Below are 143,425 nucleotides of genomic sequence, written 5' to 3'. Positions count from 1 at the left end.
ACACAGCATCCAGCTGTCTCTTCAAGAGGAAGAGTTGAGCCACCTTAAGACAGGAGCATCTCTGATCAGATATGTGGCCGGTTAAGTAGGATGCTATTAAGCATTCATCGCCAATCACTCTCTCTTTATCTGAAGCTGCACTCCCAGTTTAGACACACATTACTCAGCCTCTCCCCCATGATGTTATTAAGCACAATCTACACTGCATTTTGGGTTCATGAATATATATTGCAAGTCAGCCTCCTGGAAAATAGAGTGTGTTAGAGTGTCTATTTAGGGTCCGTGCAGAGTCTTCATGGCTTTAATGGTATTAATTCAACATCACACACTAACTCACTAACACACTCAGTTTAGCTAGTTTATCTTGAACATCCGTCTTCACTGAGCTTTTCCTCTTCTTTTAATCAAAGTCTGAGACGATCAAATATTAGATCAGGTACCTTTTCTGGCATCTAACGGGCACAAACAAACAGAAATATAAACACATTTCAGGGGAGCATTAAGGCAGTGTTCATTTGTTGCTCATATCAGCGTGGTTACAGGCCATTGCTCAGCACCAGGAAAACACCATCTCACTCTAACTCTCCTCTGATTCCCTCCATCGGTTTGTCCACAGCCTTATAGCTTCTTTTGCTCTTCATATGCTCACTTCCAGTGTATCCTCCATCCTTTGCTGGTGTCTCATTTGTACTCACTGAAGCAAGCTAGCTGCAAAAGAAGCCAACATTGCCGTGCTAATGAGAAAAATGCAGCCTGCGATTTCAGCAGCAATGTCTGTGTTTGAAGACAGAGTTGCAGAGTTGAGCTGAAATGAGATTTGAGTTCGACTCAGCTGCCCGATGTCAGTCCAGGTAGTTTTTCTGCTCTGCCCATCACAATGTCAGAAGCATTTTGTGTCTGCCTGTTTTTTTTTCTGCTCTGCACGTATTGTTAAAGCCTTGACTGTGAAAGACATGCCTGTGTTTACATGCGTTGGTTCTGTGTGTCCCAGCCTATTTTTTAATCATAACCACAAAGAATTCATTTGATTTCCATTGGCTTGTAGTGGTTAATTCATTACCAGCAATGGGACACCTTTTATACTCATGTTTGCTTTTCAAAATTAATGCACCCGCATATAAAGCCTGAATAAACACAACAGAGAGCCTGAGGCTCTTTACTAAAGACACCCTTTGAATTTAAAAAGCAGATGCAGGCAAAACTTATTAAACTACAATATGTTGCATTAGAAGGCCAGATAGGGACACCATAAAGTGTTTTTTTTTTTTTTTTTAAATAAACAAAAAACCTCTTTTAAAGCTTACTGATGTAGATGTGAAAATGAAAAGCATGATTTAAGAGCAGACATTATTACCACTAGATATTGAAATTTGGTTGAACAGTCGCCTGATGTTGATTTTTCACGAAAGACTTAAAAGTCCCGAATTCTGTTTATAGGTGTTTTAAACCCAGTGCTTCTGGATCCTGCTTGTTTACGGTTTCTACCTCTTTACATGAAACAGTCTAACCTGAATTTGTGGAAGCAGCAGTTAACTGTGTCCACAGACATTGCTTTTAGAAGTGATTTGAGCCCATGCAGTGATTACCACTGCAGAGTAGGGCTGTGTGATATTTAAAAATAATGATATTGCGATATCTTTATTTCCTACGATATATATTTAATAGATATTGAGATATTTTCTAAAGTTTACTGCCCTGTTCAGCTGAGTTCTCCCTGACTCTTCCTGAGATGATGGTAACAGACTCTCGCCTTACCGCCTTTATGGCAGCTCATGAAACCATAAGGCGTGTGAGTGAGGATGTGAAATAAACAATAAAATGGGCTATCACAAGATTGAAACCTGGACCTTAAAAACTAACCCAGAACAGGTTCTGGCTTAAGACAAAGTTAAACACACAGATCTGGAAGCTGCTGCCTTTAACCATCAAAGTGTTAAATAAATCACCTTATGTGTAGGGATGAGTACCTTTCACATTTGAAACAATACTGTACCCATGTATGGTACCTGGTAATCGGTATCAGCGCTCAGTGGGACCAATTTTTGGTACCTTTTTTGTTCTACAGTTGAATTTAGTTTTTGTGTTTATGTGTAAAAAATATAAAGTTGTTCAATAATTAAATCTTTTTTTTTCAATATATAACCTTGCAATGCTGTGTTCATGTCCAGCATGGAAAATCAACTACTCTTCTACTCCCTCACAGTCACAAAAATGCATTTAGGAACCTAAATATGGTACCTTTTGGTTTTATCTGAATTGGTACCCAGTACTTTTGACTGAATTCCGCTGGCACCAATAAAAGTACCTAATTCGGTACCCATCCCTACTTATGTGATATAAACAATAAGCAAACTGTCAGATTGTCAAAAATCCTGCAATGCTCCCCTCACATTCAGTTCTATTCGCTTAATCACTCATGCTGCATGATGCTCTGCCCGACATGGTAACAGCAGATGTCAAAACACTGAGATGGTGCTCGAACTGTGCAAGTTGTCGTGTATGATGTGGTAAAATACATAAACAGATGCTCATTTAGATCTAATAGTAATGTAACTGGGCGTAGACAGACCACATAAACTCAAATGAGAGGCTCAAATACATTTTCTCCACACGGATCTCTTTTTTTTCAGATCTCATAGTCTTGAGATGTGAATATTGTGCATTTGCATATTGCGATGTTGATACTAAAAGGATTTATTGTGCAGCCCTACTAGAGTCATTACTTTGCAATTTCATTGCACTTGTTGCAATGAAAAATAAAGTTCTATTCTATTCTATTCTATTCTATTCTATTCTACTGTTTTTAATAGTCAAGGGCCAAAGATCACGGCCATCCAATATCAGTTATTGGCATTATCCACTTTCTTCAAAGATATCTCTAGATTCTCTGGATCTTGTAACTATATTTTGCACTGTACATTATGAAATTGTCGAATTCTTTGCTTTTTACACTGATGAACATTATCCTGAAAATTGTTAACCTGAACTCAGCCTTTCTAACAGTGCCTTTGATACTCACTCATGTTACCATCTGTTCCTAATTAACTTCATTAGTTGGGAGATGTACCTTTTGGTGTCTCCAGCACCACACATCTTCTTGCTTTGTTTTCCTTGTCCATAATGTCTTGAGATGCATTTCTGGCATCAGATTTAAACATTAGTTTAAGTGCTTGATTTTAGAAAACTTAGTACATATTCATAGCAACATCCTACATTCATTAGCAAGCGCACTAGCTTCAGTGTTTATATCACTCGTTGCCCCTTAGTAGTGGGCTGTGTGGGCTACCATAACAAGCTAAATGTATGACTGACCAGAACTTCCTGCAGTTCCTGCAAAGACGACTGCTTATCATTCTGCACACAACACTGAGTCGAGGGGTTTATTGAGGCAGCCAGCTGCCCGGTGGAACTGAATGCAGTTACACTTGCTAATGTTCCCGTTCTGGTAAAATTCCCAATTTAGGTCACAGGTATTGGAAGTGAGTGCCCTCCCGGGTCAATATCTCATCATCGTAACATGGTTTCAAAAAAGTGACATATCTTTTCATCCATCCAAGGAAGACAGCAGGCTTGATATTTATTTGTCCGAGCTGTCTTCTGGGCTGGATTTCTTACAGTGGCTGCCAGGGACCAACAGCTGTGATGGTATAGATACAGAATGATTATATTGTCTCAGGATCTTGGGCAAGTTTGTGAATTTTGTATTTTTCCCATGATCCTCAAGGAGCTTCGTAAAAGACTTAATACATCTGATATTGAAACTCTGTTAGCTTCGGTTGTTTAATCATGAGGGACTGGCACCAAAACCCCAATGTGAGCTCAAAGACATATTGTTTGTGTTTTGATTGATACTGGATTTTGAATTTCAGCTAAAACCTATCATCTGTCATCATTAGTGCTTTGACATTAATCTGCTTTTAGTCTCTAAATTAAATTAAACTACTTCTGCCTTTCAGAGCTACAGGTTTAACCGTCAATCACATTTTCCTTCAAACCAAAATAAAACATCTTTCAGATGTAGTTCCCAATCCTTTTTTGTGATGTTACATTGATGAACAATACCATCTGTGGACACTCAGTCAAAAACTACGACTCATTCTTAGGATGATCAATACCACTCTCTTGTCTACATGTTGAGTATCCAGCTAATGACAGGCTGTGGTTCTGCAGTGGGGGGTTGTGCTACACACTAGCCTGGTCAGGCTTCAGTCTTACAATCACTCATCACGTTTCTTTCAATATTCTTGTTTGAAACATGGAAGCTGCCAGGCAACCAGCAGTGTATGGGTAAAAGCACAGGCGCAAATACCTGAACGACCCATTTAATTCTATCTAGCTGCATCACTTTCAGGGTCAGGGTATTGTTATCTTGTCAAAGGGTCACACCTGAAATGAGCAGAACAAGCCACACAGTTAAAATATAATTCACCTGCAACATGACATGTTTACAAAGTCTGAATCTCAAACTGGGGTTCTTGACTAATGTGATCGCATGTCAAACCATTATTGTGATAAGTGGTGCAGAGATGTCTTTTTTAACCAAAATCTTATTGGTATCCTCATAATGATGTGTTTCATGCAGCTCCAGGCAACATCATTGAAATATATGTAAATTGCAACCAAATATAAGGGAAACCGAGCACAGTATTATCTTTTTTCTTATATTTTGCAGCCACAGATTAGAGCTTTAATCATAAATATAAATCACATCTGAGCTTTGATCAAAACATCTTTACATAAACCCCTTCCTAAACCACACCATGCCCTAACATTTCTGCTAAAGGCTCACCAATCACATGACAATATTTTTGCCATATTTTAAATCTTGCAAAGTTTTTGTTACTATATATATGTAAAAATTCAGGCCAGCATGAATACATTTTTTTGTCAACTGTCAACTCTCATAACCTTAATCCAGAGCACTTGAAGTCCACGGTTACTGGCGTAAAATAACAAAAGTTGTCCTTCAGCACTTGTGCTCCACTAAGTAGTGACAAGTATGTTTTATTTCTTCCCCGTACAGTTTCTGTCAGTCTTGTTGAAAGAAAAATTGCATATCAGAAGACCTAATGGTTACCTCTAGTCCAAACATTTAAGGCAATGTGGAAGTGCTTAAGGGGCTGTTTACATGACAACAGTTTTAGGGTGAAACGCAACAGTATTGTTGTGTTTCAGCCTAGCTTTTACACGAAAACAGCATTTTAGCTAGTCTAAAACACAGACTTTTTAAACCAGCCTCCAGAGTAGAATTTTTCTGAAATGCTGTCAACACCATTGCCATGTAAACAGTAAGCCAGCATTTCATTGGAAACGTTGACGTCACACTCCGCTTTGCACAAGGGCATACAACAGGACAATAGTACCGTTGTTAAAATTATCACAAACTACCGTGCCTTACTTTTGCTGCTCAATCTGCTGACTGTCTTTCAACAAAACGTGCATCTGTTGCTCCACTTTTGCACTGAGTATTCCCCAATACACCAGATGATCGACCCAACTCTACTTCGGTGGAGATCTACCAACAGTGGCTTCTGGACAAGACAGTTATAGCGCCACCTACTGGCCTGGCATGCTTACTACATCGTTTCAGTTCCTCAGCATTTCTGTGTAAATGCAGATTTTTTCACTGCATTTTAGTGTTTGCGGATGAAACGTCGTGTAAATGGGGCCTAAATCTGCAGTTTACTGAGTTTCTGCTGGAGGCTGGCTCCAGAAGCACCAGAAACAACAAAAAAAAAGGTATTTTCACAGCAGAAATGAACATGTCCACCGTCTGGTACAAAAATGTCCGTCTGAATAGCTAGTTTTTCTAACAGCACACACTGAATTGGGGTGAATGTTTCTCTTGTTTGTTTGTTTGTAGTTGTTTATTATTTCGTGGACAGTCCTCTTTAATGTACTGTACAAAGTAAAAGAGGCAGCTTTAGCCTTTGCAGCTAATTTCCAGCTGCAGTCCCCGGCCAGTTGTCAATAGGCAACCTAAAAATAATAATTTTTAAGTACAATAAAGTGCATTACATTTATAATAACATCAAGTCCAAACAAAAGAAAAAAAAAGAGAAGACACAAGAGAAGACTCTAACTTGACAATCGTGAAGATACCAAGAACTGGGGTTTGCCAGATCCGCTGCCCTACAGCTGTTGGTGTAGAGGCTCAAAGCCTGCCCCATTTCCAATAAAGCCCCTATCAACAATTTGCTTCAAAACTCTGTTTCAAATACAGAGGGTGACACACACTTAATATACAACCTATGGTTTTCACCTACTATACTTCCCACATCTCTTTTCTGCTGTCCACTGTCCTGTCTAATAAAGGCAAAACTGGACAATAATGGAAATAAGTCCCTCTCCTTTTTGATTTTAGTGATCAGTGAGAGGTGCTACTAAGAAACAAGATACTGCAAAAGTTGAACTGTTTTTTAAAGCAAAGTGCTGTGAGGATAGCAGAAGGAAAAAAAAACACCTGACACCAAGCACTAAAAAAAATAAAACTGCTTTGCTTTGTTTCATAATAGGGGCGGCTACAGCAAATCCACTGTAAATGGGCACAGACCCTAAAGCACGTAATGGAAAGGCAGATCTCCAGCTGTCCCTGACGTGTTACATGTGTCAGCATGAATGTCTGAATGTGTAAGTGCTTTTTTTCCTCCTTATTGTCCAGCTGTGCGTAAGTGAGTGATTAGTGCGTATTGATTAAGGACTTGGTGGGAAGCATGCAGAGCTAACAAGCTTTTTGAGCTTCTTTAAGGTCCATTAGCAGACAGACACACATGCAGACACACATGCATGCAGACACACCACTTTATAGGAGAAACTCAGCCCAACTTGATCAATCAATACCTTAAACCCCCCATTTCTCAACCAATCATCAGTCTGAACTGTATCTGAAATTAACTTACACAGGAATACACACACACACACACACACACACACACACACACACACACACACACACACACACACACACACACACACACACACACACACACAGCACGGCTTGGTTTCTAGATAAGGGTTTCCCCCAAATGTCCCCATTTCACCTTTATTGACACGGATGAAAAACAAACACACTTTGCTAACAGCACATTACTCTTATAACGATAAGTCGCCCGTACACCTGACGGTAATGCGTTTAAGTGTGCATGTGTGTTGGTGTGCACCTGTGTGTGTGTGAGTTGTAATGAGTTAGCCTTGGGGGTCTCTCCCTGACGGAGCGATGGCTCTATGCAATCAGTCTCCAGGGAAACAGGCAGTAGACAGAGGAGAGATGTCACCTTACCAGGATAAACACACACTCTCACACACACACGACTGCACATTGACACACCATTACTGCCCTACACACTCCATTAAATCAAGACAAAGGAAGATGTGAATCCTCGCTTGCACACAAACACACGGATAGCAGGTGCATCCATGTGTAGCAGTATGACAGATATATAAAGACACACACACACACGCGCGCGCGCGCGCCATAGGTGTGTATGCTCTGGGGAGATGACTTAGTGACATGAAAGTTGTGTTACTGCCAGATGATGCAAGTCCGAACACACCCATGTGTACCAACAAACTCACACATAGAGAGACAGCTAGCCCAGCCTTGTTACTCTGAAAGAAATGAGCATATTTGTACCTGTTAGTAGCAAGACCTGTGGGACCTGCCACCCCTTTAGAAGACTGTGATCAAGAAGATGAAGAGAGTGTGGAGCAGAGTGAAGGAAAGAGGGGGAGGAGGAGGTGGAGGAAGGTGGGGGAGAGCGGTGCAGAAGTGCTGAGATGGCTGATAGAATATGGTGGCAGTTGGTGAGTTTAATTCCCTGATGATCCCCTTGTACAGTCTGAGCGGCAGCAGGCATCCACTGTAAGTGTCCTCGCAAAGAAAGGGCTGCAAAGGTCAGCCAGTAAATGTCTGCGAGAAATGTCACAGATAGGGGAATGAGGGTAGGGAGGGAGGGAGGGAGAGATGTTGTAAGCCTGCTGGGACGGCAATGAACCCTTTAGGGAAATGCCGATGTATTTAAGAATTGGTGGATGAATGTAAACATGCCATCTAAATGGGAAGAGGGGAGGAAGAGAGGAAGGAACGGGGGCAGGAAGAGTGCAGAGATGTGCTGCTATGACTGTCGTTCTCTATCAGCAATAACAGCAATATCTGAACAAACTCAATGTACTGAGATAAACATATAACCGCTATTAAAAAAGTGATTTATGTGCGTTAATTCCTGAAGGTCTTGACCCTTGATGAAATAAGAAAAAATACAATCACAGAATGAAACACTTTCCTTTCATAACTAATGAAAGAACTTCAATTAAGCCGCCTCTTGTATGAGCTGAAGAGCTTCAGCTGGCCTGCTTTATTCTGTACTTAAAGCTATTTTGATCACTGACATATTATTAGCTCTTGGTTATGTTGTACTCTTGACCTTTTTTCATACTATTGTTGTTTTGCTGGCCTCATATAATAAACCCACAGAGTTCAGTTCTTTTTCTACACACCATTTTCACACTGTTGTTGTTTGTGGGGAAAACTGAACATTTTATCCTTTTGCTGTTTTTTTCTACACTAGTGTAAGAAGCTGTTTACACAGCAACAACTTTGGGATGAAAGGTAAAAGTATTGTTGCGTTTCTGCCTCTTGTTTATATGGAAATTGTGTTTAAGCTGACCTAAAACGCAAACTTTTGAAAAAGGCCCCCAGAGTGGAGTTCTTCTGAAACGCTGTAGCCACCGTTACTGTGAAAACAGCAAGCTGCAGTTTTCATTGGAAACACTGACATCACGCTCGACTTTGCACATGCACATACAACAGTACTGTCATATCAATCGTCGCAGACTACCATGTTGTGCTTGTGCTGCTGAATCTGCTGACTGTCTTTCAACAAAATGTGCATCTGTTGCTCCACTTTTACACCTAAAATTCACCAATACGTCAGATGATCAAAGTAACTCTATGTCAGTGGGGATCTACCGTAAGCCGCTTTTGGACAAGACAGTTATAGCGCCACCTACAGGCCTGGCATGCTCACTACAGCGTTTGCATATCCTCAGTTTGGGGGAAATAGAGGCTTGGGTAGCATGCATTTGTATCACATCTTTTAAGACCTACATAACAATTGAAGCTTCAGACACTGAAAATAGTGTACTGATAAGAAGAACAGTGTCTCTGTGAAACAATTGATTTTTTTTAGTGCTGCACGATTTGGGAAAAAAAGGTGTGATTTGCGATTAGGTGGACAATATTGCGTTTGCGATTGTGCTTGCGATTTAATAAAAAAAAGTTGTGTCATGATGAGTCTACAGACTTGCTTGGTTATCATGGAGAAAAATCTGAATTGCATGTGCTGACATTGCGATTGCGATAACCTCTTTTGCGATTACGTAATTGCATGTGCTGACATTGGGATTGCAATAATCGTGTAGCCCTAATTTTTTTTAAGCTCAAAACAGCAGCTCAAAAGTGAGACCAAAACATTTGGAGCTCCCCTTGATGACTGGCTTTAGCACAAGCCATAAAGTTCACCTCCTGCATTTGAATGAAAATAATAATGGTCAAACTGTGAAATTAAATCATATGCCAAATAGGACAACAGTTCTGATGAGATATTTTCTGCTTTAAAATGGTTTATTAGCAGCTCTGTTGACAAATGTGGCTGTGCTTGCTGGATTGGCACAGTAGAAGAGGAGCAGTGAGAGGGTCAATAACTAAAACCAACACTGTTGCATAAGCGCGAGTGTCCACTTCAAACCAGCTCAAGAAGCTGTTCTGCTGGCCTGTGGAGTCCTCAGTTTTATTTGTGATTTAAAAGTGTATTTTAGGGTAGCAGCAAGTCAATACTTCGGCTCAAATAGCTGATCCCACTGTACAGACTCAGGTTAGATGTCACCAGCACGATATGTAAGAGACACATGCTCATCTTTATACAGTCAATACACCGAAATGTACCATTTCCAATACTTGTTCCTTATAACTCAATATCTGATACCAGATACCCTTTTTAAGATGACATCAGAGGTATTTCATTACAAGTACAGGGAATAGAAGAACAGTAGAGGTAGCTCCTTAACTGTGAAAGAATTAACGCTTGTGTTAAAAAAAGACAAGAAGTGTGTGCACACTCACACATGACCTCTAACCCCTTCAACCTTACAAACACACACAACACCCATCTGTGTTGTGGAGGTGTCAAGTTTGTGTATTGACAGTGTGACAGGTGAAGCTGACAGCAGCTGTGTGCCTCCTCAGAATAGCCGTGTTCCATAGCCGGACCAAAACCTAGCAAGGGGCCGGGGCCCCTGAGGAGCAGCATGGGTCTTCATGAAATGATCTATTGATCTGACAGTGACAGGCCACATGCTAAGGTCCCAGGTGTCTGAAGGTCTCAGATATTCTCACATAGAGACAAATGTTGGACAAGGACCCCCCTTCTCTTTTAACCCACTCCCAATAAAATCAATAATAGAAGCTCATAAAAGTGTTTTAAAGAGGGACTGTCCTCGCACCGCTGTTAACAGGGAACTGTGTCAAGGTCCTGGATCAGTGGCAAAGTGGTGCCAATGGCCATCAGTAAAAAAACGGCGGAGGAAAGCAAGAGTCAAAAGCACTGCCACTTTAAAGAAGCACAACAGAGACTCTCAGACAAACAATACCAGTGAAATGAAAGACTTGTGTTTGCCTTCGATTCTGCTGGATGAAAATCTCACAATTCTGCCCGAGAGTGAATGAAACTATTTTACATTCATGAATTATTTTGTTATACAATAGTGTCTCTCTCTGCATAATCTAGCTCAGCTCAACAACTAGGATTTGACATTTACAGTATAGGAATTCACAAACCATGCCTGGAGTGGTGAATAGCAATGGAGGATGAAATATTCACATTCATTAATTGAGAAGAAATGACCAGAAGCACATAAATATGAAACTACTCCTTAACAAATGAAGCCTTGCTTCCAAAAGGCTGCTTATGTTAATATAAGTTTTATCAGATGACAAATCCCTCTTCTGCAGAAAAATGGCCACTGGCAGTGATACAGGCTCATACACTGTAAGTTTTCATCTCATCCTCATCATCCTTTTATCCTGGACTTTTCCACCTTTGCAGAGTTCACACCTGGTTCTCAGGAAGACTTCTTCCGTCTTTGACTGACAGAGTCCAAAAAGGAGATGCTAAATTTGACCTAAAGGCAGCTTCTGATCTCAGTGAGGGGTTTAACATCAAAGCACTCACAGCTCAAACTATCTAATTTGTTAATAATTCTGAACTGGTTGTCATATCTTCCCTTCCGTTTCTTAACAATGTTATTTTTTAAGTACATTGCAAACAATAATAATAAAGTTTTTTTGTTCAACATCAAACTTTGACATCAAATGGTAAAGTTTAAAGGGTTTAAGGTAGAGTCAGCAGAGTTTTTCTCAAAATGGAATGTCAGCTTTAAAAAGAATAATCCATCTCAATTGTCTCCTACAGGACCCTATACATGTGTGTCTCCTCTGCCTGAGTGTTGATTTTTTGGTTGTGTTTGGACATCACCGGGTGGAGAGTAAGTATGGTTACGTCAGCCAATCGCAGCACTCCCAGTGAACTAACCAACATTTTTCGTATTGATTAGCGAGTGGAAGAAGATATTCTAAGCAGCTATAAAATGGACGTAGCACGGAGAAAGAAAGAAAAAAAGGAAGAAAGAAAAATAACTAAAGTGAAATGAAATGCCAAACAGATTAAGCTGTTTCCTAAAAGAGGGGTAAGCTTGATTTAACTTTCACTAACTTTCAGACACTTGGAGAGCAGCTCAGGATGAAGAGCGACACAAGTTGGTTTTCTGCTAACCAGGTATGGTTCAAATAACCCAGTGATTAGCTTGTGCTAACATGCTAAGTTAGGTGCACGTCTTTCAGGTCTCTCTCACATAGAAATGCGATGCTACAGGTGGTTTTTGGGCTAGTGAATGTGTTCACGTAGTCACGGTCGGAGGCAGTGGGTATGTGCTGCCGCTGGCACTGAGCCAAGGAGGAGGAGCCCAGTTTGAATGTTGTGTTTACTGACAAGTAACGGAAATTCTACCTTTAAAATAAATGGTATATTTGATATGAACTGGTTATGAGACAGACTGAAGCTTTCACTGATACCTCTTTATAAACATATCCAGAAACATCAGCAACAACAACAACTTTTACATTTTAATTTTTTATGTCTGTAACTGTTGCATGGGTGTAGGTGTCAGACAAGACGAATGGGAATGAGAGCTTACTGGAGAAACAGCCTTTCTCAACATTTTCTACCATTATTATTCAAAGTGATATTTTTGACTTTTCAAATTCAAGGGTAGATTTTTGGTACAAACACAATAATTATTAATCAAATCAGCAAAAAGATGAGCAGTATCACCTTGACCACAGGGAAGCTTTAAATGTCAAGGAGTATGAGGTTTGATGTTTTTATATTTTTTTCATGTGATGAGGTTGGTTTGTAAAGAAGTGTGAATTCTTTTCATGGTTAAACAAATGTACTTTTCTCTTTCCCTACACTGCTGAAATAATGAGCACAAGAACAGCTCTACCCACTGCAAATGTATCTCAGTGATCTCATAAGAAGCCTCGTTCATGGACTCACTCATGAACCTGACTGATTTGGACAAGATAAAGAGTGAGGGTGGAGGCTATATTACAATGAATTGAGAATGTCAGCTGTAGCCACAGAATGTGCTGACAGGGTTTGAATCTGTTTCTGCACATGAATATACATATGCTTAGTCACTGAACCCACAGTCACGAACACCATGTCCTCCTCTGTTAACCTCTCTCTCGCTATTCATCCCCACACACACACACACATAAACACACATGCACGCACCATCCAACCCACCCTGTTTAGTTCCATTCTTATTCTTCATCTCTATTTTTGGGAGAGATAGAGAGAGCAGCTGGTTAGGTAGGAACACATACACTCCGGCAGTATACGCTGGCATTGTGATCCAGTATAAACAGCTCTGATGTGAATTTGACATTATGAGGCTGATAATTTTACATTTCCAGGAAGGTGATAATTCTGCTTTACCTTTATAATTGAGGTTAAAATGGGCGGTAGTATTCTTCTGGAGTGTGTTATTTTGAAAGGTGGCTGTAATATTACGCTCCTCTTATGTATGTAGAGGGTGGACATAATATCAGGACGCCTCCCCATAAAATGTAATGCAATCACACTGCAAATAGAATTGTAGTTTTATTAATATCCTGTTGCATTATCACAGTATTCTTTATTTCCAATGACAGACTTTAAAGCAGAGCTCTCTTATTGGATCATATAGTGTGAGTGTAGATAATAAAGTGCACAGTGAGTGTATATATACATACAGAAGAACGATCTGCTCAGATCACATTTCTGCTACAAGCTCTCACACCACGAATCAAGAACCTCCGTCAATACAAAGCAGCACTTCAGAGAGGCAGCATCCATTTTCAGTGCGTAAAGCACATGTGTGCCGGGGTGGACAGTGCATGTGTGGGTGAGAGATTATCAATAATCAATGGGAGAAATCATTCAAGGCTTCCCTCTTGGACTGCTTTAAAGCACCGCATGAACCCCTGCACTTCTCTCTCTGCCATCCTCACAGCCATCTCCTGATCCCTTCACTCTTTCATCCTCATCATCGCCATCATCTGTTTTTTTTCCCTACAACAAACCAGCAGGCTTCTTTCCACCTCAATTATCTAAGTGAGGGCTTGAACTGTCTGATGGAGCTCCAGTATCTGTTGGAGGCAAACCAAAACTGCAACCATAAAACAGAAAAAATATGTAGCTTGGCACTCAGCATGTGAAAATGAATGTTGATCAGGCTGTGCTGACGCAGCTGTGGGCCCAAATTTTTTTCTCAAAGGTAAAACCTTGAAAGGATACTAATTTTATACATGTGAATGTATCTAAAGTTCAACTTCCAGTTCCTACCTGGAAGCTTCAAGGACATGGATTGATTTGCAAACACTGACCACCTTTCTCTAAATTCAGGGATGACCATCTCTCCTCATTTCTGGACAGTGTTGCCTGATTGGACTCAAGATTGAATTAAGTAAACCTAAATCAAACTCTTTTAAAAAAAAAAAAAAAAAAAAATCATTGCATTTTTTTTCTCTCCCTCTAAAGCCTTTCATTTCTCGCCCAGCCGCTTCTTCTCTCTTCCGATCACACTCCCCCAGTTTGACGCCCACTGGGAGAGCTCAGGATCGTGGAGGGAGCGAGATTGAGCAAGGGGATGCATGAAAGAAAGAAAGAAAGAAAGAAAGAAAGAAAGAAAGAAAGAAAGAAAGAAAGAAAGAAAGAAAGAAAGAAAGCATAGGTTAAAGAGACAGACTTGAAAAGCAAAAGAGATAGAGAAGAGTTAACTGATTTCTCCACAGAGGAGAATGAGTCCACTGAAGAGAGGGGAAAAGACAAGGATGGATTTAGAGAGATGTTTAAAATATGAATTCCCATTTATAAAAAGGCATAGCCCCTAAAATGATGATTTTCATCAAGTAATGAGTTGGCAAAGGCACAGCCAGTAAAACAGAACAGGTAGTCCTTTTCCAGCCTTGAAAGAGACACAGAGGGTGAACAGGAGACTTCAGAACATAAAGAGAAACAGACAAGGTGGTAGGATAAGGATGGAGACACGCCCAGCTGAACTATTCTGATAAACTAACACTTAATCTGTGCCCTGATGCCATCCTTTCCCTTCTTTCAACTTGGCCATGTATGAAAAACTGCATTGGAGAAAGAACTGTTTTCATGGTATTAGCTAAACTACGTCCTCTGTGAAAGGACTGGAAGAATTGGGGAAATCTGTGCGTCTGCATCATGAAGGTGAGCACAACTGTTCCAAGGCTCCCTGAAACTATTTGGCACACACACATGCACACGTATACACAAACACAACTGAAATAAACAGGCAAAAGCAGCCAGGGGCCCATTCAGCTTATTACATTCCCCATTACACAGACAAATGAGATCCTGGCCTCGTACTGATAATCTGCCCCCCACCCGGCCCCCAAATGTCCTCTGTGTTGTTGTATTACATCATTCAGAAGCAGCAACTGTCAGGCCTGCTCGTTACAGTACACAACCCTCATACAGCATGGACATCATGATGGTCAGAGTGGGATGCAGCAGTCATGTACTCAGTGATTAATTGGTGAAAGCTGACTCTGGTTACCTAGCCACCATCTCATCCAAAACAGACAACATTTGAGAAGGTGACATGTTGGAGACATGCTGCATTCAGCTGTTCTTTTAAATTAGCGAGTAGTCATTACATAATTTGATTCATGAACTGCATCCTGTGTTTCCTGCCACTTTTACTCACTATGACCGTGACTTAAACAACCTCAACATTCTGTTCAGTACCAAACTTAACAAAAGAGGTTTCCAGCAAAGCATCTGTGTACACGATCCCAACCACAATGGAAGCTTGGTCTGACAGGGGCAGACTTGTAGAAACATCTTAAATGTGCTGAGGGTACATTAAAGGGGCAATACACCAAGTTTCCACCGCTATTTCATTAAATTGAGTGAGCAACAGGAGGTAAATTGATGACAATTGGTCAAATCCTGAAACTGAAGGCTGAGATACTGTGACTTTTACTCACCAGTAGGGACACAACGCAATGTGCACCGAATTCTACATCTCCCAAAATGCAACATGACTGTGTCTTTCAAAAACCTCTCCTGCCTTGACTCCTCTCTAAGTCTTTTACTTGCTCATCTTTGGTTTGAAACACAAACTGTTTCCTACAAACTCATAGTCTAAAAGCCCAGGCCAAGATAACCCAGATGACATCATCAGAGTTGTTTTCTTACACTCAGTCAAGCCCCTCTCACTGTGTTATCACATCATATGAAAGAAGTCAGGACTGACCAGGGGCTGGATGTGATTTTAAACACCCATGAGGGTTGGAAGGGACAGTGTGATATTTGGTGTTGGGGTTGGAGAAAGTATCACTGGTTTATCTCCTCACCTTTGTGTACACGCCCCACGACAGCTCTGTCTCAATCACCATCACGACGATGCCAAACATCCCGAAGATGAGGGCGTAGTCACTCAGCCTCTTCCTCTTCTCAAACAGCGCCCTGCGGTGCCCCAGTTTGTAGCCAATGTTTTGGTTCTTCCGTTTGGGAGCTTTGGAGGTGCTGCCTCTGGCCCCAGTACCAACAGCCCCGACCCCCTGCCTGCTGCTCCGCCCTGTCTGCGCCCGCCTGCTTTCCACCAGGGCATGATTCTGGTGGTAGATGGACATCTGATTGGACGTGGAGTCTGTGATGTCGTACCCGCCTCTGGGGTACGGTGAGTCTTCTTTGGATGATATCACAATTTCTGGCGGGCTCTGGATTAGGGGTTGATTGGTGGAGGACTGAGCCGACAGGGAGGTAGGAGGGGCTTCTCGCTGTCGGTCATGCCCACCAGCGGCCGTTGCCCCGGCAACAGCAGAAACGCCAGCCTCTTTGGTTTCGCTGCTGCTGTCTGATTCGATGAGGTTTCTGCGAGAGGCGCTGAGGCGGCTCAGGGGCTTCATGACCCCACCTGTGTACTTACAGGAGCTCATGGCGATCTCTGTGAACGGGTTACTGTCCCTTCGGTGGACCAGAGGGCTGGCCTGTCTGTGTTTACACCCCCTGTCTCGCTCCCTGTCTCTGTCCCTGTCTCTGTCTCTGTCCCTGTCCCTGTCACGCTCTCTGTTCCCTTCTCGTTCCATGGATGGCGAGTGGGAGGAGTAAAAGAGGGCATTGTAGACCGGAGAGTTGTCCCCACTTAGGCTGTGCTGTGAACCCAGGCAGGAGGAGAGTGGGGTGCTGGTGGGGTGCAGGGCGTTGGGGATGGGTGGGGGCAGGGGCTGAGCTCCAGAGGATGACAGGGGCAACTTGGGGAGCGATGCTGGAGGTAAACTGGGCGTGGCAGGAGATGGAGATGGGGTGCTGCCATTTAGACGGTCGAGGCTTGATCCTCCCATGTGGTTGGAGTGATTTGATCCTGGCTGGTTGCCAGTGGTGGAGGGATGGGTTATGCTGCCCAGGGGTAGGAGGAAGCGCTGGTCCTCATCCTCACTGCCTCCTAGCAGAGCCAGGCTCAGAGAGGGGGGAGGCTCCATGGTCACTGCTGCGGCCAGGCGCCTTTCTACGGACAAACACAGAGAGAGGAGAAGCACTGTAACGACTGACAAAAGAGAAAAATGACAGAGAATACCGACTATTTATCACTGAGTGCAGTAATGAAGAGGGAGAAATTGGCTGGAGGGAGGAGTGGGGGGAGCTTTGTGATGGATAACGGTTTGTTAAAAGACATGAGGGAATAGTCTGAACTCCAAAAGCTGAAGACGTGTGACAAAGAGGTGCAGCAGAGTGAAGAAAAGTAGCCATAATTGGGGAATATGTTATTCCTTGAGTCGTATTTGAGTCAGCTGCCCAGTCAGCCCCTCTCAGCGCTCTGAGTCTGTTACCCAATGTCCTCTCTCACATCTTACAATGCTTCCAGCTATCTGTGCCATAAAATGTCATCTGTGTTACACTGTTGTTAGCCAGAAGGATGGTGCACATCCTCTGGCTTTACACCATGAAAATGAGATCAGGCTCAGAGACTGAGGGATAAATTTGTCACATGAGTCAATTGTGATAGCTGGCGAAGTACTCCCTGTGTACAATATCTTAGTTTAGCATTAGTTGACTGTATTTTTATGCATTTGATTGATCCAAAACAATAACCTACTTTCACTATGACATAACCAGACACCTTCACGCCCCCCTCCTCCCAGTCTGTTTCTCTACCTACCTCCTACCTTTTCTCTTTCAATCCCTGTCCCCCAGGTTAGTTGTCTTGAATCACTGGCTGGATGAAAATAGACCACCACACTTTTTCTTTTTCATGTTGTCACGGCCATCCCATCATCTTTTCGCTTCGCCTCCTTTCATACAGGTCCCCCTCCACAGGTCCTCGTTTGTCTCTCGGGATTGCGCGTCGCTTGCCCACAGATGTTTGCCTCCGTGCCCGCTCACTTGGTAAGCTCAGTTTGTTTCTTCCTCGATCGCCACTGGTCTGTCGGCTGTGCCCATGTCGATCCAGTCAGGGGCAACCGACCCGAGATGAAGAGGTGTAATCCATGTTGACTGGATTAAATCGGTCAACCTGTGGCTGCACGTCGAAAAATCCCGGCAACATAAACACCGGCAGATCAGGCATAAAAAAACATAAACAAAAAACACACACAACGCTGGACGTCCGGTGGCACTCCACAAATGAGCAGTGAAGCCTGTCATATAGTATGAGACTCCACCGACTTCCACTCAATCTACAGCTCACTGTCTCCCCGGATCCGTCTCTCACTCTCTCCTCCAACTTCTCTCCCTCTTTCTCCGCCTCCAGTCCTGCCGTTCATTCCCATTGGACGGAATCACAGAGGCGAAATCAGCGCTAAAAACAGGTGGCAGGATTTGTAGGATGGAGCTGCCAAACAAATGTCGAATTTTTGTACCCGGAGAGTTGGTGTTCTTCACTGTAGCTCAACAAAAACAGAGTTTGAAACTGCTGCCTTTGCAATAAAGGCTACACGGCCTGTTTAGTCGCCCGTATCAGCACCTGTTACGCCTGTGAAAGGGGCGCTGGAACTGGCAACCCAGTGTAGAAGAATTACCCCAAATCATTGAGATATCGAAAATAAAATGTGAATACATTTGTGGAGCAATTTTTTAATTTAAAATCGACAAAGATTGACCAAAATATCTCGCAGCACATGGCGTGGAGTAGGGTGTAGAAGGAGCAGGAGCGGAGCGTCTCTGTGCGCCTTTCAGTTTTGCACACGGAGGAACCAAACACTTCTGTTTTGCTTTAACTAATTACAGTTTAAAAAAAAATTTGACTCGGGATTAGCTGACATTGGCTTACCGGTTATCTATTTTGTGTTCTATTTTTTTTTTTTTTTTTGCACAAAATCACCCTTGCAGTAATAAAGTTGTGAATAGAATCAAATATTAATCAACGCCTTAAGAAAGAAAACATCAACCCCCATGCATAATTTACGAGAGGGATTCTCGGATTTCATTCCTCGTAGGCTGATCAATTCATAACTCCAACTCTGAAGAGCCCATACAACATAATCTCACGTAATGAGCCTATTCTACCTGGTATAATCGCTTTAAACGGATGCCTCTCTGTGTGCGTTATGGCACTCTAATCGGATGAGCGCTGACGCGGAATCGTATGGGAGCGGATTAGACGGTTTCCCTCACCGGTCAGCCCATCCTGCGATTACACAACCGTCAGACATTAATAAAGCAAATCATATCGAGATAATCCCGAGCGTTAATAAGCCAACACCTCACACAGGGAAGACAAATATGTCATCATATGTTTCAATATCATATTCACTACAGTTTTCTTTGCTTTTTTTTTTCCTCTCAAAATAAATTCTTCTGTACCATTTCTCCTCCCTCATACTAGGAAATAAACTCGTAATGACTTGTTTCCGCCCTGGGCTGTTTCCTAATGGGTCAGTGATGAAGAGGCTGCTTCAGTAAGTGGTAATTCTACCTTAAAAAGCCTGGAGAAAGGTCAGAGGTCAGCTCTGAGCCATCACTGATCAACATTTAACAGGGATCATGGGACAGCGGCAGTCACAGACAGTGAAATGAGTTGCACGGATTAAATAAAAAAGTTGGGAGTGTAAATACTCTGTCTGTGCACCTCATTTTTAGCTCTGAGTTGTTTAAAGGAGGATATTTCAGTTTTGTCCTTGCTTTATATTACTTTGCAAGCAAAAAGCAAAGTTTTCTTGTTCTGGCTGCTCAGTTTTCAAGCTTTTTTCAGGAAAATAAAATGCTTAAAGATGCTGTGAGGAGGATCTGTTTTAATTGCACTCCCTCGCCACCTTATGGCCTGGAGTCTTCGCACACTGTCGTAAATTACTCTGAGTGGGGTGTGTGTTTGTTTTGGAATTAAATAAAGATCGGATAGAAACAAATGTTCTTTGTTCAAGACAACTTTTTACTGGATGCAACGCACCGAGGTAAGGGACTTATCAGTACAGTTACAAAGTGCTACAGTTTGAAACGTGACATCAAGCAAACATTGTATTAGCCGGCTATATGCTTGCAACATCATCAGCCCAGTGCTCTGATGCATCTGTAGGCTAACGTAACAACAAGTAAACACTGTCAGTTTGTAAGTTGTTTAGCAGCCATTCATATTATTATATAAGTCTGGTGCTCTGAGACATGTCTGCAGTGTGAACATTAGTAAATCCTGGTTATGTCCTGACAGTCATCTACCAAGCAGAGCTAACATAACCTCACCCTTCATTTTATTGATAGACTCTCAAGTTTGAACAGACCACTGCAGAATAACTGCTGACTGTGGGTTGGAATGAACATCATCACTAACAGTTTTGCTCTTTAACCTTTTAGCTTTTAGCTGTATCACTTCTTCTGCTCTTCTGTCCTTTTCCTGTCTGACAGTTAGGCTCCTGTGTCCACCATCACTACAAAATTAATCACAGAAATTGTTTTTTTTTTTTTTTTTTGCAGAGAACAACACAGATCTCTGTTTTATCTTTCTTCACCACTACACTCCGTCAGCCAGCGTGGTGTTGTCATAGAGACCTAGATGTGCTGTAACTTAATCCGGTCCTGCCCGACCTGAACTGAGAGCTAATAATTAGCAATTTAAAATAACCTGTAGCCAGCAATATTGGCGCCGATAATCTCATTTTAAAGTGAGATTTACAATTAGGCATTTATCTAAGAGGGAGACTTTTTCAAGATCACTTTCAAACTCCTCACAGCCCCTTTACAGCTGCCTCTTTGGGCTATATGGCAAAATGTTCCCAAGTTTCCTGACATTTGACAGATCAAACATTTAATTTTTCAAAATAAATAACAAGGAGATAAACTGGTGAAGTAACTATTAGTTGCATCCCACAAAGAAAAGGAAGCAGTTGATGATTTCAAAGTCATCATTGTGTGGGTGGTTGGTTCTCACCTGCACAGCTGGTATATTCCTCACAGTTGGGTCTTCTTCTTCTTTATCTGCTCAAAAAAAAAAGCCTCCACTTGATTATGCAAAAGGATAATTATCAAAACTTTAATGTTCTGGCAGCAGTTTCCTCACAGCTGCACTGCCAGTAAAACACACGAGAGAGGCAGAGAGAGAGCTAGAGCAGGAGCCAGGAGGAAGAAATTTAACAAACACAATAGAATACAATAAAGCAAAGAAAATGGAAAAAGGGCTCCAAGAGGCCCGGGGGGACATTAGGACTGATAGAAAATAGAAACGGTGGCAGGCCACGCACACTGTATATCATTCAGGAGTCTTAATATTGTGGACAGAGGTTAGAGGGCAGCAGAGAAGGATGGAGAGTTTGCGGCAGTGAAAAGAGGGGGAGTGACAGAGAGGAGGAATGATGGGCCCATTGAATGAAAAGGTTGGTCCACAGTCCTGCCCTGCAGCAGACGTCAGATGTATGCTGTGAGAAATATGTGAACTAGAAAGTGAATAATAGAATATAAAGAGGAATACGTAATTAAGTGGGACGACAGTTGCTATGCCAACGCTGTAGTATACAGATTGGGTGTCAGTCAGCCTAATACATATCTCTTTCTTACTTATCTCTAAATGTGCTGAACGTAAAGCTGTGATCACAGAAATGAAGCTGTATACATTACACACAACTTCAAAGTTACATAGGAAGGAAAAAAGGAGGGGTGGAGGAGGTACAGGAAGGAAATGAGAGAATCTGGATGAAGGGGTGTAAGAAGAGGTTGGTTTGAATCTGATTAAGGAGTGAATGAAGTACAGATGACTGTTTCTTATTACTATACTTTACAGGGCTATAAATATAACTACAGTACACACCAAGGCCCTTTATTTTACACTTGCCCCTTAAAGTAGACCTGAATTTGCATCAGAGTGCATTTCACTAGTATCATTATGTAATTTGAACTCAGGCTCTGACCTGCACAAACACACACAAAAGCAAAACATTATTCCCTCCTCTGCCGCCACTGATCATACCTCCCTTAACTTATAAATTTAAAGTACTTCACAGCTGTTCCATTCTTGTGCGTATTTTTTAACTCTAAAAAGTCAAAACATTTAAATCTTCTAAGCTTGAATCCTAAATGAAAAAGATGTAACTTGAAAACAAAGAATTAACTAAAGGGAATTAAAATCAAAGGAATGTCACTGGCAGCCTGTTTGTGGGGAGCAGAGAGGGGGGAAGTCATGTAGCAAAGGTTCATGGCTGGAAGCCAAACCAGCAACCACCGCCCCTGCATATGGGCATGCACACTTAAAGGTAGGGTCTGCAGGAACTTTTGTTACTTGTTAGTCAACACAACATTCAAACTGGGCTCCTCCTCCTTGGCTCAGTGCCAGCTGCAGCGCACACCCACAGCCACCGACTGTGATTACATCAACACACTCACAAGCCCAGCAACCACCTGCAGCATGGCATTTCTACATGGGAGAGACTTGAGAGCCGTGCACCTGACTTGGCATGTTAGCACAAGCTAATCATGGGTACCTGACACATACCAACTCGCGTCACTCTTCGTCCTGAGCTGCTCTCCAAGTTCCCAAAGAGTGAAAGTCGATTCAACTAATGTTTTTTAGTAAAAAGATTTGTCTGTTTGGTGTTTTGTTTCACTTCGGTCTTGTTTTTTCCCCCCCTGTGCTACGTCCACGATCTCAGCAGCTCTGATTAGCTCCCACCTGTTAATCAACACGGAAAGTCACTTGTGCACTGGGCACTCTGTGATTGGCTGATGTAACCACACTTACTCTCTGCCCATAAATGCCCCAATACAACTGAAACATAAGCATACAGGCTGAGGAGGGGGTTCTAGGCAGAGACAGACACTGACACACATGTATAGAGGCCTGCAGGAAACGGTTGAGCAGGAATATTCCTGTAAAAGTTGATTTTTTTTTTTAGGAAAATCCTGCAGACTCTACCTTTAAAGATGCCAAGCCAACTAGCACCTGGTACAATCAAGTTCTGATTGACAAAAATGTTGGTTTATGTAGAATCAAGAGGGTCAAGAGGAGGAAACGGGGAGAGGATTAAAGTTGAAGGCTGCCTACTCCATGCATTGGGTGCACAATTTAAGCATTAGGTTAAACCTAGACACTTTGTTGTGTGTACTTTAGTCTTTATCAGTATCAGCTTTGTCTTTATTGCCTTTAGAGGGCTGTGAAGCAGAGTGAGATTCCCTGTTGTGCACTTATAACCCCTACAGTTTGAATCCAACATTGACCTCTGAAATGCAGGAGGTAGGGGAAAATGTTGTTATGCAAATTACAATCCCCCATGACCAAGTTTCTGACGCAAATGTTTGGGGTCTTGTCTGAAGTAGTCAGCACAGCCTGCAAATAAGAAATAAAGCCAGGTAACAATACACAACGCAGTAAAGCTAAGTAAGGAATGAATAAAGTGTGGAGGTCTGAATGACACTACACTGAACAACAGAGTTGGAGTGAGCAATGGAAAAAGCAGATCGCTCCTTTTCTGATTGCACACCTGTTGTGGAGATGTACGATAAATGTCAGTGATGAGTGAGTGCATTTCACTGCTGCACAACTCTTCTTCATAAACCACTGAGCTCTATCAGACGCACTCTGTCAGACATGCTCTAATCGCTGCTCGACACCGGCTCCACTGTATCCTAATGGCTCAGATTGCATTAAGGGACTTGGAGGCTGCGCGGGCTAACCCACAGCCTAAAACTGACCGCTTGTATGCAGATGGATCCCCGCAAAGCAAAGAGTACTCTGATCCTGCTGCCCGAGAGAGACGAATCAAATGCAGAGTGGAGACTACGGGGGGGAAGATACAGAGGGATGGAGGAAGAGGGGGTGATGGTGGAGCTCACAGGAGGTGATTGGTAGTGTCACATAAAACATATTGCCTACAAACAACTCTGCCCTTTTAATGAAATAACTGACACACCGACAGGCAAACACACACGGACAGCATTTGCACGCCGCTTTATTTGACTCTATATTCATTAGAAATTGTATCAAACACCAAATAAACTACTCCACGCTTCATGTCAGGCCCAGTTTTACAAGAAAACATGAGGGAATCACCTCTGACCAAAGAGTCCATTAGCTGAGTGTGCTAACAAGACTGTCCACCTGTCATGTTACTAACATTTAAAAGTGTTTGAGTGGTTCAAAGGGTAGCTGGACTTTCACAGAGTCAGCACGATAGCAAAGTGCATGCTGTGGCGGTGCTGATGCACTGTGTGTTTGTGTCAGCTGCTGTTTGACCAAAAGTCACTTGTCAGCAGAGGAGTGACACTGCTGGATTTCCTCTTGTATCCGCTCTTCTTGTGGCTTTAACATTCAGGTCCTTCGACATCCCCACTGGGATCTCGTGGGGTTTTGTAAGGATCTTATAGTAGACAGTGGTAAACTTAAACTCCATTCCTGGAGGGTTTGAAACCCACCGGTACAAAGATAGATACACTGACCTGTCTTTGTGCCGAGTGGTCCTAGTGAATTTGAAAGATGCCAAGCTGTCACTGTTGAAACTGGACAAGGTGATATGCTATTTTTTCCTTCTTTCTACAGCCTCTTATCACAAGGCCAAAGATGATGGCCACATCATTTTCTCAACTGTCACTCATGGTCCTAATAGTGTGGACACTTCTGTGCCCTCAACAAGCCTCTATCCACCTGCCCGACTCCTCTAAAACAACCTTTAGTTTGAAACTGAGCCTGATGATCTCAAAGGGATGTTTGTTCAGTTTACTTCTTCCTGTGCACCCTTTCTTTACATTTCTCTGTGACAAAGACTGTTGTCCAAGGACTGATCATTAGAGTGCCTTTTAGTTTAATCTTATTGTCCAAATTATCGTCAAATAATTTTGTCCTTACCAGTCAGTGGTGAACTCCTGTCAATATCATTGTTGTTTTAAACTGATGTTTTCCTCACAGTTGTTCAAGATTACAAACTGTGTCTTGATTATTTCAAGCAAGAAACTCTGTGCCAGCATTAAGTAATGTAAATGCATGCCCGGGTCTATTTTTCCAGGGTCCCCTAACAGTCAGGATAGTTATACTGTAAACCCCAAAGTTTAAATTACTCAATTGGATTAATCTATTAAAACTTAAAATTTGTTAGTAATGTTTAAATTACTCAAATTTATGAGTCTTCAGTGTTGAAATTGATGATTTCTAAGTAGATTTAGCTTCTGTTACTTAAAATCATTAGTTTGTGACTGTGTTTTGTAACCGTGACTGAGGAGGGGACACAGTCGATATGAGACCCTGCTGTACTTCTAGACATGCAGCAGTGGCACAGGTTGTCTGTGCTTCACATGACACAGACTGTTTGTCTGTGTGTCACAGCATGGACTTGCTGTCTGTGCTCCTTGTGGCATTGATCAACTGTCTATATCCTAAGTGGTGTGGACTTTCTGTTTGTGTCAAAAATAAAGAAATATATCCTGATACATTTTCAAAATGGGCCTAAATAGCATGACCGTCTGGTCGAAAAATGCATTTATAAATATTAACTATTAGGCACACTGTAAAAGTCAATAGGTACAAGACCCCATGCAATGGAGCACAGATCGCCAGTCAGTGCTGTGGGGCTCAGACAACCTGTGCCCTCTGAAGAACAATAATTCAATGTACAGCAGGGTCTCACATCTACTGCTTTCCCTCCTCACTCATGGTTACTAAAGTTATGGAATTAGAGCTGATTTTTGTTGTGACAGTATTTGTAACCATGAGTGAGGAGGGAACACTGTGGAGGATATGAGACCTGGATATAAGACCCAGCTGTGTTTTAAAATGTTATTTAATTTAGTTGTTCAGATCTGCTTTAATATTTTATCATTGCATTTACTTAATTCATAAGACAAGTTTATTGATATATCTTTCAGTTTTGATCAAGGTCAACTTATTATGTTTTACAGTGTGATATGCATTTTTGTAACATTACTAAATATATCAATTTTTAACAAATAAGCATCAGGTGTATTTGATTAAAGACATTTAGTCGAATGGTTTTCCATAATAATTTTAACTACTTAAGATGTTGAGCTACAATAAATTAAGTTTCATATTTTATTACTTAGTATTTTTTTTTTAAGGTAAAAGATTCGCAAGCATTTTTCAAGTCAACACAACATATCCGGGTTTACAGTGTAAGGCAATCTTGAAGTGTTGGTAGGTTCAAAGAGAGCTTCAAGCTTTCGCACTGAAAACAAAGTTGACATGCATCAAAGAACTGTGGTTCCTTAAACAGCCACAAGAGGCTGACTGCAAAAGTGTTGTCACGCTAGAAGTCGACATCAAAACTGCCAAACTTGGATTAACATGTTTACGGCCTGGTTCAAAGAATTCCCTAATTCATGGAAAATAAGAAAAATAATCTTATGCCATATAATTCAATGTTTTGTTTTGTTTTTTTTTTTTAAATAAATTTTCAAAGTAACAACATTAAAAAGAGATTAATTTGCATTTTTCCTTTAAGAGGCCATATTGTTTTAACATTTTAAGCGTTCCTTCTCTTAGTTTTGTCATAGCTTTTACATAATTCACCTTTAAAACCTTTACTTATCTCATGCTGATGCTTTGGAAACCCCCTCATTTCAGCTTCTGTATGAAATGCTGTCTCCTTGGTATCTCCTCCATCATCTTGGTACCTAGCACTCTGGAAACCTCCTCAACTGTTTCCATGAAAAAAAAGTTGCGTATCCCTTTTTTGAACTTGAAATCTCTTTTTAAGGAGATTCATCTTGTAAAACGGCTCTAATCCATCTCTTGAATCTCATCATAGCCGTGCAGCATATAGCTGCGGTAGTTCCCCTTGTTCATCAGCACCAGCCTTTCCTCTGTTGATTGAAAAGGCTTGGATTGCTGTTATAATGGCAGAGAGATATGACAAGTGAGGACTTAGTGCCCTGATCTATGTTCTCATCGTCTTTAGAAGTGGTGTCAAATTTAAGCTTCCTTCACTGGGAGGTATCTGGGAGTCAAGGTCTGAAGCCTTCTGACAAAAGGAATGCTTTATTGTATTTCATGTGCCACGCTTGATTGAAGAGGCAATTGGCTAAATATGTCTGTAAGTGTGTGCAGCTGTTCTGATACGAACGTTTAGAAGTGCCAAAGAAGTTCAGAGGCTAATTACAGTTTCAAAGTGTCAGCATGATAGTAAAGTTTTATGCAGGGTTGTTGTTTGTGTCCGAGTGCGAGGAGTCTCCCTGAGTCAGCTGTCTTCTATCTCTCAGCTAAGTGACATTGCCTGATTCTTGCCAGACTCTTTGTAACACTTTATTCATTTAAAACGCAACATTATACAGTCAAGTCAGTCCTGCCCAGTCTTACTTTTTAATCACTGCAGTGGCCAAATTTCCATTTACTGGTACTGGACTACCTATTACTCTCCTTTGGCATTACTGAAACAGCTATGTCTTTATATTATAATATCATAGGTTGAGCAACTTCCATTACAATTAGACTGAATATTTTTGAAGTGAAAAAATAAATTAAAAAATAAAAGGAAAAAAAAGCATCATGAAGTGATGGATCTCCTCGTGTGTTGAGGGTATTGCGATTTTAAATCAAACTTGTACTTGTCCTCTGAACTCTGACCTGAACCCACCAGTCCCATGTTTTCACCAAACGATGACATTCAAACATTCTTTTCAAGCTATTCAATGGCACTAGAGAGCATGAGCTAATGCTAAAGGCAGAGTGCTTAAAGTTTCCAAAAAGTAATGCTTACTTGCTAATCTCTTTACTATTTAACACTTGATTCTGATTGACCAAAAACCCAGTAACAGAGACATATTCTCAAGAGCAAAAGCAATGCAAAGGTCAATATGACCACACTCCATTTGGGGGTCTTGAGGGCCAGGAAAAAATGACAGTGAGGAGCTACCAAACCATCTCTGATAGGAAAAGGGGAGTTAGATCCTACCCTGCAATCCAGACAGCAACAGAGCTTGTGTACACTTTTAAGTTGATGATATTTCCAAAGTAACAATAGTGACACTAGTAACAATTAAGGCAAGTTGTGAAAATTTAAAGAATCCATTAAGATGGCACCAGACAAAATCTAAAGATCGTCTGAGCACTGTGGTTATCAACATGCAATTTTCTTACAGTAGTCTGATGATCACTCAAATCCAATGACTTATCGTAAGGACCCTTTATTTGGTATCATAAGCAGTTAACTTGGCAGTAAAACTGAGTATATCTTGTTTCATATCAAAGAAATAACTTCATACATTACCATCATAGCCTGTTTTTTCCACCAGCGCGCCTCTTGTCCTCTCTGGGGCTCCATTGACTTGAGGCTCAGTTCCATCTGGCACACATTTGATGGCCGGTATAAATTTGCACCTGACTTCACAGGTTCATGAGCTTGTGTTTCTTGAACTTAGCTCCTTAGCCGTTTCTCTCCCCCACCCAGTCGTCATGTATTCCCTCCTTCCCCTCTCTCATTTATTTCCATGGAAGAGGATCGATTGGCTTGTTTAAGCTCCTCGGTCTGGACTAATATTTCACTCCATGCAGCCTTGTTGAACTCATCCATTTTTCCCTCCGCCGTGCTTTCCTCCTCTCCCTCTGTCATTAATGCTGCCCTCCCACCATCACAAAACTTGACACGAGAGAGGGCATGGATAGAAGTTGATGATGGGAGATCTGATACAAACAAACCCGCTGTATTGACCAAACCCAAACATGTGATGAACATATGATAATAATAAAAATGTTAATTGAAACTGTTAATGTAAGAGGCTGTTTGGGGGGGCATTGACACTGGAAGTTGTTAAAAGAGACGGCACTGATTGGCTGCCAAAATTGCTGCTGTTATCTCATCCCTGGACAGAAACAATCGCTGCTGAGCCTGAGACCGGATCTGACACTCCACAGAACTGATTCAGATTTAACACTGAATATCACTCTCTGTTCCCATTGAGGCATCACACCAATCAACAGCTCAGAATGGCTTGTTTAAATGTTCAGTGTTATTGTACCACAGTGATACACAGTCAGAAACAGGGTGGATTATCTGTGTAATAAAGTATTATGACTTCACAGCAGATTACTAGAATCACCAAAGAATAAAGTCTAGAAACAGATTACTTCCTTTAATTTTAAAAGTTCATTCATTTTGAGTATTCATTTTTAATTGTGAATGTGTCAGACCCTCTAAATCTCATTATGCCTCCAGTTTATAACAAATCTATCATCTTTCACACTTAGGATTATAAGTCTTATTAGATGGCACTTGGAGGCACTGATAAGTGTGTACTATAAAATACATCACAGATTCACATTAAGCGCTGTCTCTACCAAAGCCATTTTCTGCATCTATTTTCCTATTTAAGATCACTTTTTCCTCACTGACCTATTAGATCTAAGGAGGGGCAGGATGTACACTGGAAAAGGTACCACTCTTTTCTTTTGAGGTACAGTTTCAGTCTGGTAGAATCTGTGGGATTTTCCAAAAAAAAAAAAAAAAAAAAAAAGTCAGCTTTTACAGGAATAATCTTGCTCTCTCATTTTCTATGGGCCTTTATACATGTGTGTCAGTGTCTGTGCCTGCCTCAACCCTCTCCTCAGCCTGAATGTTGATGTTTTGATTGAGACGTTTCTGGGTAGAGAGTAAGCGTGGCTGCATCAGCCAATCGCAGATGAACAATTGGACTTGAGTCATAGAAACTCAACTTGAGTCGCAAATTTGATGACTTGGAACTCGACTTGACTTGAGGGTAGAAAAACTTCAGACTCAACTTGACTTGTGACGACTTGTAGCATGGTCACCACGCAATAGGTTTACACTTTTATTGAATGATTGATTGATTGAATGGTGACGTGTGTAGCAAGATCACAAGCACGCAAGCAAACACAACACAGTGAGGTTGTTAGCTAATAATAGCCACTGCCCCCAAGCCTGTAGCCAGTTCTGCTGCTCCAGAAGTAGTGCAATTTGAGTTTAAAAACTTCCACTCAAATGGAATACCTCTCTATTATGAGAGTAAAATGTTTGGTTTAATCCATGCAGAGATGCAGACTAATCTGCATGGTATTTGTTGACATTTACTTTAGGAAAATAAAGTTTCTTTCTTTAAGATATAAACCTGAGGTATAACCATTGACTTGAGTTGAAACCATGCGACTTGAGTCGACTTGAAGTGACAACCTTTGTGACTCGACTTTCTAGACTTGCCCACAACAAAACAACTTGAGACTTGCTTGAGACTTGGACCAAATGACTTGGGACTCGGATTGGAGGGACATGTGCAAATGTCTGTTCACAGAGCCTCTAGTGCGGAAGTGACTTTGCGTGATGGTTAACGAGTGGAAGAAGCTATTCAAAGCAGGTATAATAGTGGACGTAGCACGGGGCAAGAAAAACACAACCAGAGTGAAACAAAATGCCAAACAGATAAAGCTTTTTACTAAACGAGGGTGAAGCTTGGTTTGACTATCACTCGTTTCCAGCAGCTCAGTGCGAAGAGGGATGTGAGTTGGCTTTCTGCTAACCAGATATGTGTCAAATACCCATGATTGTCCTGTGCTAACATGCAAAGTCAGGTGCATGTCTCTCAAGTCTTTCCCACACAGAAACGCCATGATACAGGTGGTTGCTGGGTTAGTGAGTGTGTTCACGAAGTCACAGTTGGAGGCTGTGGGTGTGTGCTGCTGGCGGTCAGCCAAGGAGGAGGAGCACAGTTTGAGTGTTGTGTTTACGAACGAATGACCCTACCATTAAAGCTGTGTGCCAGATTGTAAATTTCGGTGCCCCCTGCGAACTTAAGTACATCCTTGATGTTGGTTACTGGGACATTCGACACCTTCCCTGTCAGCTGTTACTCCTACTGCAAAATTATTTATGAAAGTAAATGTCACTTTTGTAGGTCATAAAGAGGAATCACAGTTAGTTCAGTTGATTCAACAACTAGTTAAAAAATATCCCCCACTGGAGCTTTAAGACTTTCAAGGAGCTAGTTCGCTGTGTGAATCTAGTGCTGCACAGATTTTGACCATCAGCTCAAGCCTTCCCCCGTGCTCTCTCACATTCACACAGCGTCCAACCCTAAAGGCGAGGACATGTTTCCATCTGCTGATCCTTTGGAGCATTGCACCAGGCTCTGTGGGTACTTAGAGGCAGACGGAAACTGATTCTCTCCAATAAGGAGTCCCAGTTGATAAAACAATAAAATAATCTCAAGCTAATCCAAACCATCAACCCAGAGAGCCTGGGGTATTTTGATAGCAACTTAACAGCAGCTTCAACACCACCTCACCACTCCTTGTTAAACCTGAACCTGCGAGATTCAAAGATACAACCTGAGATCACTCCTGGAACATTGCTACTTTTTATTTTTGCTCCAAACTCTGTTGGTAAAAAACAGCATGTTCAATTAAAACAATGTTAGAAAAGCAATCATTGATGATTTACAAAATATATACATTAAACCTACACATATACATACACACACAGAACTATTTACAACTTCGAACCGGAACATTTCTTTGCATATGGTGGGATCCAAAAGTCTGAGTCCAGTTCCAAGTAGTACACGTCTGAGAGATTTAACTGCAGAAAAACAAAAGCACATTCACATCGTTTAAAGCTTCTTACTTGAGGACATTTTAGATTCACTTTCTGCCGTTTAATGCAATCTTCAGGCGAACGCATCAAACTCTAAAAACAATGTTGCTCGTCCTGCAGTAACCAAAAATGACTTTCTGTAAAAAATGTTTCCACTTCTTTATAAATTGTATTTTTAAGTCTTTCCTCGGGTCAAAAAAGGTGTTTTTTAACAAGTGAAGGCAACGATAAAGTCGTCTATAAAAACTTGAACTGCAGGGCTGCAGTAAAAGAGCAAACTACATATTGATTTCTACTGAGGCAAATCGTAAAGCCTTTTATTTTAAAGCAAAACAGCTAGCTCTGTACATCCAACAGAGCAACACCAATCTGTCTAAGGTTTAATTCAGCTGTAGGTACCAGACCTCCAACAAAAGAAACATCTGTGAGGGCAAGAAGAAATGTATTATTGAACGTCTCTGACATGCTCTTCCTCACAATGTTCTTTGAGAAAAAATGAGAGGACTGTTTGGACAGTTCTCAAGTTTCCCTTTGAAGTAAATATTGAGAAGTGGACTCAGGCTTTTGGACCCCACCCTGCATCTGTGTGTCCATGTGTATGTATAAACCTGATGTATATATTGCACCATCTGTTGAGATGTAGTCAAACAAAAAAAATAATCACACGCTCTCCTTAGACAACAAAACTGTCCTCACTTTTTATTCCTCAAGAGCTGGCCATGCGAGGGATCTTGGAAAGACTTTTCTGATCAAGATGTATAAAACAGTGCGCAGGCTCGCTGCAGGCAGGACAGATGAAACCTTGCAGGACTCTCCAGCATGGCAAGCTGCTGAAGAACTTATCGAGGAAAGTGGAAAAAAACAAGATACTAAAGAACACACATGAACACAACATAAAAAAATCTCACTCCTGGAGGCCACAACATGAGAAATTGTATTCAAAAGCACAAAGCACAGAGAGTTTATGGGGCCGATGAAAGGGGCTGCCTGGCCTATTCTAATGGAAATATTGGCAACATGTGGTGAAATGACTGCTGAGAGTGTGTGGGAAGTTTGAATTGTACACAGAGAGGGACCTGGATGGAGGTTTCAGAGTGGACAGGATGCTCAAGCCTGGTACTTTAAAGAACAAACGCTTGGATCAGAGCAACAGTTTGCATTGGGGCTCTTTGTATGTACAGTGAAAGCCTCTTGTACCCTTTGTTTTCTTATTACATGTCACTAAAGTGAGTGCACTTTCAGGAACCAAGATGGTAACTGAGAGCATCCCTTTTGCTGCCTGTTTCTGCTTTGAACACAGCAGAAAAATGAAAAGCACTTTATGGCAGAGGACTTGAACTCCAAATTAACCTAAATCACAAACAAAAACACTGCTACTAAGTTAGGCCATGTGAGGTCGACAGCCAATTAGCAGCACTTGTCAGCTACTTGAGCTCTCATGGCAGAATTAGACAGCAGACAGTGGTCTGAAGAGGCCAAATCAAATGGGTCCATAAATGAGTTCACACATCAAGAAGAACAGAGAAACATGGCCGTATCTGCCAAATAATACAACAAATAATAACATGAAGCCAGACTTATAAAGGGTTTGAAGGATGCCGACATACACAGTAACCCAGATTTGCAGCAATGTTTACCATGTTGTGTAACTGATATCAAACTACTTCCTGTTTACCTGTAGTGTTTATTTTATTCTGTACATCCTGTGGGTTTCTCCTTAGACCTATGTGACCTGCTCACCCCTCAGGCTTTCCCTTCACAAACTCTCTCTCATCTGTTGTGTCCTTTTTCATCATCTCAGTCTTCAACCACGTTCCATCAGAAGACACAGTTCTGGCCCCTGACAACGCTTATTTCCATCAAATCCATGTTTTAAATCCACCCCTGCCTTGTGCTCTCTCCCTCCCACCTGGTGCGTTATAACCCTACACCCTCCTCCCCACCTCCCTCCCCACACTGTGCTCTGCTCTACGCCTCCACCTGCTTGATTTCCATTGCTGCTCCATTGCTACTGCAACCTTCAGATATATCCACCCCATTGTTCCTGGTTCCCTCCCCTGACTCAAAGCTCTTCTCCTCCAGGGGTTTGCCGATCCAGGCGCCGTAACCATGGACGCTCAGAGCTCGGAAGAACTGCTGCTTAGCCTGCTGGAAGAACACAGCCGACATCTTGGCATGGGTATAAGAAGGCAAGGAGAGGAGGTCGGTGCGGCCACACCGCTGGCACAGGGAGCGGAAGAGGCTGAAGAGGTTGGACTTGGATACTCTGGACACACTCATTTTGGTCCTAGAGGGAAGATGGTGGAGGAAATTTCAGTTCAGGGTTCATAAAAGAAGCGTGACACTCATTAAACAGCATAGTCTCTCTCTGACTCTGTTTTAATGTTTTGGATGGTTTACTTACGTCCCCAAGTCTAAATCTAATAACCAGAAAAGCACTCAGAGAGCGCAGACCTTCGCAAAGCATATTGTCACGCAACACTTTAGTCCTACTTTAATGTTATACTCCCTTTCAGCAGACTGTCTGCTACAATTTGGTATTAGTTGCAGGTTTGTACAATTGAAAATTGTGTTGAAAATTATGATGACCCAGCTCATATTTCATATTCTGGATCTTAGTATCTAGAATCTTGCCAGGGTTTGTATCTTATTTTTACATCTGTCAGAAATTATTGTGACCTTGTCTTGTACTTTTTGCAAAGCAATCCAACTGTTTATTGTGGAGTTATATACACATAAGGTGAAAAAAGCCCCATCTCACAATGATAAAGAATCCTTTAAAAAAACGTCCTGGATCAAAATAGTGATCTGGAATGCCACCAAAATTCAATCACTTCTCCTTAATGCATTTTGAACATTTCCTGAAAATTTTCTTCAAGATCAGTTTGTAACTTTTTGAGTTACCGTATTTTCCGCACTATAAGGTGCTTCCGAGTATAAGGCGCACCTTCAATGAATGGCCTATTTGAAAACTGTTTTTATATACAGGGCGCACTGCATTATAAGGCGCATAGGATAGAAGCTACAGTAGTGGCTGGGGTTGCGTTATGCATCCACTAGATGGAGCTGTGTAAAGGGAATGTCAACAAGACAGTCAGATAAGTCAGTCAAACTCAGACTACATCCACACGGAGCCGCACAATTTTCCTATCCAACTATCTTCTGTGCCGTTTTCAAAAAAAGCATGCTTTAAAGACAAAGCCGTTTCTGCATCCACAAAAGCCGTTTCCAGACATCACTTCACATGCCAGACCTTTGGGGGGCGCTGTATTGCTCTATTGCTCTAACAATAAACAAGAGAAGAAGCCCAGGTCAGCCTGTGAGCTAACGTTAGCACTTGGCAGAATTCCTCTTTACTGGTTCTTACCACTCACTGCTGTTACTTTGGCGATGCCCCCTGACTACGGTACCCAATATTAATCAATACTGATCCATATATAAGGCGCATTGGATTATAAGGTGCACTGTCGGCTTTTGAGGATATTGAAGGCTTTTGGGTGTGCCTTATAGCGCGGAAAATACGTTATGTTGTTCAAAGACAAACAGACAAACTTTCCCAAAAACATAACCTCCTTATAATAAGTTAATATCTCAATGACAAGACTATAAATTAAGACTTGGAAAATATACGATGCGTTTATACTTTGGCTCCAGTTTGTTTAGAAATCTTCTGAATCCTTGGCCCCAGGTCTTTGGCTATAAAAACAGCAATATATTTTGGCAACTCTAATGCTCTGGCAGTGTTATTAGGAGTTGAGCCAGCCATCGCTTCCTTTTGAGTCTTTTCTCTTGGTTGGGTTGTCTTCCTGGTATCTCCTTGAATCTTTTCAGGGTGAATTTGCCAAGAGGTTTCTTGTATTACACTTCTTCTTTCTTATTTCTTGCCATGGGGGAAACCCAAAAGCTCTCACAGGTCAGACTCAAAAGCCACTGGAGCATCCACAGTTTCAAAATCATCTCTGTGTTCTCCCCGCCCAATAGAGTGAAAGCTGTTTCCTCTACTAGACATGAGGCACAGAGGATGCTGTGCACACACCAGCTTTGCTTCGCTAGGGCTAGAACATAACTACACTTTTTTTGCCTGAAAGAGCTAGTATTTCACACTATCATGAGTCCATGTCAGTATCTTTTGTTCTTGTAATATCCTGAATTGATAAAAGTGTTACATCCAATCAGTAATATTTTATCTACAAGGATGTGTGGTTACCAGAAGATCCAGCTCAGAGTTCTTTGAGATGTGCAATGCTCACTAAAATCAAACGATTACAGATTGTGACAGCTTAAAATAATTCTCAGGAGACGAACTGAAACTTCACAAAAACTGTTGATCTGTATCAAGAGATCAGTAGGTCTGATGGTTTTAACACAAAATCCTGTTTTATATGGTGTTGGAAAAATGTACTGAGCTTCTGGGGAAATCAATTCAAGTCTCTACTGAAGCAAATAATTCATCAGAGTCTATGGTGGTTTTGTTATCTATGAGAGAAAGATGAAAACACAGCTCAGCAGCACTATGACAGCCCTTAGCGACGTACCCGTCCAGTTTCCCCTTGGTTCCATCCAGCACCTCCACACTCTGTTGATCAGGAAAGCTCCAGTTCACACTGGACTCCTTGGTCTTGCCAATGTGACGGGTGGAGTCGTACACGCTCACCCTGCCCACCTGCAGTCCAGCCAGGTGGTGTGGGAGAAGGCAAAAGGAGAGATGGAGAGCATATTTTGTTAAATAATGCTAATTCAGCCCTCGGTGTGAGTCAGCAAATCCAAACAGTGTGTGCAAAACCAGCTCTGTAATGCCTGTGTCCCAGTGTGTGTCCATTAGTGTGGTATATACAGCGAACCACTGAGGTGTAGGCGGCCAGGAAAGTGTTCAAAACTGGCTGAAATGAAGAACAAGCAGAATTTTGTTTGTCTGCCAGCGACTGTTTTTCTCAGTGACTTCATTGGGCGGCGTGACAGCGACCTTACCTGCTTGTTGTTAATTGATGGATGAGCCGAATTTAAAAAAGACGAGCAGTGAAGAAACAGTTGTTCAGAGTGTTGGCAGCATAATTCATTAAATTAGTGAGATGACCTCAATACTTCTGATTAATGTCCACTTGTCACAACGCCAAAACTTGTGTTATTACCTCTGGGTGGTTGAGCATGAAGGGAGGAGGGAGACTTTGGGTGAACGCTTTACCGTCCCTGGCCAGCCGACAGCAGACAGCACGTGTCAGGTGACCGTGGCTGTACAGGTAGCCTGAAAGATCCAAAACAGCAAAGACAAGCTGTAGACATGAATTTGAATCCTTCACATTTTTTTGTTCTGATGCAGAAGGAAAAGAGTAAGCTCACCTAGAGTGATGGACTTCAGGTAGATAGGATGCAAGAAATGGGAGAGCAGTGCCCCCTGCAGACCCAACACGTTCCAGCGCAGGATTTTGTCACTGCAGCTCATGGTTCGTAGCCTCTCACCGTGCTGTATCCCATCCCAGGTGGGCACAATGTCACTGGACTCCACTGGAATTGTACCCTCGCCTGAATCGAGTAACAGCGAATGTGACATGTTCTGCTTACACACCTGGCAGTTGACAAAGATGTGTCTGTTGGAGTCACCTCTCACCGTTTTCAACTTTGGTGCGGAGTTTGCCCTGCTTGTTGTTCTCAAACAGAGGCTGATGACCCTCGATGTCGTCTCCTGTCTCACTGCACGACTTATCAAACAGAGCGCCGTCTCCACAAGGTGCCGTGCTGGTGAGAGTGAGAACAGACACGATATTGATATGACATTCACCATGATGACCTGAAGTATGAAGGAGAAAGGATCATATTGATCCAAACATGACACATGGACTTGCGTGAGTAATGGTCTGAACAGGAATGAAAGAGAAGACGTGAACAAGGAGAGAGAAAACACTTGACACCCTCACCTGATGTAGAGGTGAAAGGTTATGTCAGATTTGATTTGCAGCTTGTTATTCTCCCCTGGCTCAAATATGCTATCGTCTGTGCCGTCGTAGTGCTTCAGCAGCTCACTGTACAGAAACCTGAGAGGGAATGAAACAATGAGTTTGACTTTAAAATAATGTCAGGCAGACTGCGGTCTGAAAGAGGCAGTATTTTTAGAACAGAGAAACATTGATAAAGAGCAGGATCTATTTCTACCGAATGAATCCCCGTCTGGAGATGATTTCAGCGTGACAGTCGTTAACAGTCTCCCCTTTAAGGCTCAGCTCTTCCCCTTTAACACAGCGGTTTCCTGGCAGAAACAAAGAGACAAACACATTCAGTGTCAAACAGCACAACAATGCTACTACGCCTTTTGTTCCTGCAGCGACCATTTTCTGCTCCACACATCACGGAAAAACATGCAGCACATTTCTTAAGCAGCAACACACTCCCTAAATCTGCCATTAATGCCTTCAAACATCAAAGGTTGCATGCTCTGAGTGTGAATATACCAGTTCCCAGGCTGACTACCGTCCCCAGGCCCTCTCCCCTCCTCATGACAATGGTGGCCAGAATCTTGCGTCCCAGGAGGCTGTGCTGGATGCGTGTGGTCAGGGAGTTGAAACGCTGGTGGCTCAACATCGCTATTTGGTCGTGCAAAGTGCTGCCGCTCACTGGAAGCTAGGGAGAAGGATGAAAACAGGACAAGACAGGCAGATAAGAAGTAAAAAAAGACTTTATGAAGTTTAGTGAGAGAGTTTGAAATGTTTATGAAACAGACTCAAGTTTTCTGAGTGAACTTTGAACAGTTCATACAGAGGCTTTTTTCATCGACTGTTTTTAGATAACTGTTTAAAAAGCATGTGCTACTATCACTGAGAAGGATGGATGCCAGACTATCTTGGACAAAAAAACATAAACAAAATCTGTAATGTTTCAGTGTTTAGTATTAATTAGAATACATCACCATCAAACAAAAGCTCTTTAATACAAAGAGTGGTTTTATTTACTGCAAATCTCTTCTTACAGACCCTCTTTGTAAACCTTCATTTGCATGTGGACATCCAAGCTTTAATTTGTCACCTGAAGCTGTTTGTTATTACATGAAAGGGTTTACGTTAATTAAGCCGGACTGATTCTTTAAACACAGCTAATGTGGTAATCAAAAGCTCTGGCTTTGTCACCATTGTGTCTGTAATCCCATTACATACGGCTTACTCCCGTGCTGAGTCAGACGGAGGCCCTACTGTTGTCTGTGCTTGTTCAGATTTCTAGATAGAAAACGTAAAAACCATCAGTACCTCAGCCGGAATAAGCTCCCCAGTGCGAGCTGCCTTCTCAGCTTCTCCTATTAGAACCCGAAGAGCAGCATCTGCCGCTTCCTGTTTCCCCTGCTTCTTGTTTGACGCGCACACTGGAGGGAACCAGCGTCCGCCCAGCTTTGCCTGGTAGGTGAACCTGAGCATGAGGGAAAAAGAGGCTGTTATAAAAAAACATATAACCTTGGCACGCCATGCGTAGGAGTTTTTTCACGTTATATGTGTTGGAAATGCACTTTTAACATACTTAGGCTCATGTGCAGGTCCAGATTGGCCCACCAGTCTAATCTCAGCTGCAAAGCCACGTGCTCTAGCGTACTCCAGAAGACCCGACACCGCATTGTTGTTCAGGTGGTTGATGAGGTCTCCCACCCCCGCTTCATGTGCTACTCGCAGCTCATCAGCAGTCAGAGGGGGCAAAGACGGACACAAAGCCCCATAACCACTGCCGTCACTGTCACTGGAGGAGCCCAGGGGTAGCTGAGGCTGGGGAACAGAGAAGGAGGTAGAGAAGAGGAGAATAGAGATGTGAACGGTACCAGGAAGACAGGAGCTACCTGTTTTTTCCTCAGAAGTGCAAACCCTGAGCTCTTCCCCCACAAACAAACAACTCAAGTTACTCTGACTGCTCACCCTGTTGAGCTGCAGTTTCCCATCAGCCATTAGTTCTTTGACAGCCTCCTCTGCAGCCAACTGGCGGGCCGCCTTTTTGCTCGGAGCAGAGGCCTCTGGAAACAAGCTGTCTCCTACCTTCACCCGATACATAAACCTGCACATGAAACAGAAAGGTTAGATCAAGGTGAAAACAAGAGACGGGGAGAGCCAGTTGTTTTACTTTAGCGACTGACATCATTAGTGAAAACACTCTGTGTGGGGTCTGCCCGTAGAGTACCACTAATTCAACAGATGCACGCTGAGTTTCTGGAAAGTAACTGATTAAAGACAGAAAAAGTATTGTCACTTTAAGCCAGAGGCCTAACAGGATATTTATAAACTAAGAGAGTGAACAAAGATGGCTTTGTAACTTCATCAGCTGACTGAACCAGAGGCGGCTGATCAAGTGAGGAAGAAACTCAGGACCACAAAAAACTTGCACTGTGAAGAAGATCTACATCTGAGCGGGCTGATTCTGGGGGAGTTAAAGCAGCTGGTACCTTGGGTCATGTGGAGGGCCTGCCTGCCGAGTGATGATGAATTCAATGGCTTTCCCGCTGCGCTGGCTGTACTCCATCAGGACAGACACCGGATTCTTCCCACCAGGCAGAGAGCGTGACAGTGGCTGGCGAGGTCCCTCAGTTGTCACATCTACACTCCCACAAGTCCCCCTCATGCCCTCAGCCGGCCCCTGGTACAAAGTTAAGGAGACAAAAATATCTCTTGAATTTAGAAATGTAGGCCTTCTGTGTTTTTGTGTTCACACTTCAGATAACAAAGCAACACATAAAAATCACTAATTACCAGGGCTGTGAAACAGTGACAAACCAACTGTTGCTGCTCTGAAACCTCTGGACCCTCTGAACCCTCTGAACCTTGTGTGTTGTACATAAACATATTTCTGGTTTATGAGTTTAATTCAGCGCTCTCTCTATAAGGACAAACCTGTCATCGAGAGCAACATTTAAAGCATGTCTTTAGTTTGCTGACGGGAAAACAAACTTACACTGGTGTCTGGTAGTAGATCCATCACTTGGTCCATACTGACAGCACTTCCCACCTCTCCCGTGCTCGACCCTCCTTGCATCTCCCCGATCAGAACACGCAGGGTCGCTGCGGCCGCATCCTTTTTTGCCGTCTTCTTACTGGAAGCTTCTGCGACAGGGAACAGCCTCCCATTGAGCATCACCTGCATACGGAACCTGACAACCAGAGAGCCAATGAGAAGACACGACACAGCGATCTGCCTGTAGATGATTAATTAAGCTGCAACAATTTCTCCCCCACACCGCTGTGTTGCGTAAAAAGACAAGTTGTTCTAATTTAAAGTAGCATCGTATATCTTCATTAGGGTGGATTTATTTCTCTCAGCTTTGGAACTGAGGGTTTATTGGGTGGTTTACAGATGATTAACATGCTGGTGGAACAACCAAAACAAAATTATGCACATCACATAAAAAAGGGCGCTTGGAGGATGCCAACTTCTGCCAAGGACATTTGTCCTGTTTTCAATGGTATGGTAGCCTGCAGGTGCAACCATTTTTTTTTCAGGGTGAAAATTTAATTTGGTCATTCTACCATTTCTCCATGGCTTGGATCAGGATCTGCAGGAAAACGTTTGGTCTTCTATCGATTCTTAAAAACTGAAAATCTACTTGTGACTAATAAGGTAATCAAAAATGCTGTACTGAGTGTTGATTGGTCAATACTTTATCCTCTTAGAAAAGTTGGCGTTTGTCCACTGCATCCCAAAAAACAGGAACATTATAGCGTGAATACACACACACACACACAACCACAGACAAGATATTCATTAAAAGCTTCTCGAGAACTGACAAAGTGACTGACCTTGGATCATGAGAAGGTCCTGATTGGTCGAGGAGCAGGAACTCACAGTTCTGGCCCAGATACTGGGCATACTCCATGAGGCCGCTGACGGGGTTCTTTAACCTCAGCTCCTGTAATTTGGCCCACAGGTTTTGTGGAGGGGGAGCCTCCAGTGATACAGCTACAGTTCCTACAGCACTAGCTTTCGCTGCAGCTCGTTTCTCAGCGTCTGTACCCCTCCCTATGGCGTTGAGGAATTCTGGGATGTCGTCTGTGGCCCACTGTCCTTCAGTGGCCTCCTCGTCTTGGGATGAGGAAGAAGGCGGGTGGGAGGAATGTGACTGAAAAGGAAGTTGATGATGTGTGTTAATAAAATTCAGGGTAGACTGTAGCCTTTGGCGAATACGACATAGACACACCCTGCACATCTTTCAGGGTCTGTTTCTTTTCTTGTTTACATGTGCATGGAAAATTCTACATTTTACTACATTTCACTTACCACTTCCCGTCCACTTTGTTCAGGTGTCCAATTCTCTGATTGTGGCAGTTCCTCCAGGCTTGGTATCGTTGATGATGATGACAAAATCATGGACCCTCCTCCTGCCTCTTCCTCCATCTTCATCTGAACCTCCTCAGCTGGGGTGCTCTGAGCAGCTTTAAGGCTCCTCTCCATCCTCTCTCTGCGGCGGTCTGAGAGCTCCCAGGTGGGAGGGTTGACCTCTCCATTCTTAATGACTTCACCTTGCTTCTCCAGGGCGTAGAGAGTTGGGTTGACCTGCTTTGCAGTCCTAAGACCTACATTCTTAGCTATGACGAGAGCAGTTGCTTCCCTGGAAATCAGGAGGTATTGCAGAACCATTTCTTTCTGTTCTGCCATGGCGGAGGGACTGAGCTCCTGATCAGGAGAGCTGGTAGAGCTGGGACGTGGTTTCAGCTGGTGCTGATCTTTAGCTGGTGACACGGACAGTTCAGAGTCAGATGACTCTAAGGAAGAGAAATGTGAAGAAGAGGATTCTGTGTCAGAGTCCTCTTCTTTGGCTTGTCCTCTGCTTTCTGATGTTCCAGTGTTTGGCTCAACCTTAGCTTCAGGTTTTAGAGGTTGTTTTGAGCTGTCAGAGAGATGCAAAGGTGGACTTTGTGCTTCAGAGTTTTGATCGTCCTCGCCTATGAGAGGTTCCCTGTAAAGACTCCACTCGGGAGGGTGGAGCCCTTGCTTGGAGGCTTTCTTTGAACGCTCTAAAGAGTAGAGAGCCTTGTTTACTATGCTTTTTGGCAGATGTAGCTTTTTAGCTAAAGTTTTCGCAGGAATAGCTTCTCTTGGTTTTAAAGCTGCCAAAGCTTTGTGTACCTGGTCTTGGGCTTCAGGAGTGTAATTAATTTTTGTGTAACCTCCTGAGCTGCTGGAGGAAGAACTATTGTCAAACCGCTCTGCTCCTCTGTTAGGCCTGTCTCTGTAAAGGGACAAATTCTGAAAATCTTCATAAAGAGAGTCTGTCTGGTTGCTCCACCGTCTGCTGGAGTAATAGTTGGGGCTTTGACTGTGGAGCGATGGACCAGGGGGGCCTCGAGGAGCTCTAACACTTGGCTGGTATGAAAAATTGCGATCCTGACTAAACCCCCCTCTACCTCTGGGGTAGCTGCTGGGGTTTGGATATCTCTGGATGCCCCTTCCTCCTCCACCACGTGGGCTGCTGCTGAAATATGGCGCCTCACTGCTCTGTCCTCGCAAGAATTCAACCTGCTGTTGCCTAAATGAATTGGGAGCAGGGCTGGGGCTGTAATTGTGCGTGTAAGAGCTGTTGAAAGGCACTGGTGTTGGTGCTCGTATGCTGTGATTTGGTATAGGAGGAGCGGAGGGGATGGGAGATGGGTGCTGTATGGGAATAAAGGGACGGCCAGGGCTGTGGTAGTAGCTTGAATATGGGCTCTGCTGTGGGCCGGATCTAGGGTTGGGTGAGGCAGGGCCAGGTCTGTAGTCACTGTCCTTGGCCTGGAAGTCGGGCAGAGGATGCCTGTGGTAGTGGTCTCTGTACAGCCCTCCTCTACCTCTGCTCATAGCGCAGGGGTTGAGCGTGGAGGGGCCGGTGCAGCTGTCTGTGCAGCTCAGTATGAGTGTACGTCCTCCAGCACAACTAACAGACCCTGACACAGAGCAAGGGCAGGTCTACTGCGCATGGAGAGCACCTGAAACACAAACAAAGGTCAACGTCAGGTGAACATCAATACTGACAGGAATAAATTCCACCATGCTGACTGAATCGTGGAAAATGAGCAGCAACCAGAAAGGTGAGAAAACTGTTGTTCCAAGCCGGCCAATAACACAAGTTTAGACTTTCTGGCAAAGCTCCAACTTGCTCAAGTGTCCTTGGGGAAGTCAGTGAGTCTAAACCAACCCCAAGGACACACTTTCTAACTTGATGCAACACTCTTTGCTTCCTAAAAAATACAGGGTTGACAGAGCAGGGACGGCTCAAACACATCAACACTTTCAACTTCTCTGTGTATATCTTCCAACTCCATGCTTCAGGGATACTGCAGGGTGACATGCTGTCCCTTCCAGTCACACTGAAACTTAATCCCAGGGTAAAAGGATGGTGATTAATAATTCAGACCTTCTTGTGACTATTCCGTTGTATTTCTAGCCTTACAAATTATTGCTAGATCTGGATCCATAGCGGAGAGGGAAAGTGAGACATTGATGCAGACAAAGAGGACAGCTCCAAGGACACAGTGGCGTTTTCGGGCTGCCTGTCAGTGACGAGCTTTATACTGAGAACCAAGCAAATGCTAGCTGACAGGGCTGACTGTAATGAGTGGGATTTGCAGAGCTGGGTTTATTCCTTCCTTCAAAAACAGAAACACGCATAAAGCACGGACCGAGTAGGAGTACAGTTCAGAGTATAGTCCAGAATTTCAATATCCTTCTTTGGTACAACCAACATTGATTCTGTGTCAAGTGTCATATCTGACATCACTCAATAATGTCTATACCACTGAGACTGAAAACAAGAAGACACCCAATACTGAGTCAGGTTTCAAGCCCTCTGGTGCTCAGCATCACAGGTCTGTCACATAGAGCTGAGCAGGCCTAAACGCCAGGCTGTTAATAGAGAACACCAGTGTTGGTACATCACTGTAATAGGGACTGACAGAGCCAACATCCCAGGGGCCAGGCTGGGCTTGAGCTGACTCATCTTGACCCTTGTACAGGGCAACAGTTGACAGACGAAACAACATCAGTGTTTTTCTGAATCTGCTGTCATTGTGCGTCACTGTGCGCAGTCATACAGGCAAGACAACCTGTGCGGCAGCTGATGGCTTAGAGTGATACTCCGGGATTGAACAAGTTGGGTCCTATAACACGGTTTAGGGCAGAAATTACCCCTACAGCAGTGTTTTTGTGCAGCAGAAGCCCTGAGCGCTCACACCAAACACCCCCTCCCTGCTCCTCTGCCGGTTTCCTCTGCACTCAGACGGGGCCATTTTTTACTTGACCAAACACACAAATAAATGGACTCCCACTGAAAAAAGCTGATATCGGTCTGCATTCACGCTTTATTTAGAGAATTTTCAGCGCGTTACTTTCACACAAAAACACCGCTAAATAAGGCTCTAGTTCTCATCGTGTTGTAAAACGGCGCTACCTCCGCTGCAGAGCCACAGCTGGCTACGAGGCGCTCGCGGCTTAGTGTATCAGTCTGCGCACGCGGCGTGCCAGATACAAACAAACGCAGGTAGTCTGCCAGGACGAAGAGACAATGAGAAGTAGAGCCTTATTTAGCGGTGTTTTTGTGTGAAAGTAACGCGCTGAAAATTCTCTAAATAAAGCGTGAATGCAGACCAATATCAGATTTTTTCGGTGGGAGTCTGTTTATTTGTGTTTTTGGTCAAGTAAAAATTAGCCCCGTCTGAATGTAGAGGAAACCGGCAGAGGAGCAGGGAGGGGGTGTTTGGTGCGAGCGCCCTGGGTTTCTGCTGCACAAAAACACTGCTGTAGGGGTAATTTCTGGCCTAAACCTTGTGATATGACCCAACTTGTTCCATCCCGGAGTATCACTGTAAGTGTTCAGCTTTCATGTCAAAACCATGTGCATATCTAAAAGAAAATGCCCGTGTGGAAAAAAACATGTAAATAACGCACAGGGCCCATTGAATGTATCACATAATGATGGATCTCACCTACAGCTGCTGGGTAAAGAGTCGTTGCGGTGAGAGGAGCTTGATGCTGCTGCTCATGCAGCTTCCTCAAAGTCTGGAAAGAAAACCCGAGATTCACGACGATTACAAGAAGTTACGTTTAAACACACGAGTCGCACAATAACCACGAAAAGTAAGCGTGTGTGTAACTATCCAATTATTTAGGTTATGAGACGGCTGAAATGCTCCCAGTGCGCAGGGTCTTCCGCCTTTCTTGTGAGTGAGGTCCCTTCAGTGCCTTCTAACAACACCTGAGATGCTGCTGGCTTATAAATGTTGCATGCGGTGTTGTTAAAATGCGTCACTCAGATGTGACAACACGAAAGTTACAGAAACATTCCCAGCGTGACTTGTGTAAGAACAGGAAAACAATAGAAAGGAGACTGGGTAAGTTTCGTTTTCCTTTCCAACACAAAGTTAGGTTTCCAGTGGGGATCACGTGACGCTGAGGGAGTGGCTCGATTGCCCATAACTGGGATGGATGTGCTTTACACGTTTTTAAACCATTGAACAAATGCATTTATTCCTGCCAATAATGGAAAAAGCTCCCCCATTGGCACGTTTCAAACTATCACTGCCTCCGTGTTACAGTGGAGCTACAAGGACGCCCTCCCTTTCTGTATAAAGTACACAGTGACAGGGGAGACATGCTCAGATCAGATTCTCACATTAAAAATAAAACAGAAAGAAGTAGACTGGTAGTAATGTAATACATTTCAGAAGATACAAATATCACAGCAAACCGCTGAGGTCTCGTATCAGAATTGTGACAGGGTAGAAAAATAACGTTAACGTACTATCAGTCAAAGGTCACTATCCGAGGAGATTACTGAAATCAGTTTTCCACGAACAGATCGATCAACACCGGTATGAGCTCATACTATTTGTCACTTCTTTTGCCACAATAAGCACGCCACCCTGTAGAAATGACGCTGGTAACAAGGTGGTTTGAATTGTGATCGAGGACGAGAGTTATTTAATTTGAAAGACTAAATATGTATGGCATGGTTTTACAGTTGATGAACACAGTTAACTTAGCTTTTGGTAAATGATTGATAACAGTACTTTTGTGCATGGTTGCTACTCGTGCTGTGAGAAAAGTCTGGCTCTTAGTGAAACGATGCTCATTTCTTCTGAGGGTACAGTGCCTCGAACGACTAGAAAACATGATGCATGAGGCTTAGAGACACTCATATGAGGTTCGCGCCTTTAAGCAGTGGGATGCACTTTATAGTTCATTAAGACGAATGTAAAATGATGAAAATCCTCATCGTTGTCCCTTTCTTATGCTTGACGCAGACTTGGAATAATGAAATATCTCGGACATGTTCTAAGTGAACTCAGAACTATTGTATTAACAACTACACGTGAAAGGAAATGTCAAAATCCCAAAGAACCGTGATCAAGAAGTGACTGTGTAGTGTCTCAATGTGTAAGGATACAGCCGCTGTAAAGGGCAATGTGTACAACTGAACAACGTTCCTCCTTCAGCTAACGGTAGCTAGCATGCTAGTTCCTCGCAGGCGGCAGCGCACCGCACTGGCACTGCACCATTTCTATTTACCGCCTGCAGTGCAGCCAGTTGCTCGTCGTCAGCTTAACTTATCTAAACGAAAGCAATAAAAATGATAAAGAGGGAAAAAAAACAACTTTCGCTTGTTACCTTCACTCGCAGTGCTTCGCCTCAGAGGGGCCGTGTTGCCATCCAATATTTTAAACGGAGATAGAAACAATCAATGAAAAGAGAGGACACGAAGAATGAGCGCGACCAACACATAGCAGAGTTCGCATGTTGATGACGTACGAACACCGGCAAGGTTCAAATATTTCTTTCTCATTCACTTCGCAGGTCGTATCGTTTAGGTGCAGACTACACCATTGAATATTCACAAACATATGTTGTTACACTGAAAGATGTTATATGTACAAAACTAACCGCATAACACCAGTCAGTGACACACTAGGTGTATTTTACATTAGAGTATATTTCAATTCTTGTACAGGCTGATATAAGAGAAATACGTTTATAATATTAACAGAAATATTCTGAATTCTTCTATTGTATTTCTAATAAAATGTGAAACACCACAGATAAGGACCACAACTACCTTCCTTCTGAATTTCAATGACTGTTAATATTAGACAAAAATCAAATAAATTAAAATCATATAATAATAATAATAATAATAATAATAATAAAAACAACAACAACAACAACAACAACAACAACAACAACAACAACAACAACCATAATGATAATAATAATAAGAAGAACACATTATAATAAATTATAAATGCAGCTATGATTTTACAAGAAACACTTTTAAAGAAATCTTATCCCAGGTAAAATGAGATCTCCCCCATTTTTTTGTTATCTAAATGATTTCAGAAAAAAAAACAAAAACAGAAACAATTATTATTTTTAGATTTATTCTTTGAATAAAAATCTTTGTTGTTGTATTGTCATATGTTTTTACCTCTGAATGATTAATATGAAATGTTAAATCTAGATGTATTTTTGAACAAAGTGAAAGGGTTTGTATTTTACCAACTTGGCCAGCAGATGTCAGCAGTGGGCTACTGTTTGGCTGATGTAGACCAATGTCTTAATGAAAGGCAAAATGAATAGCAGGCTTGTGGTGCTAATTACAACGTGGTAGAGGATTATGAGCTAAGTAGTGTTTTAGCGGTTTTTCTTTTTCCAGTATTAGATGTTGCCTCCTGAGTCTCATAAGCTAAAGAACTCCTCATCTTTGAGTTAAAGCACATTGAAAAACTACAATTTCAGAAACAGAACCAAAGGAATGCGATGTCCCTTTTCTGCTCATTACCAAACTATTGGGGAGGAAACAGCTGCAACAGCGAGCAGTTCAAGCTAAAATGACAGGGTGAGTGATGTGAGGACATCGAAGAGCGCATCAGAGAGTCTGCAGGAAATGATCATTGAGCTGAGGAGCATGAAGGGTGGCTCTGACACACGGCGTCCTCTTCTTCAGAGGAGTATTCATTTCACTGCATCTCTGTGTCTCCTGCTCTCTCTCCCTCTCCCTCCTCCGTCCTCCTCCTTTCCCTTCACTGCCGCTGCTGGTGTCTCATTCTCGCCACTTGTTTTCTGAGCCCGATCTCTACCTCACTTTCCCTTGAAGAAAAAAAAAATCAGCCATCATACTCTCTTCCCTTTTTTTCCTGTCTTCCACACTTTCTCTGTGAATAGGGAGGAATGCAGTATGTGGCAAGCTATGGCTCTCTGGCTGTTGATACTTTTGACTCTGCTACAGGGTAAGTGACTGTCATTGATATGTGTATTGAAGTGTGTTTTCTGCATGTGTTTCATACATGTGTCCTCATGATGCCAGTGCATCTTATCAATTTGTCTCCACTGAGTGTAGTCCTGTTTGCTCATTTCATACAGAGAGAGTGGTTGTTGGTTGACAGCATAAAACATTTTCAAGTATCAAACTGAAATTTTTATTTTTTTTTAGATAGATAGATAGATAGATAGATAGATAGATAGATAGATAGATAGATAGATAGATAGATAGATAGATAGAAACAAAGATGGATGGATAATATGATAGAAAGAGAAGGGTGATAATGAGGCTGCTCCTGGGTAATTTATTATGACTGGACATGACACCAGGGGCTATTAACCTGAGTTATACCATCTGTGCAGCTATATCCAGGATGACATAAGTCGAGCTGAATAGATATAGATTGAGCACTATGTTGGTAGTGCATAAATCTCAACCCTTTTTGTGCTGGTTATGCTTATAAAGTGGTATCTAGTGTTGGCTGCATATCAGGCTCAGTATGAAGTAGTTTCTAAACTTATTCAGCGACCCATCAGTGCCGTCTCCCTCCTCATCAAAGTGATTGCCTTGTGCAGAATGAATCAGGAGTGAATTGAGGAAGGAGTTGCGGCGCATATAGCTCTCATTGTTGTTAGTGCTCTGTGTGTCTGTCTGGGGTGTTTCGGTGTTTAATAGCCTCACTATTTCCTGCATAGAATGGAACTGACATTTTTACGGTTGTGGAAAGACTCCGTCTGTCCTCTGGTGATCAATCACAGACGTAATTGATTAGGGGAAGCAGGAATCCTTTGCGCTCCCCTTCTCCCTCTCTCATTTCCACTCTCACATTTTCGTTCAGTGTTCTCTTATCTTGTCCTGTGTAATCCACTCTCCAATATATCTCTGAGCTGCTTTAAGAGTGACCCCATCTTTAAAACATCACCTCTTCCCGTACTCTTCCTAAAAGCCCATTTTCATTTGAACTCCACTGGAGCATGTCCACTCTCTCTGCGAGTCTCCCCTTATTTTTTATTCACCTGGCATACAACTTCAACACCACTTCTTCTTATCACACACATTTTTTCAGGCCTCAGTCTGGCTTCAGTGCTTTCTCCTTGTCTTCTCTGACACAACTTTGCACTTGTCAGATTTTTTACTTGATCTACTCCACTGATTCTGCTCTCCCATGTCGTCATTCCTCCCCTCCTCAGTGTCAGAACAGGGTCCTCACCAGCGCTTTCTGCTCCGGGAGCTGCTGAGAGACTATAACCCCATGGAGAGGCCGGTGGCCAACGACTCTCAGGCTCTGACCGTTCAGTTCTCCTTTACTCTGATTCAAGTCATGGATGTGGTGCGTATAGCAGAAAATCCCCCACAATTACTGTCTGGTATGGAGAAATGTCCTGCTAAAAAGATGTTTAAAGACCAACGATTCTGTCCACTATCACTTTTAGTTGACTCACATTAGTAAGGGATCTCATCCTAGATGAGTTAACATGAGTGTTAGAGTTGCAAAATATGTAGACCTTTTGAGCCAGCTCCCTGTATTGAGTGGAAATATTGGAAGTACGGTAACCCATGCTGGTCTTGTCTCAACAACAGTCCATGAGGTGCTTTTTTTTTTTTTGGTCACAGTGCTGAGCTCTGCACCCTACCTTAAACTTGGCTCTCATAATCTGGCAAAGCAATTGGGCTGCCAATTGAGGACATATTGTGTAACAAAGACAGAGTGCTGTACAGCCACAAGTACAACTACATCTCATAATAAAGAAAGTGTTACAACAAACAGTGGTGACTCACACCACTGATTGGGCCTTGGGCAAAAATTCACATGGGTCCCAGTTATCAGCAGAAAAGCTGCTTTGCTTGCTGAGGTAACAGATATTACATTTTCATTGCGTGATTTGAGTAGACAGGCATGATGAGCATGCAACACTTTACTTCTTGCAAAGTGCACCTGCAACAACTAAGTGTTGCATTGGATACTTTCCAGCAAACTTTTGTCACTTCAGCCTCTTTGGCTCACAGTTTGGTAGCAACAGGGGGCTCTTGACCTCAAACATCACAGACTCTGTGAGTTTGTTTGCGTGTTTGTTTGTCTGTGAACAACACAACTCAAAAACTACCAAACTAATCTTGATGAAATTTTCAGGTAATGTTCAAAATGGGATAAGGAAACAAATGGTAAAATTAGGAGATGATCTGGATCACCGTCTGGATCCAGGATTATTTTGTTACAGGATTCTTTATCATTGTGAGTTAGGGCCGTTTTCACCATATGTGTATATAACTCTATGATAAATGGTTGGATTGCTTTGTTAAACAATACTAGACAAGACAAGGTCACCATCGATTCTGACGGATGTAAAAGTATGATTCAGATTCTGGCAATATTTTGGATACTTAGAGCCAGAATATGAAATATGTACTGTGTCATCATAACTTTCAACACTTTCAGGTAACAAATTATTGTACAAACCTGCAACTAACACCAAATTGTAGCAGACAGTCTGCTGAAAGGGAGTATAACATTAAAGTGGGACTAAAGTGTTGCGTGACAATCACAATATGCTTGGTGGAGGTTTGTGCTCTCTGAGTGCTTTTTTAGTTGTTATAGTAGTCTGGAATCTTCAAGTTTTAACTGGCTTTGTAGTTTGATGAAAACAAAATGAAGTTTACTTCTGTTATTGTTTCACAAGAAGCCTCATTTTTCATTTTTATTTTAAGATTTACACCAAAAGTGTTAACTTGTTCTAAATTATGAAATAATTAAACCCTCTTGTCTGCTCCGTGCTTTGCCAGGATGAAAAGAACCAGATCATAACCACCAACGCCTGGCTGCAGATGGTGAGTTAAGTGAATCTCTTGTGAGATAAGTCAGTGAAGCCCCAGAGGATGGAATTTGGTTAAGTGAGGATGGACACCTCTACAGATGGATATTTTAAGACACTTGGATATTAGCACAGGTTTCTTTCTGCCCAGAACATTGCCTTATATATAAAAACACTCCTGGGAACAGATCCAACAGTTTTTCTCTGGAAAGATTAAATGTAAAATTTTACTTTAAAGACGTAACTTTTAACTGCACATTACATGGGTTTTAAAATGATTTATCTGTGAAATGGACCTGTTTCTCTGTTCAAGTTTATAAATCCAGTGTTGTACTTTTGCCTCCCAGCAGTGGTACGATCACTATCTTCAGTGGAACCAGTCAGAGTACCCCGGAGTCAAAAACCTCCGTTTCACTCCTGATCAGGTCTGGACGCCGGATATTTTGCTGTACAACAGGTATGAAAAGAAAACTGTTTATTTTATCCTGCTGCCTCTGCTGCTTCTAATGAGCTCTTAACTGTCTCATCTCTGTGGTGCTGTCTTCCAGTGCTCATGACAAGTTCGATGCCACCTTTAAGACCAATGTGCTGGTAAACTCCAGCGGCTTCTGTGAGTATCTGCCTCCAGGTACGTCTATGAAAATCAGCAACTTGTCTTCAAACTTAAACCACAGCACATCTGTGATCATTCTTTCTCTGCCGCAGGAAATTAATCTAAAAGTCACCCCCTGATTCCTGATGGCTGCACAAAAACATCTTAAATCAAATTCTCATTATCTTCGTCAGTGATTTATTGAGCTTGAATATTGATTCCCAATTTCCGCCTCTTGTTTTTAAGGAATATTCATCAGCACATGCAATGTGGACGTTCGATGGTTCCCCTTTGACATCCAGCGATGTGAGCTGAAGTTTGGCTCCTGGACATTTGATGGCTGGCTGCTGGACATCCAGATGAAGGAGGCAGATGTTTCCGGGTACATGCCCAACGGAGAGTGGGACCTGCTGGGTAAGACGGGTTGACTAACACTGCTGGTTGGTAACAGACCTTACAGGATCACCATACAGTGCTGTACCAGAAAGATTTACGAGATGGTTTTATGGGCGAGCAATTTCTTTGAGTGTGTTTAATGAACAGATGGAAATGAGATCAGAAAACAGCAATAAAATCTAAGCGTGGGTGTTTTTATGTAATGTAGGCATCCAATGGATCAGTGATATTACATTCACAGTTTAACTGAAGAGAAAAAAAAAGTTATGTCTCAAACTAAGGCCGATGTCATCCTTGGTTTTATGTAGTAACATTTATCTTTTTAGATTTTTCACAAACTCAAAAATATTTGGGGGCTGTTACAAAACCCCCTATGTCACCATGGGAGTTCTCCAACAAAGACCAAGACTTATTCATAGATAAAATAGTTTATTCATCAAACCTCCAAAATCTAAATCACTTACTTAGACAACACTGACAAAACAACTCTGACTAAACATGGTTATCTTTGCTTTGAAAAACATTAAGACATACTTATCACAAGCCCAGCAACCACCTGTAGCATCGCGTTTCTACTTGGGAGAGACTCGAGAGCCGTGCAACTGTCTTGGCATGTTAGTACAAGCTAATCACTGGGTTATTTGACACATACCTGGTTAGCAGGTATTGTATTGTTTGGTGTTTTGTTTCACACTCAGTTATGCTTTTCTTGCTCTGTGCTACGTCCACTATCTTAGCCGCTCAGGTTAGCTTCTCCCACTCGCTACTCAACACACTAAGTCACTTGTGCACTGGGGGCTCTGTGATTGGCTGATGTAACCACACTTACTCTATCCCCAGAAACATCCTAACACAACCAAAACATCAACATACAGGCAGAGGAGAGAGTTTGAGGCAGATACTGACACTGACAAACATGTATAGAGGCACAGAGGTGACAATTAAGTTCGATTATTCCTGTAAAAGTTGACATTTTATTTTTTAGGAAAATTCTTCAGACTCTACTTTTATCATCACCTTTCTGTGTGTATGTTTTTACTCTCAGAGGTTCCTGGAGGTCGGCATGAAATTTTCTACGACTGCTGTGCAGAGCCGTACCCCGATGTCACCTTCGTGGTGACCCTAAGAAGAAGGACTTTATTTTATGCTCTCAATCTGCTTATCCCCTGTGTGCTCCTGTCCTCCATGACCCTGCTGGTCTTCCTGCTCCCTGCCAACTCAGGGGAGAAGATCAGCCTGGGTGAGGAATAATAAGAGAGAAGAAGAAGGAGGGGTGAGGGATGTGATACATTTGATAGAAAGACAGAATGTGAGGGAATGCGAGACAGTAAATGCAGACTGTAAGACAAATGTGTGTTTTGCTGCATAGTCTTGTGAAAATATGGTCTTATTTTACTCCTTCCTCTTAAGTTATTGCTCTGTTAACATCACTGGAAAACTCGCAGTCAGCTGTGTAATGTTTTTGACAAGAGGGAGGAGATAGAAGGAAGGGAAAACATGAGAAACAAGAACAAGCAAAGGGAAAGATGAGGAGGACTGAAAAAATCGAATGAGCTTTCATCTGGGTGTCACGAAGATAAACGACTGAGCCGAGAAGTCAAGTGCACCACACCAAATATGTTTTTCACAAAATGTACTTGTGTACTTTCTTCTCTTATGGATTCTCTTTTCTCTGTCTCTGCATCCCACTCCTCCCTGGTGTCCTGTGTGAGCCCGCAGGCATCACAGTTCTGCTTTCTCTCACTGTCTTCATGCTGATGGTTGCAGAGATTATGCCCGCTACTTCAGATTCTGTTCCCCTGATTGGTTAGTTTCTTGTTGTCTCTGCATGTGTGTTTAACTTTATGTGGGTTCGAGTGGTTTTAGGAAGACGGGGGCATCGTTTATGGAGCACATATTAAAACTCTTCTGTTCTGTTTGTCCGCAGGTCAGTACTTCGCCAGCACCATGGTGATTGTTGGCATGTCTGTGGTAGCTACAGTCATCGTCCTCCAGTTTCATCACCACAATCCAAACAACGGACAAATGCCACGCTTGGTGAGTGAAGACACAGTATCCTTTGATCAGTTTTTATAAACAAGATCTGGAAGAAAACTAATATTTCCAAGTGTCTAAGCCAGTATGAAACAATAAAAAACCAAAGAGTCAGACTAAAGTAAAGAATGAGAGAGATTTAAAGACATTTGATCAGAGGTCAAACATTCAGCTTATTGGATTTCCACAGGCAACTCTTCCAGACTACTAACAGCGAAAGCTTGATCCCTCTGGTCTTTAACTGGACTCTGCAGTGGTCAAAAGGTCGCTGACAGTGTGAGTGCTCATAAAGATTTAATAGTTCAGTGAAAGAGCTCTGTTTCCTGCTCATGCAAAGCTTTAGAGTTAGCAATCAACCTTTTTAATTAATCCTCAAATGAACAGATAGGCTGAGAATGCCGAGGAGCTCAAGCAGAAGTTGAATTAAACCATCTTAAAGCTCTTGTTCAAAGCCTCGGGCTGTGTTTCCCGCTCTGTCACAGGGTTTTTGAGTACAGATGAAACGTGTGAGGCAATGATGTAAAAATGTGATGAAACAAAGACTTGCCTGAGCTTTTTACTCGTGTAAAGAGCAAGGTCAAATCTCTCTGAGTCAATAAGGGAAAAAAATGAACAGGCTTTGTCACATTTTGATTGAAATCCTACCTAGGATGAAATGCTGTGCAGAGATTTAAAGCTGGAGCCTTATGATGCATATAAGAAGAACAGATGTGTTAATCTTAATTCAGATTTGTAATGATGACTATTACTGTGGTCTATTTCCCTTCGTCAGAAATCCACTTTTGGACACCCTCTTTAACTAATCTTGATCAATGTTTGAACCAATCTTAATTAAGGATGCTCTGATTCGATCCTGGTATCGGCCCATTTCAGCTCCTCAAAGCTTGATCAGATATTAGTGGGAAAGAATTGATCTGAACTTGATGCTAAGGCTAAACTATGATTTAGTCTACAGGGTATAAAATTTTACAGTTGAACAGTCATTTCTGTGAATTCTGGATCATTTTTTTAACCAAACTTCTACTTAACATTTAAACACCTATAGTTTAAATAAATACCAACTTTGGTCATTCCATATGTACTCATTTTTAGTCTTTTACTCAAAACATTACCAATCTTATCCCACAATAGGGCATGCAAATCTTCCGACACTGATATTGGATCAGTATCGGGTTGATACCCAAAGCCCAGGTATTTGTACCGTCCAGAAAAGTTGGATCAGTGCATCCCTAATTTTAATGCTCATGTAGTGTGTGCTTGTGTGTTTATTTTTTTATAGATATGCAAATGAAACAGCTTGATCATTTTTCTTTTCAATCCTACCCGACAGTTGAAAAGTTCACTGCTGAGTTAACAGCCCTTCAGCTGATCCCAGCATTGGAGGAATTATCTGTTTGTGACAGCGATGTGACAGCAGCCTGTTTCTTGTGCTCACTGCTGTGAATCTGAAGGAGATACAGCAGGCCAGTGTGACTGCCCTCAGTTGGGATAGTTGATCCCTGTTTGCTTTGAATTTATCTGTCATTCACTCAATGAAAATATTTCATTTGTGAAGAACTTTCCATAGAAATTGATACAACCTGAAAGTAATTAACTGATTAATGGATATAAAACTATGTGTTTGGATGGATGGATGGTATTGATAAGATTTTAGCAAAATAGAAACTAGCAAAGAAATTTAGCAAAGAGACAAGTTTGTTGTGGGAGAGGCAGGTGCTTATTACCTCCGCCAAGGAGGTTATAATTTCGGGAGAGTTTGTCTGTTTGTCTATGAACAACATAACTCAAAAAGTAAAAAACATATTTTTATGAAATTTTCAGGTAATGTTTAACATAGGATAAGGAAGAAGTGATTGAATTTTGAAGGTGATCTGGATCACCGTCTGGATCCAGGATTTTTTTAAAGCATTTTTTATTATTGAGAGAAAGGGCCGTTTTCACCATATGTGTGTATAACTCCACGATAAATGGTCAGAATGCTTTGCAAAACAATACAAGACAAGGTCACCATAATTTCTGACAGATTTAAAAGTAGGATCCAGATCCTGGCAATATTCTGGATACTAAGATCTGGAATATGAAATATGTACTGGGTCATCATAATTTTCAACACTGTCAGGAAACAAATTATCGTACAAACCTGCAACTGACACCAAATTGTAGCAGACAGTCTGCTGAAAGAGAGTATAACATCAAAGTAGGAATAAAGTGTTGCGTGACAATCACAATATGTTTGATGGAGGTCTACGCTCTCTGAATGCTTTTCGAGTTGTTCTCTGGCGTACTCTTGTTATTAGTATATGCTTGTATGGCCTAAGTAGACTGCTAAAACTGAATTGCATCTTGGGGTAGATAAAGTTATGTGAATCTAAATCAAGTCCTTCTGTAAATTTTCTGTGCACAAAACATGTTTTTTTTGGTTTTAAAAACAGAACTATTTACTGAGTTTACCAGCAAGTTGTCTTTGTGTTTAATGCCCTGCATCAACAAATGTTTTTAACTTGTTGGAGATACTGCCATCATGCATGATATTACAGTGTTGCACATTTTGCACTTTGTGTTGTCAGTGTCCTTTTTGGTAAAGTGAAGCCAAGCTTTCAATCACTTTGATCTCTCTGCCGTTGTTTTGAAAAATCATCTGCTGACTGATGTGTGTGATTGATCGTTGGTACCCCACATGACGACGCTCCAATGTAATGTAAAAAATCAACAGGAGAATTGTTTAGCACAAGGTTAATAATGTCTCAGTACCCAAACCTTTTTCCACCTCTGTTGCCTGGTCTAGCATATAAAATTCACAGAGGTGCTTTAGAGCCAAGTTTTTGGCTGCTGAGCCAGCATCAGAGGTAATATCAGAGGTTTAATGGTGTCAATTTTAAATCACAGAGCCCTCTGTTACTGTGAGCGTGTGTGAATTCGAGTGTGTGTTTGGCAATCTTCAGCTGTTTGTGTACGCATCATGCTTCTTCTGCTTCTACATCATCTTCATTGAAATTAAAATCAGGTGCTGGTACACTGAGATTGTAGAGAGTGCCTGGCAAAATTTGCAACAATAAACTTTGTTAATGGTCAGAAACTTTGAGCAGGACCAAACCCACAGGTGACCAGCCATCTGCTGTGGCAGTTTTTAAAAACCTGCCTGTGTTCTCTCAGTTTCTCATCCCTGTGTGCTCCCCTGTGTGCCAGGTGCACTTAATTCTGCTGCAGTGGGTTCCCTGGTTCCTGCGGATGAAGCGTCCAGGAGAGGGGGCAGAGCCAACTCTCTCCAACAGCCAGGCCGACTGCCAGAGCAAAACCCTGTCCTCTCCCACCACCACAACAACCACCACCACCACCATCCACACACCCCTGCCCTCCATCCTCCCTCAGAGCCTCAACTCCCTGCAGGCCAGCCTGGCTCAGCTCAACCACCCTCTGCCCCATCAGCTCAGGCCAGGCCCCCAGGCTGCTGTGCTCCCTAATCCCAGCCTCAGAGACCCAAACCCGCATCCACAACCCAATGGTCACCTGCTTTACATGGGGTACCAGAGCTTCCAGGTGTCTGCAGAGCTGGATCCAGTTCAGAGGAACAGAACTACAAGTCATGGGAGGGTTAACAGTGGGCTAGGTGGAGGAGAGGGGGAGGGTGCAGCAGCAGGGCTGGCTGGAGATACCCCCCTCCATCACCAACTCCCTTGCTCAAAATTTGGAAGTCCTCCACAGGAGACTCTACTGTCCCCAGATCCTGACCCGTCTACCACCTCTTCTGGACCCTGCGGCCTGGATGCTGTGGGTGGAGCAGGGAGATCAGTTGCTTCACACAACCATAGCAGTACGATCCGGTCCATCGCTGTCGACAACCAGCTGCAGGCTCTGTTAACAGAAGTGCAGTTTTTAGTAGAACGGGTCAGGGAGCAGGATCGACAGCTCAGCCTGGCAGAGCAGTGGCAGTTTGCTGCAGCCGTCATCGACCGTCTGTTCTTGGTGGGGTTCAGCGTTTTTAACATCATCTGCACCATCGCCATCCTCATGGCTGCACCCAACTTTGGAGAGGCACTGTCAAAAGACTTCCTCTAACGGACTCAAAAGAGAAATACTTGAAAGAATGAGAGAGGAAATGGATTTTCAATTTGAGTGTATGGTGGAAGCACAATTGCTCTTAGCTACACAGAAAACATCAGAATATTCCTGGTCGATAAAGTGGAGCGGACTATTATTTAGAGCTTACCTTTCTCTCAACCTGAAAGTTCTGAGGACAGAAAAAATGAACTACATCCTTGTTGCACTGGTTTCTATGTGATGACTCACTACAACACTAAAAAAAGCAAAATAATCATCTTAAGCATTTTGTATTTTTTTAACAGTCAACTGAAACTTAAAGTAATCAGTATTTTTCTTTTAAGTAGTTAAGTCGGAAAGCTTTTAATAAGTTTTTTGACTAAAAGTCAAAGAGGAAAAACCAGAAAGCATGGCCCTTAACACTGTAACAAGGTTTTGTACTGCAGTTTTTGAACACTACATGAACATGTTCAGTGAGAAAACTGACTGGTGCTGCATGTTAAATAGTAATTATGATCTTAGAGTCATGCAGGATTCATTTCACAGTTTGCTCTGTAAGAGAAACATTTAAAAGAGGAGGAGTTAGGGGTACCATGACTCCTCAGTAACCATGACTTGCTATTAGCCTTTTTAAAGGTAGCACTTACATTTCCTCCTGGTAGCTCCTTTGTGTTTCTATGAGAAACATTTTCTTTGTTGGCACTTTGGATTAAGACTTTGGACAAACATTTTCTCTTTGTGTTCCTTAAATTCTGAGTTCAGCAGATTAAGATTATTGATGTTTCATTTAAAATGTATTTTATTCGGAAAACCTCTCTCTAGTCAAAAAGTTTGGCTTTTCCACCTATGTTACAGCTCCTGTAATGAAATTCTTTCTCCAGACAAAGCAGTATCACATATCACGTATCCTATTTTATCTGAAATGTCCCACATGCCACTGACAGTGAATCTCTGGCATATCCTTTGTTTCTGCAATGATTTATTTTAAGCTCTTCATCTGGCTCCTTTTGCACATGGTTAGCTTGGTGGTTTTGTTTCGTGTCATGTCGGCAGCATTAAAAAGGCATCAGAAATAATTTCATAGATGTGATCAGTCGTCTTGCTGATGGTCTCATTTGCTGTTATCTGTTGCAGAGGCGTTTAACGGTTTTAATCTGTCTCCTGAAAACTCCTCACCGGAGCTCTAAGCTGAATGATGTTGGCTGCTTCGTGCCTTCCATTTATAATCAGAGGAAACTTTAATGTGGGTTTCCCAACACTACAGAGCTTGTGTGCACTCTTTTGTCTTATGTTCTGCCAAATATTAAAAAAAAATTACTTACCACTAAAGGCTTTTTCACCAAGGGTCTGTTAAAAATACTTTTTTTCTAGGAATGATTAAGTTTTTCTGAGAACTGATTCATCTAAAAACAACCACTATGATGACAAGTAGCCTCCCTAGTTAACACTTATTCCTGAGGTAAGAAGCAGAGAACAAAATATCCATAACCTCTTTAACACAATTTAATTTAATTTAATTTTTCTTTTTTTAGTTTTTAGTTTGTACAAGGAGAACTGAAACCTCAAACTTCAGGGAATTTTCAGGTGCCCCGCCTGCCAAATTTTCCAAAGATGCTCGTTCACACATGTCCTTCACGGACTGAAGTTTTTCAGACAAGAGAGGGGTGGGCATGGCCTGAGACCCCTGAGGTAGATCATGTCATCAAAAGCAGGCTTTGGGAGCAACCGTGTAATTTTCACCATGTGTTGGTAGATGAAGCGTCAGAGACTTTCACTATGATTGCAGTTTTACATTTATACTGATGATATGTGTTAATGCACAGATAAGCAGACATTAATGTAGGCTCATCTTGAAATATGATTCTCCTTCCTTAACCTTAACATCTTGTTCAGTGTTACATTTGCTCAATATTAACCTACTTCATTCTGACCAATTTCTCTTGGGGGGAAAATTCTGGAAAGTGTTTGTTCACACATGCAGCCCAAAGTGAAAATTATCAATAGTTTTCAGGTTGTTTTGTGCTCATGTTAGTACAACTTTTCAAAGTGGCATAGAGCAGCCTGTGCATCATCAATGTTTCATTTCAGCAGTTCCTTCACTATAAAATACCTTCATATATAATCCACTTACTGACAAAACAATTCTTCTTTTACTTTTTTTGTTCACTTTCTATAAAATGAGCTGTGCAGTGACAGTACATCTTTACTTGGTTGGTTGTAAAATCTAAAAGCTTTTTTTTCAGACCATGTGGCTCAAATTTTGCACTATTTTATTTGAGATGTGAATCTTTTCTGTCTTTTGCTGAAGAGGTTCAGGTTTTTGTCTGTGAAAGAGAAAAAAAATTGGAGGTCATTTTGAAAGGATGTAGTGTCCTTCACTTATCCACGTTAATAAAAATCACACTCTTTGCAATCAGAGAAACAACAGGATGTCCTTGGGTTTGAATGTAAATTATGAATATTTCCCAAAAGCACTGGACCTAGACCAGGCCATTTAGAAATAAACTTTTTTTTTTGTACTATATATGTGGACTACAAGTTGTGTTTTCTGCTGTTTGAGAATCAATGTTTGAGAGAAAGTCATAACAAAAGAGGAAAGAAGAAATCAAGGAGACAGCATAGGAGAGAAAAAAGAGCTCAGGAGATAGGGGCAATGAAGCAGAGCAATAAAGAGAGGGAGGAGGAAGGAAGTGTCAGATGGAGAGATAGAGGGGTGGGCTATGCAGAGGTGCAGAGATGGAGAGGAAGCAGATTGAAAGGAAGCTTAGAAAGAACAGGGTGGTTACACGGTTGAGAGGAACAGAGGAGGGAGGGGAAAACGTGCTGAGACGGCAAATAGGAGCCAATAAAGTTTTTAACTGATTGGTGATTAATGAGAGAGGAGGAGGAGGAGGAGGCAGAGAGGGTAGGGTGTGTGTGTGTGTGTGTGTGTGTGTGTGTGTGTGTGTGTGTGTGTGTGTGTGTGTGAGGGGGAAATACCCCTCCTCCTTCTTCTCTTCCCTCGCCTTTGGGATGCTGCTGCTGCTAAACTGTACTTAGAGCAGCATTTAGGGGTGACTGGACATATATTCATAGTTGGCAAAGGATCTAAACGAGAATTTATGTTGATGATGTTGGCAGGTTTTTCCATTTGAGATGATTCACTGTGAAATAATGCAAACACTTTATGACAGCTGAATTTAGATAATTGGCATCTTGGCACAGCTGTAGTCAAAGCTTCAATCCCACAAGCCATCACTTTAGGCTCTAAACCCCTTTCATTCTCAGTACAATATGTGCAGGTAGGGCAGTTCGGGGAGCATTTCGATGGCCCACTTATAACCTTTTGTCTTGTGAGTGCCGGGGCTGCTGAGCGATGCAAACCAGCACAGGTAATAAATCTAAGAGAGTCTCCTCCTCCTGCAGTGACTCAGTCCTCCACCTGCTCTGTTTGGACAGCTCATGCAGAGCTCATGCAGAGCTGAGGGAAGCAAACCGAGTCATACAAAGCAGAGCAGGAGTGTAGGATGCTGGCTTTAGTATCATGGGGCCACTGTAATGTGTGGCTGCAGCTGTCACACCCACATCCAGAGACATGTGAGGCACAAACCCACTCACACATCAAGTGGTCAAACCAGGAAACTTCAGCAGACGTAATGCAGGGGCCGAGGATATGCTTGTATATGTCTTTATGTCACACACACGCATTCACAAATAACCGTTGGAGCAGAGCTGTCACTTCTGCACTGTGGTTGCTCATGTGTAAAAAAAACAGCAGTGAAGGAGAATATAAATAAATGTGTTGTACATCAACAAACTTAAATTAACTGAATAATATCAAAGATCCATCACAATGAAAGACAATGTTGACTACACAATATTTTCAGTGTACTCATGTCAGTCAGTCCATCTCACCTTACAACAAGAGGAATCTCAACATCTTTACCAAGTTGCCAGCCACTCCTGATTTTCTCTCATTTAGAAGTCATACTCACTTAAGTCAAATTTTCAAAATATTTAGTCAGGAATCTCAACAGTTGCAACAAATCATCACCAAACTAGGCTCATTACATTGAGAGAATATCTTTATTTCATCAATATATTGTACATAGTGTGACCAAGGTGCAGCTGATCAATGTCAAACTTTGACCAATAGCTCTGGTGGAGGAAAGTGACTCTACTGGGATGAACAGTTCCTCTACTTTGAAAATTTCCACTAACTTGCCAATCAAAATAAACATTTTTTCATGAAAGATTTTGTACCAGGTTGATACAAACACAAACTTAAAGGGGTTGTACAATGGCAGGTTTATGTGTTTCTAAAATGTAGCTGTATGAGTTTTCTCCAGTAAAACAGAGCTGCATTAAAAAAAAAAAAAAAACCTGAAATCTTATCATGTGTTTTTGTCTCATTTTAAGTAAACATTTTGTTATTATACTCGATACGAGCAACATTCAACTGATCGGTCCAGAAAAATGTCTTTTTTCAAGTTGTTTTAGGACAAAAATGAGGTCTGAATTGATTGGAACAAGTGAAAAAAATCTGCTAATGGAATAGGAAAACTTTGCTCGAAACTAGAACAATGTCTCTATACAAGTAACTTTTTTTTGTTCTATTTGCCTATCTTTTTTAACTTCTTATAAGAAATTCAGACATCATTTTCGTCTTTAGATATCTTGAACTTAGACGTTTTCTTGGACTGGTCAAGTGAATGTAGCTCATATTAAGTCTAAAAAGACATTTTCTACTGAAAATAAGACAAAATCACTTGATGACATTTCAGTTTTTTTGCAGTGGCTGAGTCAGAACTTGCAGAATGTACGGAAAGAAAAGAGGGGGAATAATACATTTGGAGATGACCTGTAGTTTGTAAAAGGCTCTGGCTGAAATCTTCAAAGATCCACTGCAATAAAAGAAAGAACGTACTACACGTTTTCTGTCTTCACAAGAAAATAATTGTGCAATCCGAGAAAAGTTTAAGAGATGAGGCCAGCAGACAGGCTGCCAACCCCTTTCACAACAAAAAGGTTTTTTATTTTTCAGTCCCCATTACACACACCTTAAACGTGTGTGCTGCTTTTCCAACAGCTCAGCAAAACATCCTGTTTCTTTAAAGGGAAAATCCCTTGATCAAAGTAAACCCAATCATGAAATTAGTGTCTGTTGACACCAGGGCCTGGCCATGTGCAGAGACATCCCTCCAGACAGTTCTCTGGCCCCAAAATGTTAGCTTCCTCAAAATTAAAATGTTCCCAGATAATATCTCTCAGCACCAACAGTCAATAGCCATTAATTACTGGCTACACACACTAGATGCAGGTCGATACTGAGCGGCTGTTTCACTGCCTGTTGGGTAATTGTCTCCCAGATCTCATTAAAAGACGTTGCAGTTGGGAAGAGATGAAGAAGCCCACGCAGCGGAGAGGAAGAAAGAAAACAGATGTGGGAACACAAAGAGTGGATCAGTGCGAAATTATCTTTATACAATTTTTCTCCCACATGGAGAAGGCTGTGTGTAGCTCCGGGCTTTGGTACCCCCTCCACAGACACACACACACACACAGATGAATTAAGAGCCTGACTTTGCATCAATAAATTGTTTATTTAAAAGAATATGTTACAATTTATTACAGTAAGCGATGTAACCAAACACTTTGTCTTAAATTTTACATTTCAACATGTCAGAGAATCTGCAGGTTGCTTATGTCCATCCTCTTCTTAGCGCCTCTCTTTTGTAAGCCGAAGTCTATCAGGTGAAGAAGTTAACAAAGAATGAATTCAACATATTCTCTTACTGAAATAAATAATGTTAGTGACACTTAACTGTAGTCAGGATGAGACAGAGACAGAGGGAGGGACAGGCGGGAGCACTTGGAGGTGGGCAGATCAGACAATCGACCGTGTCGGACATGGCCCAGTACACAGACAAAAATCCCGGGAAATCTGTTCCACCTTTAGGACCGCACATCCAACCAATCAATCGAAGGCTCAAACACGTTCGATTAAACCTTCTTTACGCCCTGACTGAAGTCTGCTGAAGCTCATTAATCAATTCTCAATGTGTGAGCAGCACCTTCATGAAAACAAGTGGACTTAAAATGTCAGTCTGACTCTTTACCTGCTTAAAAATAAAAAGAGAAAGAGAGTTGATCTTGTCTTTAATAATGTAACGGGATTGATGGTTTGGGAGTAACTGAATATCACTGTTGGCTGACGTTCAATGGAATAAATAATAATCACATGACATTTTTACTGTTTTGTTTTGGGCATGAAATAAATCTTTAATTGTCTAATGTGGTTTGGAAAAACTCAGCCATGCCTCATGTCATAATACCACTGAGTCTGAGAAATATCTCATCACTATCATGATAAACTCTGATAACCAGAGACAACAGTTGGGCTAATTTTGTGAGTTGCAACTGAAAAAAAAAACAAGATGTAGGCAAAGCATCCTTCAAAATGAGTTTCTAATGCAATAAAGTCAGAATAATGAATAAAGTAGTAGCATCAAAATATTGCACAAGGCAAATATAAATATTTAATGTGACTTTTAGAGATAAAAATGATGCAATAACCTGTAATTAAATCATTTTATTGATCTATCATACTGAAGTGTTCCATCATTAGATAATTATGTCATTATTTATAAAACATTGCATTATTATAATGACATTCTAGGAATAGGAGCATTAACTTGGCTCATTTGGAGGGACATTAAATTATACTGTTTATTACATTACACTGCTGTTGCTACACAGCCTGCAGTGAATGTGCACACTTATCTTCATATCTATCATGTTGATGAAGAGTATAAGCTGCCCCCTCTTTATTTTTTTGCAAAGAAAGCCTCTCCCCACTTAACCCCGCATCTGGAGTGCATGAGCAGATTAACATCATAGGGAATACCAGCGACAGAGAAAAATACTGCTGCAGTTTGAATTACAGGCTTGTTATATATCCAGTGGGAGCTCCCAGAAACAAGCAATCACTGGCTGCAGCAGAGCTGACAGGATGAGTGGGACCCCTGCTGTCTTACAGGGGAAACACACCTAAAGTCGACTAACCTGCCACTTGTCTGATCAGCACCCCGCAGCACTGCTGCAGAAAAGAACGGGCTGTCGTTTTATACTTTTAACACATGATAGTATATGCATTGCATTTGATGATGCAGTACAAAACAGTACTGTAGTCAGTCAGAAAGAAATGTAAACAAAGCTCAGGCCACTTCTAGTGTTATTCCCACTTTCTTCTTCTTAGGTTTCCTAAATTTGGAGGCTGTTAATACTGTCCGATAAAGTGCAACATTTGTCTTTTTTCAACATGTTTCCACTCATGTTTACAAGCCTCATAGTTGTGTCACTGAGAAATGTGTCCTGACGATCCTAAATAAAATGATCCCTTTCTCTCTCCCTTCTCTTATTTGTCCACATAAAAATGTTTGTAGTCTCCATTTTCAAAAGCAAACTTAGCTGCAAACACGTGAAAATATATAATATGGCATTGATCAGGTGATACTTAAATTCTAAGGGCCTTGCTCTGCTCGGCCTCTTTCGTATTTGGGGTTCTGCTCTGCTGCTCCCATTGTTCCCATGCATAAACACTTTCTGCACATCAAATTCTGGCAAAAAAAGACAAAGAAACCCTCGAGTTTTGATCCGTGTTTAAAGACGCTTGGAGTCTTCCTGCATTCAAACTTTCAGAGTCCCTGATCAGTGTAATCTGTGTTCCCTTTGTGAGCGTCAACAGCTTTCAGTTTTCCATGTTAGTCTGGCAATACTTCCTCATTCACTTCAGCTTTTCGCTTCCTGGTAGGCTCAAAGCCTCCTCATGTCAAGTAACATCTCACTTCAAGTCGCTGAGAACAAGAGGAAGGCTTAAATGAATCCATAAGTCTACAGAGGCCTTGGTTCTTTCTGACAGAGCACTGCTATATGACTATGATGTGCTCGATTTGAGAGTTCTGGTTCAATGTGTTTTAAGCTTCTTATGCTGCTTCTCATCCAATTTGTTCATTTGCAGATGCTTGTCGTTTTGCGTGGATGGGGGTTGTGGAGCTGTTGGGAGTGGAAACGATGACCATGTAGCTAATAGCTGGAGGCTAAATGAGGGTCTGACTGAGTGGAGTCGGTGACGGCGGTGTCTCGTTAAGAGGTAACGATTTCCCTTCCTAGGTGCCTCCATCCCTTCTGTGCCTCAGCAGCTGGAAAATATTCTGCAAAAGAGACAGCAACCGGGACAAAAGACGAACAAACTCAGAGACAGAAAACAGGGACAATTAACCAGACTATTATTGAGCATAGGATGGACAGAGGCAGGCAAAGCCTTACCTTGCCACACATACCATCTTTACTGCAGTTCTTATTGTCCTTGTCTGTAGCTTCCTCTTCCACCTGTGGAGACCAGAGCATGACAGTAAAGCACACCTTAAAGTAAAATACCACTAGAGGAGGTTGGTCTGTCGGTGGTCAGCTCTTACCTCCTTCCTCCACTTCAGCTCACAGAAGACTCTCTCAAAGCACTCGTGCATGTAGTTGAACTAAACAGCAAATGCAAAGGAGAAAACACGGGTTTAGGAATTTCAGATGAAAAATGCTGATTTTCACGAAGCCTTTAAAATGATAAGAAAACTTTAAATTTGGGAATCAAGTTTTTTAAAGTTTTAAGCTGACACAAATAAACACAAATAAGTGTGACTCTTTGATTTAACTCATTCATTATAAAACCAAAACAACCACACTTTCCTTACAAATGAAAGACATACTAGAAAAATATATACAGTTACAATATTGGATATTCTGGTGGCGTACCCACAGAGAGGTTTGGCAAACCAGGCCACTGGCCAGGATATGCAGCAAGACTACCAACATACGCTACATGCAACATGGATTTGGGGTTTCTCCTCCGTGGCGTCCTGTCAAGACACTTTTTGACCTAGCTTTCTGATTCTGGCTTTTCTTGGCTTTGACCTTAAAATCTCTGGGGTCTCAAACTGTAGTGAAAGCTCAGTGTCACAGAAAAGTATCTTTAAAATTCCTAATAAATCCTTGAGTGGTTTGTTTGCAAAGACAATCACGACAAAGGCACTTTGTAAATTTTATCTGTGCTGCAAGGAAGATTTGATTTGTCCAGTCTCAGTCAGCTAAGTGCATTAAGTGCATAAATATGCTCCAAGTATTTCCTTTAAGCTAAAGCAGTAAGGATATTGATGGTGTTAGAATCAAAGAGACATCATGAATGTCGCTGTCTAATCAAATGTCAGGAAAAAAATAACAGTTATCATTCTGTGAAACAAAACCAACACCTAAAAGGTGAAAGTGGACAAACGAGAATTGACTGTATTTTTTTTCTTCAAACCACGAGTTTCAAATGTGAGCTGCATGTCCCAATTTTCATGTGATTGTTTCAAGGCTGTATTTTCCCTGTGTGTCATACTCACATAAGGAGTGAAAATCTTCACCCAGCGAGGTTTCTTCTCTCCTCGTGCATATTCAAAGCAGAAGGCCATGCCCTCTTCATCTGTGTCCCATCTCTGCATCTCCCCCCAGTCAAACGCAATCACCTGATTCTGGGACGACAAAGGAAGCATTAGTACACTTACTGCATTTATACTTTAATAAAGGAGCAAGTTTCTGTCATACCTCGAGTGTCCCTTCCTCTGTGCAGGCGTGCAGCTTGAAGTGGTGAATGCTGATGGCTGTGATGACGTGACCTTTACGTCTGGAATCACAGGAACAGTGGGGGAACATGATCTCATTGTAGCCCTCGCAGCTCCTCAGCAAACTCAGATACTGAGAGAGAAAGAGGACAGAGAGGACAGGTCATACATTATATGACTATGTGTTACAATACGCTCTTCTGATTGCATCGTATCTCAGTTTTGAAACTATAAGGGAAAACACAGTCAGATACTACCTGACCTGATCTGAAGACTGAATCAACCACCATCAAAACACATTTCCTGCACTACACCACTATTCTCTCACTGTTAGTCAACCTCCGCCCCCAGAAGGCTCTGTTCCTTTTTGTTATATCACACACAGTGCAGGGAGACTGAACAGGTGGGATAGAGGGGATGACATAAGACGAACTGAACTCCTCTCTTTAGGTACGGCTCACAAACTGTAGTAAAGCAGCTGTGTGATGTCAGCCCGTTTGTGAAACACTAACCATGGACATTTTCTTCTGCTCAGCTAGCTTCTGCAGCTGGTAGTTCTTCTGCTCAGCTTTGATGAAGCCTTTCTTCACGTCATCCACAGCCTGCAAAGATCGGAGCACAGTGTAAAAAAAAAAACAACCCACAGGAACACATTCGTACGTATGCATGCAAGCACAGAGAGACGGCAGACACGTGCACAAACCTGGTGGAAGAAGTAGTTGACAGCGAGCTGGTTGTCATTGAGCAGAATCTCCTCTTCTGTGGTGAAGAGCCACTTTCGCAGGGTGAGGCAGGTTCCCGGTATGGCTGAGGTATAGTTCTGTACATACAGTTTGTGGGGGAATTCATTTGGAGCGAGCTTGCGTACTGATGAAGACAGAGACAGGTAACAGAGAGGGGGGATAAAAGAGGAGAAAGTGATTCAAAAGATGTTTTTCTGTCTTTACATAGAATTGTTAGTAATGCTTTTTCTCTAACGTCATGCCTGTTTGTTAAAACCCTAATAGATATCTGCATATTCAGAACAGTGTCAACTGTACTACAAACCCAAATATGACATCTGCAGAAATAATTAAGTTAGATGATACTGCTGAACAGAGAGAAGTAAATGTCAGACTTCATCATCATGACAAAGGGAGGCACAGAGTGTTCTAGAAAAACTGGAAATTGTTTTCTTCTTTACCACACTGTGCTTTATAAACTGATGATGAATATAATAATAAGATGAACACACTTTTTTCATCATCAGGGGGAAATTCAATTTTTAACTCTGTTATTAAGAATACATCATACGTGCCCTCATGAGGCTGTGTCAGAGTATGGGTGCATTTTTAGGCTTTTCTTTGTGTACATAAACTTTATAATTTACATTTTCTTATATCCTTAAAATGCTGATGCTAGCAGCACAGCTCTAGCTTGAAAGGAAAAAAAATAAAGTCACCCAGAGATTAAATCCTACTGACTTTGGTGGTGCCCTAAACAATAGCCCTTTTCATTAAATGCTGCTGCAAAAACTTGAGCCCTGTAATCACTCATTCAATAATGTTTAAAACGTGTTTTTATCCAGAGTATGAGTTTATGACAAAAATGACAAAATGCATGAAAAACGAACAACAATGACCAGCCTGTTTAAATAACCAGGAAAAAGAGAGACATTCCGGAATTTAAGAATTTGTAACCTGCAAATGTTTAAAAGAATGTATTGATAATCCATGAATTTGGAAATAATGTTCTCCTATCCACTAACTAGCCCAGCATTGAGCAATGAGCTGTGAGGTGTGCTGACTCGAAAAAGTAAAAACTTAGAATATGACATAATATGACACAATATGACATCAAAAAGTTAAACATAAAATATGGGAGCAAGTGTTGTCTGGAGTTGGAAACAGAAGTGCTGTAATGAGAGTAAGACTAAAGGCTTGAATAATGACAGACGACAGACATTTAGTCCATTTTTCTTTGGCAAGCCAGAGTTCAATAGCTTTGGCAAGGGCGACCGGCCGATTTATTTCCACTTAAAGCAGCCAGCAGATGCTCAGAGGTTAAAGGCATAGTACTTCCTTTCTTTAAGAGTAAGGTAGTATGAGGCACTTGTCAACAGTAAGTGAGTTACCAACAGGGGATGTGGGTCAGAACCAGCAGAACCACAATACAGAGGTCAGTCTTGTTAGGTCATTACAGGACTCTTTTGGTCCAGTGATCCGTTTTGTTTCTGCACTATTTGTAGACGTAACACAGAGGTGCTCCTCCGCCTGCAGTGAACTGATCAGCTTTTTTTCATCAGCTGGCTTTAAAGAGACAAACAAAAGATCCAAACTAAAAATGAGGGATCTGACAGCAACCAGAGCACGCTGTTTGTTGAAGGTAGAAAAGAATACCTCAACGAGCCTTAGTTTACAGAGGAAGGACGTGATGCAACAGACTGAAAGAGGGACAGGTGGAGAATCGCTGAATAACTTGGTGAGACTGACTCAGTCTGCAGGCATATCCATTCTCCTGTCCTTTGTACCATAGGTTCTCAAACTTCTGTAGACCAGGGACCCCTTTCAGGTGAGACATTTTTCCAAAGACCCTCTCATTTTTGTAAAATTCATTCATTCATTTTCTGAGCTGCTTATCCTGTTCAGGGTCGCGGGTGGCCGGAGCCTATCCCAGCTGTCATTGGGCAGGAGGCGGGGTACACCCTGAATATTGTAAAATTGATCAGCAAAGTTTTAATACTATGTAATACTGTACTATGTGTTACTTTGCAACCATGGAATGAAGCTACATTTATACTTTCTGAGTAATTTGTTTGTAAGCTTAAGGAAAATGTTGGAATCAAAAATTTGTTGGAATCAAAATTCAAAAGAACACCTGATTTTATTGGGGCAAGAGATCCCAGTTTGTTAATGTATACTTTTAATGATATAGCACACTTTTACAATAGTTTTTAAATTATTCCATGGACACATGACCAACGGTTCCTGGACCCCTGGGGGTCCCGGGACCTCCCTTTCACATTGAGAACCACTGCTGTAAACAGTCCCATGATTTAACTGAAGTTATACTTTACAGCATATTAAAAGCAAGAAAATGATCGTAATGCCAGCTAAGATGCTAGAGAGACAAACCTTTCCTCTGCCTTTCCTCATTTTTTAAAACAAGATCAACTTTGTTGAGTGGGTGGAAAGCTAATATTTATTGTAATCTAATCTGCAGCTGATAAAAACATGGGCAGCTTTTCCCATCTCACTGAGGGATACAAGATGTTTGTTTGCTAATTTATTCCTTGCCTGAAATAACTGTTTTGAACTTCTGTGACCTGCACAGAAGATGCTCTTCAAAAATCAATCTTGTCTTAACTGGTACTACTCTGCTACTTCCGTCTGTACCAACACACAGTTCAGGGGAAACGGATTGAGTGGTGCTGTGTGGGTTAAAATTTCAGTTTATTTCCATTCAGTTGCTTGCCCCTGGTATTCTCTGTAAGGACAGCTGAACCAAGAAGTAGAAACTCTGAGCTTGTTCTTACTAACCAAAGGTGTGGTTGATGACCTCAAACAGAGCAAAGTAGCTCGCTGTTACACTGTCCATCCCAAGCTTCATAACCACAGCCTGGAAGAAAGAGAGGATGGAAAAAAAACAGAGTGAGCATTTGGCTGAAAGAGCATTAAAGCTTGATTTGTTATATTTGTCTACAGGCCTGTGTGTATGTGTGTGTTTACCTGGTAAACCTGGTCTGTAGTGGAGTTTTTGCGAACTCTGACAGTGAGTGTGGTTTTATCTGGCATGGCTATTCTCAACTCCACATCCGACACGCCATTATAGTTCTGTATCATGGCAAGGAAAGAAAAACAGTGCAGTGAGTCACAGGCAGAGGACCATAAAAGCACACTCTGGTTGCTCTTTTTTTACCTCATCTGATTCAGACAGGAACTCCTGCATGATGTCACTTTCGCCAATCACCCGCACAGAGCACACTGCAGATGAGACACAGCTGACATTAGGACACAGGTATTTTAATGTGATGTGTGTGAACGATTCCAGGTTTGAAGTTCTGTTGAAGCCTAACCTTTCTCGAGGTATTCTTCAAGGCCCCTGCGTCGTGCATCCAGCTGCTGCTCCGACAGGGAAAAAGGCCACTTCCCAGGCAGCTTTGGGAATGTAAAATTGGCAAACTCCCTCTTCAAGTTTTGGTGTAGGATCACAAATTCTCTGTAGCGCTTGGAACAAAGCTGCCTCCCTGCCATGTAGACATTATATACCTGGAGGGGAGAAGGGAAGAAAAATGGATGTCCTGATTCAGTGACTATGAGTTTAAATCAATAGGCCTTCGGGTAAAATGATTTCACCGCCACAAAACAATCAATGAGTGTATCTTTGCATTTTCATGGTCAGCTCCTCTAACGCAGCCACCTGTGTATTAATCCACAACTGCACTCACCACAAACTTCTCCTGGTTGAGCTCTGTGTGTTTGTAGCTGGGCACAGAGATTGGGACGGCCTGCTTATCAGAGTAGTCATAGCAGGACTGAGCCGAAATGTCGTCCCCTGGATCCAGGCAGTCGGCCTCTTGGGGTGGAACTGACAGAACAGCCAGCACCAGTTCTCTCTCTCCAGCCCGGATCAGGTCCACCACCTGCTTGTGGGTCGCTCCTTCTACATTCACACCATTACTGTTGAATCACAGAGACGGAGATGAAGACTGTCAGAGTGTTACCAGCTAATTTCAATCACTGATGTTGATTTCTTTTAGATGCACAGCATTTTTTTTTACAACCAAAACGAAAATTTTCTCAATTAGGGATGGGTACCTTTCACATTTGAAACGACAAATGGCACTCAACAATTTTTGGTACTTTTTTTGTGTTTATGTGGTAGAAAAATATCATTTTTTAAAATAATAAAATATCTTTTTTTTCATTTTAACATATTTATTCTTCAATATATAACCTTGCAACGCTGTGTTAATGTCCAGCATGGAAAATCCCTTACACTTCCTCACAGTCAGAAGGATGTGTCTTAACATAGCACCTTTAAATTTCATGTGAATTGGTGCTTTTGACAGAATTCAGTCAGTACCTATGAAAGTACCCAATTCAGTACCCATCCCTAATCTTAATACTGACTTGCTTACAGGAAAGAAACACTAGAGGAACCAAAACAAAATAAGAAAGCCAACTAATCAACGTACACTTGATTATGATTCAGGAGGAGTGTTTTGAAAGAGGAGCACTGAAAATTGTTATCAGTTATACCCAAGCCAAAAAACATTTTTGTTTTTCTTTTGGTTTTGATTTTTCAGACTTACAAATTGTTTTTCACATCAGTCTCTTTTTGAACCCAGTCTTGTAACTAACCTGTTGCAAACCAACCTCACCAGCTGTGGATTGTTTCGCAAACAAATGTTTTCTTTTCCACCATTACACCACGTTCTCAGTGTCTTCTTGTCCCTCTCATATCCCTTTTGAAACATGTTGCTTGCACAACAATTAAAAATAAGAATAAATCTTTCATAAAACATGTATTTTCTCTTTCAATGTCTGATTCATTTTCCTTGCACTATTTTTCAGTGGGATACATGGTTTAAATTATTTGAAATTGGAAATCATCAAGTTCTGCTTTTTACCCCCCAACATCGAACACAACAGCTCAACTCTTGGATCTAGACTTGTATGATACATGCCCTGCTTTGGCTGTGAAATATTTGCTGCCTTCAACTCCAGCTTATTTTTGTGTCCATGGCACATTAAAAGTCAGAGTTTAAAATGGCTTAATCATAGTGACGTTATATAAAAATGTTGAGCATATCGAGAACAAAAAAGAGCCAGGAAATTTGACAAAATGCAGCTGAGTCTTGGATCAATATGCGTCTGAGATTTTGATTTGTAAGCTATTTTTAAAAAGGGAATGGGAGAAATAATAAAATGCCAGAGCTCTGAAAAGCAGGACGTGTTTATGATTAGTGAAGTGAGAATAAGATAATATAATCCTCTTAAATCACTCTGAGCTAACACCTCTTCCCTTTAGGAGTCAGACCTTTGCTTTATGTCATTACCGGGCCTTGGCATGAGCTACACAGGGTGTGTGCCCTTTGGAAGACATGTGTCAGAGTCATGACAGATGTGCTGATGGCAGGACTGTTATGACTGGACCTGTAGTTAACTTCTCTCAAAACAGCAGCCGCAGCATCTTTCCAAAGAGCTGTCAGCAGCGGCTGTTTCTGACACATTTCAAAACACATCCAGATTTTAGGAGAAGGCTGGCACACCAGAATGAGATCAGTAAAGTGTAAGAGTCTGTGCCTCATGTTTAGAGCTAATGTAATGAGTTTTGCATTTCAAACAATAGCTTGCAAATATAAGAGTGAAAGCTCAAGTTGGCACAACTTGCCCTTGAAAAGTAGCCAAAGTCTACAGAAGCCAGAGTGGCTTCAAATTATGCTTGTTACCATATTTCATAAAATAAATGCAACCCAGTCAGTACCAGGAAAAAGCTGTAATTGTGTATGGAATAAAGTGGCTATCTTGAGAAAAGTCTCTGGTTGACTAAAATGACAGTTTGTGAGTTGTATTTTTCCAAGATGTGCTGTTATATTATTATGTTTGAGCAATGTTTTGAACATCACAGCCAGACATCATTCTCAACTCTACTTCTCTGAGTCATGATCTCAGTTTTAACAGCACCTTAACATCCTCAAAAAGCCTTCAGGGGATAAAAAAAGGCCAAATACTGAACATGCTAACTCTTAATTTTGATGTCATTGTCAGAGATACACATCACAATACTTGGGTCACGATACGATAGAACTGTGATGTATCACAATATCACAATAGTGGGATACATTGCGATATTCTACACAGTTAACTAAGAATACATAGAGATGATGTATTTGTAAATTAAAATATTACTCAAAATTAAAAGGAACAAGGAAAACATTGATGTACTGACTTGCTCAGTACAACAAAAAACCCAAATTATCAAGCTTAGAAAATAAATATTTTTAATATACTTTGAGACTATATTCATTTTATAATCTATTGGTAACATACAGGGTAGTAGCTCTTCGGCGCCATCTAACATAGTGGAAGTGCGGAAGTCATATTTTACTTCCAACTCAACAAAAATATGAATTTTTATTTTTTATAAAAATAGCGATACTAAGAATTGGAAGATGGTTATTGTATCTGAGGTCAAAGTATCATTGACATGATACTTGTAACAACAAGTACAAACAACTTGTACAACAGGGCGGCTAGGCGCTGCCCTGTTGGCTATGGCTGCCTTTTGCAGCAGCTCTCTCTTCTTTGTCCTTTTCTTGTAATTTTTACGTCTCTTTTCATAATCTTTGTATTTGGAGTGGATCATTACTTTGTATGGATCATTTGTTGGTCATGGACACCAAACTTTTTGTGGCTTCAGTGATATTTTTACTACTTTTTCTCCTGTGTTTGTCTGGAGATCCTACATGTAACCATGGCCACATTGTTTACATGTGAACTCAGCTGTTAGCAGCCTGTAGCATGTCATTGCTAACTGGTGTAAGGCCTGATGTCTTCCCACAAGCTGTGGAGGAGGAGGTGAGGACGATGTGCTGGTTCTCAGGTGTGAGCTAAGAAGTGATGACATGGACCTGTCCTTCCATCCATCGTTATTGGGAACGTAAGATCTATCTCCAATAAGATGGACGAGCTAGCTGTGCTAACCCAGCAACAGAGGGAATATCAGAGGGCAGAGTAGCATCATGCTATTCACAGACATGGCTAACGGAGCTAACATCAGACACCAACGCCACATTGGAAGAGCTTCACCTGCTGTGAGCAGACAGGATCCAGGAGACAGAGATGAAGCATGACTGAAGAAGCTCAGTCCTGGACCCTGTGGAGGTGGAGGCTGGCTGAACTGGACAATGATGGACAGGCTGTCATCATCTATTTTCTTATGGACTTTTTTGCACTTTCTAAACACTTTCTTACTTTTTTTCACATCTCTTCTCTGTAAATTAAAAAAAAAGGTTTGGTGCCTTATGAGTGATGATACTTTACCGAAACAGTTTAAGTGGAAACAACTATTGATCCCTAAGTTAAAGAAAGTGTTGGGGGAATTGATCCCACATTAAGCACTTACTCTTTCATCAGGGCACAGGTGCCCTGTGAAGGGATCGGTACTGAATTAGGTACTGAATTAGGTACTTTTATAGGTACGGACCAAATTCTGTCTGAAGTACCGAGTACTGATTCATATAAAATGAAACAGTACCATGTTTTGGTACCTGAATAGTTCCTTGTGAAGTTTCCATGCTGGACATGAACACAGCATTGGACGCTTATATTGAAAAATAAATATGTTAAATTGAAAACTTTGAGGTTTTAATATTAAACAAATTAATATATATTATCATAAAGATAAACACACACAAAAGTACCAAAAACTATTTCTTTTGAAAAAAAAAGGAAAAAAACCCTTAACAAAAGAGATTCCTGGGAAAATGAACTTTATCACAATGATGCAAAATGCATCAAAATGGAGCTACTATGTCAGATTTTTGTCATGAAGTTTCCACCGAAAAAAGAGGCATTGTTTGTCTGGTTTCTCAAAGTTACTCTGAAGCTTGTGCTGGCAGAAATGTGATAATGAAACTAAGTGATAGGAACTAAAAACCTTTTGCAGGTGTAGTGTAAAAGAGACCAAACTTCTTTCTCAACAAAAAAAAAAAAGACAAAGCAATTTGGCAGCTGTTCACATCAGAGCTTTATGACTGCATAATAAGCAGCTGGTTAGGTGACCTTTGCACTTCCTCTATCAGCTCTATCGTTGTGATAAACAGTTTTTCCAGCATATTTTTGCCATCGATGCTAAATTTTTGTGTAACTATTCATATCCCTGTTTTTTTTTATATAAAGCTGAGTGGTAAAAAAAATAAAACCTAAAAGACAAAGTGAAATAATTTATAATGATTCCTTTCTCAAAGGTAGTAAGTGAATGCTACTGCATGTTAAATCAGCTATTGTCATAAAAAAGTGTTTACACCTTGTGCAAAGAAGTACTGTAAATAGACTAGTGCAGCTCTTAAAGCCAAATGTAAATACATAAACTCACATGCATGCAGAAAACCTCATAGAAATAATGGGGTCAACAAACTGCCAGGTTACTGCGGGCCATCCATTACCAAAGCAGTGTACAAAATCCAGCCAATGAAATGTTGAATTTTACAGATGGAAGCCAATCAGAATTGAACTGATGGCATCCCTCCCTTCCTGCATCACCTTATTCAACAGACACAGTCACAATGAAGGACCAGCACTGATGCTGAGCAGTACGCTGCGTCTTCCTCTCCATAGCAACAGTGCCTAACATCAGCAAGCAATCTCCATGCATACTAACGCGCCAGCGAGGACCACGTCTGTCTCATGTGCTGCTCACAAACACACTGTTGATGTCATCGAAGTCATGCGGGGTTCATTTTCCCCAATGTCAGAGATACTGATAAAACAAATGTTGTCCTAACCCACAAGATTTATGAAAACAAAACCAACTGAACCAGTCGCAGCACGTTATGCACTTAAATTACACAGTGCATACGAGGTGTTAAGGTGCATAAGTGGTGGCTTGAATATACTGGCACGTCGAGGATGTTAGGAATAGCTTTCACTGTGACGAGAATCCAAACGATCCCCGGATCTTTCCTCTCTGACACACACAGACACTCCTTTCATTGAGATCAACGGGTATTCTGTCCTGCAAGACAAGAGACTAGCTGCATACACAGGATAACCAACGCTGGTCTCAAAAACGATACAGTAAATGTTTCTCACGTGTCAAACTACTATTAAAAGTCATTTATTATCAGCTTGGTCAGTGAAAGTTACCACGATGTTAGACACAGTGTTCTCCAGTTAAAGCTTAAATAGCAGCCACTTACACCTCGAGAATCCTGTCTCCCTTCGATATCCCAGCTCTATCGGCGGCACCTCCCGGTAGGACAGCGCTCACATGCTGCAGAGGAGCGTACAATTCCCCGTTAATGCTCCGAAGTTGCCCACCTTCACTAACTTGTCCCCGGACATTAAACCCATAGCCTGAGTCTGACTTCACTATACGGACTAGCCGTGGGCCCGAAGTAACGGTGGTTGCCGTCTGGCAGCTGTCGCCGGTGCCCGGTGTAACGTTACCGCTACCAGAGCCGTTACGAGACGAAGGGTGCGGCAACGGAGGGACAGATGAAGAGATTCCTTGTCCCTCGACGTCCGCCATTTTTCTACTCTGTTTGAATCATCCACTCCAATTCAGCCAACGATAAATATCCTACAAACATTAGCGGCCAGTAGCAGGCTAATCAGCTTAGCTAGCTAACCAACAGAGATCACCGGAAAAAGCCGGAAAAAGCCGATGATATACGAGGCCACCGCGGACGCGTTCCATTTGGGTCATCCAAGTCTCCTTTCGGAGGGTGTCTCGCCGAGGCCACATGCACTCTGGTAAGCTGGGTGTAATTTTAAGAGTATATAAGTTTCTGCTACACACACCATTTCTTTTTCTTTCTTTCTTTCTTTTTCTTTCTTTCTTTCTTTCTTTCTTTCTTTCTTTCTTTCTTTCTTTCTTTCTTCTTCTTCTTATTTTTTATTATTTTATCTTTTTAGTTTTTTAAGCGCACGTTTTGACGTTCGGTTTAACTCAATCTAAGTGAAGGCTGTAGCCCTGCTTTATTCTTTTCTAACTCAGTAAGAGTTCTGAAGGACTGTGGTCAATGACGTCCAGTCCAGGTGGAAAATACATGAGAAAATATTTCTAAAGCCTTGAAAAGCAAGTAACTTAAACTGAGTGGGAACAAAAGTTTACAGATAATGTCAATCATCAAAAATGGAAAATAAAAGAGGCTTATTGAGGGATGTTCTATGGTGCAATATTTCATGTTCTTGTCTCTTACGTTTTGGTTAACGGGCCGAAAATGTGGTTTTATTCAGGGCACCCTGTCTCCTTCTCTATAAGTGTACATGTGGAAGCTAGTCCATCCTGTAACTAATAGAACTGGTATTTTTCTGGAACAAAAAATATTGTTCAGTCCATAGCCCAGCAACCATTATTGAACAATTCACTGTGCAGTATGCGTTAACTTTTCTCATCACGTCAGCAATTCACTATCAGCTCACAAAACTCCAACGACTTTTTAGTGACTCTGATTAACTTTGGAAGGCTCTGACTATGGAAGATAGGAATTTGTGTAAAGAAACCAAACACAAACATTTTGATATTGAGGTTGACAAACCATGTTCTAAACTAACACTTAATAAATCAAAATCACCTATATTTGGTCTGCACTTGTACCCATGTAGCATATCCATCAATTACATTTATATATCTATTTTCAAACAAACTCTCTGGATACATGTAAGGGACTTGTTTATATCTATCTATTACACCTTTTAATGTAATGAAGTGTTTGCTTCTATGAACAAAAACTGACCTTCAAAATCACAATAGACACATAATATTTCTAAAGACATCAGAGGTTTGCTGAATGCATTTACCTGAGTGCCTGGTTCATTCAAGGCTGAATATCGGGTTCAGTAAAAACTCTTGTTTCAACCTTATTCAGATGTGAGGTGATGGCTGAATAATCCAAACACAAGGGGGAAGCATTGCAAAACCTTTCGCCAAACATCCGTGGAGGATAACTAAACAATAACATGCTGCATTTAGGAAGTAATACGTTAATATTTTGATCACAGACACACATTTCCAAATGGTTAAAGTTGACATTGAAATGAGTAGTTTTCATTTAGGAATACACAATATTCATTTAACGGTGAACATTTATGTGCGATTCTTTATTTGTCCCCTCTTTTGAGATCTTAACTTTTCAGTCTGCACAGTTGCAGTTCTGCTGGCCAACATGATAACAAACAGAATCATCTCAGAACAAATGCAGATGTCATGTTTATCTGGATTTAAAGAAGAAGTATTGTGCTCATTTTAAGCATCCAGGGCTGTTCATATACTTGATATGATTGCAGTGACACACCCTGCATCCTGTTCTGACACTGTGTGGCACAGCTACACGCCACATCAAGACATTATTTGCTGTAACTAAGTCAATACTGCTTGTATAACATCTTTCCTGTAGTCATTGCCAGACATGAATTTTGTGACTCGGTGAATTTATTGAAACATGCTTTTTTCTCTTTGTTTGTGACCTTTGACATAGTAAGTACAACACACAGAGTAGGTAAGTTTAAAGACACTGTTTTATACATTCAGAAAATTTTGAAACATCATGGCCAAAACATTTTAATGTAAAGTGTAGAACACATAAAGCGTTGTCAGTGTGATAAAGACCGTGTCATGTGAAAAGGAAACACCATCCTCAGTGAAATCTGTCAGAATTTGTTTGTGCCTCTTTCTTCATGGACTCATTTTGCTTCTTATAACTCTTACTGTGTGGTGCTGGGGCATAAGGAGGCTTTGTTTATTTATGTGGTTATATGTTGTTTTTTCATGCAGCTTGGGGAAATGAAACAGTGGGTGTGTGCTTGTGTGTCAATGTGTGTTTGTGTGTCTTCTCCAGTGTTATGTCTGGTTCAGTTTGAAAACTATGTCCAGACATGACATAAGAGTGAAGGTGTCACCAAACAGGTCTCTGAATGATGAGTTGTGGGACTACTACAATATTAGTCAACCTAAAATTTCATTTTTACAATGTCTGTGGTGACTATTGCCTGGCAAATTCCAAACTGTTGACGGGGTTGTTGGAGTTGAGATGCGTGAACTCAAACAGACGCTTTCTTACATATGAAACTTTTATTCCAATAATAACCCATGTAAAAAAAACAAACAAAAAAAAAAAACAATAGACGGGGGCTTCAGGTTATAATTAATTCATATTAATATTACAATTTAAGTGGTGAAGTCACAATTTTACAAGAAAAAAAGTCATAACTTTTATGAGATTAGAGTTTTTTTGTTTTGAGAAAAACATTATTTTACATCTGTAATTTTTCTATTGCTGAAATAATCAAGATTTAGTCAAAGAGAGAAAGAAGTTGTTATTATTAGGCTACAGTTAAACCACATGCATGCTGAAATATCATACAGGGGTATATTAAAATATTTTACCTTTACTCACTGATAAAATTTGAGATAACAACAGACTAGGAGTGTGGTACTCTTAGCACATGGGGCAATGTTGTCTGATTTCTCATGAGGCCAGGCCTTTAAACACATACCAACCACAGCCTGAGGAGCACAGCTGTGCAGCTCCTCTTGAAAGGTGGTAATTAATGTCAGCTATACAGCACAGATTTGAGGACTTAACAACTAATCTGACTCATCACTGATTTATTTTCCTCCACCGCAAGGAGGGAAAATAATGCTGGAGTTGCAGAGACAGAAAGCTTCAGCCGTTGTGTTTACCGTGCAGTTTATCTTGTTTCTTAGGCTGCAGCTTTGCTGATCTGAAAGTAAATATGGGCAAATACACAACTCATTACTGCAGGTTTTGTAATTTCATTAGTGTATTTGTTATATTTATAATGTTGTCACATTCAAATCACAATTTTTGCACTTACAAAGTGGCATAAGATTACAGAAAGCATCATGCAAAAATACCCAACTTTGTAGGCCCAATTGGGAATTTTGCTTTATCTGCTTTATCTATTTTGATTTTAAAGACAAATATTTGAAAAGCAATGTATTTTATAAGGGTAAATAAGACACACTACCTCTCACCAAAATTAATTTTGAATCTGTGGAGGTGAAAAAGCTGGGAAAGTTGAATCCAGTCTGCCCAGGAAGTGTTTAGTCAAGAGGTATGAGCCCAAATCTTGACAGTAACTTTAAACAGGCAACACACAAAGAAACAACCACAAAATGAGACACGCTCATCTTAAGTTTTTTTTTTTATTGGTTCCCTTCAGTGAGCAATCAACCACCAACATTTTCACATTAACTTCCTCAAGCCACCACAATAATCCATCTATGATCAACGTGTCCTCGACCTTCAGAACAAAACATACTCACAGGTTAATTTGACAAAGGAAGTTCTCTCAAGTGCACTTGCAAGGAAAAGAAAAATCTCCTTCTCATTTGGTTGAAAGCACACAGGGTTACATTAGTCGAGTAGCAAGTGACTGAAATAATTAATGTTTGTGGATTATCTTAGTAAGAGCTGCTACATGGACAACATACTCCTCGAAATTAATAACTCCGTCTCTGTCAAGATCCAGCTTGCCGAAGAACTTGGCCACTTCTTCTTGGCATGAACACTAAACACCAAAAAAGAGATGAATTTAAACCATCCATCCTGTGTCAGAGATATTTTTAGTCTGATGTGCCATCAGAGCTGTATCTTTTCTACTTACTTCATCGTGAGGGATCTCATCATGGAGCAGTTCAGTCAGTTCTTTCTTGGTCAAAGTCTTTGAATCTCCATCTCTTCCAGCGTACTTGGTAAAAGTAGCTCTAAGCATTACCATTGCATCACCGATAGATTGCATAGTGGCTGAAACAGAAACATGTTGTATCAGTGAGGAGTTCATCTTTGGTTTTTACATTTTAACATGAGCAATGCATCTGACTCTAGAATCTCCCAACACTAAGATAAACTGAATAAACAGCAGAATACAAATTGGATGCAGTTTGGTTGTTTTTTAAAAAACAACCATGGATCAGCTCAGCGTTGATGCACATGAATTGCGCTTAAAAAATCTGATATCTCAAGTGTTTTTCTCTTGTTTTCAGTAAAATGTTGTTTTAGACTTGATAAGAGCTCTTTTCACCTGAGAAGTCCAGAGAAATGTCTTATTTCAAGTTATTTAATGACAAAAATTAGGTCTAAACTACTTTAAACAAGTAAAAAAACATCTGCCAGTGGGGTAAGAGAAGTGTTTTTGTCAAGATGAGAATAATGTCTCAATACAAGCACACTTCTCTTACCCCACTGGAAGATTTGTTTACTTGTTTCAGGCAATTCAGACATTTTTCTGGACTGGTCAGGTAAAAATGGCTCACATTAGGTCAAAAAAGACATTTTCACTGAAAATAGGACAGAAACGCTTGATAAGATTTCAGTTTTTTGTAGTGTGAGTTTATTTCATTTGTTTTGATCACAATGGCTCAAATCTGATCTAGATTTTATTATTTTAACTTTTAGGGCAGAAACATTGCACACTCTAACTTGCTGACTTACCAACTAACCCAGTCCCTCACTCTCACTAACCATCCTGAAACGTTCACATTTTATGATTCCTTACCTTGTCTAAAAGGTTTTAATATTTAGGTTTAATTCAGCTATCAATAGTTAGTGCTGTATTTAAAAAAAATTAAAAGACACAAATGATCACTTACCAATATTGTAAAACAATAGTCAGCCAAAGGTGCAAAATAGCAGGAATATGAACCTTGGGTATGGACACAGACCTTTATATGCTGCATGACACCACCCAAATTCCCTCCCATTCTTTTTTGTCTTTCTATTCTACAAAAAACAAAAGAAAACAAACCACGTATTACATGTTTAACAGTTTGAGCTTTGTTGCTCTACTGGATTTGAACAGAGGGGAGAGGAATGTCCTTGATTGCCTGCCTAAAGGAACCGTGTTAATGACTGGTTATGTACCATTCTCTGTTATGTGTCTTAGTTCTGGTTACATACCTGATAGCTGAGTAATGTGCCTCTGAAGATGATTTACAACTCACTGTTGAGACAGGTGAACAGTCTGTTGTTATGATCTAGGCATAAAGAGATGATGGCAAATAAGATTGCCCCTGTGTCTTAAAACCAAAAACAGATTGATTTCAGCAACACTGGTGGTAAAAATGGGAGTGCACTGGTTTGAATGTTCAATGTGTTTACTTACAACATCCACATGTTTTCATGAATGTTTATACTTTGTTTCAGATACTTGAATCACTCAGGTCTCATTGATATAATGTTCACCATCTAAAAAAACTGTTTCTTCTCTGTGTGTCACCATCAATATACCAACATGAAGGTAAATTAGAATAGAATAGAATAGAATAGAATAGAATAGAATAGAATACAACTTTATTGTCTTTGTAGCAAGTACAACAAAGTTGAACTCACAGCAGCAATCAAGAAAACAAAAGTAAGAAAGCGTATAGAAGGTCCATTAGAAAATAGATGATGACAGCTTGTCCATCATTCTCCAGTTCAGCCAGCCTCCACCTCCACAGGGTCCAGGACTGAGCTTCTTCAGTCATGCTCCATCTCTGTCTCCTGGATCCTGTCTGCTCACAGCAGGTGAAGCTCTTTCAATGTGGAGTTGGTGTCTAATGTTAGCTCTGTTAGCCATGTCTGTGAATAGCATGATGCTACTCTGCTTTCTGGTAATCCCTCTGTTGCTGGGTTAGCATAGCTAGCTTGTCCATCTTATTGGAGATAGATCTTACGTTCCCAATAACGATGGATGGAAGGACAGGTCCATGTCGTCACTTCTTAGCTCACACCTGAGAACCAGCACATCTTCCTCACCCCCTTCTCCTCACCTTGTGGGAAAACATTAGGTCTTACACCAGTTGGCATTGACATGCTACAGGCTGCTAACAGCTGAGTTCACATGTAAACAATGCAGCCATGGTTACATGTAGGATCTCCAGACAAACACAGGAGAAAAGGTAGTAAAAATATCTCTGAAGACACAAAAAGTTTTGTGTCCATGACCAACAAACGAGCCATAGAAAGTAATGATCCATTCCTAATACAAAGATTACGAAAAAGAGATGAAAATTACAAGAAACAGACAAAGAAGAGAGAGCTGCTGCAAAAGGCAGCCATAGCCAACAGGGCGTCGCCTAGCAACTCCATATTACTATATAAACAAAAGATCTCTAAATCGACAGCTTAAAAATAACATTAAGGGTAATCAGCAGAAAATAAGGTCAGTCTGATTCATCCATCCATCCATGCATCCATCCTTCCACCATATTTTCCATCCAACAGTTCATCCTGATGTGCAATAATCTATGTAAGAATCAATGAAGGATCCTGAGTCATGTTTGCCTTTGCGAGTGTTTAATCAGACCCACAAGGTTGAGGAGTGGGTTTCACAGAGTGCAGATGCAGTCTGTAAAGAGCACCCAGAGTCAAAGTTCTCGTGGCTTTATAAACAGAAAGAATAAAATACATGAGACATACACTTTGCATGATCAGCACAGGTCTCATGACAGCCAAAGTACTCAGTCCCTGTTTCTAACCTGTACCAAACGCCTAGGAGTCAAACTTGGGTCAGTGTGGCGATACACAGGAGACAGACTAAGGTCAGTTCTGATGCCTACACAATTTTTTTTTGAGAAATGACTCATCAAAGTAATAACTGTCTGAGTATTGATAGGTGAGTCTAGCATGCAAAACAATTTTTTTCCACTACAAACCCATCTATATATTCATCAACCCATCCATTCATTTTCATCCATCCGACCATCTATCCCTCTTTTCATTCTACTTTTCAATCTTCTATCAAACATCCATCTTTGTTAAACTGCTAAACACTTTCAGCAAACTGCTTCTGTCTGCTGGGGATTTGAATTTGAAGAAGCCAACAAAACCTCTTTTCTTCTTGGAGCAGAGCTGCAGTTCTGAGGTTCTTATACAAAATGTTCCTGTCTGAGATCCTATCCATGGATAATGTCAAGACCCTCAAAAAAGGGCTGTGCCACGTCTTTATTTACTTATTCTCCAAAGCTTGAACAATTCATAGCTTTGACTCTGCTGCTTTGAAACATCCAAACCAAAAGTTATCTAGATGCATGACATGCATATCAAGATGAGGTGTGTCACAGCTCAACAGAATGTCACACACCCTGCTTGAAGGGAAAGTACTGATGATACGACAGTGAAGCCGGTTAGTTATGTGGTGTGGCAAGCGATACTGTAATTCTTTCATTTCCAGTTAAAGGCATCCTCTTCTTAATTGCTTTGGCATGGATGTAAATGCTTCCCTGGCTCACTAGTTCTTAGTTTCTCACTGTTTAACCTTGCAGAGCCTTTGTTCGGTTCCTTAGGTTTTATGTATGTTTTAACATTTTTTTTGGTGCAGTATTTTGTTGCACATTTCCTCTTGCGAAAAGTGTACAAAAGCATGTGCAGGTTAAATCACAGAGAAGAGACGTTTTTCAGAGAGCAGGCATAGTAAAGCAGAGGTGGGACCACTTGTTAAGTTCCCTTTACCTCATTTCTTAAATGATTTGTTCTGATAATTTTACAAAAGAACAAAAGCAGGGACTGTAGCTGGAATGTAGTCTTTCCTAATTCCATGTAGTAATAAGCTCTTTTTAATACAAGTTTAACCTGTCCAAGGATACCCTTCCCACAGACTGTGAATCTCAAAACCTCGACAGATAAGATCCATGCAGTTCCCTTTCTGTGTCAAAAGTGCAGAAACAAGTTGAGAAAGCACTCCCATGTACGTCATAAAATGAAATAAAATGGCATGTTCACTTCAGAGTGAAACATCTGAACACTAGGGGGCAGCTCTAGGGAGGCTAAAGGCAGCGGTGGGGTATGACTCAGAAAACAAACAGTGAGTGATCATCATAGAGTTTCTGAAGACTTTATGGAGCGGCATGTGCAAACTGCCAGCTATCTCAATAGAAAAAATGCTCATCACTCACTGAGTTTGCCACTCTCAGTATTAATTTTTAAAGCAGTATTTAAAGAGTAAAAGTTACAAGTTTTTAAATTTGTATGGATTGACACTGCTAATCTTTGGGATGTGGTGTTAACACAAACCAAACCTGCAAGTTCATTCATGACTTTCATACCACATTAGTCTTGTTTCAGTGAGACAACTCACGCTGTAATGGTTTAAAAAGTTGTGTAACATCAGTAGCATGGCTTTGTTAGTGTGCCGCATCTACAGGCTTCGATCTCATCGCTCCTTACAGATTTACTGTGTGAGAGGAAATTTGAGGAGTGGTTGGATAATACATGTAACCTCCTATAGATGCAGCCGGCAGGTGGTGGGGCTGGGAGCAGTAATGGTGGAAAAGAGGTGGTGGTAATAACAGAGCAGAGGGAGAGGTTGTAAATCTTGCATCTGGGTCGGACATCAAATAGGGCGGATATGTTTGTCAAGGCAGTCGAAATGTCAGTTGTGACACCCTATATCCAGATTCACCTCTTGTTCATTTCTTCAATTACATCCCACATCCACAGAGAATCAATGTATAGGGATTGATTTTTAAACATTTTGGTGACTAAAATACACAAAATCATACACTACAGTAACTTCTGGTGCCAAATTGTTTTGAAGTTTCAGAGTCAAAAAACAGACAATCAATAATGTATCATAATGAAATCCTACTAGTTGAGCTAACAATCAATGTTATATATATATATATATATATATATATATATATATATATATATATATATATATATATATATATATATATATATATATATATATATATATATATATTTCAAAGTAGAGTAATGCAGGTTAGCCAGACAATCTCTTTGGTCTCAATAAAGGAGTGTCAAACTCTTTAGATACATTCATGTCTGGACAGGTTTTATTCTGAAAGGGTTAATGTTTGATGCTCAAGACATCCTCTTGTATAGCTAGCCTTTGACTATAAGTTGCTCAAGGATGATCGACTAGCTTGTCATTTAAATCAATGTTCTTTTTTTTAAAGGAATGGTTTAATTAAAGCGCAAATGTATACTTTATTTGCAGCAAGGATACAGAGAAAATGCCACGAACAGTCATAATTTCAAAACATTTTATTTTCTCAGTCACAGAAATATGATATTGAAATCGATTTGGACTTTAAAATTATGTTTAAAATAAAATGCAAAATAACTTTTGTAGACATGGGGAGTTTCTCTAACCAACATCATGACCCATGTGTGTGTCAAAGCAAGTTGTCCTTCTCAGAACAAAAAATGGGTCTTTAACAGATGAGAACATGGTACTTGAGTAATTTGTATTTGGTAGGAATCAAATAAGGTACAAAATTTTACAAAACATGTGGCATGAATTATTTGGGGCATCTCATGATTGAAGTTAGGGCTGCAATAAAGGTGACATATTCCTGGAAATTAACAACACCATCACCATCGGCATCCAGGTCTTTGAAGAAACTGTCAAAACTTGCCCCCTGCAAAAAAGTAAGAGAAACAGTGTCAATGAATATGCAAAATATTAAAAATATTTTAAAGTGGAAATGAAAGCTCTCTCTTGGAAAACATATATTTTTTAAAAACGTTTCTTCCTACCCCTGCTCCAGGAAATGCACAGTGGAGCATCTCTGCTAGCTCTTTCTTGGTCAAAGAAGTGGGGTCTCCGTCTTTTCCAGCGTGCTTATCAAAGGTGGCCTGGAGCAAAGCCATTGCACGAGGGATTTCTGCCATGGTAGCTGGAACAGGAAAACATGCTTCAATCAGAAATCCTGTGGAGCTTTAATTCACATTGTATACTGTGCATTATTGAAACATCCTATGATTTCATGGGTAGGAGTGGGATCAACAGGTAATTGATGCAAAATATTTTTAACTCTTCTTGTTTGTGACATCTAGCAAAAAGTCTTAATTCCCTTCAAGTCCTGTGTGTTTTCTGTTCTGTTCTGTTCTGTTCTGTTCTGTTCTGTTCTGTTCTGTTCTGTTCTGTTTTCCTTGTACCTGTGGAGTAAATACATCATTATCACTGGTGACTGGACAGGAAGCAATTTTGTTTTTTCAGAGTTTACAGACAAGTTCACGTGTCCTGAAACACGTCACGGCATCCTAAGACTACTTGCAAATTTGATTCCCTAGTTTGCACTGTTATAGCCTCTCATTGTGATCAGCTTTTCCTGTTTTCTTTTACAACTTAAAAGAGGCTGCTGTTTTAAAAAAAAATCATGTTAACATATCAATTAAGCCATTAATGGCCACAGCCCTTAGTTTATTGAGACACAGCACTCCACACAACACAGGAACCACACCCAAAAACTCATTCATGCATTTCCTGCTATAAAACACAACTGCATATCTTGCAGAAATGAAGCGTGCAATATTTATTGCTATATCACCTAAAATCCTTCTAAGGACATAATTCTACTTACCAAAATTGTGTGGAAACTGGTGTAGCTCAAGTTGGTAGTGAAAAGGGGTTTGAGTTTCGATCATGGGCCAAAGGTTTTTTATATAAAAGCTGACACACCCTGCATCCAAGTCCCTCCCACTGTCTCTCTCCTCTTTTCCTTCCCTCTTCTATCCGGGTAAATCTTACATAATGCCCAAACTTAAAACCCGGAATTTATTCTTTCCTGCCTTCCCTTAGTGCACAATCTTTTTCAAGCAAAAGAAGCTGTAAATAAAGACTTGTTTCTGTCTGTGAGTTTTAGAGTTTTCTTTCTATTTCCTGAAAGTACCATAGCACCACACATTAAACCTGCAGTCACCATAACAACACAAAACCACAAATTCAACAACACTCATACCAAGCAGTACTGCATGTTCAGTACATCGTTTTTATGACACTTATGTCACAGAATATTTGTGCCCATGGCACCTTTACTTTAAACTGCACTGAGCAAAGCTATACCTTCAAGGCAAAGCTTAGAAATGACTTGTCTATGATTGCACACACGGTTATGCAACTGTGCATTGTTGCAGGCATAACAACCTGGTGGCTGTGTGCTGAAACATCAGACTGAGGAGACAGTATAGATGAGTAGCACAGATACCAGCTCAGACAGAAAAGGGGACCTAAATGTCCAGGGTAGGCGTAGTCTCAAACACCATGACTCATCTGTGGAAAATGTTTGTGGAGGGCAACTGAGCCTAAGCTAAACCACACTGTGTGGCTTCTACTGCTGCTGCACTCCTCCATACACACTGACACATTACACCAAGTCACAAAAAGCCATACCTGCTTTGTGCAGAGGCCAGAAGATAAGATTTCTTCTTAACTCTTTTGTTTCTTTTCTCTTTCCAAGTCAGGACTCACACACAGATGGTTAATGAGTTCCTTAAGTTCCTCCCAAAATCAATCTCTGATGCTCCTGCACTACCCTTCATCCACAGCCACTTAAGTTATTATCCATTAACACTCTGCTACATTAGCAGTCTCTTTCTTTAAAAGTAAATACATCTGTGCAAAAAACAAAACAACAACAACAACAACAACAACAACAACAACAACAACAACAACAACAACAACAACAAAACATACACTGATTAAAATGACAGTGTTTCATCTACTTAACAACATTTGGGATATGACTTCAAAATACAGTGAACAAAGTTCCAATCATTACAAACTGATCTGTAACTTGAAACGTTATGGTAAAGGTAACAGTGCCCAGTCGAGCTCCTGGACTCTGTGGTGAGCAGGAGGCTTGTGACATGTTTGTGCTGCTGTTTAGTCTCCAAAGAGTAACAGAATTACACGCTAAGGCAGAACTTGTGGCAGCAAGTGACACTATTATCACCTAAGCTAGCTAGCTTGCTAATGAAAGTTTCGCAAGCTAACATCCAACTGTTAAATGACTTATCTCATCAACAACTCTCTACTTTTAAATTTATATTTGTATTCTTTAGTGTTCGGAATTTAAAACACACACATTTGAAAAGAGAAAAGCTAACCTACCTAGATTGCTGAATTAGCAATATTAGCCAGTAACTTTTGGCAAATGCTTTTCCATTTTGTGTTTTGGTGCTGCTATGTGCTAGCTTTTTTGTGTTACCCTACTCTCTTTTTGATGTGCTGTTGCTTCAGTCTCCCCTCTGCAACACCTCCACTGGCCTCAGCTGGACAAAATCATCTGTAGATTTAAAATATGCTGCTAATCTTGCTGTTAATGGGGCGGCAGTGGCTCAGTCCATAGGGACTTGGATTAGTGATTGTAAAGTCGATGGTTCAAGCCCAGGTACAGACCAAGATTGGGAATTGGGCTGGGAATTGGGAAGGTGTTGGCATAAATTCCTGAACACTGCCCTTGAGCAAGGCACTAAACCTCTAACTGCTCAGGTGTGTACTGAGAGTGCAGCACCCACTCTGTCCTCTCTAACCAGTGCATATTACTGCGCCAAAGTGCTGTTTGTGCATGTGTGTTTATTTAGAGGTTTAAAGAAAACAGACTTTCACTCAAGAGGATTAATTTAGTTTATCTGAATCTTGATAAATTAAGCTTGGTTCAGTGCTACTGTGAGTAAAATTACACACTAATCTAATAAAATGTCGGTTTATTTGAGTTGCACTTTCCATACAAATGTCTGCTTGGCACCTTACAATCACTGCATTAATCCACCATAGATAAGCACTTGGCAGCAGTGACAGACTGCTTCCTTGTAACAGACAGAACATTGTATGGAGTCAGACTCATTTGTGAAAGTCATTAACCATCATTTGATGGACTGAAAAAGACTTGAAAAGGTAGAGGGAGGCAGAAAAAAAATGAGTAAAAAAAACAAAACATGATCATTTTTCCACCAGGCTCAGACATGCCTTTCAAGACTTGACTCAGTAAGAGCAACAGATATTGTGAAATGCAATTAGATGGGGTGCATATTTTGAGCACTATTTAAACTTACCAAAGAAATATTATCACATCTTGTAGCAACAAAAATCTATACAGATGTTTATGTTCCCCAAACTATGAATTGGCTAATAATGACTGTATATCCCATGATTTTTCTGATGCACCTTTTGTGTTTTAGTACTGAATTACTCATTCAGAAAGTTTTACCACCAATCCTTGATCTCTTTCAATTATTTATTTGTACTTTAGTCCACCCAAAATTAGACCATAGGTCAACAAATGACTCTCCTTTCAGCACAAACTGCACTTATAATCCTGATAATAAATATTAGCAAATGTTGCTAATCAAGCTTTAAACTCCAGGGAAAAGGAATGGAGGGAATGTTGAAGCATCAGAAAATGCAGTTTTTCTCGTATGAAACAAAAGGAACAGAGTACCCTCCAGGCCCATGTTTAGAAATCCATCATTACAAAAAAAAAATGCTTATGGTCTGAAAAAGCAGTTTGACTGATGGGTACTTTCTCAGGGGCTTAGTAACATATCACTTATCCATTTGATTGTCTTGTGAGGTCTGAGTGACAAGTGAAAGCTGGATGACTGTTTGACATAAACACAGCTTGTTCGGTTACTGATCTTTGCCTCTCTATTCTGTTTTTGCCCCTTGAGGGAAATTTTTCTTGTGAAAATATTATATATACAAATATTATTGCTTGCTATGGAGTTTCTTGTACTAACAGACCATCTAAGACGTTGTGCCCCAGTTTTTTGGTGAATGAATTTCTAGAGTAATATCAGTTACTCTGTTTGGCTGGTTAAGTGTTTGAGCTATGCCAAGCCTTGTATTATTTTCTGTTTTTATCATTTAACTTGTTAATTTTATTTTAGACTAGCAGTGATAACAGGACCTGTTATTTGAGGTTACAAGTCACACCTGCCAACTTTTTCACCAAATGGCATCCACAATGTTTTATCGTAGCTTGTTTAATCTGATTAATCAAAGACTGCAGGAAAAAAAGATTGCTTTTTCATACCAAGCTACCCTGCCCTCTGATTACAGATAGGATTTATGGCTCTTTAAAGGGAACGGAATCTTAAGGTTCCTTTTAAAGATAACCAGAATCAAAATCACAAGAAGCAGTCATAAGATATGAATTGGGTCAGAACAGTTTAAATTTACACATCACACAGATATGTACTTTATTGGTGGGAATTATTCTGAAATATTGATTATAATTTCATTTGGCTTGTGTTTTTCATTGTAAATATGTCATATGGGAACAACATGCATGAATGGAGCTCAAACTCTGAGATGTCATTGGTCGTTCAGTGAAGGCAGGATGGACAACTCAGACTTAAAAGAGCCATTTAAACGACTGGCTAGTTCATAAATGTACTATCTCTGCTGCTGAGGATTTAGCTCAGTTCACTTCTGAAAGTGTGCCATTTGCCTCCCTTGTCTTAGTACGGTCACTCTTGGTCACTGGAAAACAACATTTCAGTTTCAAAATGCCAAAGAAATGCAGCTGACTTACCAATGGGAGTGGTCACTCTGGCTGAACCACACTTTAATGACAGTCGGGATGCCAAACTATGACGGTCACTTAAACATGTTTGGTTGGATATTCATTGTTGGGATTCAAGTTTGCAAATACCAGCTTGGAGCTTGAACCATTCAAATTTTAAGCCTAACACCTTTTTATCATTGAAAAATGGTTTGACTAAGGTGATAGGTGAAGCTCCAGTATTTGTTCACCCACATTTGTTATGGTTATCACTTTATGTGTTAATTATTTAAAGCTTCAAGTTTTGTTGCATCTGCAGCAATTCAAGCTGGCTTATTCTTGGTGTTTGCTGTTAAGTTTCTGTTGTGAGTATATTCAAATCAGGTTATGTAACAATTTTAATGCATTCTGCCGCTATGAGTGCTCAAAAAGCTTTCTCTGTTTTGGATAAACAGGCTGCTGTTGTGTGCTGTTTTCTCTCTGCCTCTTTCCCCTCTCCAGCCTCCTTACAAAAATTTTCCACAACTTCCTTGTGGCCCACTATGTGTGTGCATATGTGTGCAAGTGTGTGAGTGTGTGTGTATTTACTCTTGTTCAGCTCTAGCAGAGGATTTCTTTCTCAGAGGAAGTGGCTTACAGCAGTATGAAGCACCAAATAAAGGAAGATGACAAAGAAAGGAAGAATTTCTTCCCTGACGTGTGCTTTCCAAGTTTGAGAAAAAGACTCTCAGTTTGGAGCTCTTTTGTTTTTTGCATACACACTATAATAAGTAATGTGATTAGTACACAATGTGAAAAGATCACTCGCTTACGCTTTGTGTGGATCAAAAACTATCATGTGCAAACAATTAGAGATACTTGAATGAAAAAAAAAAAAGAAGAAAAACACTTCTGGGGCTGAGCAGCTTAAATTGTGCAAGAGTTCATTTGACTTTATTATAGTTTATGAGCTGTGGTTTGGCAGAATTTATCGCTGGATTGGAACAACATATCGTACAAGTTGCCTTTGTAGTTCTGTGGTTTGGAGCAAGAATAATGCAGCAGCTGGGTTAACAATGAGTAACCAATGGGCAGCAGGGAATACGACACCCACACAGTGCAACACAAAGAAATCCAAGTCTAGCCATAGGATAACTCCCTACATAGCTTTCTGTCTTTGTTTGAACCTGCCCACATTGTTTTCTGATGCGTACACTTGTTTCATGGCTGGTTGTGTTCATGCTTTTATTGAGTTTACAAGTCTCAGTTCTTCTGCCCCGCAGGCACGTTAAACGTTTCTCTTTCTTTTGAAGCAAACATCGACGTGTTTCAGGATCACTAACTTTGCTTATTGTGCTAGGATAATGTTTATACTATAAGATGACATTTTTCATATAAGAGTCTATCCATTGCTATTGTGTCATATTTTATCTCTGAAGAAGAAGAAACACAATCATTCGTTCAGAGCAGGAGGCTTTGTTCTTCTTTTTTATTTTTTTACTTTGTACAGACCTGCCGCTCTCCCTCTTTGAAGCAGCTTGAGAAAATCAGCCGTAAGTTTTTTACCTCCCAAAAACAACACTAATATATGAAATGATTACAGTATACTCATTCCACACAGAGTGTAAATCCAGCTAAAGGACAACTGAGCCACTGGAGACAGATCAAAGGCTGGGTGCTCTTTCTGTCTTGGGTGTGGTCGTGTCTGGTGATCCCTCGGTTTGCAAGTTTTGACTTTTGGATCCTTGTAAGCCACCTTAAGCAATACCAAATGGGGCAATTATAAAATTGCAGTAAAGAGGACTTTTGGTCTGCACCCTTATTTTCTTGCTCATTTCTTATTTTGTGCAGTCTACACAATTCTAACTCATTTTTTCCTGCAGTCGTCAGCTGTTCTCATCAGTTGGTTGCATCTCTCCAGGAACGTTGAGACACACCCACACTGTTTGCCAACCTCATTAAATATTTAATAATTTACTCTGCATCCAGTTTATCCTTGCATTACAGCTCACCACCCAGTCTCTGTGGTGTTAAGAGATCAACTTCATACTTTTACCTGCCAGCTTCCTGTGGTATTTCTCATCACAGTCCAATCAACTTCACTGATCAAATTTGATTTTTCAGAATAGATTTTACATGTTCAGTTACTTTATCTTTTGAGTTTCAAGCCATAAAGACCTACAACAAAAAGCACTCTTCAGTCGATCACATGTTTCAGTGCAGGTGTTTGACTGAGTCATCCAAACAAATTTATGCAAAAAGGCTGAAACGAGTGGTGTCAGCTCACTTTCAGAAAGAAACAGGGAGAGGCAGCCAGGAGATGTGATGAATCTTAGAGATGAAAGGTAGGTAAAAGAAGTGTCTGCTAAAGTATTTAACATGCTTGTTTGCACAGAAGTGACATTAAAACTATTTGAAAAAACTTGTCAAATTAATGCAGCAAGCCACAAAACTGATTTACAAACTTTTTTTTAATTCTCAGAAAGCGACACTTAAAATTCAACTCACATTGGACAGTTAGAGTTGCATTGCTTCATCTTCTGCCGTTGATACAATGTTGCATAGGCAATCAATCTACAATTTTACCATTTTTCTTTCTTTTTACACCACTTTGTCCACATGGTAGAGATATCTGGTCACATGGGCCACACATGCAAGAAACTCTCTGATGCTGAAGTATCCATCCTTGTCCCTGTCCAGCTCGTTGAGGATCTTATCCAAGGCCTCTTCAGAGACCTCAGCCTGGATAAATCACAGGGGACATGTAAAATGAAAATGTTTGGTACGGCTGTGCCTGTAGACTATAAGGTAAGTGGTATAAGTTTCTTACCTTGACATCTGAGTTAGAAATTTCCTTTTCCAACATGTCTTTAAAGTCCTCCTTGCAGATGTAACCATCACAGTCGGCGTAGTCATTGAACAGGTCGATGAGGGTTGTGACACAGTTCTCCAGACGAGCCATAGTTGGAGCCTAATGAAGAGAATGAGACAGAAAAAATGTTGCTGTTAGTATCCCCAAAACAAGTGAGAAAAACAAATAAAAATTTACAGGATGATTTATTCTTGATCTCAGGCTCTGACACACTTATCATGCTAAGTTTCTAAACATGTTACAATTCTTTTTTTTTCCCACTAAACAGTCTCCCCCTGTTTTCCCCTCTATCGGGACTCACCTTCAAATTTTTTTTTCACCAGAAGAAGAAGAAAAACTGTGTCTGTGTCACCAGCTTGGTCCCAGCTGAGGCTTGGGTGATTCTTAGAGGGTTTCCTTATATAGGAGCTGACACATGATATGTGACATAAGTGTTCCTACATGTACAAAGAGACACACACACGTCATGTGGTGAGTTATGCACTAAAAACCTGTCCCACTCGCCACAAACCTGCTACACCTGTATTTTTGTGCTTTTCTGAAAAGAATGACCATTCTCATGCCTGGAGGGTTCCCTGATGTTTGTGGTGCCTATAGACAAGACGGTTTCATTTGTTGACATTACCTACATGCATGTATGCATGTGTGCATTCAGGTGTTTTGTTAACAGGTGAAGTAAACATGTCAGGCCAAAAAGTCACATTTTGACTTTTTGAATTCTTTCCAGTTGGAACTTAATGCATAAAAAAGTGCAGTTTTTGGACATGAGTGCATTTCATTACCTCAGTGGGTGTTTAAACCCCTCCGGACAGTCGCTCATTAACATGACAAGTGGTCTAAAATGAGTCTAACTTAACTAGCTTCAGGGGCTGTGCTTTGTTTAAAGTTTAGTCAGCAGAAATGACCCAAATCCCCACAAGAAAATATCTGTCAGCACTTATCTGCTAAATGAAACCGCAACATGGTTTCTTTATAACATACATTACTCTCTACTAACAATGATTAAAAATAAAATGATCCTCGATTTGTTCACTATTCACACATGACTAACATAGAAAGTTACACGAGGCTGTTAAAAAAATAAATAAAATAAAACTGCAGGGGAAAACACTGCAAGTGACATAGGCAGTTTTGAACATATTTTACATGTGCATAAATTATAAATTGCACTGCAAAAACTGGAACCTAAGCAAGTGTTTGTCTGATTTTTTGTTGCAAAAAGCATTGCTGGACTCAGTTTAAGCCTTATTCACCTGACTGGTCCAGAAAATGTCATTTTGCGAAATATTTAAAGACAATAATCACCCCTGATTTGTGTAAAAAGAGTAAAATCTAACAAATGTAACTGAATCTTAAAAGATCTTAAAATGAGGCTTTTTCCTGGATTTGTCAAGTGGATGTGGCCCATATAAAATCAAATAAGCCAACTTTCACCTGAAATATGCCAAAAACACTTGCTTTGATTTCTTTGTGCAGAATGACTGTGTTTTTAATATGTATATGTACTAAGTGATTATTTATGAGCCTTGACTTCATAAGTCTGGTCTTATTGGTGATTTCAAATATGATATACTGAGCTTAGCTTTCTAAATAACCTGAAAAACATAAAAACCTTGAAGATTGTGGATGATAAATGACTTTATAATTTAGCTTTTTGGGTGTGGAGGAGTTTCTAGTTTCTAACAATAAAAAGTGTGACAATGCTTGACTTATGTTACCATCTCTTATTGCTCGACAACCCTGGATGATATTTGATAGAAGCACTATAGGAGCACCTGCTTTTGTACTGTGAATATATTTACCAAAAGCCAAAGAAGTCAGACTATAGTGTCACATGAAGCAGCTGGATCTTCGAGTCCTCTCATTTGCAACTAACAAATCACTACATGGTTTTTCAACCCAAACCTGTTTGGTACTCCTCATGTCAATGAAAGAAAAATGAAGTCTAGTTGTGTGCTCCTCTGGCTCCTATAGACTGACACATTCTTCCTCTCATATGTGATTTGCTGAGTAGGAAAAAACTGTAAAATGCCATCTCCATGACTCAAGTAGACATCAGCAGTGATATATCTGTCACTACTTTACCTTTAAGCGTGTGGCCCTGAAACCTGATTGGCCAACCCATGAGACATCCTGTTTTTCTTAACTGTGAGTCCGGCAAAAGCCTAAATCCACATTTCAACTGAAGCCTTTGACGCAGAGGGCGGGTGATTGCAATGCTTGACAGTTGATGATGGACCTGGAATCAGCCACTCAGTGCAGAGTTTCAAAGTCATTGTGTTAAAAGGGTGAAAATAAAACACTGTTGTTAAGCTATATTGCTATAGCTTAATCATAAAGTAAATGCAACCAACAAGAAACCAGTCCATATCAGCGCCCACACACTGATAGTAAGAACAGAAGCCACCCATGAAGGAAGGACATGTGGGATCCCCATGGAAAGACCCTGACAAGCCAGCCAGCAGCTCCCGCCCTGATCCTTCACGTATGAGGCAACTTAACCACAACTCCACCCTGCTGCCCTGCTGCCCTGCAGTGTTGGCTTGTTTCCATCACTCGAGTGATTTAAGAGAAAGGAGGCTGATGTGTTTGAATCCACAACCTTCTTGCTGTGGGCTCACTCTACTGTCCATCAGTGTTTACCTTTAGAGTACATTCATTTACTCTCTATTTACTCTTTATTCATTTAACTGTATTCATGTGGAAAAACAACAACAACAACAACAACAACAACAACAACAACAACAACAAAAACCCTGTTAAAGTTTATTCAAATTTTACAGTATGGAAAAGACAGTACTTTAATAAATAGTATGTGGTTTAAAGTATTTTACCTTGAGGCATGAAGTTGCATAATAAAATTATAGGCTGAAAGCTCACACGCCTCCCCTCTGTACTGGATGTTCAAGAGTTTTCATCTGCAGTGGCAAAACATACATTAAACACAACCGGTTTGTTTGGATTAGTGTTTTATTGGCAACCCTAAAACGATCTTTTCTTGATAAAGGTATACACACAAGATTGGACTGCTTCACAACACGATCTACTGATTGTAAACAAAGCCTGACTCTCTTTTCTGGTCTAAAAAAGTTCTGTGCCAAGGTAGATGCCTGGTTTTATTGACTTTATTTGCCAAGCACAGGACCATACCAAGTGCTCTCACTGCATGGGGGGGATTGGGTTTGGTTTGTTGAATCCTGCTCACACGCGAGTGACCAAAATGCAATCTCGGTTCCCTCTTTTGTACTTTTTAAACAATCACCTGTCCCCTGACTTTGCTCTTATCAAATTTAAAACAGCAACAGATATTTGTCGCCATGAGCTAAGATAAATATTGGTGAATGATAAATAACCTGCACTGTAATTTTTTAGAGCAAGGTTTTCAAACTGAAGGCGCGCCCCCTAGGAAGGGCACGACGTTACGTCAGCGTTTGGCTCTTGATTCCGTGCGCGCGCGCACCAACCCTCTTAGCAAAGCACTGAGTCACAAAAACCCAGAAATAACTGAGAAGTGTCGTGAGCTACGCCTGCTCCCTTCGTTACAACAATGAATCTCCCTGACTCAAACCCCCAAAACTTTTAATAACTATCAGTAATTATTTATTTCACTGTTCTGACGTGAACGTGTAAACGCGGTTTTTACTCTGATCTTTCTGTCACAGCACAGCAGCCAGCTCCATAGCTGACAGCTGACGGTTATAAACAGGTAAAATAATCATTAATCAATAATGGATATGGACAAGGGCAGGAAGAATGACAGTCAGACTAATTGGATGAATAAGTATAAGGGAGTAAATGATGTAAAGTAAAAAATAAAATATCTTCCATTAATACCTCTGTCAGACAACACTACCACAAAAGAGTGGGAATTTTTGTGGTTTATTGGAAGGTTGGTCACACATATGCAATTCTGATAGAGGAAAAAGTTCCTGTGCAGAGACAATTTTGGAAACATCTAATGACAGGCATACCAGGTCTGTCAGAGACTGTGAAGTTCCAAATAGAAGGACCACACCCGGTCAGGCAGCCTTCTCGGTGAGAGCTACAACTAATACTCTTCCAGCTCAGCTCAGGGAGCAAGACACTTACCTTTCTTTCTTGCAAATTATGGTTCAGAGATGGTCAAGTGTGTAACCAACTCATTTCTGAATATGTGTAAAAGTCACTTTCCCTAATTTTTCCTGAGATTGGTACTAGAAGTTACAGTTACAAGTTAGTTCAGCATATTTTCAAGCAAAGGGCATGTCTGAGAGTGTTCTTGTTTGAGAGCATGTAAGTGTAGCAGTGTGTGTGTGTGTGTGTGTGTGTGTGTGTGTGTGTGTGTGTGTGTGTGTGTGTGTGTGTGTGTGTGTGTGTGTGTGTGTGTGTGTGTGTGAGGCTGGCCTGTCTGTCAACAATAAACACCAACACCTGCTGTTTTTGCTGTTTTTAAAATAAATTTGGTTGTCATCATAAAGCTGTAGAAATAATTACACATTGCATGTAGTGCATTATGATTTTTTTTTTTTATCCAATAACCTTAAGTAATTTAAAAAACAAAAGCAAAAAACATGACTGTCAACATATGGCTGTAGTATTGCATACTGAAAGTCTAAGAGGAATGCCTGTTTATCGTCAAAGGGCAGTTGTGTGGATTTAACCCTAAATTAAGAGTGATCTTTTTATTATCATTCTTACAGACATCCTTTAATGACCGTAGCACCTGATTAGACCTCTTTTAAAATCCCTTGACATTTTCATCCCCTGGGCTAACACTGCTGAAGCCCAAACCATGTGCCACCTTGTGGTTGCTTTGTGTCAGTTTGTTGAACACCTTGTTGATTCAGCTCCCTGTGTAATTCAACCTGATACTCCACTCTTTCTTTTCTTTTCTGGTGATTAATCATCTGTTATCATAAATTTGATTGTGCAGTACTTCTCTCCATATGGATAAAATTGGTTTCATGGGATTTCAGGTTGTTAAAAATCTGTCTCTTACAGATTTCACCTACAATAACTTTTTTTCAGAAACTTTGCATCAAGTGTTTGTGCCTTCAAGTCTGTTTTCATGTGCTATTTCATTGCAATTTTCTCTTTCAATCCCAAAAATGTAACTCTAACTTATAGTTTTGGACTGTGCTCATCAAGAGAAAAGAGCCTTGGAAAGAAAGCTGAGGAAAAAGCTTTGTGATGAAGTCAGAGGAGGCAAACAGACCCAATCAGAGAATGATATGAATAATCTTACATATTGATCCAACAGGCCCAGGCTGCATTCAGGGCTGATTTAACAAGTGTGGCTTTTACATGAACTAATGATGGGGTTGCATCCATAACCCTGTTGTATGAATTCTTCAAATGTTGCAAATAAAAGTCCTTGTTTTCAGATCATTGCCTGGGGAGAGTTTTCCCACTAGGGGGCAGATGCATCCTGTGGATTTGCTTTAAGCTGTTGGACAGATGTGTTCAGTGGCACCTTTTTGTAATGCTTTAAAGCAATGCTTTTCAACCAGGACCGCCCCTCAAACCACTTTTCTTCTGGCACTTTTAGAAAGTCAAACCTATCTCTCTCCTCCTTGTTTATTCCCTTATTTCACTTCCCTCCCTTTCACCTCCTTTTCTTTACCCGTCCTTTCCTCCTCTATGCAGGGCTCTACAGGGAGGTTTCTCATAACCTCCCTAATTTGTAAGAGGTTCAGCAGGAGTCAAAATGAATAATTATTTTAAAATTCAAAACATTTTTTCCCCCCCAAAGTTTTCCATGTTCACGGGCTAAAACTTTACTTTTTATGATGAAGTTGCTGTGTTTCATTCTTTAAGACTTTCTCAGCTGACATTTTGTCTATTCTCTCCGCCCTTTCTAGCTGTTACTTTGAGATATGAAAAAGATTTTTTTAAAACTCATTGGGAATGATGAACAAGAGAAAGTCAAAGTTATTTGTATAATTCACGCCCCACGAAAAATGGACAGGTGATTTGGGAAATGCCCTCTAAAACCACAACTATTTACAATCGTCCATTTTTTCAAAAACTAAAACGAAAACGGTGGTTAAATTTCATATAAATTTCACATAAGGAGGATTAAAAACTTAACCCAAAGTTAAGTTTTGGAAGGAGACAGCTGATTGGCCACTTCAACCACATTTGAAAATGTGACGGGCTCCTTCCCAACCCACTTTTCATGTGTTGAGAATATATAAATGGTGCTCTCAGTCAGTTTGTCATTGAACTAATTCAACTAATTTAGAATAAAGAGGTAAAAATGATTCACATAGATAAAGAATGTAGACATAAACACCAGATTGTAGCAGGTGTTAAGGTGCAGGTACTTCATAGCAATCCAGGGCGAGTCAGCATTCCTCTTGGGCCACACAAGTCAAGCAAACCAACGGGGTGAAAATAATAAAGCACAAAGTCTAAAATAATAATTTGATTTGATTATTACTGTATTGATAAATTGATTGATAAATGTTAGCCAGTAAAAGAACACGAAAACAGGGACAGAAAAAACAAATGCCGTCCCTGCTGTGAAAAAGGCAAGTTTCTGCCAATGACAGGTAGAGTTTGCTCTGTTTCTTTAAGTATTTGCATGACATTGGAACTGTTGAACTGTATCTATGTCTAAATGAGTAAATGTGCTGTGTTACTGTATTTGATGTCTTGAAAACTCTACTGAAAGATGATAAAAAAGAAAGAAAAAGTAAAAGCATGTAGTGAGTGTAATAGTGGTAGAGTTAGATCATGAGATCACACCTTGAACAAGAGAGGGGTCTGAACCTCTCCCACAGGCTGATTGTACAAGACTGGTTCAGTCATGGACTTTATTTGGTCACAACAAAATGATGTACAGCTAAATAAAAGAGTGGTAGCGCAGTGCAGTGTATGTTTCAACCTCTTACGTACTCTTCAAATTAAAGAAAACAAGATCCAAAACCTGTTTTACACCATTTCACACAGTCTCAGAGAAACACGTTCAGCCCTGGAGCCAGAGCAGGAAGGTACACACTGTGTTCAGACTGAACATGCTTATAGGCAACTACATAGTGTCAGCCAGGGTCAGGTCACAGTACAAATGACTGGGAGGGGTGGCAGCTCAAATCCTGAATGCTTTAAATGTTGTTACAAGTAGAAGAAGGAAGAGGGTTAGAAGTTAGCCTCAGTGGCAGCATCTTATTTTCAAACTATATCTAAGGGTGTGGATTTTGAATGTGTTTGAGTGAAGACAAACATGCAATAATAATAATAATACTACAATTATGACACTAATGTTACCAAAGATCAAAAACTGTTGGGAAAAAATTCAATCTTGAGTCATTCAATTTTAGATGAAAACTGTTTTGAAATAAATTTGAGATAACTATGATTAAAACTGAAATGAACAGAGTGAATTAAAAAGCATCAAAATAGTTTTTATCATTTGGAAATAGTATGGGCTGTCTCCCACTGAGTCTCATTATGTCCTCTTGTCTTAGCACATCTTAAAAAGTGAGGTTTAGAACAATGGACACAATCATGATTTGGGTCCTCGTTGCATTTTGACACATTAAATAGAACTATGTTGCAGAAAAAATGTTTTTTTTTTTTTTGTTTTTTTTTTTTTCCCGTGAATCGCTCTTAAGAAATCCCCATAAATAAATTTTACTCCTGGTGTCAGCATTTAGCCATGACAACATGTCTGATGAATACAGTGCTCATAACATATTTAACATTTTCTCCAGAGCACATTAAATAAATATTCACTAGTTTCAAAAAGTTATCAAACTATATGATTGCTGATATCATTGTTAGCTATTGTTTATCTGGTGTTTCAGTCATTCAGGGATATAATCAGGAGAGAGACCACAGACCTCAGAGCAGGTCAAACTTGTTTGTTCAAACAGCTGCTGGCTGCCTTCACAAAAAGTCTCGCCCAGAGACAGCTGGGATAGGCTCCGGCCACCCACAAACCTGAACAGGATACAGAGAATGAATGAATTAATGGGCAATGATGTGTGTTTTTAAAGACAGGTATGAAAGGCAAATGAGAGGCAGCCAGGGAGCACACCTACCTGGGAAAGGATTGAATGTAGAGTAAATGTGACTGCTCTTTTGCTGAGTCATATACAGCTTGCAGATTCAGATACTCTCACAGATCAGGGTGAGACTCCATCCAAAGTCTAGTTTTGAAGCAGGGGCATGTGTGAGGTGGTGGCCCTGGAATCTGACTGATCAACCCAAGCTCCACTACGTTCTCGGTCAGAGGTGAAACCATTTTTCTAACCAATTGTTGAATAGAAGAGACTCACTGGTGTTTGTTAAGGGGCTCCTACTGTGCTGGCATATTCATCCTCAGATTAGTTAAAAGAGAAACAGAATATGAGAGTTATATTAGCTTTTAAAAATAAATACATTAAAAGTGCAGAAGGTGTCAGAGTGCAGCTATTTCACAACATCAGCTGGAAATCAACATGGCAACCCCTGAAGCTAAGTTTGAGTCTGATTGAGAAGTGATTCTGTGACAGCATCTGTTACCCCTTTTCCACCTAGCTGGTTCCAGGACTGGTACTAGTGCTGGTGCTAAAGCCAGTTCACAGTTGGTTCAAGTGAGAACTGGTTAAGAAGTGTTTGCTTTTCCACAAACGGATGCCAGCTTATTAACTAATCTTTTTCTGTTGTTTTGCTTACCCCAAACTCGTCTTTTTAAAAATAGCGCTCTTCAGTGTTTTTACTCTGCTTTGGCTGGTCAGTGATCCCGCCCCCACCCCCTGATGTAAGCCCGTAGCCCCCGATGTAATGTGGTTCTTTCTGCTGGCCCAGCAAGGAGTTGGTGCTTGGCAAGCACTGGTTTTGGGAGCCAGCAACCGGTGCTTAGTCTGTGGAAAACCAAAGAACTGATGCTAAGCCTGGCTCTAGCCAGCGCCGAACCAGCCCTGGAACCAGCCCTGGAACCAGTTTGGTGGAAAAGGGGTGTGTGTGAACATACAGGGATTTCTGACCACCAGCTCTGTGTGCTATCATTCATCATTATCATAAGCTGTCATCTTAAGTTTCACATGCATACTAAATAGAGATGGACCGATATAGATTTTTTGGGGCTGATACCGATTATTTGTAGTCAAGGAGGCCGATAACCGATATTTGGAGCCGATATTAATTTGCAGGCAAAGTGAAAATATTGGTTTCAAAATTTTGAACAATACAAACTCCAACACTTAACTTCATTCAATTACCTTTAAGCATGAGTTTATTAAACAGCTCCCAGGCTTAACAGCATGTTTTATAAGGTTAAATTAAAACTTAAAAAATAAATAGCTAAAGTTTTTACCAGTAAATAAAGTTTTCCAAAATTTCAATGTAACTGCAGTAACTGTAATAACTTCACTGCTGATTGGCTGTTTCCAGAGTCATGGCTCTGCTTGTAACCAATCAGATGATACTGTGGGTGAGACACTGCTGGGGACTGAGTAGTGACTACAGACAGCCACAACAATGCAGTTTTAAATGTGTTTCTTATCGGCCGTTGGATTAAAAAAATGGCAGATGCTGATATGCCTTAAAATGCCAAATATAGGCCCCGATAACCGGTCTATCCCTAAAACTAAACCACTCACATGAAAACTTCATGATATGACCCTGCTTGTGAAGAAAAGGGAAGCATTGTAAATAAGTTTTAGTCATCCTTTGTAATAAAAAGGCCAACAAAATTTGGTTATTACAAAAGAGTGAGACTAAAATATGAAACAGACAAAAGAAGGAAGATGTGCAATTCATATCAATAAATAATGACACCAGGTCTCTAAACTTAAGAGATGAAAACTTTCAATCTAATCAAATAGAATAGAATAGAATAGAAAATACTTTATTTATCCCCGAGGGGAAATTCAGGAGTCACCGCAGCATTTAAGAAAACAAAAGTAAGAAAGAGTATAGAAAGTGCAAAAAAAGTCCATAAGAAATTAGATGACGACATCCCGTCCACCACTCGTCCACCACTCTCCAGCCCAGCCAGTCTCCACCTCCACAGGGTCCAGGACTGAGCCTCCCCAGAAGTCTGTTCAGTCTCTGTCTCCTGGATCCTGTCTGCTCACAGCAGGCGAAGCTCCTCCAATGTGGCGCCGGCGTCCGATGTCAATGCAAAATAATAAATAAATAAAACAAAATAAAAAATAAAAACAAAACCTGACTGACTGCACTGACTCCTCTGCAAAAACAACAAGTAACAGCCAAACCAACAGCCCGAATCCTAAAATGTTTGCTTGTGTGCGTGACTGAAACTAACTTAACTTGGCCTGTATTCAACAGCTTCCAGTGCTAAAAAGCACTGAGCAAACCAACAGGCCCCTCAACAGGAGTACAAACACAAAACAGGTGATTTGCTTACAGGTGGCCTTTGACTGAGGGGTTCATCAGGGCCTGGTTTTGTGGTACCAATTTAATTAACTTAAACACTTGAAAACACTCACACAGTTCAGTCCAGAAGGGTTCGACACAGACACATTCTGGGAAGAGGTTTCATCTGTAGTTTCTTGTAGTCTTGCTGTAGTTTTGCTTTAATATTTATGGCATAAAGAAACTCTCAAGTTTGTCTGCATAGAGAAAATTTAAATAAATTAGAATTTCAAATTTGTGAACGTTTGTCTTTGTTATCACATAGATTAAAATAGCCTCATAACATTTAAGACATTCTCTTTACCTCTTACCTCATGTGAACTGGGAGTGACGCTTGTGACTGCTCAGAACACGCCACTTTTGATTGATGAATGACCTCTCACCATTTCAGCTCTAGATTAAATCTGTTTACTCACTGTTTCGAGTAAGGTTCCAACACCCCTTTTTTTCAATTGAAATTCAAGAAGTTCAAGTCCAGTGAATACCTTGAAGTGGTACAAAGGTAAGTGGTGAACTGCTAGGGGTTAAGAAAAAGGTAAGGTTACCATAACTGAATGATAATGTTCATTTCATTTCAGACCCTTTAATGTAAAAACTCAAAGCTGTTTTTTTTTGATTACTTACAACCATCTCTCTCTGCTTAAAAGTAAGCACTTGAACATACACAGTGGTGAGCATTACTGACCACTATTGTATTGTAGAAAGTGTAATACTCTGTAAATGATGTGGAAAGGCAAAAAAAAAAAAAAAAAAAAAAAAGCTAAATGACAGAAAGACAGACAGAGGATAACATTTATAAAATTGGTCTTTCCTAAAGAGAAGTTGCAAAGACAGTCAAGTCGTGAGGAATTTTTTGTAAGTTTTGAATACATTTTTGTTTATAAATTGATTCCATGTAAATTTTTATTTTTTACACCAACTATTATTGTTTTTATCTACACTTTCATTTCAGAGTAAAATGAGACAATAAACTGCATTCAAAAAAAAGAAAAGAAATAAGAAATTGGAATGCTCTAATACTTTTGACCTACAACCCACATCAATAAAAACAACCCACAGATTACCTACTGTCACACGCCAATGCATGCATTCAATCAATGTTATCACAAACTAATGACTAACACAAACAATGCTATGCAAACATTAAGCCACATCTGAAACAATTAGACTGGTGAAGCAGGTTCATGTAGGGTAGGTCAAATGTCCAGAACATGATTCATGTTTGGTTTCTTTGTGCAGTCATTCTCTGTCTGCTGCTCTTATAAAAAGAGGTCTCTCCCCTCAGTCTGGCATCAGTCTCATCAGGGACCAAGCTGCTGTCACCAACGCATCTCTTCACCTGCTGAAAGAAAATGTCAGGTGAGTCCTGATGGGAGGGAACAAGAAAGTAGCTGAAATATGTTTTATTATACAGGAAAAAGATTAACAAAAGAAGAAGAAGACAAGTCTGTAGATTTTTTTTAAAGTATTCTGAAATTTTAGAGTTTATCTAAGTTTATTCTGTGCCACTTGTAATTTTCCAATGCAAAGACACAAAGACATATTCAGTCTGACAGCATATTCATGTCTAATCTCCAAAACAAACTTTCTTTGACTTGAAAACATAGTGGCAGTAAAACACTGTGACAGCAACACTTTTCATCCTTGTTTGCTTTTCTTTTTGAAGTGTAAGCTCCTTATCTTAATATTTTTAACCAGGTTGCCCACCCTGTGATGAGGTGCAAAAAGCCCTCCAAACCCTTCTTGATGTTTTTAAATACAACTCCAAAGACGGCAAGCTGGACAAGGATGGGCCTTTGATGAAGAAGATGGAGGAGAAGATGGAGGAGAAGAAGAAGAAGTGCCCTGAATTTCAGGTAGAATGCTTACACAACATGTGCACATAAGAAAATGATTTGTCATTTTATTCACCCAACTTTGTTGATCTGTTTTTTTTTTTTCCTTTTAGGCAAAAATGGCTGAATGTAAGGCCAAAATGGGTCCAGGCTGGGAGTGTGACGACTTCAAGAAATTTTGTTTTTTTGTGGGCATGGAACTTGAAGAGCTCAATAAATCGAATTGTCCAGGAAAATGAAGCCAAAATGTGTCCAACACATTTTTGCCTTTGCTGACAAATGCACTCAAGACTGTTTGTGTGAATTAGATTACAGAAACGTCTGAGAAAATAAATAAAATAAAATCTCAGTTTGACTGATGTGAGCTTCCTCCTGTTTTTTTCCATTTCTCTTTCTGAAACAATGGTGTTGTTTTAATCTTGGAACAGATAGAAAATCCAGCGCTTTAGCTTTTAAGACAGCATTTTTAGGTAATGTTTTGAGGGAGAAAATTGAGTTATAATTAATTAATGGTGAAACTAATTGTTGGAATATGTTTTTGTCTTACATGAAATACTCAATTTTGGTGCAAAAACTGTACATTTTAGAAGACATCAAAATAGGGGGTCAGCGTGTATTAAGCTTGGTTTGTGATGAAACAAATACTACTGTAGAAAAAAAGTCACATTTTGTGCTTTGTGAGCTATCATGTTCAATTACAATGTCAAAATTTGATGGGGACTTTCCAGAAAATTACTCTTTTGTCATCACTCTTTTGAAAAGAGGATAGCTATTTTACTTACATAATTGAATAAAAATGATAATATAACAATAAAGTCTTTGCAAAAATGTACTCAGAAAACATGTGAGCACATAAGTGTTGAATTTATTAGTTAGTGAGATGACACTTAACATTTTTGGAAAAGGAGACACAAACATATTTATATTCTAGATTAAAAGTTGCAACAACTTCTGTTTTAAAAATATCTTCAGTACACTTTTATTCATTGCTCTGCAGATTGTTGCCTTTCATGAACTCAACAGTAACTTGATACAATAGCACCATCTCTCAGCCAACTAAACAAATGCAGTAATGATGGCTTTTAGTTTCTTTATAAATCATTTAAAATCCACAGATTACTCTCACTGAAGAGGATGAAACTATCTTCAGAAAGAGGTAAATTGTTGTGAAATGACTGTGAGTCCCTCTTGTGGCTTGTTCATCACAAATCATAATGTTCCAGTTAGCAGGAGAAGGCTGTACTTCTTTTTGGTCATGAAGACAGCAAATTAAAAAGATGAAAGTTGGATTCACTTTGTGTGATGTGAAACAAATACAAGACAAAAAGTTAGAGACAATAGGAGATCTCCTGTCGGTCAATGTTTATGGGGTTTTGGTCAAAGCACTGGAAGAAATGAGAACAGTGCTTATTGCTTACTTTCTTTGACACTGAAACACAAAGACTCACTATGGGTAATAACTTCTTTAAAAAACACTTAAAATACAAGCACTACAAACACTATGTTTTCCTGGTCAACAGTGTTTCATACACATATACATACCAAATGCATGAAACATTTAAGAACAAGCCATTTCTTTCAAGATCTCCATGACCACCTCAGCCATCCCTGGTAATCTCACCGCAAGCCTCTTACCTTTAACTTCCATCCCTGTAAACCTTGCTCTAACTCCATCTTGAGTTTATTATTGTTTAGATTACCTTTCTTGCCTAATCTCCCTTTTTTCAGCATCTGTTGTTTTCTGTTTTAAAAATCTTCTGTTGTATTTTCTTTTTTACAAGTATTTTGAAGTCCCTTTGTGATCCATTGATCATCTTTTTTTTTTTTTTCTAAATTAACCAATGCATTGAATATATTAATTATTTATGTCTTTTTCTTTATATATTGGTACCCAGTCTTGTATTAACAAATCGTTCCTTAATTTATCCACAGACTCTTCTGTCCAAACCCTTCTTTATTGTAGATTGTTTCCCTGTTTTTATATTTGTAGCTTCCGTTTTAAGGCATGAAAACAGGCAGGTGGTCACTGATATCCCACACTAACACTCCACTCTCTGTGTTATTGTCTATTTGATTTGTGAAGATATTTTAAATGAAAGGGGCACTATGGGAAGTAATGGTGCTGGCTCTGGTGATTTTAGGGCACAAGTTTAAACTAAAATGTGTTGATAAATTTTTCTGTCATTTTGTGTTTACTGTGATAAAGTAAGTCAGTAAAGTCACTATAGATAAACATGAGTGTTTGTTTTGTTTTTGGGAAATGATCCAGCAAGATGGAAAAGATTTGTCTTGATCCTGAGTTGTTTACCAAGACAAACAGCAGTGTGAAAAGAAAAAGGATCACACTAGATTCAATGAGTGTTTGATATTCATTTTTCTGGGTTTGAAAGACTCCATCCACACACAATGATGCATATTATCGGTTGCAGCCCTGGAATCTGTTTGGCCATCCCATTTAAACTCCCTGAGAGTGATTTCATAGTGATCTTGAAAAAGTCTCATCTTTATTTATGTCTGATCGTAATCCACAATTTTAAAAAAGATCATCAGTTCCAACATACGTTCAACATACGTAAGGTCTAAATGCTGTTTCTCAGGTTCCCATTTAGATCGGACAGGGCTAAGTTGATTTACAACACTCTAAAATACTAAAAAAAAACAAAACAAACAAAAAAAAACCCCTCAAACATGTACCTTGGTAAGAGTCATATCCTTGCAACAGTGAATGCAAGTGCTCATGGGAAACAGAGTCCTTATCCCAGAAAAGCACTACCTTTTCCAGATAATTTTCACAGCCCCTTATTGAACAAAGCAGTTTGCTCTTTTTCCTTAAACCACCTAAATTAGCAGAGAAGTGATGGTTCAAATCAGAAATATTTTGTATAGGGATTAGTCTATTCTTTTATTTGAATTAACAAAGTGTGAGAAATTTTGTCATCATGAAGTGTTAGTTAATAATAAGACTAACAAAAATTTACACTGCTTGGGCTGCACAGGCAAGAAAAAAATTGAATAAATAAAAAAAAGTGAGTAGGGGGGAATGGGGTTGGTTGTTACAAGTTTTGCTCTTGTGTGAATTACTAATTGTCAAACTTCTTTCAGTCGTCATTCCTACATTAAACTGAAGTTTAAAGTGTTGGCTTGAAATGTGTTTCCCACTCATTTTCCAACTCATTGTAACAAAGACACTCCCATACATTGTGACAACCAACACCATCTTGGGGTTTGCTGTCACACACTTAGGGGGTTGTTCCTCACAATGTTACTTTTATGGGTAAAATTCTTTTAAAAAAACAAGAGGAAAGAGTTAAATTTGAGAGTGTAATGAGACTGAAAAGTTGAAAAGTATTTGACTTAATACCTCTCAACACAGTATAAGCAAGAAACATGAACAGGAAGCCCATACTGCACAGATACATGTGATGACCAACCCCAACAGGAATTTCTTGCTAGCATCAGCTGACAACCATGTAACTACTAGTTATTTAGCTAATAACAGTCTAAAACACACACACAAAACAACCCACAAAAGTCTTCTTACCTCCCCACCTCAAGCTCAGAGAAGCCTTTGTTGGTTAGCTCTGATACTGGCTCTGTAAATTCCCACAACTTGAGAGATATCGCCCTCTAGTGTCAAGAAATAAAGAGTGTGACCACCGACTCTGTTTTCTCCTATGCCTTAATATGTCTAAGAGATGGTTTTGGAAATAGTTTTTAATGAATATCAACCTGAATGTACACACACTCACACCACACACACACACACACACACACACACACACACACACACACACACACACACACACACACACACACACACACACACACACACACACACACACACAAAGAGGAGCCATGACAGGTTCTCCTCAGTTGACTAATGACTTGTCATAAAAACCCTGTCACACAACATGTGAACACTGCTTGACAGGAGGGTGGTTATTCCCAGCTAACTAAGCAGGACTGGAAGTGTCCTGGACTGTGTTCAACCCTTACAAAACATCACATAACTTGTATTTCAACAAACAGGGTGGTGCAGCTGTTGGAATCAGCAAACAGTGTGTTGCAAGGATCAGAGGTGTCAAAAGCATTCTCATTCATTACTCAAGTAGAAGTATAGATAAAACTCAAAGCTTTTTACTTTGGTAGAAGAGTAAAATTACTGGTTTCAAAACTACTTGAAGTATAAAAGTAAAAGTAACTTAAAAAGGGGGGATACGGTTAAAAGCTTAGGCTGTGCCAGGGGTCTGTAGTTTATATAGTTCATATATTTCATCCCCCCTCCTGAATCTCTGCCACAGACATCGTCATACTATGCTACATATGTCTGTTATGTCGTTGCTGAAGTCTGGCGTGATTTGTGTCACGTACAGGTGTGATGGATTACATACAACCCAATGGGTATCATGTTTTTACATCTCATCCATGCACATTCAAATTCTATCTTTACGCATGACGCAATTTTTGCGATTTAAGGATAGATTTTTACTTTTTGGTGTGTGTCTTTTTGAATGATGACAAGCTGGAATGAAACAGGAGCAGCGAGGCAATTCTTAGATCTGCTGAGTAGAAAGTACAGATATTTGCCTGAAAATGTAAGGAGTAGAAGTAAAGTATAGATACCTAAAAGTTTTTACTCAAGTCAGGTAACAAATAATATTTACTTAGTTACTTGGCACCTCTGGCAAGAATCCTAACAAAGCCAAAAATCACACACGGAACGATGCATTGTTTGTAACATGTATTAAAGGGACATCAGTTCCTTGTGCCTGCAGATACCTTACTTTTCTATAAGCCAGGTTAATCAAGAGCTGGATCAAACTTGGGTTAGTTCAAACAGAAAGCTTGATGGCAGAGGAAAGTTAAAGTTGACTTTATGTTAGAGAGGTGACTATCTCCTAGAACATGACTGGGACATGTTTCCCTGCATGGGGCCTGTATTCTGGGATCATAAATCGTAGAGAGGGATTAAGGCTGTAAAATCTTTTAAAGATAACCATCTATACACAGATACACTTAACATGGTAAAAACACAGACTCACACAAGGTGGGATTAAACCTATACTCACCATTGCTCTGTATTTACACATACTTTGTCAATTACAAACAGGACTGTACAGCCCATCATTTAAATATGTATTTCCACACCTTAGCTTAAGTGCTCCACCTGAGAGAAAAACATACATCAACTTATACATTGAAGCAACTCCACCCACTCTTTCACATGAAGTTTCTCTTTAGGAAATACAAAGCAATGATAAGCCCTCTATACAGACAGAAACATGTGAAGCAGGTTTTTGAGTGAACAGCCCAGATTAACAAGACAAGGTCATGTGTGGTTCCTTTGTACGGTGTCTGTTTGGGTGTGCCAGACATTGTTGATCTGCTCATATATAAAGGATCTGTCTGGCTCTGGCCTCATCTGGGATCAAGTTGTTCTTTCATCTGCTGAAAGAAAATGGCAGGTAAGTCCTGAAAAACTGAGAAAAAGGCAAAATAATTTTTGTTAGACAGTTTGTGAGTGCGGCTGCATGATGGTACAACAGTTCACTCTGCAGTCAAAAGTGACCTGAATCTGATTTTTTGGCTCAAATGTGACCTGTATCTGATTTGTTTCTGACAGTGTGAACAGCACAAGTCGCATTGAATCTGACCTTTTCAAATCAGATTCAGGCCACTGTCAAATGTGGTACTAAATTAGATACATGTCCGATTTTCTTGAATGCGACCACGGCCTGAACAGCCAGGTCGCATTTAATGCGACTTTGACGTCATACAGCAGCAGTTTACCTCAGGACAAATGTTTTCAAAGTCACTTCATAGACAGAACATAGACTAATTAGAGGTTAATATAGACATGATTATTATAAAATTGTTATTTTTTTTTCTTTCAAATAAATAGTTTTAGTTATTCATCCAGCTACAAGCTTGATTAAACAATGCACACAAGGACGAGTGATGAGAAAAAGTGAGAGAGCGCTGGGGCGATCGACTGGCGTCTCCATTACACACACAATAATGGATAAAGGTGAATGAATCGTACGTTTGTATTATGATATCGACTTTTTGAATGGATTAATCAGGCTAAAATAACAGTTTACAGGACGCAGAGACACCGATGATCCACTGCTGTCCATCTCATCCGTGCGTATTTGCGCGCTGCTGTACTTTCCTACCAGACAGCTTCAGTCAGAGACCCGTCTGCTCCTGTCTGATCAGCCCCAGACAAACTACGAACATCAGAACAGATGACAAAACTAAGTTTTTTCCTCTTTGTTCACCTGTTCAGCGCACTACGGCTCTGAGATGTAGCAGGGTCGGCGGGAGAGACCCCGGTGCGGGAGAGAGCGTCCGTCCTAAGGTTAATAAGAAAGAAAATATAGCCATGATTACTTTACCACTCAAGATGAGCTGCTGTAACATCAGGTTTTGCGTTATGGAAACAAACTTTCCAGTATTGTGAAGCACAGTTTTGCTCTGTGTTTGTTGCTCCTCTTCACTCTTCACCGTGCTGTGCGTGATGTCATTAATGTTAAACTGAGCATGCGTGTCACACCTGAAGCGTGAACTTTTCACATCACAGTCTGCAGTCAGGTCTCATTTACGGGTGTTATCTGAACAGCTTAACACAAAAATCGGATTTGAGCATTAAATCGGAATTGAGCATTAAGGGCTGCAGTCTGAACGTAGCCTTAGTGCTGCAGCCTCACAGCAAGAAGGTCACCAGTTTGATCCCCAGCTTGGCTGGTGGGCCTTTCTGTGTGGAGTTTGCATGTTCTCCCCGTGCATGTGTGGGTTTCAGCCACCTGCAACCCTGAACAGGATGAGTGGTTCAGAAAATGAATGAATGGAAACCTAACTGAGACATGCATTGGAAACTTTGAAAAAGTGTAAACTGGCAGCATTCTTAATAGCCTTAATTCTTTAAGGTTTCTGTGGGGGTTTACTCAGTGCTGTTTGTCATCTTTTCCTTAAAAAATTAATATCTTCAGTAAAGAAAATGCATCTAATCTACAAATGCCAAAAGATTTCAATCGATTAATGCCAATTGATCAAAATCTCTTGGTATTAAATCTCAACAATGAATTCTTTCACTGTGTTTCTGAAGGTCCAATAACTTTTGAGAAAGTTACTGAGGCCATCGGTGTCCTCCTGGACTTCTATGAGCAAGAGGTTGAGAACGGCAAGTTAAAGGACGGAGAGCTAAAGAATAAGATTGAGGAGCTGAAGACAAACCCAGAGAAACAGGTGAGAAACTCATCCCTCTCTTAGTGATGTGTTCATGTAACCTGAGAAGTTCACTTTTCCCCTTCCCCCCTTAATTCAACATTCAGATCTCTTTCATCCTGCTAACTCGCTTTTGTTTCTCCTCAGGAAAAACTACAGCGCTTCAAAAAGAGAGGGCGCAAACCGTGCAAAATGCTGGGGAAGTTAGATGACAACATCAACATTAGAAGGTACTCTCGTCTCGTCGGCATGATGCTTGTGTGCGAGTCCAAAAGGCAAGACGCTGACGACGACGACGATGATGATGATGATGATGACGCTTAATATAACAATCATCACAATTTGTTAAAACGCTTATTAGGCTTTTCAACTAATGGATACTGCTGTTTTGGTACACCACTCAGTGTTGTTTCCCCAGTTAGTAAATCTATAAAAAGTGTAACAAGAAAAAAAATAAAACTATGGAGTTTAAATTTGGTTCATCTCTTTTTTTATATATATATATGTACCTCACAGAAAAGATATTACTGTAAATTATCTTACTAAAGTTGAAGGGGACTTTCCCAGAGTGGGTTTTGTAGCTACTTTGATTTTTAATGAAATAATCACATACATGAATTTAAGGGTGGGAAGAGCTGCTGTGAGAAACTGATGGGTTATGTTGAATTTGGTGCCCCCTGCAGACAAAACACGATCACTCTTCTTGTCAGCTGGGTTTTCTGCTTTTTTCAACCATAAAGAGACATCAAAATTAGTTTCAGTCAGTTTCACAATCAGCTCAAAATATCCCAGAGGACATAAAGCAGAGGTATAGTTTTATTTTTTGTTCATCTTGGAGGGGAAATTGGACATGAATTAGAAAAAAAAGAAAAGAAAAAAAGAAAAGTGATAGAATTTTAAGACACCAACAATCTTTTTGGGGAAGTTTTGCACTCAACAAAGTTTGCTCTGACAAACATGCATTGGATATAAGAGGTCAACACAATCCTGTTATAATGCAGAGTTTGTCTGAGGTAAAAAAAAAGTATATAAAAAAATAAAAAGATCTTTGAATACATCGACAGTGGCCTATTACCTAGTAGTATGACTCATTTGAAGAAGAAAAACAAGATTTGTTGGGTGTGTTAAAGTACTAACAACAGAAATAATGTTGGCTATAAGTGTGCACACCCCCTCAGTCTTGTTGGCCTGGTGCATATCATATCATATCATATCATATCATATCATATCATATCATATCATATCATATCATATCATATCATATCAAATCATATCATATCACATCATATCATATCATATCATATCATATCATATCATATCATATCATATCATATCATATCATATCAAATCATATCATATCATATCATATCATATCATATCATATCATATCATATCATATCATATCATATCATATCATCATATCATATCATATCATATCATATCATCAAATCAAATGATCATATCACATCATATCATATCATATCATATCATATCATATCATATCAAATCATATTGTATCATATCATATCATATCATATCATATCATATCATATCATATCATATCATATCATATCATATCATATCATATCATATTGTAATGTAAAAGTTATCCACCTGATAGAAAAACCTGCTGGTTTTTGATTTTCATAAATTTTTGTGCAGAGAGTGAGCACTGCAGGATGTAGACTGTCAGGGAGAACATGGTGGGTCTTACTTTGGCTCAGCAGTGAATTGTGTGTGAGAGATATTTCCAGCAAAATCAGAAATACATTGACTGTTATCTTTCATTGTATAGGTTGTGTAGAGCTAATTCAACCAGGGGTGCGGCAGGGCCAATCACACTCCTGGCCTTACTTTGTATCTAGTGATAGGCTTTTAGAGGCGTCTCTCTCATATTCATTCTCATTAGACAGAGGCATGATGCCTGTACTGGTTTAGATACTGTTATTGAGAAGTGCTTTGAAAAGTGTTAGCATCCTGTGAGTCACTATCAACATCCTGTGGCAAACCTCAGGTAACCTAGCACCCATACAGTCTAACATAAATACCCATACAACACAGTCTTATGTAATTACTTACACAACTTCTGTTATATTTCTTTGCAGTTGTGTAATTTAAAGATTAATTTATCTTTTGCAAGGATGTGAATGCAAAGTGAGAGAAGATTAAAGCTGCAGGGCTCTTTGGTCACTGGCATTGCAATGAATAGAGCAGACATTTCCTCTAATGAAGCGGTGATAGTGATATGCAGACCAGTAATGTCTGATAAATGTTTGATGAGCCCATGCTTATTTCCTTTGACAACAATGACACCAGACACCCAGCAATGACTCTTGCCAGGCCCAGATGATGAAGCGCACAACAACTGAGGCGTTTTGGATAGATTTATTACAGAAGTTAAGTTATTTAACCAAAACACTTGACATGTTGAAATATAATGATTTGCACTTAGCATGCAGGTTCAAGACACAAATATAATTTTGGTACCATCATCAGGCTCTCATTAAACAAATGAACAACATATCTGAATGCAGCATGAAGATATCTTTTTGTTCCGTTGTCATTCTGCTTTAGGCATCATCTCCACCTTCCTGCCCTCTGTCTTTACCTTTCTTGCCGCCCTTGCCAGTCTTCTTTTGGTAGTGGCACTTGGCGAGGACACACACGCATCGACAAAACTCTCGGAAGTTGACCTCACCATCATGGTTTTTGTCCAGCATCTCCATGGCCTCCTCAATATCACCTGCGCTGATTGTATCCTAGAGGGATTCAATGTTGCAGTTTGATAGAGCATAGAATGCACTAAAGCACACCTGGATGATGACAAAGGGAAATAGAGAATAGGTGCACATTTTCTTTAAAGTGAGAGTCTTACTTTCAACTCTGGGCATTGAATTTCCTTCTCAAACATGTTCTGAAGCTCCTCTTTGTTTAGCTGGCGTTTCTTGCCTCCATCATCAGCGTACTCCATAAATATGTCCACCATGTTTTTGATGACCTGATCCAGACGGGCCATGGCTGAGGCTGCATGAAAACATTGTAAACGTTTGAAAGGCAGGAGTTAATACTTTTAAAAGTTGGAAGATTAAATGAATATATGAATTCAGTGTCCTAATAGCAGTCAGTTTCAGGCACAAGTTGTAAGAAAGCTACATGAAAAACACTTTAAATGAATTCAAAATGGTAATTATAGAAAAAAGTTGCTGCTTCATCGACCACACTGACATTTCTAGGCATCTTTCATTTGCCATATCTGAATGAAATGCATTCTTTCTCTTCTTCACCCAAACGCCACCCTCAACTTCTTGTTTTTTAGCATCCCTCACCTTGTTGTTGTTGATATCCACGAGGTAAAGAGAGATCACGTCTGTTGAACGAGCCGTCTCCTGTGGGACTGTAGTCAGGCGGAGGGAAAGCCTCCTCTTAAAGAGCTATTTGGCCAACCAGCACACCCATCCGACGCTGTGGTTATAACTACCAGCCCTCACACACACACACACACACACACACACACACACACACACACACACACACACACACACACACACACACACACACACACACACACACACACACACACCAGCTGTGATTCATGCAAAGAAAATGTGCCTGACTCCACTCAGGAACCACGACCGTCTGTTACAAAGCAGCAACTATAATACCATCCAAAACAAACTTTGTATAAGTTTCTATTGAATAGAAAAGTATAGCTGTGTTAGTTGACAATGTGTTCATTTATTTGTGCATTAGAACGTGTGTAAGTGTATATTTTAGTGTGTATGTGTTATTGTGTGTGTCTGCAAACAGAGCAGGCGTGGCAGACCTTGTCATGAAGGAGTTGCTCTGTGGAACCCTCTGGAAAAAAGAAGTCAGGGTACTAGGAAAGTTACAACGCGATTTCATACCAGCCTGAAATTATGCATTCAAGTCCCAGTCTGTGTGTTTGCTTGACTGTAAATTGTCTCTAAACTTTCAAAAAGAGCAAAATGTGTGGGGTGTTTTTTTAAACAGGTATTTAATGTCCCAGAACTGGAACAGAATTTTGTCCATGTGCCTGACTTTAACTGAACTGTGGTCACTGAACTTTTCTCTTGAACTTTTTTGAGAGTTAAACTGTAAACAAAGTGTGCCACTTTAAAATAACTACACTAAATACAAACAGCAGCAGTGACAACCCTGCTGGATTTGGGTCAGCGTGTAAACATTTGATCTCGACGTACTCCCATTCATCCCTCTGAACTGTTACGTAACCCAACTGCCTTTTGTGCAGCAGAAAGCAGCAGAGCAGCAGAAAGGCAACATTTCCTCCTGTTTTACCCACACCCTGCTCTCTCTCCTACCAGGTCCTTTTACATTTCAGTGACAATCAGTCAGTTCAGAAAGTTCAGGAGGAGTTCCTCTATTGGGCTACTTTCATTTATTGAGAGCTATCAAATTCTCCCTGCAGGGGAGGAAATGGAAGCAGACACGGAGGATCATGTGGTGTTTATCGCACAAAAAAAGGATCTTTCCACACTGCTGGTGGTAGTGTGGGTTACAGCTTCACAGCTGGAGAGGTTTTGTACCTCTCCAGTAGTCAGTGTGCACAATGAGTTTTCAAACTGAAAACCCAGGAATAGCTTTGAACCTTCTGGTTTAGGTTAGTTGACCATGACATCTCATTCAAAGCCATCATTCACATGCAACAATGCATTAAATTTGGCAAGACAAAAGTATGTCAAGTTCACATTTGATCTTAACGTGTCAGATTGTGTCCTACTGTCATTTTGAACTGTTATTTTTTATTATGCCCCGTAGCCCTGTAGCTCATTACATCAATTCCTATCATGCTGTATCATATTTTATTGTATCATACTGCAGCATTCACATCATGTTCTTTTTTAATGTTGAATTGTATCGTGTCGTGTCGTATCGTATCGTATCGTATCGTATCGTATCGTATCGTATCGTATCGTATCGTATCGTATCGTATCGTATCGTATCGTGTCGTATCATTCTTAATCATATTGTAGTTGGGAGTTGTGAAATAGTACTTTCAATACTGTGGCAAAAGAACCTTTCACACACACACACACACACACACACACACACACACACACACACACACACACACACACACACACACACACACACACACACACACACACACACACACACACACACACACACACACCCTTCCAGCTAGTTTGAATCACCATTTAATCTGTTGACCAGGAGGGAACCCCCGCATCCACTGGGAGAACATGCGAACTCTTCACAGAAAGGCCCACCTTGCACAAACCAGGATCGGAACGGATGACCTCTTATCTGTGACGCAACAGTGCTGACTAGCATGCCACCATACAGCCCATCATCATTTATTAATTTATTTACCTATTTTTTCATTTATTGTCAAACTGTGCGGCACTGATCATATTGTGTTGTGTCATACCGTATCATTTTGTACATTGCTGATTGTACCATCTATCATGTCTTATTACGTGGTTTTGTACAGTTAAATACTGATTGTATAATTTGGTATCTTAAGACATACTGTAACTTAGTTAATTGTAATTTACTACTTATATGAAAAAATGTTGTTCAGTCAAGTGTTTATTGTAGATAAAAACTTAGATCTTGTTTTAGTACTGAACATTATTGACTCCCTGATTGAACCGCAAGACTAATTAAACAGTGACATCTAGTGGTAAATAGTTGACAGTGCATCGCCCACTACTTCAGAAGTAAAAGGCTGAAATTTCGGTTTAGGTGTTTTTAGTAGGTCATTCAAATCGATGCCACCATATAATCTGAAAATGCATGATCTTGATTGTCTATTTCTATGTGGTTATTCTCACCGTCTAACTTCTAGAAAAGAGTGTCAGGTAATTTATCAACAGCAGACTGAAGAAACAGTCTTTATGACATTATGCACTTATGCATCTAGAGGGTATGACTAGCAGATAGATAGAGGTGAAGCTTTGTCCAAGGGGGCTGACCTTGAGGATTATCACAGAAGCTGTGAAGTTAAACTATATGTAAGATCTTGCTTATGTTCATTGTTTTAAGTTGTTGTTTTTTTAGGCTTAAAGAGTGAATATACACCTCTGGTTGTCCTTGGTGCTTCATTCCTAATGAGTCACACAGGCACTGCTCTGTTTATATTGGCCCTTTTTATTTCCTCACAGCTGACCTATAGCTGCTCCAGGCTTCTTTTTCTATTGTTCTGAATGAATTCCATGTTTATTGATTTCGCTACTGGAAGTTTCCCTCTCTACATCACTGCCCCAAGGACAACCATTTACTGCTTTACAAGTTTCAGCCCTCCCACCCATTTCCTACTGTACCTAAAGTAGTATTTTCAAACTGCATGTATGATAAACAAAATTTTTGGACCAGGGTTTGAATAATTAACTATATGGCTCAGTTCCATTTTGCTGCTTACACCTTTCCTATTGAATTCCAACATGAATAGAATGTAGCCATTGTTTTTATGTTGGGCACACCAAGGCACAGTTAAATGGACTGTATTGAAGAGATGGACTCTCTCTCTAAGTCACAGCCTGTGTCTCAGTGTGCCTTTTTAACAGAAATGTCCACCTGCTGCTGTATAATAACTTCTCCAGAAAAATTATTGTCCAAACATTTTGAAATAATGCCTCCTTAAAGCAAATGAACAAAAACAATGCCATACAGTCTTCAGTTACTTTCTTATAGTTCTAATGCTACAACCTCAGCCAGCAAAATTGCACTGATTGTTTGTTCATCATCTTGTGCTCTGTACTTAAAATTTGCTTTTGCACTTTTTTTCTATTTGAGCAACAGTAAACTATTTTTCAATCAATGTGTGCAACTCAGTGTAAATAGGTGTATATAAGTGCATACTAAGTCATGGTTTCCTCTGGTCTGTTATCTTACAAGCCTGTGAGTGTTGTGTGTGTGAGATAAAAGAGGAATGTGCCCAAGATTATATTCCCAAATGTGAATTTAAGAAGTAACGAGTGAACGGAAGGTTGTTTGTTCAAAGGTACTCTTTACTTGTGAATCTCATATATAAAGTACCACAAAATTCATTTTAGCAAAACAGACATTATGTTCTGTGGTCATCACTTCTTGCACTTCCTCTGCTGCAAACTGTACACTTTTTCACAAGTCAATGAGAGGCCGAGGAACAGGGGGACAAACTCTTCGAAGTCTAATTTATCATCTTTGTTCTGGTCCAGATCTTTCAGGATGTGTTCTGCAAGTTTGGGGTTGTTCTGTGCCTGAAAGAGCATAAAGAGAGATAAAAGTGCAAAGTTAAAATTAACGCATTTTGTGTGAGGGTATATTTGATGAAAGACACTTACTTGGTTATAGTTGGGTAACTCAGTTTCAATTAGTTTTTTGAGTTCCTTCTTGGTTAAAAAATTTTCATCACCTTCCGGGACGGCATAGCGATGAAAAATGACTATCAGAGCCTCCAGGCAGTTTTCCAAGTCAGTAGGCATGGCTGCAGAGTCAGGTGCTGGATGAGGGAACAAGAGTTAAGACAATTAGAAATGAAAAAGACAGATACTTCCCTCTTATTTTCTTAAATGAAAGCCCTTGCCAGTTACTGTGCAGAGTTAATGTTTCATACAGAGATTAATTTTTTTTCTTTGATTTCTTCTGAACCTCACATACAGAACACTTAATTGTTCTGTATATGAGGTTCACATACACTGACAGTGAAAATAAACTTTTGATAAATACTTTCGACCTCTATACAACTGAGACTTTCAGTGGACAACTGGTGTTGGGCTTTTTCTTGTTCTCTTAAGTAATGAATGCAAAAAGTTGCCTTACTAAGTTTATAATACTTTTTTAGCAGTGTCATTGCAAATTGTTCTTGTGTAGGGAAGCCTGAGTATTTCACCCCCATGCATTTATGTGACTTTTTTTAAACCTACTTACAAACATTAAGTATCATTAAAAAACATAATTTCATTGAACTACCAACAGATGGACCTATTGTTGACATTTACATCTGTTCAGCAGAATTAACATTACAGCACATGGAATTAAACGATAAAGTGTTAAGTAGTGGGAAATTAATCAACCTGCAGAAAAAGTGGGCCTATTTTCCCTTTTTAATTTGGAGTTACTCTGTTTTTTTGATTTGCTGATTAAAAAGTAGGCCACATTCCGTATGACTACTCCTTTTTAGGTGTGAGTTGTTCTTACAACACTCGTGCTACCTCATCCAAAACCAACATGCTGTCAGATGAGGATGTGGGTGTTGGTTTCACTGGCACTCAAAGCAAATTCTTCTGCTATCGCACATCATTTTGACACACAGCTTAATACCCTACTCCTCTGCCTCTCACTGTACTCTTCTCTAATAAACGTAAAAACGAGGTACAAGTAATTTCAAAGCAAACTAGGGTAAAATCACAAAATAGTGAGATAACAGAGGACCAGTCGCTACATGCCAAGAGTGGAAAGTCTGTGTCGCCAACAACGCCCTAACCCACCCGAAAAGAATAAAAAAAAAGGTTTTGAAAATGAACAAAATCGGAAGTGAGAGAAAGGGGAAGCCAATGCACGTCGTTTGATAGTTTGAAGATACACCGACTCGCTAGAGAAGCCGAAATCTGACTTCTTCTAAAATACTTGTGGTTTTTTTAATGTTCAAACTCGCGCAACTACAAATACCGCGAGAAAACAGCGGGAAGAGAAGTAAATATCAAAGTTATATCAAACTTACCAGGACACAGAGAGACAGGAGCTGAAATACAAGACTCAGTGAAGAGTGTGCTGATTACTTAGAGTTTACTGTAACGTTTATAGTCGGCTCGGCAACGCCCTGTAATGATGGGAGGGAGAGGGAGGGATGAGGAGACAGGGGGAGAAAGAAAGAGAACAAGAAACGTAGAGTGCAAACAAACCATCCCTGCCCATATCTTCCCACAGTCGCTGTAAGCGGCACAGCTACTTTCAAATGTTAACACTTTCTATTCAGTTGGTTGGTTGCTGAAAGAGTTCACTTGCTGCCGGAAATGCCATAAGTGCAACCTTCATGTAAACTTCGAGCCATAAAAAGCGAGTGACACCCCATATGACACACTGCAGCAGTGTGGACATGCAGAACTTGGGCGAGTCCGGGCAACACACTTCCTGAAAAAGATCATTCTGGAACTTGGAGGTCCTTTAGGCTCTGATGGCTTCTGATCCTGTCTACAACTGTTTCCTTTATGCTTATTTAGCAAAGCCCCAACTCCAACACTCACTGGTAGAATGCAAGGGATGTAAATCCAAATCCCCACACATCACTTCAGACCTTCAAATTAAAACTGAACTAATTTAAATCATTTGTCTTACTTTTTTGGTCACCTTCACAACTTCAAAACAACATAAAGTCAATTTGAACAAGAAAAACACTGCACATGCCAGTATGGCACAGGGATTTTTACTACCCAGAAATAAGTATAACCAGCTATGAATCACTCTAGTTTGAGGGGTCGAAGAAGTTTCCCTCGAATGCCCACTATACAGTCAATATAACACATTTAAAATCTCCAATCATAATATTGCCTGAAAACCAAGTAGTGCCTTCTTTCTCCACCCCAATGCTTCCTTAACTATTTTCCATCAGCTCACAGCTTTAGCACACAGCCACACCCACCCAAACAAACAGACTGACATCTCCATGCTGGTTTTGTGTTGGTTCACATAACAGATACACCCTGACACAGCCAAGGTTTTTTTTTTACAGAGTTTAATTACAAAAAAGAATTAAACAGTCACTTGACACACTGATGAATGCACAGTAACATGACTAGATGTTTCAATCTGTTTGATGCCGGCAGTGAAAATACAGTGGAGAGGGAAAGGTCATCAGTGGAATGTCAGATATTAGGGGCATTTTTTTTTCCTTTAATCATATTTGTAAAACAAACAAAAAAATCTCAAACTGACTACAAACTTGTAGAAAACAAACTGATTTACATTTTCAAAGTGATAGTCCCCAAGTGACTTGCCAAATGCCTGCTGAAATACACCGATGAAGGTTTGTTTTAAAGATTTTTTTCTTTTTCACAAAATATGCAAGTGCTGTGAATGAAATGAACTGAGCCAGTTCATCAGTTCTTCCTTTTTCCCTTGCTGGCAGCCTTGGCCGGTGTCACTGCAGGAGCAGCTGCTTGGTATAGAGCAGCTGATATTTTGTTGATGTAGTACAAGGCGAAGAGGGAGAATATTAAGCTGGAGCAAAAATAAGGACAAAGGAAATTAAAACACATTCAGTGGCTTTTTGTGGTGTGTATGAAGTTGAAGTTGGCATTCTCTTTGTGCACAGATACTGTCTCTTACCATGTGGTGACACAGACACGGTGCACAAGACCAGAGGCGAACAGTGACAGGCACAGGCACAACAGGACTGGAAGTAAGTGAGCGAACAACACATTAGAGAAAAAGAATGTAAAATTTTGTATTTTTTAGCAAATCTCTCTTTACTGATGTGTGGTGAAGCATTAGTAATCAAGATATGATGACCATTATGTACAAATGTTAGCTGAGCTGACACCCAACCCTGCATTTTCAGAACATAAATACAAGGACATGAAAAATAGAGGGCAACTTACTTTCTGGGAATATCTTGGCTTGGAATCCTTTCCCAAAAATCAAATTTTCAAGGTTGTTAAATGCCTGGAAAAAACAGTTAAGGGAGTGCCAACCTCAAGGAGTAACATTACAGCACAAGACAGAAAACCCAGGTTAAGACAGAAAATTGGATGAACATTTTTTTCTGTAAATTTCAGTTCCAAACAACAAAACTGAATAGCCAAGAACATTTTAAAACAGTTTCAAACATCTGTAAAGCCCTACCAAACTTCTAAGTTTTGTGATTAATACTGATGAAAGCAGTTTACTATGTTAATAGGAAATGAAAATAGGATACAGTGAGGGAGCAGATGAAGAGGACAGAGCCGAGGAAACCTCCAAGGATGGTGAGCCACTCTGTAGATCCCAACTGCTTGCTGAACATCTGCATCCCAGCAAACACCAGCACTGACAGCAGACTGGACAGCACTAGAGAGGTGCCTGTGTTCACGGCTGAAGGATTACATGAGTCAATTTAATTGCATGAAGTCTTTGAGAAAACAGATGAAAATCCATTAATCTCGTCTCTGTATGAGTGATGGAGTTGTTAAACGTCAAGTTAAGCAAGACAATGTCGGATCTTATTTCAAAATCTGAACTTATGACGCTATCCAACTACAGCACCTCTAAAGTGCCAAATAGGAAAGACTTTAGTAGTAACTATTAATATATATTAAATGCTAAGCTAACTCTTTCAGCTAAAACAGGTCGAATTTTTATTCTGAGTAATTTCTGAGAGTTATAAATTTACAGTCTTGCGGCATATTTTCCCTATTTTATTAGTTGTGTAAGCGTTTTGGACAACAGAAGCCCATAAGTCAGGTAAGAGCGTCCTGCTCCTGCTAACGTAGAGCCACGTCAGTGTTCATTCAAAAATGCTTCCGATACGGTGCTGTTAGCTTCAAGCTAAGGAAAAAATATCCACAGCAAATTAACACTCACTATACACACTTTGGTAAAGACAAATTAATGTACATAGTTCTGGGTTCAAACACAGTGAAAATAACCTATTTATGTTATCTAAACATGAAATATCCATTGGTTGGCTTCATCGGGTTAGCTTGGCCATACAAAATAGCATCAACTGAAAATCAGTATCTTGACACCAACAATCTTGCATGAAAAGAAACTTCAACGAAGCATAATATTGCATACATACCCATAATTCCAAGCCTTATTAAAGCCCCTGCACAGCCCGAAGAGTGAAAGAGATTTAACTTGGTATGGCAAACCGAAATTCCAGGATCTAGGAACCAAACCCTAACTACCCGGTCAAAATGAAAGGTCGCACCGGTGGGCGGATCCTTTGTGTTTTAGGGGAGGGGCCTTGTTGGACAGTTGTAGTCGAGTAAAGTCTCAGGGATGTCTTAAATCTAATCTTTTCAGTTTATTTCGAGTTCTTCTTGAAAAGAAACGTGTTTAAATGGGAGCTACATAGACTGCTAATGTTTGAGGGAAAGTGTTCCTTGTTTTGTCTCTTTCATTCTTTCATTAATGAAGCAAATGCTTTCAGGGAAATGAAAAAAAAAAATCAGAAAAAAATGTGCATAAAGACAGTAAAGTGTTTCTTTACATTTGTATTATGTTAAATTATTTCTAAATTTTAACATTGTGTATACTCTACTCTGAATGGATTTTTTTAAGTTGTCCCTGTCTACTCAAGGTAAAGGAGGTAGTACATCAACCATACATTAAGCATTATTGTGTGACAAAACAAACAAACAAACAAACAAACAAAGAGAAAGAAACAAAGAAGTTTAAAGCAAAAAGGGCACTCACTGATGGTTTTAGAAAGAGCTGGTACAAAATTTATTTTACTATCCACAATGTCTGATACAAAAATGAAAGACAGTTAGCTATGGTGTTTAAAAAAGTTCAATACTAACATTTTTCAACATTTATTGTATTCACTAAATATATTAATATTTAGAAAAACAAAAATAAAAAATCCAACTGACAGCAACTTTTATATTGTGTTGGTACTTGTTTTGATGGTGTATGAACTTGACTCAGTTTAAATTTTTTTAAGTTAAATTTCCTGTGATCATCAATTATGTACAAACATGCTGCAGCTACATCACCAATTAATGTATCAATGTCCATATCCACTTGTGCTGTGAATTTCACATCAAATCTGTCTTTCACAAGGGCTTCTTCTTCAGTCCAAAAACAGCTATAAACAGCAGAATCTCGACAAACGCAGGAAGAACACTAGGAAAGGTGTGGTAGAAGAAGCAGAAAAGAATGAAGACAGATTAGGAACAATGTAACAATTCCTTGTGCATCCATACTTTAAAATTTGCAGAGTTGAGCTACCCTAATTTGTGCATGAAATACTGCTGTAAAAATACATTTCTACAAAGCAACCAACCTGCAAGTGGCAAAAATAACCCAATACGTCCAGCATTCCCACTTCTCAAACACAAAGAAAGACAAGGATACGGATGCGCTGCAGTGAACAGCTAGTGCTGGATGCAATATCAGTCAGGAATAAAAACACACTGTAAGTGTATATTTAAACCAACCTGCAAACAGCAAGGATCCACCAGTAGATGTCACATTCCCAATGCTCAAAAAGAAAGAACAGCAGAGCCACAGAGGCACTGGCATGGACTCCTGTTGCTATAATGAGTTCCTGGTCATGGAATAGAAACTGAAAACTAAATTTACCCTCAAAGATACTTTTTCTGTTTTGTTTTTTTTTCAATCATTGTATACTTTTTAAATCTTTTTTTTTGTTTAACTGGCTACATGTGTTGTTCTGGCATGCATGAAATCATTCTTGAATTCCATCTCAATCCATGTATTTTGTCATTCATTCATCCATTTCCTGAACCGCTTATCCTGTGCAGGGCTGCAGGTAACTGGAGCCTATCCTAGCTGTCTTCAGGTAAGAGGCTGGGTACACCCTGGACTGCTTGCCAGTCAATTAAAGGGCTGACAACCTTTCACACACACACACACACACACACACACACACACACACACACACACACACACACACACACACACACACACACCCCTACGGACAATTTAGAGTGACCAATTAACCTGATGGGAATGTTTTTGGACTGTGGGACAAAGCCAGAGTACCCAGAGGGAACCCACACGCATGGGAAGATGTAAACTCCACACAGAAAGGCCCACTGGCCAAGCTGGGAATAAAACCAGTGACCTTCTTGCTTTGAGGCTGCAGCACTGACTGTTGCGCCACCGTGCAGCCCCCCATGTATTTTGTCTTAATTGTATTTCTACCACAGTTCTGTTTAGTTACTATCTGTCCAACTGTATATTGCTGTAATAAAGCACTCTGTAACCCCAGATTGATAAAGTGTTAAAAACACTATGACAGTTGCTATTTTCTTTTTAAGCTATATTTTTTGACACCACGTTCATCTAGTGCTGAGGCCAACTGCAAATATACACAAAATTAAATCACCCATTATTTTGCATTACTTATCAACAAGGCTATACACAGAAGCAATAAGGATACATAGGAGTCCTTGGCTGCAATTGAACATGGACACACCAGAGAAGAACCCAGCAAGCTCCACTGCAAACAGACCCAGAGTGACTGCCAATCCAACCACCAACCTAAGACAAAGACTGACATGTTAGAGGGATTTTAATGTGTTGAATTGTTTCAACCTTCGTGTATTTTAAGATGATTACAAACTTTCGGTCTTCGTCTTCGTATTGCTCTTGAGTGAAATCCAAAGGTAAGCAAGCCTTTACGTTATTTTCCTGTAACAGAAAAAAATCAGAGGTTGAAGCATAGAAACACCCTTAAAACACTTGGAGTGCATGAAAAATATAATGTGTAGAACAAGTAATCTCTGTCACTTACCCTCGACCAAAAGATCGTGATAACGATGACAAGGTGAGCTATGATAGTCAAAAACCGAGCAGGAACAAGGCTGCTAACAGCCGACATTATAAGAAGCTATTTTATAACGGAAAACGAGTGAAGTCAAACTCAATACGTAAACAGTACGGGGCTGCAGTTTATACGGTCAATGGACTAAACGTTTGCGAGACAGCTTAGCCAACTGCAGTTAGCTTTAACAGGTAGCTTCGCAGAAAATAATTAAGCTCCGTGTACCACCCATAGACTGAACAGCACGGAACAAAAGACCTACAAAAATGGATATATCCGATAGTATCAAATTTCCAGTGAATATGAACGACCACAACAATCGAAAACATGTACCAACACAACTCATGTGTGGTTGTGCTTTGTGGTTGCTACGACAACTGACTACTCCGACAGAAGTCGTTGCATTCTGAATTTAGGGCCGATTTCACAAATACTACACTCAAAGGTTCCGGACACGGACTTTATTTTGGGGTGGACCTTGGTCTGATTGTAGCACATCACTGCCATCTAACGGCAGTAGTGAAACTAGGCCACAAGCGATTTGGTATGGACAATCAAGCTTTGCAGAATCTAATAAACACCTGGTTAGTTGTATAAGCGATGGTACTGATAATCTTGGCTGTTGGGGTATAACAGGCATGGCTTTCTGCGATATTTCCCCCCCAAAAAAATTACCCGGCTTTATTCATTTTTGAATAAATAAAATAGTGATGCTGGAGTGTAACGTTATCAAATAATCAAGTAGAATAACATCAAATTTTCACGTAACACTTTCAACGTCAAAGTTGCAGTTTGTCATATTGCTCGACCAGTGTTATTGGGGTACAGCCAAAACGAGATTCCCCCCACCCCCTTAAAACGTTTCTACGACTGCTCGACACGGTGATTCGAGACAGACAGCAAAATATCAGCGTGTGCGCACCAGCACATATCAAGCTAGGAACATAGCCGGCAGAAAAGCTACTGGTTCCCCAGCCTGGATGCGGGGTTGTGAGGCTCTAAATGCTGCGTTGACTCAAGTTCCTTTATCACAGAGAGGCTAGCTTCGTGGGGACATGGCAGAAGCGGAGTTACAAACCTTTACCTCAATCATGGACGCGTTGGTTCGCATTAGTGTGAGTGTGACGTTCATTTTATTATTTCAACCACGTGAGCCCAATTTTTCCTTGCTATCATCGTGACTGTTTTCCACATTTTTCTCGATCCATCAGAAAGCAGTGGCTTCGCATTTAATGAAGGAATGCAGGGCTGTTTTCATTTCGTGCAACATTTGTTTGGCATCAGTTAAATCAAAGGGTTGCTGGCATAGCTCTTGCACCGTGGGGGGAACATAAAAGCAAGGCCACACATTGCACATAAGGCACATTAGGCAAACACCGTTGAAGAGACAGCTATAGACACTTGATGGTTATAAACTTAAACACACAAACATTAGCTTCTATAGGCTTGTTGTAGCTTCAAAATGTTTTACGGGCCCGACACGATGAGAAGGCAGGGATGATGCACGTTGTCATAGAAACGGGATGCTGCGTTTAGCAGTTGTATCACTGGAAAAAGGTCTACTCCACCAGAATTGTGTTTAAAGTGAAGCCCAGGGGCTAAAACATTAGTAATTTTAGAATGCTTTATTTGACTGTAAAAAGGGATTTTTTTTTCTAGCAAACCATGGCACCCTCTATCAGGACCTACCAAACCAGTTTTGTCCCTGTATCTTTTGAGCTACAGGAATCTATTTCAGTAGTGACTTGCTATCACTTGATGTTAGGGCTTGGTATTTTTCCCCTCTCTTGCTGTGCTCCCTGTATCCAGCATCAGTCAATGTAACCAGTGTCTGCTGCAGCTCCCTTCCTCCATCCTGACTCCCACACACCTCATATACATTTTTTCAGGTCACAGAAGACTCAGAAAATAAAGAGCAGTGCATCCTTTGTTTACGCTAGTGACTCAGCCTTTATCTGATCTGACTCCTCACTTCTCTCCTCAAACCTCTGCAGTCCAACATGAAGAGCATGGAAAAGGAGCTGCATTGCCCCGTGTGTGATGAAATGGTGAAGCAGCCTATCCTCCTGCCTTGCCAGCACAGTGTGTGTCTGCTGTGTGCAGCTGAGGTGCTGGTACAAAGAGGTTATCCTCCCCCAGAGCTCCCTCCAGAGCCCAACTCGCCTGCCTCTACACCCAACTCACGCTCCCCACGTCAGGCACGAAGGCCTGCGCCCAAGACCCCTGATCGCCTGGAGCGGGTTCTCAGGACAGGTGAGGAAAGAATCTGAGATATATGTGAAGCTGAGTAAGGAGATGTTGAGCTCAGCATGAAGTCACCTACGGGTGGCGCCATGTTTTATAACACAGATGATAGTATGTTACTCATACTCCTGTTAATGTCTGAGTTTACCTGATGAGTCAGAGATTTATGAGTTCATCTTATGACTTATTGAGTGCATGTAGAGCAAAAGCTGCACTGGATGATGTAGGCATCTGTCATGCAGGTGTGATGTTTAGAGCATGTAAGCAAATGTCTGCTCCACAGCAGAGGTTTTTGTTTTTCAGCTTTTTGATAGATAAAAGTTGGGAAAAGAAAAAACTCTGCTTTTTAATTTTTTCCCATGCTTACCTGTTCCGCTACTAATCTACACCTATGTCCTTCTCCCAGTGTGCAGCACTTACCCAGGGCGAAGGAGGAAGGATGCCACCCTTCCCCCCATGCTGTTCCCATGTCCTTCCTGTCAGGAGGATGTAGAGCTTGGAGAGAAGGGCCTGACAGACTGCCTCCGCAACCTCACTCTGGAGAGGATTGTGGAGAGGTATGCATGTGCACAAACATGTTTAGACATACTATAATTAATGGGATCACAGTTAAAAAAAAACAGGTGTAGACTGCAAAACTCCCATCTCATAGATGGGTGAATGAAGTAACTAGGGTTTTAGCTGAAAAATCCCCTTAGCCAGTCATGCATACAGTGAAGAAAGGCAGTGAATGAAGGACCTGGTCAATACTCTCTTTTAAATGAGACAGAAAATCATTTGCTGGAATGAGTTTCAATAATGAATCTATCCTCTGCTCCTGATCCAAGGCTAAACCTAAGAGCAGACTGCAGGAACAACTCAAAAATCTGCAGTGTACTCCTCCCTAAAAAACTGGATCAATTTCACCAAACTTTTGTTGAGTAACTTTGTAGTAAGATACTTCTCACCACCCTTTTAATGTTAATCATCCCCCTCTCTTATCAGTTCAAATAGTGAAGATCAAAGCAAGAAGGGCTGTTTTGAAAAAAAAGTGCACAGAGATGGGAAGGGAGAGTGATGGGGAGAGGCAGTTTCTCAGTTTCACACGCAGCAGTTTGATGAGTGCAGCTGCTCCCTCCCCAGGCAGTGGTTGTGTTGTTGGTCAGGAAAGTGTGACGGTGCATGTTTTACTGTGCAGGATGCACTAACAAGGCAGCTGCTGGTGATGTATCCAGGTCAGGCTGTTAAAAATTTCAACTCCTCGCAACTAAAAAAGAAGCAGGGCAAGCTGGGATGAGCTCAATCTTCCCTTACTCAAGTTAAAAGCACTCTTACTTTCTTGCCTTTTTCTCTCTTGCCAGATTTGCTGTAACCTCTCCCGTTGCTCTATCCCCCTTCAGGTACAGGCACACAGTCAGCCTGGGCAGTGTAGCCATCATGTGTGGTTTTTGTAAGCCCCCCCAGTCCCTAGAAGCCACCAAGGGCTGCGCAGACTGCAAGTCAAACTTCTGCAATGAATGTTTCAAACTCTATCACCCCTGGGGAACTCCTCGAGCTCAGCATGAACACATCCTGCCCACCAACAACTTTCGTCCCAAGGTTTGTTTAGTTTTGCGTTTTTGATCATATAGAGTGACTTCAGTTTTATTGTCTTTGTACCTTAATCCTTTTTGGTGCTTCAGGTCTTAACATGCACAGAGCACGAGCAGGAGAGGATGCAGTGGTACTGTCATAACTGCCAGAGGTTGCTGTGCTCACTTTGTAAATTACGTCGAGTCCACCACGGACACAAAGTGCTGCCTATAGCGCAGGCTTATCAGTCTCTAAAGGTGAGTTTGTGTTTGGTCTTTTCTTACTTTAAGATGCTGATGATTGTAGCTTTGAAATCAACTTTTCTTCTGCTCTGAAAGGACAAGGTCACAAAGGAAATGAACTTCATTCTGGCCAACCAGGAGACCATACAGAGTCAGATCACTCAACTGGAAGCTACGATTAAACAGATGGAGGTGAAGCATCTTTACTGTTTTGCGCTTTTGCTCTGTTATGTCAAAGTACCCTCTTGCCCGTGCAGTACCTTAAAACATGGCTTTCAGTTAGTGTTATTTGTTTGGATCAACACAACCTGGCATATTGTAAATGTTTAGGGCTGTACAGTATTGTTTTTTTTTAAACCAGTATCTGAAATGCAGATTTTTTATTTCATCGTCAGGAACATCAGATCTCTCCAGTTTTATTGTGACACTATTTAGTATCCTAAAGCAAGACAAATGTCATATGATTCCACAAATAACAACTTTATTTTCTTTATTCTGAGTCTTTGTGGAATAACTGGAGTACAGGCTTCTGACAGGTTTTAGCTGCTAACATTCATTCAGTAAATAGGTCAGGCACAACCAGTGTTGTCACCATCACTTGAGTCTAAGTAGAATCTCGGGTCTTTAGTGTTCAAGTCTGAGAGCGCTGTCATACTGGCAAACCAGTGTGCCCACACCCTCAGTTGAGTCCGTGCCACTAAAGAAAAAATCAGTCGAGCCCAAGTCCTAGAAAAGTCCCCAGAGCAGGACACAGGAAAGTCACCTGGTGTAACTTTAAGTATCTTACCTTTAGTATATAATATAAATGATGAATATAGCCTAGATTGAGTTCAGGATAAAGAATGTTGCTGTTTGTCCCCAAACTCTTGGCTGTGTAAACCTGGGCTGACTCTGTTGGACAATTTTGATGTACAGAAAACATATTCGATTCATTAACATTAGTGTCTGTTGATTGGTGTGATATTTAAGTAAGGGGTCTCAACTGGAAACTTGGCTTCATTGTATAGACTGTAGGTAAAATGCATACAATAAATGATTAGCTATGTCACATCCCATTCAACTTTTTTAGCAGCTAGCTTATGACGTTCTCAACAGCCAAACTTACATTAGCATTAGCCAAACTTACATGTTCTATATAGATGTCTGTTAAAGTTAAAGCCATTATCCTGGTCTTCTCCTCAGTGTTTCATTTTACATAGCACAACGTGTTATACATAAAATGTTGCTCTGGATTTGCCAGAATGCACAACCTGTGACACCTCCTTTGACACCTTGCCTGGCACTGTTGCTGAACGAGACAGCACGTGAACGAGCATACACATAAACAAGCATATATGTCAGCTGTAGCCTGAAAACTGACCTGTTATTAGGACCTTATACCAGAAAAAATAATAAATACAAATTAAAAAGCATTCATTGATAAATAAACTCGAATCCTCCCCCTAATGCAGCCAGAGTTAAATTCGAGTTGAGTCACGAGTCTCATATCCAGACTCGGGTACCAGAAGATTTAAAACCCAGTAACGGCTGCAAGTGAAGCAACTGGTTGTACTTGTTGGAGTCTGCATCAACTGTTCTTCTGCTCTGGATTCCCCTCTCTGTCTCTCCCTTTAGGCTAACAGCACAGTAGCCCTACATCAGCTGATACACTGTATTCGAGAGCTTGGAGCAGCGGTAGCAGAGCGTCAGGGGGCTCTGGCTCTGGCCCTGGAGGGATCTCGCAGCAGGAGGGAAGAAGCCCTGTCTGCCCAGGTTTCAGAGAGACGAGGCCTGCTGGAGCATGCTGGGCTGATGGCTTACACACAGGAGCTGTTGAAGGAGACTGATGCACCCTGTTTTGTACAGGCTGCTAGAATCACTCACAACAGGTACACACAACACACAGGGTTCTTTAGCTGAATCCTAAACCTAAAAGGCTGACTGATTAGATTTGTTTCTCTACATTCATTTTTTTCTCATGTATCATCCTGAACATTTTTCTTCATTATCGCTGTGTGTCTGTCTGTGCACTTCTCCCTCTTCAGGCTGGTGAAGGCTATAGAACATCTCCAGTGTTTCTCTCTTGCTGCTGATCCCTGTTTCAGACATTTTCACCTCGATGCATCCAAAGAGGTGAAGCTCATCCAAGGCTTGGCGTTCATACGTGGTATGTAAACAGTGTGAAAGGAAGAAAGCTGGCAAAACTGATGTTATTGACAACTGTCGGCTCTTACCAATTACTTTGTTTAGACAACAGACATTCCACAAATACTGGTGCACAACCTACAGCAAAATTAATCTTGAAGCCTAACATTTCCAAATCATATTATAGAAATTTTTGAAAAGTTTGATCATTTCTATCAGACATCAACATGATGTTGTTAACCTTGAATACTTAAATCACAATTATGCAAACATTTAGTACATAATCTCTTCCTCACGTGTGATGATAATTGTTGACTGTTACCTGTCTTTTCCACAGCCCCACTGGCTCCAGTCATTGACACACAGAAGACTCTTGCCTATGACCAGCTCTTCCTGTGCTGGCGTCTCCCTCAGGACTCAGCCCCAGCTTGGCACTTCTCTGTGGAGTACCAGCGGCGAGCGGGAGGTGCTGCAGCCACATGGGGTGGCATCAGATCCCCTAACGCTGCGACAGCCTGGCTGCGCCTGGACGAAGTAAGAGGGACCAACGCTGTGGTCGATCGGCTGCAGATGGACAGTGTGTACGTGCTCAGGGTGAGAGGCTGCAACAAGGCCGGGTTTGGGGAGTACAGTGAGGAAGTTTACCTCCACACTCCACCAGCACCAGGTAAAATACAGGCATGCATCATGACAAATCATGTTTTAGCTTTTTCTTTCCATTTATTTGGAAAAAGTCTTCCATGTAGATACAGAATGTGGCATCTTTCAGTATTACCATTTTTGAATCAATCAACTAACCATATTTTTTCTGTCCATCCCTTCATATCCTCTGTTCCCACTTGATTCTAATTTTAGCTTCTGCACCAAACTTTGCTTATTTTGTTCAACATTCCAGTTTCACCCAAGTCAGACTCTTTCAACAACTTTCCTTCTTGCTTCAGGTTTGTCCTGCGCTTCATAAAACTCCTGTTTGTTCCTCCATACCATTCACCGTTTTTCATGCTGTTGCTCTTCACCACCACCCCTCACAGAAAAGTGATCTGCCTCATTTTACGTGGTCTTCTCCTGATCTTATTCAGCTCTTTTTTCCACTTGATGCTCAGTCTTTCTTGATAATCTAACCGCTCCTGCTTCTTGACTCCCACCCATTTTCTTCCTCGCCATCCTTCCCTTCTTTCCTGGTACGCATCCTTTTCCCTTCCTCTCAGTGTTGAGTTTCTCCTTGGACTCACGCTGGGGGCTGCACGCTGACAGGCTGGCACTAGGTAAAGGTCAAACCTACGCACGCAGTGTGCCAGGCCTCTCCCTCCTGCAGGCCGCTGACCGCACGCTCACTTCCTGCCACTTGACCTCTGACCTGCTGGTGGCCGACTTGGCTGTCAATCAAGGCAGACACTACTGGGCATGCTCGGTGGAGCCTGGGTCATATCTGGTAAAGGTAAGAGAGATGTTTATGTGAAAGGTGGTTATTATCACAATGTGTTGAGCTAGCTTTATGTAACAAGCTGACTCAAAACGGACATGACTAAAGCCTCTTGGCTCTCTTTCTCTCCATCTTGCAGGTGGGAGTGGGACAAGAGGTAAAGCTACAAGAGTGGTTTCATCTCCCCCAGGACATGACAAGCCCACGGTAAGTCTCAACTTTTATACGAAGATCCTGGAAATGTTTCCACCCCCAAAAGTTTTGAAGGTGATTTTCTTTTTGTTGATTTAAAAGTTTATTTTTAAGCTTTTATCTCTTTATTTCCATGAAAAAACAGTTGATACAACAAAGAGCGGGGAATGGTCGCAGGTCAAAATCCAGAGGCATTCACTTCAGGGATCACAGCTTCTTTAAAACAGCGTGTGTAGTTCAACCACTGAACCAACAAATTCAACAGTGATGTTGTGCTTTTAGCCACAATTGGCCTGAAATAAATTCAATCAACCTTTTTTTACAGTGACTGATTGAGTTTAATGATGTAACACATACAAAAATCCAACCAGCAGTGCCAACATCCGACCTTCAGCTACCTTCAAAATGCTCACAGCAGCATGCTGTGTTAATTTGCCTCTGACATCTTGAGGCAGTTAGACATGTTAGCACACCAACTACAACATTTCAAAGTTTGCTTGAGTGAAACAAGTTTGATAAATAAAAAAAAAGCTGATAGAAATTAACCCCAAAAATAGATTTACAAAAACAATGAGCTGAAAGTATACAAAACATTCCCCCTTTGGGTGTGATGTCATTGTATCGTATGCTGACCCAAAGAAATACTCAAAGTTTGTAAGACTTACAAATTGGGCACATCTTCACATATTTTTGGTTATAATGGGGTCAAGATGAGCCTTCATTGAAACTTCTTATTTATTTTTTGTAATCCTAACACAAAAGTGTGCAAACCCTACTCCCAGGTCTAACTGCACGTGGCTTGCAAAGCAATCACTGCCAACAACCAATGATACCATAAAGATATACTTTATGTGCCGATAAGAGTGTGTCTTTGATGGGGGACTCAGTTTACTTTTCATTTTAACAGAAAACTTTGTGGTCTTAGCTTTTACATTTTTTTGTGCTTGTGACTATTCAGAAAATCTGACATTTTTTACTAAGTGTTTCCGATTGCCAGGCTCCTCTTAATCAAAACATTTTTTTCCGAACCTTTAAATTTTTGTTTTTCTCTTCCTCTCGTCCTCTTGTCCTCTACTCAGCTGTGACCCAGACAGCGGCCATGACAGTGGAGCAGAAGACGGCCAGGACTCTCCCCCCTTCTGTTTCCTCACAATAGGCATGGGCAAGATCCTGCTTCCTCAGGGACACAGTCACACTCACAGTCAGAGCCAGTCAGAGGGGGCACCGCACTCCCACAGTAGCAGCCACAGTAACCTCCCTCACCATTACACCGCCCCTCTCCCACCTCGACTGGGTGTGTGCCTGGACTGTGACAAAGGACGTGTCACCTTCTATGACGCCCACTCATTAAGGATCATTTGGGAGACTCATTTGGACTGTTCGGCTCCTGTGTGTCCGGCTTTCTGCTTCATTGGTGGGGGGGCCCTGCAGCTTCAGGACCTTGTGGCCAATCGGAGCATTGAGGAGCCGCCCCCTCGGAGGGTGACTATCCAAACATGTGCGAAGAATCTCAACAAATAGACAACAGTACAAAGACACGGTTCACTCAGTGTTTCTGTAGGGGTTAAGATGGCTTATATTCTCCACTTGGTCTGAATTGATAATTTATTGCCTTGATCTTGTCAACCTTCTAATTGATTGAACTGTCAGAGCTAAACATGGTTGTGTTTTTTCCTTTGATTGTAATTTTTGAAATCTGATGATTTGCATTTGCACTTAGCCTGGAAATATCAAACTTCTCCTTTTCAGATTTGTTTATCTAATATTTATTCCTGCTTTACCTCGCCTTGAATTTGCAGTGCTTCTATGGAAATAGTAGCTGAAGTGATTTTAGACTATGCAGAATTCTGTTGGCTGGGTGAGCCAGACACCTTTTAAAAAGGTCAAAAAGTCAATTTGCAATGTCAAAAAAATCGCCCTCCCTTTATGCTTGTTTGCATTGGTCCCAGAATGACCTGACAAGTGTTGCATGCAAGTAACGCTAGGACTCGTACCTAACATCCTCTTAATGCAGATAACTGACTGTCGCTCTGTAAAAGCACCTCAGACGTACTGTATGCGTATTTTATATTGTCATTTTTTATGTAGCCTAACAATGTGTTTAGAAGTGAATATACAAAGTGAATTCAAAAGGTACTGTTGGCTCATGTCAGGATCACGTGTCTCCGTGTCTGAACATCCCAGTCGTTTTTTATAGAGTCGCTGTTTTTGCATTTCAAAAAGGACTCATGTGGCAAACATCACATTCGACTCATTTTTAAGATGACAGGAGAAAAAAGACTCTGCAGGATTATGTCTGATCACTCTGCTTGAATCCAAACATGTGAATACATTTCAGTGTTCTTCATTGTGCAAAGAGCTAAAAATGTTGATGGCCTACATGTCCGGTATTAAACTGTGCTGTTTGAGTAATTTGCACATGATAATAAGATGTGACGTTTAAAACCATACTATCTGAAGTAGGTTAAAGCAAAAAGGTCTATTTGATGAGCTCTGGTTGACGTTCCACTTTTTTCCCTAAAGCTCTCCTACCACAGATGCTCATTTATCCCTAAGCTGGTTTATGATATTTTGGGGGAATGTAATAGCAAAAAAAACTGTATCATTTCAACGCAAGAGATTGTAACAATATTTTCAAATTCACTGGCTCTGTATGCATTTTGATATGTGATACGATCCTCTGGTGTGTATGTGTGTATACGAGCTCTGGCTGTGACTTTCACACTTTCAGTTGTGTGTGATTCCAGCCTTGAATGACATATTGAACCTCCTCTGCTTGTGTGTCAGCACAGCACATGAATGAGTTTAGACGGTAGCATCCCAGAAATCAGACTCTCTACAGTTAGACTTGACCTTACAGGCTGGATTTTTTTCTTTGATGTCATATAGAAAAACAATAAATAAATGACTGGTAACCATTTGATGGGCTCACTTTATTACTAAGTAATAACCACACTGCTTCTGAGATTTCAGTTTTTTGAATAACTGTATTTCACACATACTTTTAACAAGATTTAGTCCTTGTTTTGATTCATGAAGTCTCATAACATTTCTGAAATCACTCTAAGTTTTATCATCCGCTTTTATTTTGAAGCCCTGCAGCCATGTTGTTGCTGAAATATACTTAACAAATGTATTTGTCACATCTTTGTTGACGGTAAACATCAGGAACAACACTATGTGTGATTATGAAAGCAGACTCTCTTTGTTTAATTGTCATGGAAAAAGCTGATGTGTCTGTGTGTGTGCTGCCCGCCTGCATGTAACGACAAGTGTGCCTTAATCGCCCGAGTGTGCCAGGGCTACATGAATGTACAAATAGGATCTATTGTGCCACAGGGCTTAAATATAATCAACCTGTTTTGTACAGTGCCAGAACACGCCTCACTACACACCTGATACAGAGCAACAACAGCAGGAGTGTGGGTGTTTAGCTGGTGAGCCAGTTGGACCGGTGTTTTAACAAGTTATTATCATCATCAGACAGAGTGAGTGACAAACATGAATTTTCCACGGAGGTAAAAGAGTCAGGGCATGTGTAACATCTGAACTGTCATGTGTTTGTTGTTGTTTCTGTCCATCAACAGGAAGATGTTGCAATGAATCCAGAAAAGTATGACCTGTCTGCTGTGAGGCTGTGCAACAATAAAAGTCACCATTAGGGGGCGACATTGTTTGTGCTTTGCTGCTTATTCACTGTGTCCTGTTATAAAAAGTTAGTCAGCAACAGGTGCACAATGTGTCAACGCTGACTTGTCTGGTCACAGATCTTTAATGACAGGTCAAATATTGCAGGTTAAGTCACCCTGGCTTCTCTCATGCTCTCTTTGCTGAGTTAAACCTTAAAGATTGTTCATCTCCTCTTTGATTCTCTTTCTCTCTTTTTTCTATGCTTTCTCCTTGCACCATGTGTTAATGGTTAATAAAGTGCATGTGTGCAGTAACTCATAAGAGCACACCTGCAAAGTGTCACATGATTATCAGCTATGTTGCAGATACACCACATATATCTTAAAGCAAGAAAGCAAATAAGTCAGTCTGCATTTACTCTTCCCCAATAAATCAAACTCAACCCTAAAGGAAAAACGTCCCTGCTGCACCCTAGCATGGCTTTGGTCCCATTGTGGTTGCATCATCCCTTAGTTACAGCTAAGTTTTCTTTACCCATGTTTACCCAGCTCCTCCTCTTCCCTAAGGTTAAGCCCATTTTGTCTGTGTGTTTGCACGCAAGCTTGTTCTGGCGTAAAATTAAACTACATTTCCAGCTGAATTTACTTAAACCACATCCAAGCAGATTTTTTTTTGACAGGATACCCCGATGGATGTCAGGGTTAGACTTTTAGAAGTCTAAAGATAAACAAACAGCTTGATACAGATAACAGGGAAAATAGCAATGTGTGGAATTTTAAAACAGAACAAAAAAAATGTTTTTGTCTGACGGCTCTTGAGGTGGATGTTCAGACACATTTTAAGAGTAGATTTCCACAGTAACAGGCAGGGATTGTCCGACATGAGTCACCACCTGAGATGAAACTACTTTAATCAACAATTAAAGCTTTCAAATGAAATCAAAAAAGGAATGATTAAACATAATTATAAATATTTTGGGGGGGAAAGGCTGCTGAGTTGTATGAGGAAAAAGTTACACAGAGGAAACTTTAAAATGTGCTCACAGTGCAGGAAGCTGTAGAAATATCTGCAAATGCAAGCACAGACTCCCTGGTCCCTGAACAGCTGTGTCTTCTGTCTTTCCTCAGCACCTCTGCACATCACTGCGGACATGTATGTCCTCCACACACTCTCAGACACACAGAAACACACACATTTTAGCTTTACAAGTTTTAACTATGGTCTATGCTGAAATAAAAAAAAGTCTGTAAAACTGGATTGGATCAGTGATACTTGAACAGATTTGTGAACCTCCCCCAGAGAAATAAAAAATGGTCTTACCAACTGTACTGAAATACACACACACACACACACACACACACACACACACACACACACACACACACACACACACACACACACACACACACACACACACACACACACACAAATCTTCCACATGTGTATGTTCTGGACGGATGCCAAGTACATAAAGCGTGCTAAGACAGGACCAAAGCTCCTTGGGCTCTGTTGAGTATTTATGGGTGAGTGTGTCTCATTTTTAGACAAGAAAAACATTAACTCTCTATAAAGGCCTTGTAAATACCATGCCACCTGTTTGGCTTGGTGTCGAATTACTTTCTTCATAATCAAAAGAAATGAGAGAAAAAAAAAGTTTGTGAGACAAAAAGTTGTTTGTGAGTTCAGCATGTTTTTAAAATAAACACTGTGGCTTTTTTTTTTTTTTTTTTTGCCTTTTTTTGTGTTTGCATGTGTCCAGTCATGTCAATGTCAGTCACTGAGTCTACATGAACCCTTTCAGGTAAAAGAAATGAAAGCCTGACAGATGATTTATACCAGTGGTGAAACATGAATATTCTTCCAAGTGGACCGAGTTTTTGGTCCACAGGTCATCCTCTGACAGCTTAATGACTAGCTGTCCACATATCACCTCACTCACTGTTTTTATTTTGAAGGACAGCAGAAGCAGTGGG

General features: G+C 40.5%; 8 protein-coding genes across 12 annotated transcripts in view; 2 read left to right on the top strand and 6 right to left on the bottom strand.

The window, feature by feature from the left end:
- Window positions 1-18,327, bottom strand: part of kcnn3 (potassium intermediate/small conductance calcium-activated channel, subfamily N, member 3) — a 71,359-nt gene extending 53,032 nt beyond the window's left edge. The window contains 5 exon segments of the mRNA XM_074683690.1: window positions 15,989-16,334; window positions 16,336-16,407; window positions 16,409-16,500; window positions 16,502-17,142; window positions 17,801-18,327. Of these exon segments, the coding sequence (XP_074539791.1) occupies window positions 15,989-16,334; window positions 16,336-16,407; window positions 16,409-16,500; window positions 16,502-17,116 (1,125 nt within the window). The 5' untranslated portion in view covers window positions 17,117-17,142; window positions 17,801-18,327.
- Window positions 18,328-31,336: 13,009 nt separating this feature from the next.
- adar (adenosine deaminase RNA specific) lies at window positions 31,337-47,299 on the bottom strand. 2 transcript variants are annotated; one of them, XM_074683366.1, is made up of 17 exons: window positions 47,189-47,291; window positions 45,508-45,580; window positions 41,828-43,512; window positions 41,350-41,669; window positions 40,508-40,703; window positions 40,002-40,192; window positions 39,481-39,616; window positions 39,095-39,333; window positions 38,830-38,986; window positions 38,041-38,209; window positions 37,745-37,838; window positions 37,510-37,626; window positions 37,203-37,330; window positions 36,935-37,117; window positions 36,727-36,839; window positions 36,133-36,260; window positions 31,337-33,884 (listed from the first exon to the last, which is right to left on the bottom strand). In XM_074683366.1, the coding sequence occupies exons 3-17, from the start codon at window positions 43,382-43,384 to the stop codon at window positions 33,566-33,568; spliced, it is 4,047 nt and encodes a 1,348-aa protein (XP_074539467.1). In that variant the 5' UTR covers window positions 43,385-43,512; window positions 45,508-45,580; window positions 47,189-47,291; the 3' UTR covers window positions 31,337-33,565. The 2 variants fall into 2 exon arrangements, with proteins under 2 accessions (XP_074539467.1, XP_074539466.1); XM_074683365.1 differs by lacking the exon at window positions 45,508-45,580 and having other exon boundaries at window positions 47,189-47,299.
- Window positions 47,300-48,241: 942 nt separating this feature from the next.
- Window positions 48,242-61,190, top strand: LOC141801218 (neuronal acetylcholine receptor subunit alpha-7-like). 2 transcript variants are annotated; one of them, XM_074684192.1, is made up of 11 exons: window positions 48,242-48,413; window positions 48,740-48,804; window positions 50,027-50,166; window positions 51,618-51,662; window positions 51,997-52,103; window positions 52,195-52,274; window positions 52,485-52,652; window positions 53,680-53,874; window positions 54,354-54,440; window positions 54,562-54,671; window positions 57,855-61,190. In XM_074684192.1, exons 1-11 carry the CDS (start codon window positions 48,406-48,408, stop codon window positions 58,722-58,724), a joined length of 1,875 nt encoding a protein of 624 aa, XP_074540293.1. In that variant the 5' UTR covers window positions 48,242-48,405; the 3' UTR covers window positions 58,725-61,190. The 2 variants fall into 2 exon arrangements, with proteins under 2 accessions (XP_074540293.1, XP_074540292.1); XM_074684191.1 differs by having other exon boundaries at window positions 51,994-52,103.
- Window positions 61,191-64,283: 3,093 nt separating this feature from the next.
- Window positions 64,284-78,686, bottom strand: snx27b (sorting nexin 27b). Of its 2 annotated transcripts, none has more exons than XM_074684153.1 (13): window positions 78,246-78,686; window positions 72,768-72,999; window positions 72,396-72,588; window positions 72,239-72,303; window positions 72,049-72,153; window positions 71,860-71,938; window positions 69,045-69,208; window positions 68,854-68,943; window positions 68,325-68,474; window positions 68,123-68,251; window positions 67,163-67,222; window positions 67,014-67,076; window positions 64,284-66,898 (listed from the first exon to the last, which is right to left on the bottom strand). In XM_074684153.1, the coding sequence occupies exons 1-13, from the start codon at window positions 78,575-78,577 to the stop codon at window positions 66,854-66,856; spliced, it is 1,707 nt and encodes a 568-aa protein (XP_074540254.1). In that variant the 5' UTR covers window positions 78,578-78,686; the 3' UTR covers window positions 64,284-66,853. The 2 variants fall into 2 exon arrangements, with proteins under 2 accessions (XP_074540254.1, XP_074540253.1); XM_074684152.1 differs by having other exon boundaries at window positions 67,028-67,076.
- A 39,114-nt stretch (window positions 78,687-117,800) lies between these two features.
- Window positions 117,801-119,005, bottom strand: s100w (S100 calcium binding protein W). The gene is made up of 3 exons (XM_074682605.1): window positions 118,894-119,005; window positions 118,443-118,591; window positions 117,801-118,326 (listed from the first exon to the last, which is right to left on the bottom strand). The coding sequence occupies exons 2-3, from the start codon at window positions 118,581-118,583 to the stop codon at window positions 118,138-118,140; spliced, it is 330 nt and encodes a 109-aa protein (XP_074538706.1). The 5' UTR covers window positions 118,584-118,591; window positions 118,894-119,005; the 3' UTR covers window positions 117,801-118,137.
- A 6,459-nt stretch (window positions 119,006-125,464) lies between these two features.
- Window positions 125,465-127,475, bottom strand: krtcap2 (keratinocyte associated protein 2). Its single transcript, XM_074682604.1, has 5 exons — window positions 127,329-127,475; window positions 126,468-126,622; window positions 126,151-126,214; window positions 125,879-125,945; window positions 125,465-125,770 (listed from the first exon to the last, which is right to left on the bottom strand). The coding sequence occupies exons 1-5, from the start codon at window positions 127,330-127,332 to the stop codon at window positions 125,650-125,652; spliced, it is 411 nt and encodes a 136-aa protein (XP_074538705.1). The 5' UTR covers window positions 127,333-127,475; the 3' UTR covers window positions 125,465-125,649.
- Window positions 127,476-127,970: 495 nt separating this feature from the next.
- tmem107l (transmembrane protein 107 like) lies at window positions 127,971-130,436 on the bottom strand. Of its 2 annotated transcripts, none has more exons than XM_074683972.1 (5): window positions 130,017-130,436; window positions 129,846-129,913; window positions 129,663-129,763; window positions 128,695-128,791; window positions 127,971-128,380 (listed from the first exon to the last, which is right to left on the bottom strand). In XM_074683972.1, exons 1-5 carry the CDS (start codon window positions 130,101-130,103, stop codon window positions 128,311-128,313), a joined length of 423 nt encoding a protein of 140 aa, XP_074540073.1. In that variant the 5' UTR covers window positions 130,104-130,436; the 3' UTR covers window positions 127,971-128,310. The 2 variants fall into 2 exon arrangements, with proteins under 2 accessions (XP_074540073.1, XP_074540072.1); XM_074683971.1 differs by lacking the exon at window positions 128,695-128,791 and adding an exon at window positions 128,541-128,637.
- Window positions 130,437-130,909: 473 nt separating this feature from the next.
- trim46a (tripartite motif containing 46a) lies at window positions 130,910-140,789 on the top strand. The gene is made up of 12 exons (XM_074684039.1): window positions 130,910-131,161; window positions 132,041-132,299; window positions 132,697-132,847; window positions 133,670-133,868; window positions 133,952-134,098; window positions 134,180-134,275; window positions 135,698-135,951; window positions 136,108-136,229; window positions 136,545-136,874; window positions 137,416-137,645; window positions 137,770-137,837; window positions 138,902-140,789. Exons 1-12 carry the CDS (start codon window positions 131,102-131,104, stop codon window positions 139,341-139,343), a joined length of 2,358 nt encoding a protein of 785 aa, XP_074540140.1. The 5' UTR covers window positions 130,910-131,101; the 3' UTR covers window positions 139,344-140,789.
- The last annotated feature ends 2,636 nt before the right edge of the window (window positions 140,790-143,425 follow it).

The sequence above is a fragment of the Halichoeres trimaculatus genome, unplaced genomic scaffold (assembly GCF_033239565.1).
Source record: "Halichoeres trimaculatus isolate MK-OKI-2021-1 unplaced genomic scaffold, fHalTri1.1 fHalTri1_scaffold_12, whole genome shotgun sequence".
NCBI classification, from domain to species: Eukaryota; Metazoa; Chordata; class Actinopteri; order Labriformes; family Labridae; genus Halichoeres; species Halichoeres trimaculatus.
This window is presented reverse-complemented; position numbering and strand designations above follow the sequence as displayed.

Excerpts from the sequence above, each read along its gene's own strand:
- snx27b (XM_074684152.1), bottom strand. The coding sequence starts at position 78,577 with ATGGCGGACGTCGAGGGACAAGGAATCTCTTCATCTGTCCCTCCGTTG. Across the intron at positions 68,944-69,044 it reads TCAACTACTTCTTCCACCAG|GCTGTGGATGACGTGAAGAA; the intron begins GTTTGTGCACGT and ends CGATCTTTGCAG. Across the intron at positions 67,223-68,122 it reads TGAAGATTTTCACTCCTTAT|TTCAACTACATGCACGAGTG; the intron begins GTGAGTATGACA and ends TTTGCTGTTTAG.
- krtcap2 (XM_074682604.1), bottom strand. Across the intron at positions 125,946-126,150 it reads AGCCAAGATATTCCCAGAAA|TCCTGTTGTGCCTGTGCCTG; the intron begins GTAAGTTGCCCT and ends ACTTACTTCCAG. Across the intron at positions 125,771-125,878 it reads CGTGTCTGTGTCACCACATG|CTTAATATTCTCCCTCTTCG; the intron begins GTAAGAGACAGT and ends TTTTTGCTCCAG.
- s100w (XM_074682605.1), bottom strand. The coding sequence starts at position 118,583 with ATGGCCCGTCTGGATCAGGTCATCAAAAACATGGTGGACATATTTATG. Across the intron at positions 118,327-118,442 it reads TTCAATGCCCAGAGTTGAAA|GATACAATCAGCGCAGGTGA; the intron begins GTAAGACTCTCA and ends GAATCCCTCTAG.
- LOC141801218 (XM_074684191.1), top strand. Across the intron at positions 51,663-51,993 it reads CCAACGCCTGGCTGCAGATG|CAGTGGTACGATCACTATCT; the intron begins GTGAGTTAAGTG and ends TTTGCCTCCCAG. Across the intron at positions 53,875-54,353 it reads AGGGGAGAAGATCAGCCTGG|GCATCACAGTTCTGCTTTCT; the intron begins GTGAGGAATAAT and ends GTGAGCCCGCAG.
- tmem107l (XM_074683972.1), bottom strand. The coding sequence starts at position 130,103 with ATGTCGGCTGTTAGCAGCCTTGTTCCTGCTCGGTTTTTGACTATCATA. Across the intron at positions 129,764-129,845 it reads TACGAAGACGAAGACCGAAA|GTTGGTGGTTGGATTGGCAG; the intron begins GTTTGTAATCAT and ends TCTTTGTCTTAG. Across the intron at positions 128,792-129,662 it reads TTGCAGCCAAGGACTCCTAT|CAACAGGAGTCCATGCCAGT; the intron begins GTATCCTTATTG and ends AACTCATTATAG.
- trim46a (XM_074684039.1), top strand. The coding sequence starts at position 131,102 with ATGGCAGAAGCGGAGTTACAAACCTTTACCTCAATCATGGACGCGTTG. Across the intron at positions 135,952-136,107 it reads GCTAGAATCACTCACAACAG|GCTGGTGAAGGCTATAGAAC; the intron begins GTACACACAACA and ends CTCCCTCTTCAG. Across the intron at positions 137,838-138,901 it reads CAGGACATGACAAGCCCACG|CTGTGACCCAGACAGCGGCC; the intron begins GTAAGTCTCAAC and ends TCCTCTACTCAG.
- adar (XM_074683365.1), bottom strand. The coding sequence starts at position 43,384 with ATGAGCAGAGGTAGAGGAGGGCTGTACAGAGACCACTACCACAGGCAT. Across the intron at positions 37,118-37,202 it reads CCGCACCAAAGTTGAAAACG|GCGAGGGTACAATTCCAGTG; the intron begins GTGAGAGGTGAC and ends TACTCGATTCAG. Across the intron at positions 36,261-36,726 it reads TCATGCTCAACCACCCAGAG|GTGGGCAGGGTGAGCGTGTA; the intron begins GTAATAACACAA and ends GCTGGACTGCAG.